The 144,179-nt window shown below is 44.2% G+C and overlaps 2 protein-coding genes across 10 annotated transcripts; one reads left to right on the forward strand and one right to left on the reverse strand.

Moving 5' to 3' along the window:
- The first annotated feature begins 3,274 nt into the window (after positions 1-3,274).
- Positions 3,275-79,676, forward strand: GPR137B (G protein-coupled receptor 137B). 5 transcript variants are annotated; one of them, XM_019418931.2, is made up of 8 exons: positions 3,279-3,857; positions 24,855-24,904; positions 31,049-31,271; positions 34,000-34,149; positions 37,019-37,147; positions 48,602-48,726; positions 65,938-66,056; positions 78,884-79,672. In XM_019418931.2, exons 1-8 carry the CDS (start codon positions 3,444-3,446, stop codon positions 78,991-78,993), a joined length of 1,320 nt encoding a protein of 439 aa, XP_019274476.1. In that variant the 5' UTR covers positions 3,279-3,443; the 3' UTR covers positions 78,994-79,672. The 5 variants fall into 5 exon arrangements, with proteins under 5 accessions (XP_019274478.1, XP_019274476.1, XP_019274480.1 ...); XM_019418933.2 differs by lacking the exon at positions 37,019-37,147 and having other exon boundaries at positions 3,275-3,857; positions 78,884-79,676; XM_019418934.2 differs by lacking the exons at positions 65,938-66,056; positions 78,884-79,672 and adding an exon at positions 49,330-50,212 and having other exon boundaries at positions 3,283-3,857.
- On the reverse strand, positions 57,390-119,435 carry ERO1B (endoplasmic reticulum oxidoreductase 1 beta). 5 transcript variants are annotated; one of them, XM_019418927.2, is made up of 17 exons: positions 119,105-119,434; positions 109,633-109,752; positions 103,626-103,709; positions 93,907-93,948; positions 91,591-91,673; positions 87,075-87,148; positions 82,078-82,198; positions 81,911-81,957; positions 78,307-78,318; positions 76,415-76,441; positions 72,509-72,601; positions 72,140-72,386; positions 71,290-71,359; positions 67,249-67,335; positions 66,188-66,321; positions 60,301-60,357; positions 57,390-57,718 (listed from the first exon to the last, which is right to left on the reverse strand). In XM_019418927.2, the coding sequence occupies exons 1-17, from the start codon at positions 119,204-119,206 to the stop codon at positions 57,547-57,549; spliced, it is 1,572 nt and encodes a 523-aa protein (XP_019274472.1). In that variant the 5' UTR covers positions 119,207-119,434; the 3' UTR covers positions 57,390-57,546. The 5 variants fall into 5 exon arrangements, with proteins under 5 accessions (XP_019274472.1, XP_019274475.1, XP_019274474.1 ...); XM_019418930.2 differs by lacking the exon at positions 103,626-103,709 and having other exon boundaries at positions 119,105-119,435; XM_019418929.2 differs by lacking the exon at positions 93,907-93,948 and having other exon boundaries at positions 119,105-119,435.
- Between the last annotated feature and the right edge of the window lie 24,744 nt (positions 119,436-144,179).

Genomic DNA, 144,179 nt, shown 5'->3' on the forward strand with positions numbered 1-144,179 from the left:
GACTTCTAGCTGTGCATGTTGCCATATGGAATAAAAACTACATTTCCCAATCTCTCTTGCAGTTGCCTCTTTAAGGTAACTAAGTTTTAACAATGAGGGGAAAGCGGATGCATTCTGTGGTATTTCTGGGAAGGCTCCATAAACAGGAAAGGACAAGGGCCTTCTAGTTCTCCCCTGTTCTTCCTAAGGCCAGCCTGGGAGGTGGATGCAATGGTTGGAGAGCTGGCAGCCATATTGGGTCCTAAGGTAGTCTTGTGAATAGAGGTCTCACATGGTGAAAGAGAAATATCAGAGCCTGGGCCTCTGATGACAAACTATATTCTTTCAGTATAATAAGGTAATAACAGATATTTTTTTAATCTCCAGGCAAACACAGGGAAGACATTGATAAACAAGGCATCATTTCTAGCTGAAGGAAACTTACAGACAACTGGGGTGACTGACAAATTGTGCAAGGTTGCTCTGTAATCACACAGGTGGTGCATTTAATCTAATCCTGAGTAGATGGTGGGTGGCATAGTCTGGGGAGACTTTCAGGAGGAAGTCACCTCCTTATACATGAATAGGATTTGGCTAGTTGTTGGAGGAAAGGGTGGAAAGAGTTTTCTAGGTGTAGGGGAGTTAAAAGTTGTTTAACACTCTGTAACACCTGTTAGAGAGACAAGTCAGGGAGGTACGCTTGGGTGGGGGTGTGGACTTTATCCTCAGATCGGTGAGGGACAAGTGAATATTATTAAGCCTGGGAGCAACATGGTCAGACTTACTCTTCAGAGAGCTCACTCCAGTTGCTCTGTGCAGAAGGGATTGAGGGGAACAAGATGACAGGTGGGGGATTATTTCCTCTCTACTTATTTTTTATTTTAGAGAGAGAGAGCATGAGCACGTGAGCAGGGGAGAGGGGCAGAGGGGAAGAGAGAGAGAGAGGGAGAATCTTAAGCAAATCCAACGCTCAGTTCAGAGCCTGAGGTGGGGCTTGATCCCACAACCCTGGGATCCTGAACTGAGCAGAAATCAAGAGTCTAGATGCTCGACCTACTGAGCCACCCAGGCACCGCGGTATTTCCTCTTCAAATGGCGATGAGAAGGGAAAGTTGGAGAAGCTGGAAGAGGAGCCTGACGCACCTGGAATATATCGGGAAAGTGTAAACACTAATTTGGAGGAAAAACAGGGCTGGATCCAGGCTCCGCGGGGCCAGTTTTAGAAAAACCCACAATTTCGCTTGAAGTTGACTCTACAGATGAGAAAAGGAGTCACAAGAAATTACTGGAGCCTTGGAGATTCGGGCCTCTTTCTTCTGTTTACCCGAACTGCTTGTCTGGAGTGCTTCCAGGGGTCAGCCTGGCCTCCCCTCTCTGTCCCCAGCACTCCACGACTGCCGGCATCCCGGGGTAACCTGGAAAGATGGCCTGGGGTGTAAACTAAGTCAAGTTTCCTGGGAGCATCGATCCTCTCTGGCGCCGCAAATGAGGGGTCTGGGGGTCTGGCGGACAGAACACCCCGCTGGCTGGACTGGGACGTGAGGCAGCACACCCAGGGCAGTCACGCTTCACTCCTGAGTCCTGTGGCCTCCGTGGCGCTGACCCAGCCTCCCCCCGCCCACGCTCCTCCTGTCCTAACTGCGCCCTTGGGAGGCGAGGGGCGCTGTGAGGGGCGCAGTGTATGCATCTCCGGGAGAAAAATGCCCCGGTTACCAAGTTACCACCGGGACCAGGCAGCAGCCACAGAACCATTCCCTTCCTCACTCGCGGTATACGTGACCTCAAAAACACAAACTTTATCTTGGGCATTTTCTGGATTTAGAAATAAATGTCACCCCAGCCTGAGATTTCCAAGGAAAAGCGCCACCACTTCATAGCCGGAGTCGTACAGTTATATATTTTAATTAAAAAAAAAGACTGAGTTTGTTGTTTTGAAATAAAAGAATTAACTTGTGCGAAACAATCATCAGCAGGTAGCGGGAGGCAGTGAGAAGCACCAACCGAGGGCAGGCGGTTGGTGGGGGAGCTTCGGGTGCTGGACGGAGCGGGGGAGGGGAGCGGGGTGGCGTGCCGTGCCGCAGGCAGAGCCTAGAGACCGCCTGGCGGCGGTGCGGAGTGGAGACCCAGTGGCAGAAGGCAGTGCGGTGCTGGGGCGCGCGGCGCGGTGTCTGGCGGTGCGGGACCAGGGGACGGGTGCGCTGCTGGGGCGCGCGGGCGCGGTGTCTGGCCGGGAGGGCTGTGCGGTGCTGGGGCGCGCGGAGCCCGGCGGGGCAGGGGGCGGTACGGTGGTGGGGCGCCCCACACAGTATCCTGCGGCTGGAGGTGCGGTGCTGGGGCGCGCGGCGCGGTGTCTGGGGGGGGCGGGGCAGGAGGCGGTGCGGTGCTGGGGCGCGCGGCGCCGACTCTGGCGGGGGCGAGACAAAGGGCGGTGCGGTGCTGGGGCGCGCGGCGCGGCGTCTGGCGGGGGCGGGCAGGGGGAGGTGCGGTGCTGGGGCGCGCGGCGCGTTATCTGGCGGGGGCGGGACAGGGGGCTGTGCGGTGCTGGGGCGCGCGGCGCGGTGTCTGGCGGGGGCGGGGCGCGCGCCGTCTGGCGGGGGCGGGCAGGGGGCGGTGCGGTGCTGGGGCGCGCGGCGCGGTGTCTGGCGGGGGCGGGGCGCGCGCCGTCTGGCGGGGGCGGGCAGGGGGCGGTGCGGTGCTGGGGCGCGCGGCGCGGTGTCTGGCGGGGGCGGGGCAGGAGGCGGTGCGGTGCTGGGGCGCGCGGCGCGGCGTCTGGCGGGGGCGGGGCAGGAGGCGGTGCGTGCTGGGGCGCGCGGCGCGTTATCTGGCGGGGGCGGGACAGGGGGCTGTGCGGTGCTGGGGCGCGCGGCGCGGTGTCTGGCGGGGGCGGGGCAGGAGGCGGTGCGGTGATGGGGCGCGCGCCGTCTGGCGGGGGCGGGCAGGGGGCGGTGCGGTGCTGGGGCGCGCGGCGCGGTGTCTGGCGGGGGCGGGGCAGGAGGCGGTGCGGTGCTGGGACGCGCGGCGCGGTGTCTGGCGGGGGCGGGACAGGGGGCGGTGCGGTGCTGGGGCGCGCGGCGCGGCGTCTGGCGGGGGCGGGACAGGGGGCGGTGCGGTGCCGGGGCGCGTCGCGCGGAGCCGGGGGGCGGGGCAGAGTAGTGGCGCGGTGTCTGGAGGGGGGCGGGGCGGCGCCGGGGACGCGCAGTGCGGGGGGCGGGGCGGGGCCACGCGGGGCGAGAGGGCGTGCGGCTCGGGGCCGCGGGGTGGGCGCCCGCGGGCGCGCGGGGCGGCGCAGGGGCGCGCGGGGGCGGCGGGCGCGGCGCTGCCAATCGCAGACAAAGGCCGCCCCAGTGAATCATGTGGTGCCGGGGGAGGAAGTGCGGCTTGTTTTCTTTCCTCCAGTCGCCGGGCTCCGGGCGGAGCGCGATGCTCGGAGACCCCCGCGGGGGCGGCGGCGGCGGCGAGCCCCGATGAGGCCCGAGCGCCCCCGGCCCCGCTGCAGCGCCCCCGGCCCGATGGAGGCTCCGCCGTGGGACCCTCTCCGCAACGACTCGCTGCCGCCCACGCTGACCCCGGCCGTGCCCCCCTACGTGAAGCTCGGCCTCACCATCGTCTACACCGTGTTCTACTCGCTGCTCTTCGTGTTCATCTACGTCCAGCTCTGGCTGGTGCTGCGCTACCGCCACAAGCGGCTTAGCTACCAGAGCGTCTTCCTCTTCCTCTGCCTCTTCTGGGCCTCCCTGCGGACGGTCCTCTTCTCCTTCTACTTCAAAGATTTCGTGGCGGCCAATGCGCTCAGCCCCTTCGTCTTCTGGCTGCTCTACTGCTTTCCCGTGTGCCTCCAGTTCTTCACCCTCACGCTGATGAACTTGTATTTCACGCAGGTGAGTCGCGGAACGCAGCGCCGCGAGCGGGAGGCACCTGGGCGGGCGCTCACCTGGCAGGTGGCTCCCCGCCCTGCTCGGCGCCAGATGCCGGGGCGACGGCTGCCAGGGGGCGGTCACGGAGCCCCAGGGCTGACAGTGTATGGGAAAAGGCACTGGGCTGGGGTCACCCGAGCCCTGTCCTACCTGCAGGCCATTCTCTCAGGTATCGCCCTCCTATTCCCAAAAAAAGGCGAAAGCGAAAGGAAGTCAGGGCCGGAGGCCACCACGTCTGTCTCTGCCCTTGGCTCAACATGGTCCAGTGGGTGTCGGGCCCTCACTGTCCGGACACAGCCGCATCTTCCCTCACACACACATCAGGGTCGGTACCGTGGGAAGCGTGTCCGCCAGGAAGACTTGAACTGTAGAATTTCTCCTCCATCCCGTCATCCCAGGGCACCTAACTCTGAGCCTGGAAAGGTCATCCGCATGTTGGCCTCCAGATTTGGGCCAGACGCCGATTTTTTTTCTCTTTTCTTTTCTTTTCTTTTTTTTTTTCTTTTGAGTGATGGCGGGGTGGGATTGTCCCGTTTCGGGTAAGATGTTTTTCATCTCCAGCTTAGGAGCCCTCTTGAATGAACTAGAGTTTACTAATTCATTTCACAGGGTTGCTAAACAGCAGTCTGGGGTTACACCCAGCTCCCCAGCTGCTGCGGCAGGAGGTCGGGCTTGCTGTCTGAGCCGGTCTGAGAGGCCCCCAAGAAAAAGCCATAAAGTTTACTGGGTTTCTTTTACGGGCACAGAGGAACCAGTTTATGAGGCATGTTGTTAATAAGCTAATGGGAGACCATGTGAATCGACTTGGCTGCTGTGACGGCTGCCTTGAGAAAAGGACAGCTATTGTAAAGTGCTGTGCAAATACCGTGTAAAGAATTGCATAAAGGTTTAATAGCACAATGCCATCACCATCATCTCTGATTCTCATTAGCTTTCCGAGCACTAAAGCATGCATTTTCACTAGGACTCTGCCCATGTCACCTGTTGATTTAAGAGCTCTCTCATGGGCAGAGGCTTTGTGCAAGCAGGCATTACATTCCTTTTCACAGCGTCCCTGTTTCTCTAAAGAAAATGCCATTGATTAAAAAAAAGAAAGGCCAGAAAAGGTAGAAGCAGCCCATGACTGGAAATCTGGTGGAAATACGTTCTGACTGCAAAATAGCACATGTACCATTTAGTAGCTGTTATAACCTTATAAAAATGGATCCACACTTGAAGTCTGCTGATATGTTCTATGTAGCACCCTGTTTTCCAGCCCACAAGTGGTGGGTTTTATCTCTCCAGCTACTACTTTTAAGCTCCCAAACTGGTTGAGGCAGTCGGCTACGTTGCAGACTACTCCAGCTTTTTAGTGGGATCAGAAAAAGATAGTTCCTGCAAGATACAAAAGTCAGATGGGTTGATGTTACTCTCAGCACTGTGACAGCGATCGTGTTTTGTACTGAGATCGTTTGTGCCCCTTTTTGAAGAAAAAAAAAGAAAAGGGAAACGTAGGGCAGTGCCACAGCTCTCTGCTAATCACATGCAAATCCTCCGCTCGGCTGGATTAGGGCCAGGGCCACAGTTTCTGCACCATCTGCTGGTTGGCAAGTAAATGCTGAGTGAGGGAAAGAGTGACCAGGCAGACAGAGCTGCTCAGGCCAAGAGGCCTCAAGCTCTGGCCTCTTTATATCTTCCCAGTCTCTTTTTCCCCTTTATATATCCAGGGTGGCTGGCGGAGGAAGGTGGTGCCTCCGTGCTGGCATCCGAGACCCTGCAGAGCCATCCCTTGGCTTCCTGACAAATGCTCTGATATTTCTGGGGAGTTCTAAAGGGAGTCACCCTTTGGGGCTCAGCTCGGCGCCCAGCTCTGACGTCACTCTCTTCCTCTTCCCTCCCATGTACCTTCTCTTATTTAAAAAAATTTTTTTTATGTTTATTTATTTTTGAGAGAGAGAGAGAGACAGAGAGAGACAGAGCATGAGCATGGGAGGGGCAGAGAGAGAGGGAGACACAGAATCCGAAGCAGGCTCCAGAGCTGTCAGCACAAAGCCCGACACCGGGCTCGAACCCATGAACTATGAGATCACGACCTGAGCTGATGTCTGACGCTTAACTGACTGAGCCCTGCAGGTGCCCCCCTCCTCCATGTGCCTTCTCTTAGACAAGGTTCTCAACCACTGGAATTGCCAGGAGAGAGAGCCTTAAGAATTCCTGCTGTCCGGTCCCATCTCAGAACAAGTACATCATATTTTGGGGGAGGGGTAGCAGGAAATAATTAAGAAGCGCCTACTGTGTGCTAGGCACAGTTCTGAGTGGTTTGCCTTATGCTTCACGGCAGTCCTCAGATAGTGTTCCCTTTTTGGGGAAGGTCAGAGAGGTTCAGTGACTCACTCAGGGTCACATGGTCAGTGCACGGAAGAGCCGGGAGACCCACCCACACTTCTGACATCTGAGTGTCAGGCCTGTCCCGTGTGGTACAGTATTTCTGGGAGAACATAGCCTATTGCGTACGTGACACCTGTTCTGCGAGGGCGAACACCTGGCTGGGGAGACACAAAATGTACTGTGTACCACACAGTTAAGCAATGACTTCAGGGATCTAGGGGAGCGTATGCTTAAGCTTCAGGAGGCTTGAGTGGGAGCCGAGTCCTCAGAGAAGAGGTGGGTTTGGGGCAGTTTGGGAGGCTGCTTGGGAAGGAGAGGGCAGTGGCAGGGGACCGGCGTGGCAGAAGCCTGGGGAGGAACTGGAAGGTGGTTCTGGAGCTGGAGGAAGTTTTTACTGTCGTTGTCATCTGTGTCTGGCCCTGCGCCTGGGGCTCAGTGACGTGTCTGTGGATCCTCCTTGATGACCCGTGAGAAGGATCTTCTTACTCTCTCCTCCGAGGGTCGGAGAGGTGAAGACTCAGCCTGTGCAGCACCCGGTGAGGTGCCCTGACCATCCGAGTGCCGCGGTCCGGTCCCTCAGGGGCTGCACTCTTAAGTCTCTCCCCTTCCGTCTTCGGAATCTGGCTCTTCTGGGACTGGCCCAAGGTGGGGGTGGGGGGGTGGGGCGTGGACAGGGTTGTCTCAAGTGACTCCCTGCCTGTTCACTTCCAGCTTGTTCACCTCTGGCTCTGTGGGTAACCCTGCCATGTGCCCATGTGGTCATGTCTACATCGTGGACTTGGTTTTGTCCTGGCCCCCTCTGCCCGCCCCCCTTCGTCCAATCCTGGCTTTGGGTGGGGCCACACAGGTCATGGGCTGGTGCCCACACGAGGTCTCCTCCCAGGCCCCCACCTGCCCCTTTCCTCTCTTTGCCCGCCTGGGGGCCCCGCCACCCACACAGGTCCCAGGTGGAGGCAGGTGCTGCTCCTGAGTCCCTGGTGTCCTCAGACCTCCATGGCACAGGCTGGCCTCTGGCAGGACTCTCTCCACAACCCGTTTTGTTCTCAGGTCTCCACCTCTTGGGACTGAGCGTTCCCAGCGCGGCTCCTGCCCGGGGAGCAGGGTGGCCAGGTCCCCTGCTTCCTGATCCCCCTGAGCAGTTCCCTTGGAGTTTTGTCTCCAGTGAGCTGAGGCGACAGTCACATCTTCCACCATGAATGCTGCCCTCCTGCCGGCAGGCTGATTGAGGACTCCTCGTCTCCACTCTCTGCCCTGTCATATGGCCTGGAAGGTGGGGAGTCGGCTAGTGGTAGTGATGGTTGTGCCCACTCTGAGCAGGCCCTGTGAAGGGTGTGAACGGCCGGCCCAGATGTCTGGGGCGCTCTTCGGAACACGGAGCACGGAGTACCTTTCGTTTCTGGCTCCGGGCCCCAGCAGCCGTGCCGGCCCCCACCAAGCTCCCCCTCGGCTCCTTGCTGGCTCAGAAGGGGTGGGGCCGAGGCGTGAACCGAGGCCTTTCCTCCAGAGCCTGCTCTCCTAGCACCATTTGCCCTTCCATTTGCCCTTCACATAGAGGTTTCCATCAGAGCAGGACCCTGACACCCGAGGCACGTGGGGCTGAGGTATCGCGGTGCCTCCCACCCCAGCTCCTGGGCCAGGGCAGCCCCTGGGCAGGGCGGGTCTGTCTGCAGACGTGGTGGTGTGGCCGTGGGCTCGGTGGTCCCCGGGCAGCTGTGTCTTCCAGCCATTCTCACTGGGAATTACGAGTCTGGACCCCAGACTCTTGGGGGTCCCTGAGTTCGGTTGGGTGGAGGGGGCTCAGCTTCTTGCTGCTACAGCTTTGTCTTGAGCCCGGTGACAGATTCCTGCCATCACAGTAGGGTGGTTTGAGGAAGGAAAAGGAGAGGTGCGCCCTCTCGGTGGGGGGAGATGTGGTGTGATTAATGGAGGCTGAGGCAGGAGCCAGGACCGTTGCGCGTCTTACGGGGCAGCTGGGAAGCTGCAAGGGGGGTTGGGGGGGCGGGGCGCTGAGACTCATGGGAGGTGTCGGAGTCACCGTGGGGACCGGGGCTCATCCTGGGGGTCTGGGGGCCGTGGTGGGTGTCGGAGCACATCATGGGGGCCTGGGGCTCGTGATGTGCCAGTAAAGGCCTATGAATCAGGAGGCATCACTGGGAATGGAAGGAGCAGGGACTCTGGGCAGAGCTGGGTTCGAATCCTGGCTTCACCCCGAGTGTGGCTCCCGTGGCCGGTTATTGACCTTCCTCCCTGGGGAAGCGGCCACCATGGTGCCCATCCCCCTGGTTGGAGGTCAAAGGAGATACTGTCTGTGCGGCATCTCTCTGCACCTCAGTTAAGGTCCTCTTTCTGCCTCTAGCGGCAGGGACCACACCCCAGTGCTGGCTCTCCTTTTATCACCCCATCGGGTCACCGAAATGATTTTGACCACCGCGTGGCGGCATTTGTGTTTGTAATACGGTCGTGGCGCATGGCCTGGCCTCAGGGAGAGTGTGGAAGAGCCAGGAGCCGGGGAGAGTGGGAGGCTCAGCCGCCCGGCCCTTCATTTTGCAGGTGAGCCGACCGAGGCCAGGAGAATTCTAATGACTTGTCCAGGGTCACCCAGCCTGGCGTGAAGAGCCGGGATGAGACCTAGGACCTGTGAGCCTGTGTTTGGTGCACGCACGACCCCCAACTCAAAATGCATCCCTGTCCTCAGCCCTGCTGACAGGAAGCCAGGAGGCAGCCAGAATCGAGTCCAGGGATCCTCTCTCCCCCCGCCTCCCCCACCAGGAAAAGGGAGGTGTTGATCTTAGGAAGAAACAAGTCTTATCACATTTAATCAAGAAATATTTACTAAATACCTGTTGTGTGCCAGGCCCTGATCCAGGAGTTGAGCGGGGGGACGCTTGTAGGCTTGTTGGTGATTATGAAGAAGTAAGAAGCTTAGGAACACACAAGGCAAGCCTTTCACAGCCCCCAGGTACCTTATTTCAAAGCTGGGACCCGTCACACCAAGGCAGGGCATACGCTCGGCCTCACCTCTGTGCACTGCACCCATGATCTCCTTGTCCTTGGCACAGGCTCCTTGTGGTCAGTCAGTGGACTAACAGCCTCCAGAGCTGTGTGTGTACCTGTGTGCATGCCTGTGTGTGTGTACATCTGTGTGCATGTCTTTCTGTGTGTACCTGTGTGTGCGTGCCCGTGTGCATGCCTCTGTGTGTGTATGTACCTGCATGTCTTCCTGTGTGTGTGTGTGTGTGTGTGTGTGTGTGTAAGCGTCTGTGTATATGTCTGTGTATGTGCCTCTACGAGGGCATGGACACACAGAGCCCAGGACAAGTTTCCTTATTTACCTTGTGTACCGCCCGGCACCAGCCTCTCCCAGGAAGTAGCTTCCCAGCTTTCTAAAAATTTCCCCCAGGAAGAAGGCTTCTAATTCCACAGCCTGGCTTCCAAGATCTCTCCTTGCAGCACAAGCTTTTAATTCTCCCTGCTCCCATTATTACTGCTTTGGTGCCGACCTAAGGTGAACCATATTTCATTAATGCCCTCGGCGCTCCTGGGAATGGTTAGACTCACACGGTATATGTGAAATCAAACCCCACTGACCACGAAGCCTTGATTTCCCAACAGCAGAGTCCGACCCAAGCGCTGCCGGCTTCATCCGTGTGCACCGAGCCCAGACCTGCGGCTCCTGTCCCCACCGGGAGCTTTGGTCTGGGTCCCACACACCCTGCTACCTACAGGGTTTTGTGGCATCTTTTTCCTCCCTGTCTTTCCCCAGGTCAGATGAGCAGGGCCTGTGGGGTTGGGGGTGGAGGCAGGGAGAGAGCACTGTCCCCAGGTGGGTATCATTCCCGGGGAGGGTGGCGGGTGCCCTCCCCAAGGACAGGGCTTTCATGTGTCCCCCATCTAAATGCCTGAGGCTTCCAGTGCCTGGGAGGGGCTCTTCCTGGAGGTGCTGGGCTGGGCAGTGAGGGCCGGGCTGTCTAGACGACAGACACTGACGGGCTCAAAGGCTGCTCACCCCCGTGACATCACCCTGAACTTCTTCGGTTTTCGAGAACAACACATCATGTGATCTGGAGCGCTGCTGTCGGCCGTCGGTTCCTGTTCTTGCAGCTCCAGTGAGAGAAGAGGCTCTTCCTGGTTTGTGGGCCTGTCTCAGCCCTGACGTTCCGGCAGGTCGGTTTTCCCGGGACAGAAATAGCCTCAGCAAACAATTTCAGACCATACCTGGCACGTTGGCATTCACGGAGGTTTGCAAAGGCTTGTAAATATTTTACCGTTTATTTATCCTGGGGCTGAAGTGTGGAGTCTGGTAACCAGTGGGGACAGATTGAGGCCGAGTGGTTTTTCTCTACAAGTGGGTTGATTTCCTCAAATTTGTGCGTGGAGGGCCCCGAGGAAGGAAGTGGTGCTGGGTGCGCACGTCAGTGTTGTAGGCCTTTTGAGCTGCATACGGTTTCTGCTGTGTATTCTTTTATTTATATATATGTATATATATATATACATATATGTGTGTGTGTGTGTGTGTGTGTGTATATATATGTATATATATATATATGTATCTTTTAAAAGGTAAAAGCTATTCTTAGCTCACAGGCCATACAAAAACAGACCGCGGGCTGCATTTGGTCCTTGGGACGAGGTTAGAACAAACCCAGCATTTACCACCAAGCTCCCGCCCCATCCTTATCTTGTTATTTTTGCTGGGACCCATCGGAAATGGACTCGGATTTTCATATGTCTCATGGTTAGAGAGCATCATTCGCTCTCCCCTCCCCTGCCAGGGGCTGGGGAGAGACAGATGAGGGGCCTCGACCGGCTCGATGTCTTGTGACATCATCGGCTCTCTACCCCTTTAATCGCAGACATACTTGCTAAACGTGATCCACGGAGTAAAATTGCACACATGCAATGGAATCGGCTCCCGGGCTGCACCTGCCTCAACGATGCTCTCCTGGGCTTGCTGTTGGGGGCTGTGTCGTCCATCAGGCATGGTGCACGAACGGTGGTCACAGGGAGAGAAGGGTGCAGAATGTGAACACCACCAGCTCCCCTCCACAACCCCTCCCCCCCACCATGGCTAGGTGGCTAGGCCCCCGTCAGGGCCGCACTCCTGTCGTGAGGGGACAGCACAAGCACAAAGCTGTGTCCACATACAGCTTTCACACACCCTTGCACCGGAACCCAGAGATTCACTTCATTCATTCAACAAGGTATGTTTTTAAAATTAAGGTGGGGAGCACCCAGGTGGCTCTGTCACTTCAGCGTCTGACTTCAGCTCAGGTCATGATCTCGCAGTTCGTGGGTTCGAGCCCCGCATCGAGCTCTGTGCTGACAGCTTGTAGCCTGGAGCCTGCTTCGGATTCTGTGTCTCCCTCTTTCTCTGCCCCTCCCCCACTCATGCCTCTGTCTCTCAAAAATAAACGTTAAAAAATAAAATTAAGGTGAACTGCACATAACATACAACTAATTTGTGTTGTGTACTGTTTAGTGGCATTTAGGCCATTCGTGCTATGCAGCTGTCATCTTTCTTTAATTCTAGAATGTTTCCATTACTCCAAACCCATCGGGTAGGAGCTCTCTGGGCAGCCACGGAGTGCCCTCTGTCTCTGCGAGTTGACCTGTTCTGGATATTTCTCATCAGAGGAATCACCCAGCAAGTGCCCTGGTGTGCCTGCTTCTCTCACCGAGCATAATGTTTTCGGGGTTCATCCACGTCATAGCTGGTATCATGACATCATTTCTTTCTTTTTCAAAGTTTTTAAATGTCTTTTTATTTTTGAGAGAGAGAGTGAGTGGGGGAGGGACAGAGAACGAGAGGAGGACGGAGGAAGTGAAGTGGGCTCAGCGCTGACAGCCGACAGCACGACCTGGGGCTCAAGCTCACGACTGCGAGGTCATGACCTGAGCCAAAGTCGGACGCTTAACCGTCGGAGCTATCCAGGTGCCCCACGACATCATTCCTTTTCAAGGCTGGATAATGCTCGGTTGTGGGCGTCTGCCACGGATGGTTACCCTTTCCTCCGTGGATGGACGTTGGGGTTGCCTGGTCTCGTGTTTCTGAGCACCTGTTACTCTCTAGATGCCGTGTAGACAAGATTAAGGTCGAACATGGCTCCTGCCTTGAAGGAACTTGGTGTTGAGGGGGAAGCAGACTACCTGACGAACATCTCTCGTGCCATTGGCCCACATTACTTGGTCACAGTCCTCACAGCGGTGACGCAAAGTGGGATGTCTCCAACAGAAGGTTGAACCAGTGGCTTTTGTTACCGTTGAAGTGTAGGGCAAATCTTGTTTGCTCCGGTTTGTTCATGGTGGCGGCTTCCTGGGGCCCAGAGCAGTATCGGGACAGAAGGGTGGTTCTTGGGGGGGATGGCTGGTTAGCTCCCATTTCTCCCCATGGGGTCATGCCGAACAGATAGAGTCCTTCCTCCCAGGACAGCCCTTCACAGATGTATCCTCCCGGGTCCTGTCCACTTGGGGTGGGACATTCTCAGTTCCTTTCATTGTTTCTGATGGGATGTGGGTTTGTCCCTCCCCATCCTGGTCCCTGTCGGCCCCGCCCCGTGTCCCACGGTGAGCGGTGAGCCCGGGTGGGGGGGGGCAGCTCCAGGAGCACGAGGCCGCCCTCCCCGTGAGCCGTTTCTCCCTGCCAGACGGCATTGCTTTCTTAGGACAGACGGATGGCGGCTGTCTCCGGGCAGGATGCAGGGAGCATCGTCTCTGCCGTCTTCGTGTGCTCAGGCTGCAGGAACAGAACCGCACCGACTCTGCAGCTTGACAGAAATTTGCTGCTCACGGTTCTGGAGCTGGGAGTCTGAGATCAGGGCGTCGCTGTGGCCGGGCTGTGGCGAGAGCCGCTTTCTGGTTGCAGATGGTGACTCCTCTGAGTCCCCACCTGGCGGAGAGCAGAGAGAGCTCTCTGGGGTCCGCTGAAGGAGGACCCTGCTGACACCATCACATTGAGGGGCAGGACTTCAGCACGTGAATTTGGGGGAACGCAAGTTGGCAGTCAGTAGCAGGTACCGCACTGCCCCCAGCAAGGGCCAGAGTTCCCAGGAAATGTCAGGATCCTCCTCATTTCTGAGGCAGAAGGTTGTTCTGTGGGGGGAACCCCCGAGGCATTTTCACCGCTAACCTATTCTGTAGCTCTGCCTACCTTCCTGCAAGGATCCGTGGCGTAGCGAGACGTGGTGCACTGGAGGGGCGCGGGGACCTGCCTTCTTGGAGCCTTTGGGCCCGGCCGGCCGGTAACCCCCGGCTGAGCTTCCCGTGCTGGACACAGTGGCCTCCGTGCTGCCGAGGTGTTACTTATTTCAGCACATCCGGAACAATTACAGGCAGGGCCTTGACTGGCAAATCGGGAATGGCCTCTGTTGCCAGGGGAGTGGTTCAGAAACCTAGTAACGATAATGGCGCCTTATGTGGCCAAGGTCATTCCTATACATGAGGCTGAAGAGAGAGAATCCTGCCAGGGAGGCCGATCCGCATTGTCAGTCCCCGCCTGTCCCACAGGGAGGGAGGCCGCCTCTCCCTGTGGCCTCTGCCCACCGGCCTTGGCAGGCCAGGGTGGGTCTCTGCTGCTGGGGGCTGTGGGACCCACCTCCTTCCTCCCCTGCAGGTGGGGCACATGTGCACCTGGACGCAAGGCCTCAGCAGTCACGGTGGGCTTCCCGGGGCGGAGGACGCAGGCTGCCCTCCAGAAAGGCACTTCATGTTCCAGAGTTTCTTTTCTTTCTTTCTTTCTTTTTTAACGTTTTACTTATTTTAGAGAGGACAGGGAGGGACGGAGAGGGAGGGAGACACAGAATCCAAAGCAGGCTGTAGGCCCTAAGCTGTCAGCAGAGAGCCCGACGTGGGGCTCGAACCCACGAACCGTGAGATCGTGACCTGAGCCAAAGTCAGTGGCTTAACTGACTGAGCCACCCAGGCGCCAAGTCCTAGAGTTTTAAAGGTAGAAGGCACCTTCGTGGATATTGGGACTTTGTCTCACTGATAGACGCGGAAGGTAAAGAGGGGTCCTCGGGGCTGAGCAAAGCAGGTTCACGGCCATCTGGCCAGCTGCGCCCCTGAATCCAGATACTCAGGTGACAGACGACAAGGAGAGGCGGTAAAACTGAGGGCCAGGGTTCGGTGCGTCGTCAGGGGAGGGCCTCCGGACAGAGGTGCACGCTCCCGGGCACCGCTGCCCCTCCTGGGCTGCCTGCCAGCCTGCCTTAATCAGTGTGGGGCCCGGAGCCTTCTGGAGCGGCCTGGCCGGTGTGGGCACTGTCAGGTGGAAGCGAGGTTGTGTTGACGAAGGACAGGGAGGGGTAGAGACGGAGCAGACTCGGCCTGACCAGTGGGAAGTGCAAACAGGAGAGGAAGGGAGGAGGCAGGTAGAGACGGTGAGGCCTTTCCCCGAGCCGTTCAGAGGAGGGCCGAGTGTCGGGGGCAGTTTAGGTGTGAGGCCCGGCTCCTGCCGCGCAGAGCTCCTAGTCGGGCTGCGGGGGTAACACAGACACGCACGTGCATGCACGCGCAGACGCCCGGAAAGGCATCTGTGGCTCTGGGTCCGCTGGACAGGACAGGACAGCACAGCAGACTCTCAGGGGACCGACCCACTGTCGGTACTTGCAGGGAGTTCTGGGCTTTACAGACGTGCAGACGGGGAGGCAGCATCACTGTCGGTCCTGAGATCACGTAGGAAAGAAGCTTGCCTGGTGCTGGGGGCTCCCGTGTTCCTCAGGTCAGCGTGAGGCTGAGCAGGACTCACTCCTGGGGCCGTGAGCTTGCCAAGTTCAAAAGCAGGCGTTGGGGAGGTGGAGACCTGACCCTGGCCCCCCGTCACCTCCCTGCGGGTCCCTCACAACCTGGCCAGCCCAGGACCCAGACGGAGCACACCTTGCCTCCAGGCTACCGCACCCCAGAATTACAAGGCACGAACAGCATACACCTTTTTCTTTCATGGGGTTCTGTGGCTTTAAAGACACAGACAGCGGGACGCCTGGGTGGCCCAGTCAGTTAAGCGTCCGACTTCGGCTCAGTTGTGATTTCGTGGTTCGTGAGTGCAAGCCCTGCATCGGGCTCTGCGCTGATAGCACAGAGCTTGGAACTCTTTTGGATTCTGTGTCTCCCTCTCTCTGCCCCTCCCCCGCTGGCACTGGGTCTCTCTCTCTCTGTCTCTCAAAAATAAACGTTAAAAAAATTAAAAATTAAAAAAAAAATAAAGACACGGACAGTCTCTGCAAAGACAGAGACACCGTGCTTGCCCTTGTTTTCATAGAGAGCAGACCTGAACAGCTGATCTCCCTAGAGCTGTCTTTTGCTCATCTCCAGGATTGCCACAGAAAGGGAGAAATCCCACATTTGGGTCTCAGGGACTTTGTCCTGTCACCCTGCTCTGGTGAATGAGGGTGCTCGGCATGGGGAAACACTGAGGCAGCTGACTAATGACTGTCACCTGGGGAGAACAGGCCCCCGGGTTTGCATAATTTCCCCAATATGTCAGGAAGTGGGCACCACAGAGGGACCTTAATAAGAGCAAAGAGCGAATGTGTCATGGTTCCTAATCTTTTCAAGTGTGAAAGTTCCTTTTATGGTCAAGAAAGCCTCCGTGGCCACAGTTTAGAAGTTGTGCATTTAGAATCGTGGCTTGAGAACATAACACAAGGACTAACAATAGTAACAGCAGCAGGGGGTAGCAAACACACAGTGTCTGCAGGGTGGCCACGGTTGTCTAAGTGCTGTATGTGTGTGTGTTAATCCACCTAACCGTCACAGAAACCTATGAGGTGGGCACTGTTATTAATTTCATTTTACAGATGCGGTACATGAGGCACAGAGAGGTTAGGTGACTTTTCCAAAGTCACCCAGCTGATAATTAGTGGAGCCATGATTCAAGTCCAGGGGAGCCAGCGCGAGTCCACACTCTTCACCAGCTTTACATGTCTCTGTGCCAGAGACAGACACACAGCTGTGGCCTGTGGACAGTGGGATACCCGGCCCTAGGGAGAATGCATGAAGCAGGGTGTGTGTTTCAGCCTTCGAATGTTGCAGACACGTCACAGCGGGTGAACAAAGAAGTTGCACAAAGGTAGGGAAGGTGGTAACGTGTTCAGATGAAGTGAAAAACCAGGCAAGAAGGTACTGTGTATTCGTTATATGTGATACGTGTTACTTTGTGGACACGTACGTATTTATTTATATGCGATGTGTTATTTGGGAATACCTACCTACATAGTAAAAGTATAACCTCTCCTGGGTATAGTAATGCTAGATTCAGAAAGCAATGATCTGTGCAGAGGAGGGAGGGGTCAGAGTGGGGGAGAGAGATGCTGGGAGCATCGTGTTTATCTTTTTGATTTATTAAAAATAAAACAGACCTGGAGCAAACCTTGCAGGTCATAACAGGTGGCCTGACCTGCGTGGTGGGTACATGAGTATTGGCTGTGTTACTTCTTTGGGTATACGTGACATATTCTGTAATGAAGCTTAAACAGCCGTAAGTTTGCGAAGTTTTCAAATGAACGTGCCTACATGCATTTAAAAGTAGTGCGTGTGTGAGCGAGAGAGACCTCCTGGTTTCTTCCGACCTCAGCCTGCGTGGTGCACACAGTGTCAGCCCCACTCCGTTCCTGCGAGACTCTCCCAGGCACTGAGGATCCGGGGTGCAGCTGGGGCGGTGGGGTCTGGAGGCTGTTATGGGTGGGAAAGTTGGGGGGTGTCCGCCCTGCGTGTTCATTTCCAAGCGGCAGAGCTTCCGGGGATATGGAGCCCCGGAGACACAGGTCGTGTTTGGTGGGAGTTCATCAGGCGGGATGTCTGCATGAGACTCTGAATCAAGTGCACGTTTGGAAGTTCAGTCGGTCGTCGCAGACGGTTCCTCTGGGGCCAGAGAGCTTTTGTTTAGTTTCGCTGAATGCACAAGGGAGACCGTCCTACACGCAAAGAGTAGCATGGGGAGTTTCTGCCAGAAGCAGCCAACGTGACATTAGGAAAAATGATTGTAAGGCAGCAAATGCCAACTTGAGTCAGTAGGAGGAAAAGTAGGCAGGAGTTCAAAAGGTCGAGCGGGGTGGGTGAGAGGGTCAGGGACTGTAATTTACCAGGGGAAGGAGGCAGAGGTCAGCAGCCGCTCTCGAGCCTTTCTGCTTCTGTCCAAGCAAGTACGTCATCTATAGCCCTCCTGCGTCATCTGAAAGGTGATGCAAAGGGCCTGGGGTTACCAAGGGGACCTCGGAGGGCCCATAGTGGATGGGGGGGTCACATTCTGCCCCAGCCACAGGGGCCAACTGGGGGACAACTTCCAGCTTCACCCCATGTCTACCTGGAACTGGGTCTTAAATCAGAATCTGAGGAGGCAGGTTTGCGCAGTGACGTCCGCAACCCCAGATGACCTCTTGGGAAAGTCCGCTAGCTTTCCTCCCGTGGGCACCCGTTCTGGGCAGGACTTTCTACAGTGGTGAGAATGATGCTGAGCCCGTGGGGCGTCTGCGATGGGAAACACTGTATTTCTGTGATGGAGCAGCCACCTTCCAGGGCAGCAGCTGTGTGCTCCTGCCCTACCCTGTCCTCCCAGCCCTCACCACCATGGGGCCCCCCTGAAAACCCTGGTGTTTTCACCGACTGTGTAGACACCAAAGGGATGTCGGGGAAAGGAGACCTGACCCCTTCGTTCACCCTTCTCATTCCCCAAGAGGCAGCTGGGGCTCTCCCTTCATCAGAGCTCTAGCCAGACCTCACAGTCCCCCGGGGCCACCACCCCCTGCTGTCCCTGTGACACCATGCGGCCCCTCCTTCCTGTCTCAGTTTCCCTGCCATGGGCCTCCCTCTGAGGGTGCCCTCCACCACCCCCCATCATCTAGCCTCTCTCTCACACCTCCTGTCTCCAGGCCCCTCTCCCTGGGGCCTGTCCCCTCCCCAGGCCCCTCTCCCGTGGCCTGTCCCCTCCCCAGGCCCCTGTCTTGGCCTGCTGCTTGCTTCCTTCCTGCTCCTGCACTTGGGTGGGGACACAACCCGCTCCACACGGCCACCGCCCTGTGAGATTTACAACACTGTTACCACTCCTAAGGAGACCCCTATAGCCTGAAGCTCCCTGTGTCTCCCCAGATGCCCAGACCTGGGTCACCAATTACCTGCCTTCTGCCTTGGATTTGCCTTCACTTTCACCTCCCCTCTCAAGCCCCCGGCGGGCCCTTTGCTTCTCGTCCCCCTGCTGCCCCCACCCCGATTCTCATCATCCCTGCTGCCCCCCCGCCCCCTGAAAGCACAGCTCCCATGTCCATTTCCCCCGGTGAACACCTTCTGTGATGTCCCACCCGGGGACACACGTGCCTTCCTGCCCACGGGCTGCTGCTTCCCAGCCCTGCCGCTGTGCCACTGCCGTCCCGGAGCTGTAAGGTGCCCCCCTCGGCCGTCCTCCTCTCCTCATGTCATCTCAGGTCTGCTCCTGCCTCCTCGTGCCACATCCTGCCTCCTCATAGCCACTTACACCCCCTCGTACCCCCTCGCACCCCCTCATACCTCCTTACACCCCTCATACCCCCTCACACCTCCCTATACTTCCCTACACCCGTTCACACCCCCTCAAATCACTCATGCCTCTCCACACCTCTGCCCTCCTCACATCACTGGCATGTCTGTGTCTGGTTGTGAGTTTCTGGAGGTCAGGGACCAACTTTTCTCCATCTTACAGTTCTTGAGTCCGGATTCCGTGCGCCATGTCAGGTGACCTGATGTGAACGCCATCAATCTGAAAGCGGGAATGACACGGATTTTTGTCTGGTCTCAGATTTTCCTTAGCTATTCACACAGTCCCTGACTTCCTCCTCTCTGATTTTATGGGTCTGGCTTTGTACTGAGCAGGCAGGGCCTCTGCCGTCAGGAGCACCATAAAATAGGCAAGGATAATTAATCTTTGTGTGCCTGCCCTTCAGGAGCTGTCTCCTCTCCCGACCGAGTTCCTGCCGAGGTCAGCGGGAGCTAGCAGTGGCCTGGAGGAGATGGGCAGCCTGATAAGGGATCCCTGGCGGGCCAGAGAGCAGGGATTACCCAGAATGCTTAGCTCCACTTCTGGGCACTAACCAACCTTTAATGACGTCTCTTGGAGCACAGATTAGATTAGGGGTGAGTGGAAGAGTTTGGATTTATTTTGCTGGAAATTTGGTCCGGACATTTATGCACTTTTCATTAATGGAGGCAGAAACTGTGCTGTAAAAGATGTACACGTACGTGTATTTATATACACACGTGTGTATGTGTGTGTACTTGTGTGGGGGATGGTATATAATAATGGAACGTATATATTGCGCTTTAAAATGGCAGGAATTTAAATACAGCTTTAAGGAACTTGACTTTTGGAGGATTAACTTGAAGGATAAAGGAAGATGTTCTCAGCATGGCTTGACTAGATTCAATTGCATTCGAGGCACACACTCATCACAAATTGTCAGCAGCGGGTTGAGTTTTTACAAATCATGGACAAGCCTTGTATTTTGATGTGGTTATCACCTTGGCTTTGAGTTTAGAGAGGATCAGATGATTTACGATCAGATTGTGCCTTTCCCTGGTGATGACCTTGTCCCTCCGGGCAAGGCGGGAGTTTGAGTTTTGTGGGGTTTCCCCCTCTTTTATTGCACAAGTCATTCTGTGGTCCCTCAGGGTGGAACCCCTCACCCACGGGTCCCCGTGCTCAGCGCACTCCTTGGCTGCTCTCTGTGTTTAAGGGGAAAAAGTCTGAGTATCATTTAAAAGTTATCCTTCCTTCTTGTTTGTTGTGACTATTATTATTGCCATCATTACTCTTACTAAGTCTGCAGTGAACAGTCCATGCTTAGTGCCGAACTCTTTTCCCGAACTCTTTTCCCTGGAACACTCATTCAGAAGACCTTACGTGGCCAAGTAAGTTTGGAAAACTGTTGCCTACCGTATGTTTTGCTCAAAGATTTACAGCAGATCGGAGTCTTTTCCAGACTCTGGGACGTTCCTGCAGGGAAAAACTGTTTAGCCTAGCAGTTCCTAAATGTGTTTGATCCCGTGACATTTATTTCCCTAACACTGATGAATTCTCAGTTCTGTGGGAACACCTTGGAAAGCTGTGCCTCCCAGGAAATTTCTTAGAAGCGGAACTGTTGGAGCAAAGCGTGTGACTGCTTATGAGGCTTGCATCCTGGACCGAGTTTTTGATGGTCGCGGCTGGGCACGCCGCCCTTCACCACGCTCCGAGAGGGGTGTTCTGGGGTCCAGGCTGGCCTCGGAGGCAGTCCCCCCCGCACCTGACTCTATGCAGTCTACGAACGTATGCAGGCGAGCTACAGAGGCAGGGGGCTGTGGGAAGTTGAGAAACGTCTGTTTGGTTTGTAAAGAAGGTGGGCAGGTGGGCAGGTGGGGACTCTTCCCGCGCATCCAGCCTGAAGACCCAGCACTGGCTGGTGGCGGGAGCAGCAGGGAGCCCTGTTCGCCTGAGTTGACCCTGATCCACCCAGACTCCCTCCTGTTGTCTCTGAGCCACCAGGAGCTGCAAGGACCAGAGGGGGCAGTACTCCGGGCGAGACAAGAGGAGGCCGAGGTGCCCACCGCTGGAGCCCATGGCTTGCATGTTGGCTCCCTGCGCTCAGACCCGCTGAGGCCAGAGCCTCTTTCTGGTCTGCGTCCCATCTTGTCTCCTCTGGGTGTCTCCCCTCCAGCTGTAGGCCTGTTGAAGGCACTTGGCACAGAGCGGAGTCCACAGGATGCGACCACCTAGTCGTGCCCCGTCCGGGGGACGCTATCCCATGGAGTGCCCTTGGGCCATGCCCGGGAGCACCGGGATAGGCCTGGTGTGTACGAGTAAACTGAGTCACTCAGGCCTAAGTTACCTGCCGCTGACCAAGCCCCACTAAGTGTGGCACAACGTTAAAAATATTTGCAATTGACTTGACAAGGTCAGGCACTTTTTCAAAATATTGTAGTTTCGGGACACCTGGGTGGCTCAGTTGGTTCAGGGTCCAAGTTTGTGAGTTTGAGCCTGGCATCAGCCTCTCCTCTGACAGTGGAGAGCCTGCTTGAGATTCTCTCTCTCCTCCTCTCTCTGCCTCTCCCCTACTCGTTCTCTCTCTCTCTCTCAAAATAAGTAAATAAACTTCATAAAAAAATACTGTGGTTTTTTCCACACTTTGATATCTATGAATTCTTAATTTTTATTATTATTATTATATTTTTAGATGTATGTTTATTTTTGAGAGAGAGACAGAGCACAAATGGGGGAGGGGCAGAGAGAGAGGGAGACAGAGAATCTGAAGCAGGCTCCAGGCTCTGAGCTGTCAGCACAGAGCCCGATGCGGGGCTCGAACTCACAAGCCATGAGATCATGGCCTGAGCCAAAGTCAGACACTTAACCGACTGAGCCACCTGAAAATGCGTTTTAAAAGGAGGGTTGGTAGTTCTGCTGATTGTAAAGCCTGTGGGAACAGGTGTGGTCCCTCCTCCCCCAGATACAGAGTCTGTGCCTGAGGGTCCCCGTTGGCAGCCTGTTATTGGAGACTTGAGGGAGGGCAGGAGTGTATATGTCTGGGGGGCTGTCCACGGGCCCTGAGCATCCCCTGATCTTTGTTCTTTGCATCATACCTCTCAGTGTCGTGTGATTCTCGTGGTGGCCTCTTCCAGTGTGTTTTATTTTTTTATTTTTTTTATTTTTTTTAAAAGTTATTCTTTTTTTGTTTGTTTTCTTTTTTAACGTTTATTTATTTTTGAGACAGAGAGAGACAGAGCATGAACCGGGGAGGGTCAGAGAGAGGGAGACACAGAATCCGAAACAGGTTCCAGGCTCTGAGCTGCCAGCACAGAGCCCGACGCGGGGCTCGAACTCACGGACCGTGAGATCATGACCTGAGCTGAAGTCGGCCGTTTTTAACCGACTGAGCCACCCAGGCGCCCTCTTCCAGTGTGTTTTAAATTAATGATTGCCGAGCTATTCAAGAGTAGCACTTTTTCTCAGGAGGTGGTCCTTGGACGAGCTGGATCAGAATCACCTGGGGTCGGGAATGTATTAAAATGCGGATTCCTGGGCCCCTCCCCAGACCCAGCAGGTTGGCACCTGTAAGGGTGGGGCTGTGGGATTTGCATCTTTAACAAGTTCCCTGGGTGATTTTTTTTTTTCTTGTAATTGAAATATAGTTGACACACAATGTTACGTTAGTTTTCCAGAGTACAACATAGTGATTCGACAAGTCTGTACACTACTCTGGGCTCCCCATGGCGAGCATAGTGACCGTCCCCATACCACGTTATTACCTCATTTACTGTCTTCCCTATGCTGTACTTTTCATCTCTGTAACTTACTAATTTTCTAACTGGGAGCTTATACTTCTGAATATCCCCTTCACCTATTTTGCCCATCCCCCCCTCCACCCCAAGTTCTCTGCATGTAAGAGTCTGCTTGTCTGTTGTTGTTTTGCTTTCTCAGATTCCACATCTGTATGAAATCACACGGTGTTGGTCTTTCTCTTTTCTCTGACCTATTTCACTTAGCATAATACCCTATAGGTCCGTCCATGTTGTCGCAAATGGCAAGATTTTATGCTTTTTTTATGGTCAAGAAATGTTCCATTGTGTATGCATACCACTTCTTTATCCGTTCATCTGTCAGTGGGCATTTAGGTTGCTTCTGTATCTTGGCTATTGGAAATAATCCTGCAGTAAGCATAGGGGTGCGTGTTATCTTTTCAGAGTAGTATTTTTGTTTTCTTTGGGTAAATACTCAGTAGTGGAATTAGTGGATTGTATGATACTTTTTTTAATGTTTTGGAGGATTTCTACACTGTTTTCCACAGTGGTGGAGAGAGGGCATTAACTACTGAAGGTCCTCAGAAGAAGGCCTTTTAGAAGGCTCCCAGAGGGAAATTGCATACGTGTTCTGGGAACTGGCCCTTAGAGCCATCACGGAGGCTCCGTTGTGACATCTGCATCCCCAGACTTGGCCAGGCACTTGGGATCCACCGAGGAATTTCCTGGGATTACTTTCAGATATCCCTCTTGCAAACGGATTTCTCACTGCGTCTTCCTCAGACCCGGGGGTTCGCGGGGGGGGGGGGGGGGGGGGGCAATATTTAACCTGTGTGACCTCTCAGATCCCAGAGCTGCCCCCGCACCCCCCCCCCCCAACTATGCCCACCCCGTTCTCCCTTTGCCCCTCCTTCACTCTTTCCAGCTCTGGCAACGTATCTGCCCCTTAGATATTTTCAGGAACTGAGCAAAATCCACGAGACGTCCCAAGTACAAAGAGAGCTGCGAAGCTGGAGAGCATGTTCGGGAGCTCGGTGCAGAGGGGTCGCTCGGTAGCGGGGAATGCGGGGCTTCCCATACTCCCCATCCACGGCAAGGTCATCCCTGGAAAAGGGTCCCCCCTTCTCTACTCTCCCATACCCTCCCTTCTCCCAGAGTCACCCCCGCCCTGCAAACACCAGGGGTCCAGGAGAGCCAGGGCATGAGCTCGTGTGCTGCAGTGTCCTAGCTCCGCGCGGTACCCGGCACCCGCCCGAGCTTGTCCCCGAAGCCCCTGCGCGCATGCGCACTATGTGTCGTGGCCGTGTCACGGCTGGGCTGAAGGGAGCTGCCGCCTGCTTTCTCTGCTCATCGCCTCTCAGAGTCTCTGCCAGGACGGCCGCTGCACCCTGCATGGACGCATTAGCAATTGTGCAGGACGCAAAAGTTGTGGTGAATTCCCAACACGTGACCTTTCTCCTATAGATAATGGTTGTTTGATGCTTCTAGAGACCAGGGACATTAACAAAGTGGGCTGCAAAGTGTGAGGCCTGGGTGCGTGGATGCTTATGTTCAGACAGCATGAATTTGGTGCCAGTGAAAATTCTAATAAAGGGTAAGGGTAGACTGTTTATCTCTGGCGGGAGTATGGGCTCAAATATGAGTCTTTATTAATTTTTTTTAATGTTTATTTTTTAGAGAGAGAGAATGCAAGTGGGTTGGGGCAGAGAGAGAGGGAGGCACAGAATCCGAAGCAGGCTCCAGGCACAGAGCTTGATGTGGGGCTCAAACTCACGAACTGTGAGATCATGACCTGAGCCGAAGTCGGCCGCTCAACCAACTGAGCCACCCAGGCGCCCTTCAAATATGAATCTTATCATAAGAGAAATACTTGGCACTGGTAGACCAGTAATACCTTTACATTTTCTCCCCTTTTTACCATTTTCATCATTAAAAAAATTTTTTTTTAAGTTTTATTTACTTTTGAGAGAGAGAGAGAGAGAGAGAACAAGGTTGGGGGCAGAGAGAGAACCCCCAGCAGGCTCCATACTGTCAGCATGGAGCCCGTTGCGGGGCTCGAACTCACCAACCATGAGATCATGACCTGCATCAAAACAAAAAGTCAGATGCTGAACTGACTGAGCCACCCAGGTGTCCCCCCACCCCCATTTTCACCATTTTTAAATACCTTTGTCTTGAAAATTGTATGGATGGCTTAAAAAATCTTTAGCTTAACAAACATTCTCACAAAGCAGATGTCTGCATTTCAGAAGCTGTGCCCCGGCACCTGGGTATAAAGGGAAAGGGGCGTTCAAGCGATGATGTTGGTTTGTTGGTGTCAATGTATCGCATCCCCCAACCCGCCATGTTGTTCTGTCATTGCAGGTGATTTTCAAAGCCAAGTCAAAATATTCTCCAGAATTACTCAAATACCGGTAAGTACCCCGGGGGAATTTCCATCCGCGTCCAGCAAATATGTTTTTGACTAGTTAGTACTCGGCGGGGCACCGTGAGGCAGAAATGTGGTCCTCGTCCTTGAGAACCAAACACTCTGTAAAGAGGTCCTTAAACAACACAAAAACTCACAGAATCAGGCAAAGCAGTGGTTGTTCAGGAGCAGGAGCAGTCTCTGCCTTGGGCTCTGTGCACTGTGAGAGTCATGGGAATTTTGTGGAAGAAGTCAGTCTGTGCTGAGCTGAGAGGAGAGGCTCATAATCTGGAAGGAAATGCCTTAAATCACATGCCACGTTTACGTGAAGAGGTCGATAGGCATGTTTTTCTGTGGAGAGGGCTCATGGGTTTCCCAAAATTTTCAGAGAGGTCTGTGACCCCAACACCCTCCACCCCAACAGCAAAGAACCAGTGGCTTCAAGAATGGGAGACTTGGTCAGGGGGAAAGGGAGACCAGGCATTCGGAAGGGGTGAGGCCAGCATACGGTGTTCTGATGTCCTTGCCCAGGAGGGCCCCACTGCCATGGGCGGACGTTTCTGAAAAGGCGACTTTGGCCAGTTACCTCCTTGAATCAAAATGAGAATGTATTTCCTTTGTTCCTTGAAAAGTGTGTAAAAATGTGTGCCTATTAGGTTTTACGTAAATATATAATTTTAAATGTATAAATGCTTTCTGTTTAAAATTCCAAAGATGTACTTTTATTCAGATGTAATTGACATACAATGTATTAGTTTCAGGTGTACCACAGAATGATTTGATATTGGTATATGTGTATTGCAAAATGATCGCCTCAGTAAGTCTAGTTAACCTGCGTTACCATCCATGGTTACAAAAATTGTTGTTTCTTGTGATGAGGACTTTTAAGGTCATGGAAGTGCGTATTTTGATCTCCCCTTTTATATCCAAGAAAACTGAAATCGAGGAAGTGATACGACAGTACTCAGATCAAGAGACAAGTCTTGGCCACGTTTCTTTTTTTTCAGCTCATCTTGATGTCTTTGTTCACTACTTTGTGCATGTTTCTACCAGACTACTCAACTGGGATTTTAGGGTCCACCATGAAATAATGTTATTATTATAATATAATAATAATAATAATAATAATAATAATAATAAATGTTTTATAATAGTAAATGTAATATGATATGATTGATATGATATAATATAACATAACCTAATATAATATAATATAATATAATATAATATAATATAATATAATATAATATAATTAATATAATATTATAATAAGGAGAACCATTTAAAGGAGCAGTTCCCAAGTTAACTTCTCCGGAAGCAAAGTACCTGGCCTTTCCTCCGCACCCATAATCTCTGCCTCCATCCTCTTGACTCTGGAAATGTAGATCGGCTTTGGGGACTGGGGAGCCAAGAATGGATGAAGATTGGGGTGGAGGAAGAATGTTCTGATTGGATCACGGAGCTGGTCTTGTCTTGGAAGCAGTTGGTTGAGCCTGGGGTAGTAAGGTGTCTTCTCGAAGTGAAATCCCAAAGCACTGGTCAGAAAATTTTCAGCCTGAGCACTTGGGGGATGGGATTCCTTTCGGTCAGAAGACGAGTGTGTGGGGACTGTACTTGATTCTGGAACCAAAGTGCAGACAGTAGGATAGGCTGTTTCCAGTGGGAGGGGATTTGCAGAAATGAAGGGAGGAGACCAGGAGAAACCCGGCTGGATGCGATGCTTGGGCTGGAGAAGGCATAAGAGTTTCTTGAAGCCGGGAAGGGTAAGGTTTCAGTGGGAGAAGCCTGTTAACTCTGGTCTAATAATAAATCCTCAGAGTTATTTGCGTTTATCTCTTCTGTCTCCTCTGCTTGATTCCCCATTTCCTTAAGCCAGATGCCCCTGCAGACATTTTAGGCCATGATTTATCCCTTGAGATGCTTTGATACATTGGCTTGTAAATAGACTGGCTTTTCTAATTGAATCATGACTCATTTGAAATGAAACAGGAGCCCTTAGTCTAGAACTAGTTGCAACTCCTCACCCCAAGCTACTCCCATAGCAGTTCGATGTTGTTGTTGTTGTTTTTTAAGTTTATTTATTTATTTTGAGAGAGAGGGAGGGAGCGAGGGGCAGAGAGAGGAAGAGAGGAAGAGAGAATCCCAAGCAAGCACTGTCAGTGCAGAGCCCGATGCAGGGCTTGAACCTACGGGGCTGGGTGCTCGAGAACGCTTTGACTTTAAGCCTTTTATTTATTTATTTTTTTTTAATTTTTTTTTTAACGTTTATTTATTTTTGAGACAGAGAGAGACACAGCATGAACGGGGGAGGGGCAGAGAGAGAGGGAGACACAGAATCGGAAGCAGGCTCCAGGCTCCGAACCATCAGCCCAGAGCCCGACGTGGGGCTCGAACTCGCGGACCGCGAGATCGTGACCTGAGCCGAAGTCGGACGCTTAACCGACTGAGCCACCCAGGCGCCCCGACTTTAAGCCTTTTAAACTGTTTTCCCTCCACCTTTGATTTTTTTTTTGTTGTTGGTAAGTAAAAATGTAATGAGCCAGGCTTTGCTTTTCCGGTTCTGTAAGGAATCTGAGATCTAAGAAGAGAAATGGAAACGACGCTCTCTAATCTGTTAGCGCCATCCCCTCCCCGAAGGAGGTAGCCAAGGTAGCAAAGTTCTGTCATGTTGCATTAGCTGGCACTTCTGTCCCCAGGCCCATGTGGGCAGGACTCTAGGAGCCACCTCAAAGGCTCACCGTCTCTGCGCTTGGGGACTAGCCAGAAGCTGATCCCTCTGGGTTCATGAGCAAAGTCGTCTTCCCAGATGCAGGGCCCCACTGATTTTCTTCTCCTTTGGCCTTTTTTCTCATCATAGGCTGTTTATCCTGACCCTATGGTTTGAATTGAAAGGCAGTAATTCTGGGGGAGAGTGTACAATGTTGTTGCCATGGAAACACACATTTGCCCTAGGATCTGTTCTGCACCCCTGCCCACCACCTAAATCTCTTTTCTGCAGAGCTGCAGACCCAGGAGGAAAAGTGAAGTTTTGTAAGCGTTCTTTTTTTTTTTTTTGTAAAAAATGATAAAATAGAAAAAGATTGAAAGTTTGGAATGTGGACCTGTGGAAAGAAAGAAACCAAATCTACTGAGCTCCCCCACTCTCCTCCCCACATAACCCCCCTCCAGCCCTGAGGAAACACAGTGATGTTTTCCATCATAGGTTTTCATATACATTTCCCAGGACGGAGTTGTTTTACCACATTGACGATTTAGCTGACTTTTACCTTAATGTTGGAGCAAAAGTACTTTTTCCATATTGTTTCACGTCTCACAACACAGCTCATTTAAGACAAAAACAGGCTTCGGTGCATCTGGGTGGCTCAGTCGGTTAAGCATCAGACTTCGGCCCAAGTCGTGATCTCACAGTTTGTGGGTTCGAGCCCTGCATGGGGCTCTGTTCTCTCAGCACAGAGCCTGCTTCATATGCTCGCTCTCTCTCTCTTTCTGCCTCTCCCCACCCCCCGTCTCAAAAATAAATAAACATTAAAAAGAGAAAAAAGACAATAACAGGTTTCTGTTTGGCAGGTGGTCTTAGAAGCACTCAGAGCAGGCCGGGATAGAAATTACGGGGCAGGAAGGTTTTAGGCAGAAAGATCAGCTTGGGTAAAGACAGGGGGAGATGGGGACATCTGTGGGCTTCACGACAACACACAGACTGGCTTAATTAGCATGTGGGGCACCCACCGATTGACCTGGCTCCGTAGACTGATTGGGAGTGTGGCGGAGTAGAGGGTTTAGGGTGGGGTTTAGGGTGAGGGTCAATCTGGACACCAGCTCGTTGGTTCTAGACAGAAGGCATGGGACCACGTGGTTGGTGAGGATGGGGAGGGGGGCACACCGGGGAGCAGGAATAAAGAATCTGTTGACTTTGACAGCTCAGTAAACCGGGGTTGTAATCAAGGAAGATCTTTATAGTTTAGGAGTCTGCAAAAAAAATGACGGTGCCTTTCATAGAAACAGGAAAAGAGAGACGTGCTGGAGGAGGACCGTCGGGAATTAGGCTTGGACACGGTCTGAGGTGACAGGGTGGCAGCTGTTTGGAATGTGGGTCTGGTCGTAGGATGGGGGCAGTGGCTCAAGACAAGATCTTTATGAACCTTGTCGTACAGAAGGTGTAAGAGTGAACGTATTTCCCAGGGAACGGGGAGTAGAGGAAAGAGCCAAGGATGTCATCACTTTGGGGGAGGAAGGGGAGGAAGAGGAACCAGGGGCTATCCAAGGGGCAGGCTCAGACGGGGGAACGTGAGGCAGGTGAGGGCTGTGGAGTGATGGACAAGGGAGCACCAGGAAGGTGGGGCAAGATGGCGGCCGAGAGTTGGCACCTTTGGGTTTGATGAGTGGGTCATGGGGGCCTGGGAGAACGTGGGGTCAGCAGGGGAGGACCTGCAGAGGAAGGAATGACAGGAAGAGGTGAAGACTCTGTGGACAATAGGAGAGGCTGGGGTGAGACCTTGAGGCTCCGTGGGGTGAGGACAGAGGAGAAACCAGAAGGGGCAGGACCCTTCTGCCGGATTCCCACGGCAGCTCTTTGAGGCAGAATAGGAATCCTCACCTCTGTTTCTCGGATAAGGACACGCAGCCCAGAGTGGCCCAGAGACTCGCCTGACGTCTCAGCTCCATGTGTCACCCACACCCTTCTTCTCTGGGTCACGCCAGGCAGGTGAGGGCAGGGCAGGGTGATGGAAAGGGGGGAGGGTGTGGCAGAGGCTTGGTTGCAAACCCAAGGTGGAAACGTGTGGCAGGGAGGCACCCCATACCAGCTGCCCTGGGTGCCACACGGTCAGTGTTGAGTTATGTCTGGCTTCCTCACCCTTTACTTACACTCTCTTTCTCCCTCTGCCCCTCCCTCCGTGGGTCCCGTCAGTGCCATGAGGTCCGGAGCTGGGACTACGGTCCGGGATTCTGGGTCCTGGTCTGTAACAGCTCTTGAAGACACCGGTGTCATTCTGTAGCTTCCAGACCACTTGGAGCCGACGGTTTCCATCTTTTGGATTTCCAAATGTAGTCCAGTTAGACCAGTCTGGTTTTGAGCCAAGCAGGTCCGTTCCTTGTTTGCATATCTGCCGAAGGAAGTGAAGGGTATGGACAGTCTTGAAGATAAGCGTGAGGCTGCTGATTTTGGTTCTAGTAAATCCGAGAAGTCTTTCTGTAGACCTTGCACCAGTCACCCAGGATGTGAGGAGATCTGGGAAGCTACAAGGTAAAACTGACAGCGACCTAGACATTTTGCATCCGTTCAGCCTCGGGCAAGATGCTTGGGCAGATTTGCATCGCCGCAGAATACTGCCTCAGTAGTGAGTGTTTCCGGGTCAATGTGAGCACCACCCAGACTCCCCCCTCCATCCATAACTTTTTTGGGGGGTACAGCCTTGTATACACACACACTTAGTCCTCAGCAACACCCTGCAAAGCAGGTGTTATTTAGTCTGCGTTCAGATGACGAGGCTAAGGCTCCCACGGGGTGGTTTTGCCCAGGGTCACCGAGCACAGCCTTGTTGGTGCCCCCCTGAGACCCTCCTCTGACCTGGAGCCCATGCGCTTCACTCTCAGCGTGTCCTCGTGAGGAGTGAGCGCTCCGCGGGGGCTTCAGTCCAGATGTGCGCTGTCCCACCCAGTCCGCATGGCCTCCCGGACGCAGGGAAGGGTGGCTCCGAGGGCACCTTCCTGAGGGTACAACTTGTAGTTTTATCTGTAATCTGTTATTTTTTTTTTATTTTTTTTTTAACCTTTATTTATTTTTGAGACAGAGAGAGACAGAGCATGAACGGGGGAGGGTCAGAGAGAGGGAGACACAGAATCTGAAACAGGCTCCAGGCTCTGAGAAGTCAGCACAGAGCCCGACGCGGGGCTCGAACTCACGGACCGCGAGATCGTGACCTGAGCCGAAGTCGGACGCTTAACCGACTGAGCCACCCAGGCACCCCTTTTATCTGTAATTTGAATCGTGGAACAGCCACCTCCGAAATCTGCCCTCGTAGGTGTTGGATAACTCTGGTACGTTCTGCTTCTGGCAGCCAACCAGAAAATACCGCGGTTTCCTTCTGGATGGATCCAGAACGTACAGCCAGCGTGCAGGCAGCGTCTGACATTTCTCACTGGTCCCTTCCAGGTTACCCCTCTACCTGGCCTCACTCTTCATCAGCCTCGTTTTCCTGTTGGTGAATTTAACCTGTGCGGTGTTGGTGAAGACGGGAAACTGGGAGAGGAAGGTCATTGTCTCCGTGCGTGTGGCCATTAATGACACTCTCTTTGTGCTGTGTGCCGTCTCGCTCTCCATCTGTCTCTACAAAATCTCGAAGATGTCCTTAGCCAACATTTACTTGGAGTCTAAGGTAGGTGGGATGACGGTCGAGATCCCCTCAGGAAACTTACTCTGAAAATAGTTTCCTGGTTGCAAACAGACAACTCAACAAATACCTTTCACACCTGCCCTAGAAATGATTAGCCGTGCCGTGGTTGCCAAAACACAGAGCTGTGTAGTTCGTGAACTTTGTATGCGAGGAGGGTTCCGTTCGAGCTGGCTCAACGGAACCAAGAGTGCAGAATTCCTGGCAGAGAGGTCATCTCTGGCTTATAGATACAGTGTTTAAAGGACTTGGCAGGATTGACTGCGCTGATAATATTCGTAGAAACACACACCCAGTGACCCCTGTGTTCCAGGCACTTTTATAGAAGATAAGCGTTCTACACGGGGAAGCTAATGTAATCCTCACAAATCCCTGGGGGGAGGTATTATCCCCACTTCATAGACCGGGGGACCAGGGCGCAGAGGTCAGGAGCTCGCCCCGGGTTGCACACTCAGTGGATGCTCAGCTCAACTTGGGACCCCGGCAGGCTGGCCCCGGGGTCTGTCAGGTACGATTCACGCTCCCCTCCGGACCGGCCTGCGTGTCAGGGGATGGTGGACATCCCAGTGTGGACAGCGCCCCCTGGGGTTCAGAACAACGTCTCTCTCCTGCTGACTGGTCAGGGATGGAGGCAGATGCTATGAGAGGGAGGCTCCTGGCCCCTTCCCTCGCTTTGCTGCTGTATGGCACACCCTCCAGTCTCTGTTTTCTCCTTCCTTTCCCTGGAGTTAGAAAGGACAGGGGCGCCTGGGGGGCTCAGACCGTTAAGCTCAGACCGTCTGACTTCAGCTCGGGTCATGATCTCGCGGTTCGTGAGTTCGAGCCCCACGTCGGGCTCTTTGCCGACGGCTCGGAGCCTGGAGCCTGCTTTGGTTCTGTGTCTCCCTCTATCTGCCCCTCCCCCATTCACGCTCTGTCTCTGTCTCTCAAAAATGAATATTAAAAAAAAAGGGGGGGTGTGGATATGCTCCTGGGGCTGTGGTGCCCAGGTGCCCCTGAGCGGCTTGATCCCAAGTTTCCCTTTGTCAAGAAGCTCAGTGAAGTGTGGAGGCTGGGGAGGGGCCCCAGCACACCAGTCACTTGACCTCTGTGGACCTTGGCTTTTCTCATTTGTAAAATGGTTGAGTGACTTCTCACCTTCCGCGACCGTGTCCTGCGGCAGACCCCCTTGGCTGCCTTCTGTGCCCCGAGGCCCAGCTGGCTGCGGTAAATGTTCGGTCTGCAGACCGTGAGGCAGCTCTGTCTCCACAGTGTCGTGTCCTCAGCAGTGGCCAATAGATTAAAATCTGTGCCTCTGACTTCAGAAATACAGAGCCGTGGGGCACCTGGGTGGCTCAGTCGGTTAAGCGTCCGACTTCGGCTCAGGTCATGATCTCACGGTCCGTGGGTTCGAGCCCCGCGTCGGGCTCTGTGCTGACAGCTCAGCCTGTTTCAGATTCTGTGTCTCCCTCTCTCTGACCCTCCCCTGTTCATGCTCTGTCTCTGTCTCAAAAATAAATAAACATTAAAAAAAAAAAAATACAGAGCCATCACCAGGCATCCTGTGAGTGGCTGACCTCTTGCAAAATCCCAAAAGACTTCGGTACAACCAGAGTAGTTCCCACTTACAAGTTCTCTCCCTCTATGCTTTACCTGTGCATTCTCTCTCTTTCTCTCTCTCTCTCTCTCAAAATAAGTAAACATTAAAAAAAATTTTTTTACAGAAAAAAACCCCACAAAAATCAGAATTGTGGTTTTTACAGGAAGGGTTAAATTTCAGACCGCCAAAAGACCATTTAGGTCACCCCTGTGGCAAACAAGCGAATAACCTACTACTGACAAAATAAAATACTATCTCGTTAACTAGTGACTTCCAGATGCAAATCTCAAACATCGATTTCAGTTTTTTGGTGATGTTTGTCAACTGTGTGTTTCTAGCTGGCACCCATTGACTGTAAATCGACAGCTTCCTAACTTGGGGCACAAATCACCAATTTCCATGTACTTCCGAGTCCAGAGTGACACTGCGACTCCAGAGCTTCCGGCTTAGAAGATTCTGGACTTTGAGGCAGCGCTCCCTGCCCAGAGCCACCATCAGCGAGATCGCACTCTCCCAGCTACCATCCTGCTGAGATGGGCTCTCCCTGGGCCACAGGCTGTGCACGGGGCTCATAAGTCAGGGGTCGTCTTGCACATTGAACAACATAAGCCACTTGACTTTGCATTAAGCAAATAGCCCATATTTAAGGCATCTCCAAATTGACTTCCAGATTTTGAAGCATCTATTTGAAGATAATCTGAAATTTGCAGAGGGGAGGGGCGCCTGGGTGGCTCAGTCGGGGAAGCGGCCGACTTCGGCTCAGGTCATGATCTTGCGTTTGTGGGTTCGGGCCTCTCATCCGGCTCTGTGCTGACAGCTCAGAGCGTGGAACCTGTTTCGGATTCTGTGTCTCCCTCTCTCCTGCCCCTCACCTGCTCATGCTCTGTCTCTCTCACTCTCTCTCAAAAATACATTAAAAAATATTTTTTTTAATTGAAAATTTTTAGGGGGGATGTGGGATGCAATGAAGCTTGGGCTTGGGTCTAATGTCTGAGGGTGGAGGCTTTGATGGGGCTCGTGGGCACCATAGCGCATGCCTCTGAGGCATTAGGCTGAACACAGGCCGGGTTCCGGGAGGAGGCCGGTGTCCCGGACCCGGATCGGGCGCAGCCCTCATGGCTCCCGCTCTTCCAGGGCTCCTCCGTGTGTCAAGTGACTGCCATCGGAGTGACCGTCATCCTCCTGTACGCCTCCCGGGCCTGCTACAACCTGTTCATCCTCTCGTTTTCTCAGAGCAAGAACGTCCATTCCTTTGATTACGACTGGTACAATGTATCAGACCAGGTCAGTGGGTGCCGGCGATCTGTCACCTGAACGGCGACTCTTTGCTTCGCAGCATCCCATGTGGCAGAGAGGTATAAGCTCCTTGCTTCTGCGGCTAAATAGCTGGGTGACCTTGCCGGTCGCTAACCTGTGTGGTATCTGCATCCTCATCTGTAAAATGGGATCGTAGCACCTGCCTTGTTCCAGCTCACATTTCTGAGAGAACTAGGGTATATATGTGCACACACACACAGAGACACGCACACACAGACATGCAGGCACACACATGCATACACTTCTCCTTTCTCCTTTCTCCTTTCTGGGGCTCTTGTCAAGCAGTACTTAAAAAAAAATTTAAGTGCTTCCATATAAATGTGAGATGGTTTCCTTAAAGGGTGAAATTTGCCAAGGGAAAACAGTGTATGCAGGTTTCAGAAAATACATAAAACCATGACTTAAAAAAAAAATGGAGCCTGTAAACAACAACATTTGAGGAACTCGAGACAAAAATGACTGGGGTATTAAGGTGTTAGTAAAAGCTCCTTTTAGCAGTTGTCTCCATCTGATATTCTTCTCATTTAATACATCCTAGAAGCTCATAAATTATAAAGCCACAAACAAAGGTAGCGACGTATCATTTGGGATTCTTGTCCAAATGAGAAAGACTGAACGTAAGTCATCCCCTCACTTGGGAAATAGCGACGCTTTGTCCAAATGAGAAAGACTGAACGTAAGTCATCCCCTCATTTGGGAACTAGCGACGCTTTGTCCTCAGCCGTGGACGGGGTGCTGGGGACACAAACGTTCACAGACTCCCTCCCTGCCTGGGGGAGCGACTTATGTCCACTGAGGAGAACACACACACAGGCCATTACAAGAGAGAAACAGAACTTCTGTTTTATGACAGGAGTCTACTGGATTGAATTGCAAAAGCCCTTAACTTTTCCTGGAAAAATACTGAATATTCAACCATATACAAACGCACTTCTAAAAATCCCAGCGGTGCTCAGAACCTGGGCCGGATTAAGACCCTGGAGGAAGGCACTAAATGACCACAATAAACACGTGAGGACAAAGGGAAATTCAGGACAGGCACATGGAAGGTGTCATAATTAGAAAAGATTAAAACAGCCACCACCACCCAAACCAATTCCACACGTGCAGGATGGTAGAAAGTTGAGCACTGCTGAAGGTGCTCCCTGTTTTGAGAAAATCAAACATAAAAATGTATTTTTCCTGTCGGTGAATTTAACCTGTGCAGTTAGCCAGTGTGTTAGCTAAGGGCAAAGTGGGTTTAGGATAAAATCTAGACAGAGAGGTGTGCCTGGGTGGCTCAGTTAGGTTAAGCGTCCAGCTCTTGGTTTCAGCTCAGGTCATGATCTCACGGTTTGTGGGTTTGAGCCCCACATCGGGCTCTGTGCTGACAGCGTGGGGCCTGCTTGGGGTTCTCTGTCTCCCTCTCTCTCTGTCCCACTCCTGCTCTCTCTCTCAAAATAATAAATATACTTCAAATACACACACACACACACACACACATACATATAAACTTTAAGCAATAATAAATTAGAGACTTATTCGTAAGACAAAGGCTCTCATGGAGTAAAATATACATAAAACTTATAATTGTAACCATTTTTAAGTGTACAGATCACTGGCATTAAGCACATTCCCATTGTTGGGCAACCATCACCACCTTCTGTCTCCAGAACTTGTTCATCTTCCCAAACTGAAACTTCATATCCATTAAACAACAGAGATTAGGTTTTAACAAAATAATTATTTCAATTTTTCTTTCAGTTAAGGGCTTCTGGTGATAACAAATTTAAAATACCACGACCTTGAAAGCTCTGTTGTTTTTTTTAGGGGGATGGTTGTTCATGAGTAGCTAGACCTGTGGGGTTGCAACTGAGAGAATCTAGGCGCAAATCTAACAGTTGGCCACAAGCTGCCTGCTATTCGTGTAGAATGAATAGAAGGACAGTGTGCTAACGAAGATGTAGCAGAGATGGGACTGGAGATGCAAAGCTCGAGAGGGATCCTTCTGAGAGTGGCATGGTTAGTGCTGGTTACTGTACTTCGAATCCCACGTAATGGAGAAGGCAGAAGGATCGAGTTGAGGTGATCAGCCAGCTGTGGCCCGATTTTGGCACACTGTCTAGGTTTGAGATGCTGGCCTCTCTGGTGGAGTTGCCCAGACGCGACCATGTGTGCTTCTCACAGGCCGTGTGCCCTGCAGGAAGGGAGGGACGACGCACCAGGCCCATTCAGCTGTCTCACTGGTCCGGACAAACATCCTGGACTCTGAACAGTTGTTTCCAGACAATCTAGCCTGCACAATTGATGGGTTGGGGCTCCTGGGTGGCTCAGTTGGTTGAGCATCCGACTCTTGATTTTGGCTTGGGTCACAGTCCTGGGGTTATGGAGCCCATAGGGGATTCTCCCTCTCTCTCTCTCTCTCTCTCTCTGCCCCTCTCCCCCGCTTAAAAAATTCACGTGTTTATCCTAGGGATGAGACAAAGGGTCACAGTTACATGCCGCTCTTAAAAATTGGGGAGGGGGTGACATAATGTCTCATTATTTGATTGCTGAAGGAAAGAAAATCACTTAAATTCAGGAGACTTAATTAGGATATGAGGAAGATTTTGGAGGCTGGAGTACTAAAACATCAGAGACGGGCAGTTTCTGTCCTTGATTCTCTTGAAGGTGATAACTGTCTCTCCTGTGTGGCTGAAATAAGCCCCCACCTGAGGTCTGGACCATTAGTTTTGCCTGATTTCAGCACGCACACCGTAGCATTAGAATTAGTCTCTGTTCACGTTAGGAAAGAATCAGATGAGACTTCTTTCCTCCTCCCTCAGTCTGGTGACTCCATTTCCTCTCTTTTCCACAGGCGGATCTGAAAAACCAGCTGGGGGATGCCGGATATGTGGTGTTTGGAGTGGTTCTTTTCGTGTGGGAGCTCTTACCCACCACCTTGGTCGTCTACTTCTTCCGAGTTAGAAACCCTACAAAGGACCTTGTGAGTAGACCATTTGATGTTTGCAGAAAAGATCTGCCTCTAGTCACAAAACACGCAATCAGATTTTCTTCTCAGATTTTCAGTAGCGTGCCTCTTCTGTCCTGTCGTGTTATAAAAATTTCCCATGTCTGTCTGTGACTGTCTTTTTGCGTAACTCTTTTCGAGGCAAATTCATTCTTCAGCTAATGCTTTTAGTTGTATCTCAGGCCTTGAGCTAGTGATCAGCTGTTTTTCCTAAAGCAACAACAGTGTCATTAGTATCTTAGCCTTGCCTTGGGGCGAACCCCATCTATAAGCTTTGATTTTAGCAAAAGGGAAATAGAAAATGGGGCTCCAGTTCCTCACCCCGTGTTATGCCGGAGGCGCGGTGATACGGAAACACCGTGAGGAGTGCTGACCCCACTGTCCCAGTTTGGTCCCATTTCTGCTCAGCCAGCTTCATATAAATGTCTTTATGAGGACGGGACAGAACGTGCACGACTTCCCAGAGTGAGGAAACTCCTGGGAGTGTCGGCTTCGTGAATTATTCCAGCCACACTAACCGGCGCTGGAATTTTGAGTCGCTGATCTATGAAACCCGTGGAAAAGTAGAGTAAGTGGGTCTTGGCCAATGTGAGCCAAGCGTGGGCGGTAAAGAAAGCAGCGATCCGATAACCAGCCCGCCTGAAGCACAGCCTGACCGAGGCCCCCGCAGACCAGGCAGGTGGGCAGTGTTTTTTAGACCTCGGGATCCGTTTCCTCCCCTTGCATGATTTTTTAGGAAGCCGCCCTGCACTTCCTCTGACCTTTACTTGATTTGGGAACAGCCAGAGGCGTCTGTACGGTCAGATCCTAAACACTTTGGGGTCACCGGCGAAGAGACAGGACCGGACGGGCAGGCAGCGGATTCTAGGCCGGGAGTCCAGCTGCATTGCTTTCTCTCCTTTCCTGAAGTTTTCTGGGCGCCTTGCTTGCCTGACTGAGGGACAGGGCGGGGTCTCTTAATCACACTCCCGTGCCCAGCGAGGCCTCACCCAGGCATCATGTGCCTTTTCGTCACTTCCCCGTGTTTCAGGGACTTCAGAACTGGGCTCCCTAAGCCCAAGGCAGCCCGAAGGAGAGAGTAGGTGTCCAAATTTAACGAGAGAAAGGCTAACGCGATAGTGTTCAAGGTACTATTTTCTTAAATGAATGCAGAATAATGTCTCAATTTGTACTCTCAGATCTCAGTGCCCAGGGAAATAGGTCACCCTTAACATACTCTGTGTAGCTGGGGTTACTTGGTTGTAGTGCCTTGAATAGCTCTGCTGTTGAGGGCATTTTCTAGAGCAGTGGTTCTTAAACTTTTCAGTCTCAGGATACTTTACACGGATTCTTTTTTTTTTTTTTTTTTTTTTTTACTGATCTGTAACTGACATATCAATATTTCAGGGGTACAGTGTAATGGTTTGATATCTGCATATATTGCAAAATGATCACTGTAAGTCCAGCTGACATCCATCACTGTGTAGTTACAGGGTTTTTTTTTTTTCTTGTGATGAGAACTTTCGAGGTCCATGCTCTGAACTACGTTCAAATACGCAGTCCACTATTAGTAACTCTGGACCCCGTGCTATGCGTGACATCCCCAGGACTTACTTCATCACTGGAAGTTTGTACCTCTTGGCCCCCTTCGCCCATTTTGCCCACCCCCTATCCTCCACCTCAGGCCAGCACCCGTCTGATCTTTACATCCATGTGGGTTTTCTTGGTTTACTTTTAGAGTCCACCTAGGTGAGATCTTATGGTATTTATCATTTTCTGTCTGACTTATTTCACTTAGCATAACGCCCTCAAGGTTTATCCACGTTGTTGCAAGTGGCAAGATTTTGTTCTTTTTCTTGGTTGAGTAATACTCCGGCACGAATAGCTTTTCCTTAGCTTTTCATCCATTGATGAACTTTTAGGTGGTTTCCATGTCCTGGCTATTGTTAATAATGCTACAGTGAACACAAGGGTGCATGTGTCTTTTCAAGTTAATGTTTTTTATTTTCTTCAGATAAACAGGTAGAAGTGGAATTGTGGGATTGTAGGGTAGTTCAATTTTAATTTTTTGAGGAACCTCCGTACTGTTTTCCACAGCTGCACCAGTTTGCATTCCCACCCTGAGTGTACAAGGATTTCCTTTTCTTCACATCCTAGCCGATACTTGTTACTTTTTGTCTTTTTCATTGTAGCCATTCTGACAGGTGTGAGGCGGTCGCGCACTGTGGTTTTGATTTGTTTTGATGACTAGTGAGGTTCACATCTTTTCACGTGCCTGTTGGCCATCTGTAGGTCTCTGGGAAAATGCTCAGGTCCTTTGCCTGTTTTTAATTGGGTTTTTGCTATTGAGTTGTAGGAGTTCATATATTTTGGAGATTGGATATATGATTGGATATATTGGATATTTTGGGTATTGGATATATGATTTGCAGAAATCTTCTCCTATTCAGTATGTTGTCTTTTCATTTTGTTTATGGTTTCCTTTGCTGTGTGGAAGGAAGCTTTTTAGTTGATGATGTCCCGCTTGTTCGGTTTTGCTTTTGTGTCATTTACTTTTGGTGCCAGATCATTGCCAGGACTGACATCAGGGAGATTACCACCTGTGTTTTCTTTTAGGAGGAGTTTTATGGTTTTGATTCTCACATTCAAGTAGTTAATCCATTTTGAGTTAATTTTTGTATTTAGTATAAGATAGTCGTCCAGTTCCATTCTTTTCCACGTGACTGTCCAGTTTTCCCAACACCATCTATTGAAAAGGCTGTTCTCTTTCCATTATGTATTCATGGTTGCTTTGTTACAAAGTGATTGACCATGTAAGCATGGGGTTCTTTCTGCGCCCTCAGTTCGGTTCCATTGATCTAGGTGTCTGGCTTTTTTTTTTTTTAATTTTTTTTTTTAACATTTATTTATTTTTGAGACAGAGAGAGACAGAGCATGAACGGGGGAGGGTCAGAGAGAGAGGGAGACACAGAATCCGAAACAGGTTCCAGGCTCTGAGTGGTCAGCACAGAGCCCGACGCGGGGCTCGAACCCACGGACAGTGAGATCGTGACCTGAGCCGAAGTCGGACGCTTAACCGACTGAGCCACCCAGGCGCCCCTCTAGGTGTCTGTTTTTATGGCAATACCATACTGTTTTGATTACCGTATCTTTGTAATATAGTTTGAAATCAGGGAGCGTGACACAGCTTTGTACTTCTTTTTCAAGATTGCTTTGGCTCTTAGGGGTTACACCGATAAATTATTGAGCACCCCAGAGGCTCTTGTTTGGAGGTGTGTGTGTGTGTGTGTGTGTGTGTGTGTGTAATTTAAAACCAGCGGAGCCTGGGTGGCTCAGCTGAGCATCCAACTTCAGCTTAGGTCATGATGTCATAGTTCATGAGTTCAAGCCCTGCATCGGGCTCGCTGCTCTCAGCACAGAGCCTGCTTCAGATCCTCTGTGCCCCCTCTCTCTGCCCCTCCCCCATCTATCCTCTCTCTCTCTCTCTCTATCTCTTTCTCGGTCTCCTCTTTCTCTCAAAAATGAATAAACATTAAAAAATGCACTAAAAATAATAAACATTACCCTAATTTTTTTTATGAGAAAGAACATTATCCAAACCAAAATAGAAGAGTAGCATTGTTTTAAACTTGGGGGGGGGGGGGCTTGACCTGCTTTTAATAGAAGACATCTGGATTCTGCTTCTGTTGTAATAGGTTGTTTTCGTTGAGTATATGAAGAAAATTCCCCTCACAGAAAGATGTGGTTGCAGTGAAGTGGAGTGTTCTAATAAGTTTGAACGTAATTGTGGATATTTTTCTTTGATACACATCAAAACTGACAAGTTGTGGTTTCTTTTTTTTTATTTTTTATTTAAAAAAAATTTTTTTTTTAACATTTATTTATTTTTGAGACAAAGAGAGACAGAGCATGAACGGGGGAGGGTCAGAGAGAGGGAGACACAGAATCTGAAACAGGCTCCAGGCTCTGAGCTGTCAGCACAGAGCCTGACGCGGGGCTCGAACTCACGGGCCGTGAGATCATGACCTGAGCCGAAGTCAGCCGCTTAACCGACTGAGCCACCCAGGCGCCCCCAAGTTGTGGTTTCTTAAAAGGTACCTGCAGTGTGGACTCTAGAACCATACCAGTGAACTTTCCGGATTGTTGTACACGGACATCCATCAGTTTGTCTTGTGCTTTCAGTGGATCTCTTACCCACGCATCGTTTGTAATATGCATCAGTCATCAGGAAAACACTGGCTTACTGAGTTATGCAGATCTTCTAAAATTCATTCACTGATCTTAAATATCACCACTGATCTCATCAGGAAACTCTTTAAGTATTGGGATGCCCTCTAGCTCATGGTGGGGAATACAGGTTTTCCAAAGCTTTAATTTGGGCTTAAAAGCTCAAATTTGATCAGTGACAACAAATGCCATCCACACATTCTCTTTCATTTACTTTCAAGCGTCCGTCACATACCCACGTCCAAAAAAGCATGGTCTGAGTTAAGCTGCACAGAAAGAGGTAGTTAAACTCACACTGCTGTGAGTCTATTCCCAAAAACAGCTCTCTCACAGCAGAAGTGCCGTGTGCATACGTCCCATTTTGTCACATCACATAGTAAAATGACAGGTCTGAGGGGCACCTGGGTGGCTCAGTCTTTAAGCACCTGACTTTGGCTCAGGTCATGACCTCATGCTTCATGAGTTCGAGCCCCACATTGGGGGAGCACGAGCCCTGCTTTGGGAAAAAAAAAAAAAAACACGATCCCTGCTTCAGGTCAGCCCCACTTCTCTCTCTCTTTCTCCCCGCCCCCAAAATAAAAAAGGCCCAAGGGTTAAGATTTAATACAACTAATAACTTCCTCTTTGTCAAAGGCAATCTTTTTTTTTTTGAGGGAGAGAAAGCGGGATGGGGGTCAGAGAGAGAGGGGGGACAGAGGATCTGAAGCTGGCTCTGAGCCGTCAGCCCAGAGCCCAGTGCGGGGCTCGAACTCATGAATTGTCAGATGCCCTGAGACAAAGTCGGCTGCTCAACCGCCTGAGCCACCCAGATGCCCCAAAGACCGTCTTCACTGGACCTGCTTTACCTGGCTGTGCAGTGTGGGGAAGGACGCGGTGATGGCCGGTGCAGTCGATGCCACAGCACTTTGATTCTCCATTAGTGCCAGTGTTGAGACCACGGAAAAGGCAGATTACATCTTAACACACGAGTTATGAAAACAGTCATGACCTTGCAGAAGAAGATCTCCGGGACTTCGAGTCCGTGCACCACACTCACGAGAAGCTCCCACCGACAGTAGCAGATTAGTGAGTTACAGCGACCCTTTATGCCCCCAAGGATATTTTCTCCTAATTTACCGCGAGGAAGTGACTTCAGTAGGAACGATGCATGATCCTGAATACAAAAACACCCTCCCTTTTCTACACACGGACTAACTCCAACGAGCAGGTGGCGCGAGTGTCAGATTGGGCTTGGCAAAGCACCAGCGTGCCTAAAACATCCTCAGGCAGAGGACTGCAGAGTTAATGCCATTATTGCGTGCAGAGTTTGCTGGAAGTAGCTAACGGCTGGACGGTGCAGTGCGTGTGCGTGCTGAGCCCGATTCTGATCGGTGCTTTAATCCTTTACCCTCTGTAAACCAACAGTTTACAGTATGGTAAACTGTTACCATACTTAGATGAGGACACTGAGGCTCAGGGTCCACACGGCCAGTCGGAGACAGAGCCGGGACCAAATGCAGTCTGGCTCCTGAGTCCATAATGCTCATTACTGTGGTGAGCGGTGGCTCTCCTTGGCATACGGTTTGGGGCAGCTACATTGCTAATATGCATGGCTCAGTAATAATCTGATTACTGTCTGTAATTCCTGTCGTTGCTTGGAGAAAAAACAGTCTAATGGTGCTTTGGGGCGGGGGGGGGGGGGGGGGGGGGGGATTTAAAATACAACTCGTGTTTCGTTGACTTTAAAAGCACACGCTGCAGGTGGAGGCGTTTCTTTAAAACGTTATCTACCGCTTGTACCCATCGTCCAGTCGGTATAAACAAGCCTCTGCACTTGGCATCACTCAAGCCAATGTGACCGTCCTCGCAGTGTGGCTCCCTCCCGTCCCCATGGAGTCCCAAGGGCGCTCAGTGTCAGCACTGACTCTTAGGCCACGTTCCAGACCCAGGTGAGGATCTCCCGGGTAGGTTCAGAGAATCCACGTTTTCAATAAAAAGCACCCCAGGTGATTTGGATGCACTGGGAAGTTTGAGAATCTCTGTATTTTTGTTGTTGCTTAAACAGCTTTAATGGGCTAGAATCCCCATACCGTGCAGTTTCCCCATTTCGTGTCTACAGTTCCGTGGTTTTCGGTGTATTCAGATACGTACGTCCGTCACCACTTTTGAGAACGTTTTTTATCACCTCAGAAAGAAACCTGTACCCATTAGCTGTCACTGCCCATCCCCTGCCCCCAGCCCCTGAGCAACTGTTAATCTGTGTCTATTCATCTCTCTCTCGTGGACTTTCACAGGAACGGGATCATATCGCGCGGTGTTCCGTGACTGGCTTCTTTCCCTCGGCATGATGTTTTCAGGGTTCATCCGTGTTGCAGTATGTGTTAGTACTTTGTTCCTTTTTAGGGCTGAATAACATTTCATCGTATGGATAGATCACATCTTGTTTATCCAGTTACCCATTGTTTCCATTTCTCAGCTTTATAAAAAATTTTTTTAATGTTTATTTTTGAGAGATCAAGCGAGAGAGCGTGCAAGCAGGGCAGGGGCAGAGACAGAGGGAGACACAGATTCCGAAGCAGGCTCCAGCTCCAAGCTGTGAGCACAGAGCCCGACGCGGGGTTTGAACTCACAAATTGCGAGATCACGACCTGAGCCCGAGTTGGTCGCCCAACCCACCTAGCCACCCGGACGCCCCTATAACTTCTTTATATAATTTAGATAGTAACCCTATCTGTTGGTTTTGTTGGTTGTTTCCTTTGCTGTGCAGAAGCGTTTTATTTTGATGTGGTCCCAATAGTTCGTTTTCGCTCTTGTTTCCCTTACCTCAGGAGGCATATCTAGAAAAATGATGCTGTGGGTGAGGTCAGAGAAATTACTACCTGTGTTCTAGGATTTTTATGGTTTCAGGTCTCACATTTAGGTCTTTACTCCATCTTGAGTTTACTTTGTGTATGGTGTAAAAATGTGGCCCCGTTTTCCTAATACTATTTGTTAAAGGGACTGTCTTTTTCCTATTGTGTATTCTTGCCTTCTTTGTTGAATTTTAATTGACCATATAATTGTGGATTTATTTCTGGGTTTTCTGTTCTGTTCCATTGGCCTGTGTGTCCGTTTTGTGCCAGCACCACGCTGTTTGGATGCCTACAGCTTTGTAATATAACTTGTCTGGAGTTGTGATCCCTCCAGCTTTGCTTTGCTTTTGCAAGATTGCATGGACTGTTTGGGGTCTTTGTGCTTCCATACAAATTTTAGGATTATTTGTTGAGTATTCTTGATGGCAGATTTTTTCCTTTGAATATATCATGCCATTCCCTTCTGGCCTGCAAAGTTTGTGTTGAAAAGGCAGCGGATGGCCTTATCCGGTTTCTCTGGCATGTAACAGTCCTTTCTTTTGCTGCTTTTAAAATCTTTTATCACTGTTTTGCCATTTTGATCACCATACGTCCTGGTGTGGACCTCCTTTGGTTGATTTTTTTGAGGGATCTGTACGCCTCCTGGATCTGGGTATCTGTTTCCTTCCTCACATTACAGAGGTTTCAGTTATTATTTCTTCAAATACATTTCCTGCTCCCTTTTCTCTTTCTTCTTTTTCTGGGATCCCTGTCATGCAACGTTATGATGCTTGATGGAGTCGCTGAGCTTCAAAGTCTGTTCTTATTTTGCACAGTTTTTTTCTTCTCACCTGCTCAGATTGGTTACTTTCCAACACTCTGCCCTCCGGTGACTAATGCGTTCCTCTGCTTCCTCTAGCCTTTTTTTTTTTTTTTTTTAATGTTGAGAGTATGAGTGGGGGAGGGGCAGAGAAAGACTCCCAAGCAGGCCCGGTGCTCAGAGCAGAGCCTGATGCAGGGCTCAGTCCCCCAACTGTGAGATCACGACCTGAGTTGAAATCAAGCATTGGATGCTCAACTGAGCCACCCAGGTGCCTCAGGCTGGCTACTTATTAAATCTAATGTATTTTTAGATTATCTTGTCTTATCTCTGATTGATTCTATTTTATCTCTGTGTTAAGGGTCTCACTGATGTTTCCCACTCTTTTCTCAAGTCCAGTGAGTAGCTTTAAGATCATTAAAGTGTCTATGAGGCATATGACTTATACTGGTTTCGCTTAGGTGTTTTGCTGAGGTTTTGTCCTGTTCTTTCATTTGGGACATGTTCCTATCTCCTCATTTTGTCTACTTCTGTTTTTTTTTTTTAGTTTTCATTTTTTTTATTATTTATTTTTGAGAGAGAGCGAGAGCATGAGCAGAGGGAGAGGGAGACAGAACCCGAAGTGGGCTCCAGGTTCCGAGCTGTCAGCACCGGACGAACTGTGAGATCATGACCTGAGCCAAAGTCGGGTGCTTAATTGACTGAGCCACCCAGGCACCCCTGATTCTGTTAGAAAAGTCAGTTACTTTTCCTGCCCTTGAAAGTAGTAGTGGGCTGTGTACTTTTAAGAAGGTGGAACTGGCCCTTTTACAGAGGGGATGTCCCTCCACCGCCAAGCCCTGCCAGCCTGGATTGCTCCGCAAAGCGCACAAGTTGAATGTGCGTTGCCCGTGCAGTTTCGCGTGTGGGTCCTCTTCCACAGGGGACACGCAGCCTTGCGGAGACAGGCTGGCCAGGGCCGCTCTGCAGTGTGTACAGAGGGCAGGGCGTGCAGCTTCCACGAGGTGCAAGCATGCCCCGTGGGGGGTGACCCACCACTGCTGCCAGGACCCAGGCCCTGCCAAAACACACAGTAGGGACACTCGGCTTTGGCAACGTTTGTGACTGTCTTCCGGAGGAGGGGACCCGCGGCACCAGGGCTGAGGCAGGCCGTGGGTGCTGGCTCCCCCAGGTGGCTGTTTACTGGTGGGGGTGGGGGTGGGATAGGGAGGCTGTGTCTGCAGCCCCTTTGCTCTTGGAGGCGTCTCCCAGTGAAATCTGGCCCTCAGGTACGGGCCCTGAGGTTAGTGACCAACTGTCGCTCCCGTGAGCCCCAGGCACCTCTCAAACCGCAGCTCCCGGCTGTTTGGTGTGCCGTCTCGCTAAGAGTGGGGCACGGTTTCCCTCTCTCCCTCCTGCCTCTTCCGGAACTGAGCCTGGTGAGTTACGAAGTTCCAGGCTTTCAGTGCAGCCGGTTGTAAGAACGCAGGAAATTCGGCCCTTCTGGCTTCCAGAGCCACATGTTACGGGGATTCACTTCCCCATGCAGGCTCCGGGGGTATGAGGAACCCTTTCTCTGCCCACAGGTCCTGGCCACCTGTAGATGGCATCGCCCGTTAGCTCCCGAGCAGGATTCTGCTCTCCCTACGGTCTTTGACGTGACTCCTTCTCAGCGTTTACTTGTGGAGTTTGCTGTGTCAGTGTTTGAACTGTTTTCTGGGTTATTTACACGGATGTGTCATCTGCTTGTATCTGTGGGGTGAGGTGAGCTCAGGCCCCTCCGACTCTGCCGTCGTCCTGGAAGTTGGTGCCGCACGTTTTCTAAAAGACCTGCCAGACTCTTTTCCGCAGTAGGTGCCCCATTTTACATTCACACCCGTCGCGTGTGAACCTTCTGGCTCCTCCACCTCTTCCCCAGCGCTTGTTATTTGATTTTTTGATTCTCGATACCCTGGCTGGCTAGTACCTCGCTGTGTCTTTTGATTTGCATTTCCCTGATCACTGACAATGTTCAGCATCTTTTCACATGCTCATTGGGCATTTGTACATCGTCCTTGGAGAAATGTCTATTCAAATCCTTTGCTTCCCTTGCTTTTATAAAATAAGGAATCTTTAATGTTTATTTTTGAGAGAGAGAGAGTGTGAGTGGGGGAGGGGCAGAGAGAGAGACAGAGACACAATCCGAAGCAGGCTCCAGGCTCTGAGCTGTCAGCACAGAGCCCGACACGGGGCTCAAACTCATGGACCGCGAGGTCATGACCTGAGCTGAAGTCGGACGCTTAACCGACAGCCACCCAGGTGCCCTGATCCTTTGCCCATTTTTAAATGGAGTTATTATTGAGTTGTAAGAGTTCTTTGTGTATTTTACATACAAGTCCCTTGTCATATAAGGGATTTTGCAAATATTTGCTCCCATTTTTGGGCTGTTTCTTCACTTTTTTGATGGTATCTTCTGAAGTTTTTAATTTTTTTTTTTCAACGTTTTTTATTTTTGGGACAGAGAGAGACAGAGCATGAACGGGGGAGGGGCAGAGAGAGAGGGCGACACAGAATCGGAAACAGGCTCCAGGCTCCGAGCCATCAGCCCAGAGCCCGACGCGGGGCTCGAACTCACGGACCGCAAGATCGTGACCTGGGTGAAGTCGGACGCCCAACCGACTGCGCCACCCAGGCGCCCCTGAAGTTTTTAATTTTAATCATGTTTTTTTCTTTTGTTGCTCATGCTTTTGGTACCATTTCTGAGAATCCTTTGCCAAATTTCCTGGGTCACAAAGATCCGTGCCTTTATTTTTCTTAACAATTTACAGGTTTTACTCTTACATTTAGGCCCTTGATCCGTTTTGAGTTGCTTTTTGTATCTGTGTGAGGTTAGGGATCCAAATTCATTCTTCTGCAAAGACATTCTTGAACTGCTACAAATTGATAAATTTTCAGGCATCCCTCCTTATGTAAGTTGTTTCCTGTATTTGCTAGATTAGTCTTAGAAAAGGAGGCATTTCCATATAGATACCATCATATAGCAATCTTGTTTCAGACTCTTGTTTAACTCTAAAACAGACCAGTAGTGATACGCACAAGGATGTCAAACAAATTCTGTATTTTATGCCAGCTTTGGTTTGCCATATGATGCAGTTCTGATCTTCTGCTTAATGAAACTAGTCATTTGAAATCTTTTGAAAGGTGAGCTCAGCATGGGGAAACAGGATGAAAGGATTATAGAAGCAGGATATGGAAACTGGATACAAAACCTTCTCAAAATTATTTCATCATTATCTTTTGGTAAATGCCCACATGTTTATAGAGGTTTGTAGCTAATTCGGGACTATGGAGTTTGGCTACTTTGGGCGGTGCCTGGTGTTTCAGTAAGGGATTGAAACAGTAATTCATTGTTGCAAGCAGAACTCTGAAAGAAGATTTTGTCCATACTGAGAAAAGAAAAAGTTAACACCTCTTAAATATAAAAGCAACTAAAATGAACACTGTAGTTGAACAGGTACATCCTCTACTCAGATGGGCACAGAATCTTCAATTTCCAACAAGAAAGAATCTTCCTCGTCTTTGTCTAGAGGAAGGCATAGTGTCTCAAAGTAACTGAACAATTAACTGTCTTTCTAGACGAACCCTGGGATGGTCCCCAGCCACGGATTCAGCCCCAGATCTTACTTCTTTGACAACCCTCGAAGATACGATAGTGATGATGACCTTGCCTGGAACATCGCCCCTCAGGGACTTCAGGGAAGGTGAGACCCCAGTTCAAGGTAGAGAGGCATGGTTAGTAGGCTGAGGACTGCACTGGTGAAATCGATTCAACCCAAGAGAAAACGCCCATGTAAAATAGCCCTGGAGCTGGAGGCTGTGCGGCAAAGAGGAAACGGAGGGAGGGGAAGCCCCTGACTAGCCGACTAAGTGCAGCCTGAGAGGCCCGCCCCCAGGATTATGCTTCCTTACTCTGCGGCAGACAGGAGGGGCGGGAGCTACTGGGAGCTACTGGGGTTCCCTTCCCCCTTTTCAGCCTGTGATGCTTAGCTACTCCCCAGGGCCCAGTGATCATCGTGTCCCCTCTTGCGGCCTGTGAACCTGGGACTTCAGGGCCAGCAGCAGGGAGAGAAGCAAAAAGGGCTGAGCTGGTGCTTACCGAGCGCCTCTCTGCTGGGGCTTGTGGTCCCAGGACCCCGTTCGCTTGCTGTGAAAGGGAGGCTTCAGGCCTCTTTTCTTGGAAGTGTGTTTCTTGGAAGTGAAAGCTTATTATTATTATTTTTTTTGCAATCCTTTGTACATTTAAAGGGTGATCATTAACATTTTAACATAAATTATCCGCCCCCCCCCGCCAACTCCACCCTCAGGATGGAATGATAGAAGATAAGCTAGCTTTTTTACTCCTTATTACGAACAATAAATGTCCTTGGAAAACGTGAGAGGCGCCCTTGTGTTAGGGACACAGAACTGAGGAAAAGCTTGGGGGACACATGGTTTGCTCACTAGATGAGGGAGCAGCGAACCAGACAGAATCCAAGATGGTGCTTGGGGAAAGCACAGCAATCCACAGACCACAGCAGCAGATGTGTAGAACACAGAAATCTGGAGGGGAGCCAATAACCAAGGACTTCCCGAGGTCAAAAGTTGTTCTCACCCTCCTCCCTAGAATGTTCTCTCATCCCTTTCCCCCACCACATTTCCCTCTCGCTGTGTGTGTCCCTCCCTGTCCTGCTGGAGCTGCCTTGGCCTCTCACCTGCCAAAGGCAGCCTAGAGCTGAGAGGGTCCTCACTCCCCTTGTGGAAGATGATCCCTTTTCTATTACATGGAAGGTGAGAAGAAGAATATAAAAAGTACACTGTTGAGGGCTTACTAGACGCTGAGATACTGTTCTAAGCACTTTACAGGTATTAACTCACAGAAGCCCAACAGGACAGTTATTGATTCTACGAGTGTTCGACACATGACAAAAATCAGTGCGAAGTTACCTGTCCAGAGCTGTCAGACACAATTTGCTGGTGGAATATTTTGTTATACATAGTGATTGGCTTACGGTTCTAATACGATGCTTCTGGGCTGCACAGCGTTCAGGTTTTTGCGGGTGAACTTCTGGCCACTGCACATGGACTTCAAGAAGCTACTTTAAAAAACTGGGCTTGTCTACACTTTATCCACAAAACCCCCAGTTCTGTCCATCTAAAATAGGTCATCAGGAGGAAGTACAGCGTTCCAAGTCACCAATATGTCTTTTTCTTTTTAAGTTTTGCTCCAGACTACTATGACTGGGGACAGCAAACAAACAGCTTCCTGGCACAGGTGGGAACTTTCCAACCAGACTCCATGTTGGATCCTGACAAGCCAAGCCAGGGGCAGCATCAGTAAAAAATTTTATGGAAGATTCCTCAAGTGAGAGGCTTCAGAGAGACTAACTTAATGACAGCTGAATTTTTAATAAGGCACTTTTCCTTAAGAAATAGGACTTGATTTTTATTTGTTACAGGTTTCTAATGGCTCCATAGGACTAAGCAATAATTTAGATTGATAAAAACCTTATTTTAGTACTAAAAAGTGAGCCTGGCCACCTATTTCAGTGGGTATAATTTAAACTTTAAAAAAATTCTGTACTTTTATAAAGATGTATTTTATATAACTTAATAATGCTAAAATATATACTAGGATTTTTTGAGAATGTTATTGCAATATACGTTTGTAGTTTGCACAGACTTTTATGCATAATTCACTTTAAAAGCATACAGTACATGGTCTGATGGTTGTTTAAGGCTTTTGGACTAAAGTGTTCTTTAGGTCCTCACCTCTTCGGGTCATGCAGATCCGAAGCTTCTGAATCAACTCGAAATACAGTTGACATCTCGGAAAGCCGGTTGCAACTCCAGTGTTAAAAGTTATGATGTAGGAGAATGTCCAGGACTTGTACCAGGTAATTGGCCCCTTCCTCTGAGTTCTTTAAGGTCCAGGCAGTTGTTCCCTCAACTAATCTCCTAAATTTTGCCAAAAAGGTGGTATCAACAGGGCACTAATGCATACGCTTCGGTGATGAGTCGGTGTGTTAAAAACCGAGTGGACTCACACTATTAAACGTGCTCTGCTCTATGTGGAAACTTTGCCTGGTTTTTCAGCCCGGTGAAATCTGATAAGCGGTACCTGAGGGCCTCTGCAGGACAGCGCCATTCCCAAAGCACCGATGGTTCCTTACCTTCAAGGAACAAAGGAGAGGTTCTCGCAAGGGGATGAGTCATAAATGCCCTTGATCCAGAAGACTCAACAGGTTTCCTGTAATTTCCCACCGTATCTCCGTATCTCGAGTAATGCCCTTTATTTTTAAATAGCGCTGCGAGCAGCCTATTAGAAACTGCAACTTTAAAAAGGGCAGTTTTCTGTAGCAGGATTCCTGCCTCTTAGCCACGCAAAAGGGTGTGTTCCAGACGATTGCTTAGAAGTCCTCTTCCGTTTAAATGAGACCCCTGTCCTCAAATACTGGTTCCCCAGCCACAGGTGCTACTCTGAAACCTCCAAGATCTTCTAGAAGTAAAACCGCCTCTAATGCAAAACCGTGGTGCATGGCTCTGTCAGTTGAATGCTCCGATCTTCTGTAAATCGGAGAGAAGGTACTAGAGGAAGTGCTGTTACCAGAAAGTATCTGCTCTGCCTACGAAATCTTACATCTCGGGACAGGAGGAGGAGATGAAGAGAAAGTTATATTAATAAGCTCTGCCTTCAGGATGAAACCCATTTCAAAATGTCTTTTTTTTGTGTGGTCTTCAGAAATAACTTATCTCTGGGCACTGATTTCATTCACAGAGATCAAGTCTACTTTCTCTTGATAGTATTTAAAATTGCCATCTCGAGTCATAAATGGTTTGTGATTGGGTTATGTCATTTGTACAGAACACGTTTATCCTGCAGAATCCCTCATAACAGCATTCTTGCCTTTTAGTATATGGAAGAATTGGGGTCACACATCATTGAAAATAGTTACTGTCAGGGAAAATTGTACACTGAAGCAAAATTTGCACTGATTACTTGGGTTGCCTATTATATTGTAAGTTGTCATTCTAAATAGCTTTAAGAACACCTGACTTGTCATACTGTCTTTGTTACTAATACTTAGGAAAATTTAAAGGCAGCCCCGGCATATGCTTAAAACTTTAGATCATGCTTTCAGAAAGTACTTAAGATCATTCAAGGGTAGGTATATTTTTTTAATATAATAATAAATCACTAAAATCATCCAATTATTCTACTCCTGCTGTATCAACACATTATTCTATCACTACTGGCAGGAAAATTAAATACCCAGCATTAACCGATAAAAGCCAAAATTCTATTTTTATGATAAAGCTATTTGAACTATTTTTTTTTACTGGAAAAGATAAAAATGTTCTAAGAGCCTATATTTCTCTTCCCCTTTCTAAAAAGTATTGCTAAAGCACAAGTATTGTAAACACATCTAGAATGTAAAAAATAGGATTGTATCAAACTCTCTCCTAGTAAATGACCACGTGTATCCTGTGAAATGTTACAGGTATGGTATGAAAAGGGAAATGAAACTTTCCTTTAGTTTCCTAAGTGTTGTGAAATAGGTACACTAACAAAGCTACTACTGCTTACGTGAAATATGAAAGGCTGGGGCGCCTGGGTGGCTCAGTCGGTTAAGTGGCCGGCTTCGGCTCAGGTCATGATCTCACGGTCCGTGAGTTCAAGCCCTGCGTCGGGCTCTGTGCTGACAGCTCAGAGCCTGGAGCCTGCTTCAGATTCTGTGTCTCCCTCTCTCTCTGACCCTCCCCTGTTCATGCTCTGTCTCTATCTCAACAATAAATATTTAAAAAATTTAAAAAAAAATATGAAAGGCTAAGAGAAGACAAGGAGTAGGGATTACTGGTTGTAAAATATCCACGTGTCCTCCTGTTTTAAGGCAACATGATGAAATTTAAACCCTGGTCGTTTAAAAGTTAAAAATGGGGAAGAGGCAGAGTCACTGAAAATTGTGGACTGAGTCTGATTCTGCGCTAAAAGGCTGAGTATTTCCGTGCACCTGCTGGAGATCTTGCAGAATGGGCGTGCACCCCTGCAGGTAACGGTCTACAGGTGCCAGCTGAGTCGTGTGGATACCTTTCATCGGCTCTTTTTTTCTTTCTACGATTAACCTGTTTAATTGAGCCAGTGATTGTGATACACGGAGCTGGGACTGTAAGAAGTTTTGACGGTTGCACTCTACACATCAATCATATTTAGTTATGCCAGTTCTCTCTTGAATGTATCAGGCACGTTGTTAAAACTGGGCTTGTTTAGCTGCGTAAATCAGGGACACCTGCAAGTGCGTCCCCAGATACCCTTTTACCAAAATCCAACAGAACTGCTCTTTGCTGGCCTTGAACACTTAATTCCTATTAAGAGGAAAGGAATAAGCATTAGTAAATCCTAGAGCACGAAAAGTGCTTGGAGGAAAAGGTTCTCATTTATATTTACTCATAGTAGATATTACTAGAATATTCCTTTTATTTTTTTAGAACATTGCTTTTATTTTTTCAATAAAGGTAAATTTACATTAGAATTAAATGGGTTTAAGTATTTGAACCTTTTTTGAAGGTTTCCAACTGAAGAAACTTTGTTTAAAAAATACCTTTTCACTTTAGAGGATGTATAATAAAACCTAGACAAGTGTCAGGTCCATCAAAGACCTAACTCCTAGGCCTTTCCATTTTTTGTCCCAGGTTAGTGAGAATTTCACTAATTAAAAAAGTTTCTAACTGTGCACAATGCTATTTTAAGGCTTCTCATGGTCCAGAGAGAGGAGCTGTTGGAAAGGATCAGGCTAAAATAATGGAATTCTCATCAGAAACCGTAAAGTGATTCAAGTGAGGAAACATTTAAGGAACGAAGGGAGTGGAACCCTGTCAGTGTCTATAGAGTGCTTATTATGTGCTGGACACTGGGATTATTGGGTGTTTGCCAGTCTGTGGGTCCAGGGTGTAAACTCAGCAGCACCCTTCCGTTAACTCTCCTCTCGGCCCTTAGCAGGAATATATGCAAAGGCCTTGTGCCAGTGGGTCAGAATACCTGGAAGCAGCTAAAGATGTCCCCGTACCCCCAACCTAGATATCACTGTGGATTCCCTGTGCCAGTCACACAGCTCCTCGGGGCCTGGGCCTTCACGGAGGGTCCCTCCGTGTGGACTTCTGAGGTGGACCGCCCTGATCATCAATTAGGGGATCCAAGTCCTCGGCTCCAAATCACCAGCTCCTGATGGAATCCACCTGGTTCCTCCAAAGCTGGATTTTCATCTTTTCTCTGACCTGTGGCTGAAACCTCTCCTCTCTCTGCCCAGAAACTGATGATACTTCATTCCAGCATAGCCTCCAAATCTGTCTTCCCTTTTGCAACGTTAAGGCTCAGAACATTAAGCCTCTTTATCTCCAGAACAGGTTTTCTGCCTCTGAACTTCAGCGTGGCCAAAACTGGAGATCAGATGCCTGCTTCCTCAAGCTAGATTTGTGACTTCCCTCTAAATCCCTTTCTCTGAACCTCAGTTTCCCGCGAATCTTGCTAACCGACAACAGCCCCTCCAGTCCCTTGGCGGTCCCCACATGGTGCTCCTTGAATTCGGGCATTAATTGAGATATAAAACGGTATGTTTAGGAAGAACAAATGTTTTGTCAGAGCCATTCAGTTTGTGTTACCGAGTACCCGTGGCCTGCTGTCCCCTTACTGAAGTTTGCAGACCCAACCCCTACGCAGTGGAGAACACTTTCCCATTCGGAGGCATATTCTGTGAAGGAAATCCGTATGGAAAAGTTAAATAATTTATCCGAGTGCTGCCTGAAGAATGTGGACTCTGCTGTGAGCGAGGGGTGTTACTGTGTGATTTTAATCCATCTGTGACAACTTGATGGCATCGTCAGAAAGACACGAAGATGTGTTCACACTGAGGGCATCTTCTCTGCGAGACAGGTTTCTATGTTAGCTATTCCTGGGTGTGTCCTCGCTAGAAGCTAGGGATAGCCTAGTTAGGTTATGTAATTCATAAACTACATGATGGCTGGGGTATTTGTCCCGACACCCACAACAGTGAATGAACAGTCCAATCCTGTTCTTGTGGTAGACGGTGTCTTTTTTAAGGGTAACTTCTTTGATTTGCACTTGTATCTGCTATGTATTGATTTGACAAGTATAATATTCCTATAACGGCCTATCCCTGTTTTCTTAGGAGTCTGACAGATATGTAGCTTTCAGGTAAAGAATTCATAATGGAATAAAAAAGGAAATAAGGATTTTACGTAAAGATAGCCTCTAGGAATCATTTGAGAACTCAAGGAATCATTTGAGAACTCCATCTTAAAACAGGAGCATGGAGATGAAAATAGGTCTACACAGGCACCGCCTGCCCAGTCGTGGCCCTCACCTGTCTGGACACTGGCAGGTGAAACACTGAAATAATGAACACAACAGGCAGTAAAAAGTAGATTCTTATCCGGTAAAGAATAAAAAGAGTAGGGACACATTAGGTGCTTAAAAGGGCAACTCTCCAGAGAAAACACCGAATAGGGCCAAGTTCTAGCATGGTCTGTATGTTCAAGAATGTTTTTAAAACTCATATGGAATAAAGCAAAGCTAAAGAAAACTTTTTTTTTTTTTTAAAGGGGAGGTTGGGGAGAAGAGGGGACCACCACACCAGATATTTAAACACAGACCCTGAGCAATTAAAATAACCGTGGTACTGGTACCTGAGTCAACAGGCCGATGCAGCAGAGAACCCAGATACAGACCTAAATGCATGTAGGGTGTTAGATACAATAAATGTAGCATCTCAGACTGGTGAGGACAAGATGAACTGTCCAGTAATGACACTGGAACAACTGAGTAATCAGGCAGGAAGAAATTGGGTCGAATCCATAACTTACACCCCATGCCAGGACATACTCCAAAGGAATCAAATTCCGATCTAAAAAAAGCCATGAAAGTTCTAAAAGAAAAGGTAGGTGAATCACTGCTCTGAAAGTAAGAAGGTATTCCTAACTCTGACTCAAAGTCCAGAAACCACTGAGAAACTGATAAATTAGACTGCATTAAAAAAAATTGCATGGCAAAGCTATCCTAAATAAGCCAAGTCACAAGAAAGACACCAGATAGAAAAAAAAAAAATACAAAGGATTAATATCTGTAACAAAGCACTCGCAGAAACAGAAGATCAACGGTGTAGTACAAAAATGGGTAAAAGATGAACACAGAAGGAAAGATGTACAAACAACATGGATTTTAAACATGTTAAAAGGAGTCAGTCTCGCTGGTAATAAGAAAAATCAAAACTAAAACACACTGATACACAATTTTGTATCAGAACAGCAAACATCAAACCCACATCCATGTAGGTAAGGTGGCGGGTAAGCAGGTAGATCCGTCAATTCGGTAAAATTGCCTCCGTGGAGGGAAACGGTCTATCTTTCAAAATTATAAATGTATATGGCCTGTGACCCAACAATTCCATTTTGCGGAATTTATTCTACAAGTACATATTTACATATGTGTGGAATGACACTTGCCCATTAGTAGGGCGTTGGTTCATTAAACGACTGTCCATTCACACTATGGAATATCGAGCAGTTAATAAAAAAAAAAAAGTTTATTTAATGAGTGAAGTAACTAGTGATATGGGAAGACTACCAAGAAAAATTAAGTGAATAAAAGCAGATGGTATGTACAGGATGCTACTCCTGGGTAAAAATGAGAGGCAAAATGAAGACTTTACATTTGTATTTGCTTGCGTAAAGCCTGAGTGTGGATGGAAACCTAAGAGACCAAGGGCAGAGGCTGTGGTGAGGGGTGAAGGGTGGCGGAGGTCCGCAGTATGGGAGGTTGGCCAAGGACAGAAAGAAGACATTCCCTGTATGGCCTTTCCTATTTTTTGGTTTTTCAACCATGCGAATGTATTACTTATCTGGAAAATTAAATAAAGAATATTTGAAAAGCCTTGTGACTCAAAACAAGTCCAAAAATACTCAAAGTCCCCAATTTTTAGTTGAGTATTATAAGCCAACTTCTGTGATAACACAGATACACTACATTCCGAGCAAGGGACATGGGAGTCAGACTTGCTGGTTTTAAGCTTTAGTCCCACAACCTACAATTTGTGACTACGGACAAGTTAGTCATCCACTCTTCTGCGTTCTCTCCTAAAACGGATTAGTAACCGGACCTACGTGCTGCTGCTGCCGCAGCGACCAGGAGCCCGAGGAAACCCTGCACGCTGGAGGCCGGTGGCTGCCATTCCGAGAAACCAGCTCTGACTGCTTCCGTCCTCTCTCAGTTCTCCACTAACTATAATCAAATCCTCAGCTCATCACAGGAAACATTTCAAAGGCGGGGCGGGGATGGAGGTGGGGGGGGGGGGGGAAGGGAACAAGAAAAGAAAGATCGCAGAAACATTTACTTTAATTCACATTTTCTACAGTCTGGTGGGTACCACAACACATTAGAACGGTGTTCAAAATCAAAGCTGCACCTGTTCAGATCTGAAGCTAGAACGCACACCCACCTGCGGGCATGTCTGTGTCTGTGACGTTTCACCAAATCATTTCCGCGATCCCACGGAAGCAGTCTGCGTGCTGTGGTGGACAGCCAGGGGTTCCGCGGGCACTTCAGGCTGCAAACTGCCGAGCGCCGGACTGTCGGCTGTCCCCCAACTTCCAGCTGAAGGTGATGCTGACGTAGATGGAAACAGCTGTCCTTTCTCACAGTGGCACCTAGGTCAAGTCCAAAAACATGGCAGTGTTTCGTATACACACAGAGCTGACAAGTATTGAGTAATTCACAACGTTATCGTGTCAGCACGTTTGACTTAAATTTCAAAGCTGAAAACTTAGTATTCTGTCTGATCCTCTTGATAATCTAAGAATCAACACAGGAGAAGCATTCAAATTTTATCAGTTTTAATATATAATATTTCTAACTTACATAGATGCCACTTAAGGGGGAAAAAAATAAACCCATGCTGTTGAAGGAAGGAATTATTTTCCTTTTCTTCATTTTCATTACTTCATCAGCCGGTACAATCATTTCTGTCAGTTATAGTATCAAGTGCTGGATTTTTAAATCAGGTGACGAGAGGAAGACAAAATGCGGGAGGAGATACCAGCCACGTGTTTTCACGACACACTCAGTGCTCTAGTGTCCCTGCACAAGGGGGTCTGTGACTTAGAAAAACACATTATATCACAAAGATCATACAGTATCACCGGGCGCACAAAACAGAGGTTCCTACACATACATTTAGGAGATACACACATACGTGAAAATGTAGGCTGCCCCCCCCCCCCATCCAATTTGCGGTAAAATAAAGTTACATAAATTTCAGCTTAAGAATACTTCACTTGTTTATTTTCTTGGTAGTGAAAACATCCATTAAAACCCTGAAAAGAACTGAATCCTAACCTTTTAATTTCCTAGAACTCACTCTAATATACAATTTTTCCTAAGCTTCAAGCAAATCACATAAAGAAAAAAAGCAATAAATGGAAATGACCAAGGATTTTCTCCAGTCAACAGAATTTAAATAACAGTTTTATCTTTAACGGAGGGAACAGTAAAGTAACACTACCAAACGATTTTTTAAACTTACAGTAATAGACAAAGTGCAAAACTTTCACATTTTCTTAAACTCTGAATGAACACTAAGAATAATTCTTACTAATTTACCAATAAGATTACTTACTCACTTTTTACCTTAAGGTCCCCCTCTCCCACTGCACAATACTTACATTCCTAAGAATGAAAAGAAAAAGTAGAGAAGGCTCTCCAGTCAAGCGGGTCTGTTTTATTCGACTTAACAAACAAACAAGTCACCACCATCAACAACAAAAAACCCCTGGGTCTATAAAGGTTAGAAATTGGGTAAGAAAATAATTAACTAGTGAGACCTTACTCCCCTTCAGCCATATCCCTCCAAGGGATGACCGAGTATTTTTCAAAGAGGGGTGAGCCAATGAAGCACAATTTAAAACACTCCACTAAATCATCAATGAACACATTTCAGACTCTGGCAGGTGAGATGTGGGTTTAAGAGCACTTCATAAAAGACTGAAGGAGAAATGTCCCCGCATTACTTCTACACAGATGCCTCCTTCCAAATTAATCTAACAGCTTTAAAAAGAGTATTTTAAATATTAAGGATATCTAAACTCCAGCTTGAGAAAATAAGCTGAGGACTTGAGAGTCACTTGTTGGTACAAGTCCCACAAGGTACCATTTATATACAAGGGACTGAAAGGAAAAGAGAGGCAGGGACGGGGAGCATCACGGAGGCTTGAACTCCTCTACCTGCTTGAATGACCTACCGAAGATATTCAGGTTGACAGGGGATTGCATAGATTGTATTCTAAAATAAAATAAAAATAAAATTCCTTTAAAAATGCTTAATTTAAAAGAGTAAATTTTGTGCATATAATGTTTGAAGGCGGCGTTACAGATCCATATAATCCCATTCACATTTTATCAAGGCAAAACTTAAATATTTACGCAATTTTTTTGTTTTCTCAAAGTGAACAAAAATTCTGTAATTCGAGTACGGACAGAGAAATACAGAGTCAAATGAAATGGGTATATAGGATAGGCTCTAGGTGAAGACCTGCCCACGGCACACTTGGGGGGTCCGGCCAGGCAGCCGGCACAGGGGATGGTGCTTTTTCACCTCTACTGAAGCAGGGCCTTTAGACCAAAACAGCCACAACAACAGCAACTAAAAATCTTACATAAACACCAGGGAAACTGAAGTTGAGGTCCTGGGGATGGGGATTCTTACACTGAAAGTACCATTCATCACACCGACACCTCCATGTTACAGAGGGTGACACCCGGAATGAGGCAAAGCTAATCCAAACACGTTTCAAAGATCACTGATAAATTTTTATCACGGATATCAGCTCTAAGCAACATTTGTTCTCTAGCTCTCTTCTTCCAGAACAGACTGCTAACAGTGTTATCAGGATGGTCATATAAGTTGGACAACTGGAAATCAAGGATAATAGAGTAAGAACAAAACCAGTTCTAAACAGAACAGCAGAATATTCAAGTGGAAACATGAAATTAAACACAGAATTAGTATAATTTACATGTTTTAAAAGCATATACTTCATTTATAAATATCTCTAATTGACAATCTATTAAGAATCATAAATATTCAAGTGAACATTTGAATTTTCTCTTTAAGAGTTCAGAATTCTTTCTTCAAGTCTTTGAAGATTAGTCTCCTTCTGCTGAATGTCCAAGACTAACAGGCTTCACACAGTCACATTATGTCTCTAATTAGACATATAAAAGCCTTTATTACCTACTGTGTTGTAATAAGACTTTAAAATTCTGTAACTCTCTTATACTTGTAGAAAGCCTAGAAAAGAAAAAAAAAACATATTAGGACAGTTAATATGTGCACATATTTCAAATTATTGATACTGTGATATGAGCTATAATTTGAAAGCAAAATCCAAAATAAAAGAAGGTAAGTAACACTGAACAATGGAAGTTCCATTTTTAAATGAGCACGCTGTAATTAACAATTAAAGACTGACAAAACAAACAGGTATGGTTCCTCAGTCTTGGCTTAGAAGGAGAAAAGGGAGCTATGTCACTTACTAACAACAGATTCTAGACTAATGATGGGAACCGTGATATGAATAACTTATTACAATAAAGAATCTCAAATCATTTACAGTTGGTCATATAAATTCATTGTGCACCTTCCTCTCCAAATATTCAGTCCTTCCCTGTCGCTCCCCAAACACACTATAGGTGACCCTTGAGCACAGGTTTGAACTGCAAGGGGCCACTTGCACAAAGATTTTTTTCAATAAATACAGTACTGTAAATGTATTTTCTCTTATGATTTGCTTAATAACCTTTCTTCTCTCCAGCTTACTTTATTCTAAGACTACAGTACATAATACATATAATGTATGAAATAGGTGTTATTAGACTGCTTATGCTATTTGTAAGGTTTTACTGATCAACAGTAGACTATTAATAGTTACAATTTGGGGGAATCCAAAGTTATACGTGGATTTTTTACCACATGGGGGGACTATTAGCCCCACGAGGTAAAGATGGTTTATTTATCTCATGGTGAATACCTGTGCCCTATGCCCATCAATATTGAAGGTGTTCAATAAGTAATTACTGAATCAGTTAATGAATGCATGCATGCTTCTGGGTCCAGGCCCAAAAATTCTGGAATGGGAATCACAAAAAATAATTCTATAAGCTCAGTTACCCTATGTACAATTTAGGGCTGACAGAATAAAGTCTAATGTTTTTCTTTCTAGAACATAAGATGATGTAGTATGCAGTATTAAATGTCTTTCTTTCCTCTAAGTACTTAATATGTTTTCTTATATCAAAAGCTTAGGATATGCCAGGCAATGTCCTGAGCACATCACACACATACTCTGAGTCATCAGGAAAAAATTCTACAAGGTAGATAAAATTAACCTTGATGTCCTATTTGAGGAAAACTGAGGCTCAAATAAATCAGTACTTTTTCAGGGTCACCCAACTAATAGATGGGTTCCAACCTGTCCATCATATCCCATGACCACACAGCCTCTCAAAAAGTCCATGCTCTCTAGAGTCTCAACCATGTTTTCTTTATACTCTTCTAAGATGCTTGCAAGATGTGGATTAATAGAAAATGAATTCTTACTCTAATCCTCAGAATATTAAAGGATTGAAACAGTTTTTGATTATCAGAAAAAAGCAGTATAATTATTAAACAAAATAAATGTGTAAAATCATGTGTGTTAAAGTACCTACTTCTAAAAAAAACCTGTCAAAATACATATGAAGGTACAGCAAAGAAACCAAGGCCCAAAACTAAAGAAAAGATTGCTGAGTAAATAGCAGGAGGGGTGTTCAGAATGAAAAAGCATGCTCGAAGTCTGATTTAGACACAGACGGCAGAGGATCAGAAAGCTCCAAGGTTACACACAAATTAACCACAGGGATTCCTTTCACCCAGAGACCACACACTGGCCAGCACTGCCAGGGGCCATCACAGCACAGTCTCTGTGGAGAGGAGTCCCAGACCTCACAACGTATTACCCAAGAGACGTGTGACACCTTTGTACACAGGAGGGCACGGGCGCACCTGTGTCTACCTGCTGCTTCTCTCTTTCAGAGGCGCGTTACAGGATATCGTAACACCCAACGGGTATATTAATGCCGTATGCAAACCATTTGATACAAATGTAGAAACTAGCAGAAAATGGCTGTTCGTGTAGGAAAGATACTTACAGAGTATTCAAGATACAGAAACCACATTTTCCCTGGAAAATGGCTGAAATGGCTTCAGTTCAGTGGCTAGAACTGAAGACAGTGCACATCGTATGTCCCTGCTCACCAGCATCACGTGACAGAGCAATGTGGTGCTGGGTGCCCTGAGCTAAAACTGTATTAAATAGGCTGTTGGGGGGCGCCTGGGTGGCGCAGTCGGTTAAGCGTCCGACTTCAGCCAGGTCACGATCTCGCGGTCCGTGAGTTTGAGCCCCGCGTCAGGCTCTGGGCTGATGGCTCGGAGCCTGGACCCTGTTTCCGATTCTGTGTCTCCCTCTCTCTCTGCCCCTCCCCCGTTCATGCTCTGTCTCTCTCTGTCCCAAAAATAAATAAAAAACGTTGAAAAAAAAATTTTTAAATAGGCTGTTGGACAGAGAAAACTATGAATTCACTTATGTAAAGCTAATGCACAACCTCCCCGAGGTATAACACAATAATTTGTATGTGTTAGTGTAGCCAGTCATTTACTATTTAAATGGACTGAGGGGCGCCTGGGTGGCTCAGTCGGTTAAGTGTCCAACTTCAGCTTAGGTCGTGATCCTACGGTTTGTGGGTTTGAGCCCCGCATTGGGCTCTGTGCTGCCAGTGTGGAGCCTGGAGCCTGCTTCGGATCCTCTGTCCTTCCCTCTCTTTGCCCCCACCCCCACTCTTGCATGCTCTCTCTCAAAAACAAGCAAGCAAACAAACAAACAAACACAAGAAACAAAAACACCCAAACATTTAAAAAACAAATGGACTGATAATCAGGTAAAAGATATAATGAACAAATCCAATAACAATTAGTAACAAAAACTGTTACATTCTTTAAGAAAAAAATAAATGTACAGGATTCATATGAATTAAAAAAATAAAGCTCAACTAAGATTAAGAGGAGAGTGGGGCTAAGTTAATTGCAGTGTGTCCTTATAACAGAATATTGGCACATATTTAAAAGAGAGAGACAAGCCAAGACACAGACTCTTAACTATAAGAGAACAAACTGATGGTCACTAGAGGGGAGGGGGATAGAGGGATGGGTTAAGCAGGGATGGGAATTAAGGAATGCACTTGTGATGAGCACGTGATGTGTGGAAGTGTGGAGTCACTATACTGTACAGCTGAAATTAATATAACACTGTATGTTAACTATACTGGAACTGAAAAACCTCATAAAAAATACAATAATGCTTATGTTTTTGGAAGTTGCTAAGAAAGTAAACTTTAAAGCTTGTCACAAGAACAACATTTCTGTAACTGTCGTGACGGATGTTAACTAGTCTTACTGTAGTAAAAATCCCACAATACATACAAACAGCAAATCATTATGTCGTGCACCTAAAACTAATATAATATTTTCTTCTCAAAAAGAAAAAGAATAATCCTTATTAAAAAATGTAATCGTATCAGGAAATGATTGTAATACAATGCCAAATAGAACAGGAAAATAAAAAGTATGCTTTCAGCACTATGAACAACAGCCAAGTTATAGAAAGAGCCCAAAATGTCCATCAACTGGCAAATGGATAAAGAAGATGTGGTTTATATACACAATGGAATACTACTCAGTGATGAAAAAGAATGAAATCTTCCCATCTGTAACTAAGTGGATGGCACTGGAGGGTATTATTGCTGAGTGAAATAAATCACTCAGAGAAAGACAAATAACACATGTTCTCACTCATATATGGGATTTGAGAAACTTAATAGGACCATGGGGAAAGGGAAGGAAAAAAAAGATAGTTACACACTGAGAGGGAGCCAAACCCTAAAAGACTCTTAAATACAGAGAACAAACTGAGGGTTGACGGGGGGCAGGGTAGAAGGGAAAATGGGTGATGGGCCTTGAGGAGGGCACTTGTTGGGATGAGCACTGGGGTGTTGTATGTAAGTGATGAATCATGGGAATCTACTCCCAAAGCCAAGAGCACACTGTATACTCTGTATGTTAGCTAACCTGACAATAATTTATATGTATAAACAAAAGTATGTTTTCAATTCTGTTAACACCTACACACATATATGCGTGCACACACAAATATTTTACTTAGAAGTAGGGGGAAAATACACATGAAAAATACAACAAATGTTGAAATAGTCCTGGGTAGTGGGAATATGAATGAGTTTTAAATTTATTTTTAAAATTATACTCTCATATGTTTTTCTAAAATTTTTTATAATGACCATGAATTACTTTTATAATTGGGAGTGGGGGGGGAAGAGGATTATTTTAAGAGCTTTAAAAAGCACATGAATAAACTAGTGTTTGTGTTTCCCTGGGGAAGAAAAAGGAGATTAAATTAGGCTGTATCCTTGTGTGACCATCCCAGCCTGAGTGTCACTGCCCTTAGCAGAAAAGTTTCCCCACATCTGGTAAGACACAAAGACAATTTTTTAAATACTCGAAAACAAGAGCACTGAACCTCCACTGGTTTGTAAATCCCCATCACCAGCACCCCTACCATGGAATTCAGGTAGCATCCTGTAGTTTTAGAAGCACGGTCATGTCTAATCTCAGGTCATCATCACGTTAGCTCTGGGAGACGACTTTCTATCATCCATCTGTCACAGAGAGGGGCACAAGCTGGAAGAGCGAAGTCATTTGCCTGAGCTCACACGACCAGTACACGGCAGGCCTGGGATTCTAGAACTCCAAACCGCGGACTCAGAGTCCGGTTGTCTTTAAAGAACAGTAAGAGAGAACACCAGGCTCTGCATACAGAACTAGAGCCAGAAGGGTTGCATTTATGAATATTCTCTAGGAGACTCAGAGAAATCTGAGGACGTGAACATCTGTTTTTTTCCTCAATTTGGATTTAAAATGCTTAAATTGTTTAAAATCTTTTTCATTTAAGGGGTGCCTGAGTGGCTCATTTGGTTAAGCGTCCGACTTTGGCTCAGGTCATGATCTCACAGTTTGTGGGTTTGAGCCCCGCGTCAGGCTTTATGCTGACAGCTCAGAGCCTGGAGCTCGCTTCAGATTCTGTGTCTCCCTCTCTCTCTGCCCCACCCCAGCTCATGCTCTGTCTCTCTCAAAAATAAATGTTAAAAAAAAAAATTCAAAAATCTTTTTCATTTAAATTTCATTTAAATACTTTAATTCAGTTTCTCCTGTTCCATCTTACTCATAGGCCTCATAAGTGAGTGAACTAAATTTTCCGTCAGGCACTAATCACTGATGTCTGATGTCCTATGTCCTCTGTCATATGCCTGAAATCCCAACCTACAGAGTCATCTTTAAATACACAGGAGCAACAGGTGATATCTAAGATGGGGAAGAGCCAATTTAATTTAATGGCCCCGTTTTAACTCAAAAATGCACGTTAAGAAAACCTAAGAAATTATTTCTGCATCATGTGGTTCCCTATTTTTGAAAACAATTCTTCCTTGACTTGACTTTGGGATTCTTTTCCTTCTGCTCTGTATTCTCAGTTCACTGATACTGCAGGCCTCTCTGGGGGAACACTCAAATTCTGTTTGAAACCATCTGTGTGCAAACCAGAAGCGAACTCTGTGTCTGTGCTGGGAGAATGGGGTAAGAATGAACGAAGGGAAAATGCCGCCTCGGCTTAGGAAAGAGAAAGCAGTGAGAAGGTGTCGTCTGTTTCTTTGATCACCATCTCAACCCAGCTTTCCTTTCCTTACTCGTGCTGCTGTGTGCCAACAGGCTACAGCCAGCTGAAGGGAGTATTATCAGGAGAGTTATCTGCCCCACGACACTGAGAAGGCGATCGGACTTTACTCATTTTTCCTGGGACCTGCGCAGACCCTGGACGGTGTGGACAGGTAGGACGCCATAGAATTCTTTCTCTTTGTCAACCAAACAAAGCAAATGACGTTAGCAGAGAAGATGATCTTTGTGGTCCTGCTGAAGCCGGCAAAACCCAAGAAGTCTTCACTGTGAAAACCGTTCTTACCTCCCGAAAGCATTTAAAAGAGCAACTATTTCCTGTCGGGTGAGTTGGAAGCCTTTAGATGGGCTGTTCTCTGGAAGCTTTTGGATTTCTTTTTCAGAGAATAGGATCTTCAGGGCAGTTCCTAAACCCTGAGTCTAAAGAAAATAGTGATACATGTTAACAATTAAATTCCTGTAGTAATAATTACTATAAAGGTTAAAAGGAATATGTAGTCACTGTGATGAGAGTCAAGAAATTCATATGAACTGAACTTTTCACCAAAATGTTAAACTGAAATTACAGTTTCTACTTTCTCACACATTATGTATATGATAAATGTATCTAAACTATTAAGGAACCTGAATAACTTAACACTTGTCGGACATAAATTACTAAAATGCTTTAACCTAGAAAATATCCCATTAGAATAACAGTGTTCACTATGTAACCCTGAAAGCAATCTTTATGGCCCCTAGCAATTCAAAACGTAGAAGCTATTAGTGAAAACCACACTTCAAAATTTATCAATTATTAGAACTAGAGAAAAAATTTTGTCTCTTGATCTTTCCAGGACTTCTTGTCATACTTGTAAAGAAATAAGATAAAGTATCAAACAATCCTTTTCACACTGAACAGACACAGAAATGGGCCTGCTTGGCAGAACTCCTCTTTTATGTGGGTTCAAGCCCCCCATCAGGCTCTGTGCTGACAGCTCAGAGCCTGGAGCCTGCTTCGGATTCCGTGTGTGTCTCTCCCTCTCTGCCCCAACCCCGCTCACACTCTGTCTCTCTCTCAAAAATAAACATTAAAAAAAAAAAAAGAAAAAGAAAAAATGAATCTGAGATTGTACCAATAGAAACAAATACAATAAAACCAAAATCATTAACACAGACAGGAGAGACATTCTTACACATATAACACAGATTTAATATATTCATCTTTTTCATCGAAGAAGCAGGAAATCCACACTTTCGATCCTCTATTTCAGTGAACAATGAGGGCACTGTACTAAAAACCTGCAACTTCCCGGGAGGAAAATTTAAGGTTAGTAATAGTTTTAAAACAGAAGACAAAATACAAACCTGCAATTTCCCCCATAATCTGCATTTGTCACATCCAACGCAGTCCATTATTCGGGAGATGTTCTTGAAGTGTAAGCGGAACTCCTCCTAACGTGCAGAACATATTTTTTATGCTCATTAGAGGTTTAAAATTAAACTGCATTGGTCTGAATTGTAAGAAATAAAAGTTCTGAAGCTTATTAATGAAGGAGTTTCTCAACAGCGAAGAAGAAAAATATTTGCATTTGTAGGACATAACATGGTACATAAAACGGACCACAGAAGTTTATACAAGTCATTCTATGTATTAACACAAATGTTTTATTGAGGTGCTACTCTCTACAAAGTAACACTATGGGAGAAAGGAACATCAATGATAGGTGGGTTTTACTCTGAAGGAACTTCACTGCTGCCTCCATTTGATATCTGCATAGAACAAGGGGTAAATACCTCTCTATTACGTTTGGCTTATTTTTCACATATTGCTTGTGTGAGGCCACAACGGAAAGCCGGCCTTAGACCAATGATCAATTTTCATCCTTCCCCTTAGAACCACACACTGTAACGGGTGCTCCATCAGCCCCGGTGATCACAGGGCTGTGCGATCCCCACATTTGCTAGGCAGCCTCTGCAGGGACGGCTGCCTACTGGACCTTGTATTGTGCTGTAACTCTTTCCTACACAGGAGAGACTCTAAATCATGGTTTCTAGGACTCTAAGACCAGTCTCCTCTGAGGCTAACACTAGTTAAGAGAGTTTCCTCATCTTTTGCATTTGGCAAACATAGAAAATCAATTTCATTTCATTGTACCGAGGTAAACACTTTATTGTATGAAGCTAGAGGAAGCGGCCTGAAAACTCTGGCCACCAGAAGCCCTGTCCGGCTGCGCAAAGGGTTCCCAAGAAGCAGTATCCCAGCCACAAGACAACAGAAAGAACACAAGTCCTCTGCTCTCCATTCTCATATAGTTTGTGTTCTTAGGAGCAGATGGAAAAGTGAACTGAAGTCCCCCTTTATACCCTTTGAAAAACAGCAAACACAATTTCCAGCAATTTCTAGTTGAAAGCTAGTTCCTTTGTCACTCCCACCTTCCTCCTCCACAGAAAGATCCAGTTATCCAAAAGTATAACATTTGTATAAATACTTAGAAAATAGGCAGCAATACAAAAACATATTAATGTTGTATTACATACCACAACAGCAACATGCCCCTCAAATAATCATCAAACAAAACAATCTTCCAAAACTAAAATAGAGTTGTATTTAGTATACAGGGGACTGTTACTTCACTTCAGAAGCCCCTAGAAACCCCTTCCAGAGTGAAGCATCACTCGGTGCTAATTTAGTAGTTCTTGTAGAATATCCACAACTAAGACGTCTCCGAGGCAAGTGTGTTTCAGAATTCAGAATTTTCCAAATTTCAGAAATACAGTACATACAGGATTTATTACGAAACATGCCACCGGAGTGTGTGGCAAAACCTAGTCATCAAATACATTAATGTTTCTGTTGCAAAATGTAAGAATATTCATACACAGCGGAATTTTTAAAAAACACTATGAATACTCGTGTATAAGTTCTGGTCAGGTTTTGCTAACAAATTAATTTGCACCAAACAGAAGAAAAACATTACCGTGTTGGAGCTTTCTGGATTTCAGAACTGCTTATAAAGGATTATGGAGCTGCACTAGAAGACTATTTGCCAGTCCATTTCCACTATTTTTATGAACATTTTAGGGGTAGAGTGTATTCCCTAACATACCGTAAGCAAATGAAAATAAAGAGCTGCCAACATGAAGTTTGATAAGGTTCCTTCAATATAGTCTCCTTCTGATATCCTAGGTTAGCAGGTAATTTTTTTGCCTTTTAGGTCAGTCCATAAAGACAAAGACATAATAGTTCCAGAAACTGGAACATTCCAGAAGATATCCCATTAAATAAACTTTAGAAAAAATACAGTATTTATTGCCTTCAAAATGGCTAACAGTTCACGATTTTAGAATCAAAACAGGACACACTGTGATTTTAAAGTAAGAAAACTTGCTCTCAAGATAAAGACCTTTAAAAAAGACATTTACACTGATACATGAATTCAGCAAAGTTGCAGGATACAAAATCAATGTACAGAAATCAGTTGCATTCTTATACACTACCAATGAAGCAACAGAAAGACAAAGAAACTGATCCCATTCACAACTGCACCAAGAAGCATAAAATACCTAGGAATAAATCTAACCAAAGATGGAAAAGATCTGTATGCTGAAAACTATAGAAAGCTTATGAAGGTAATTGAAGAAGATATAAAGAAAAGGAAAGACATTCCCTGCTCATGGATTGGAAGAATAAATATTGTCAAAATGTCAATACTACCCAAAGCTATCTACACATTCAATGCAATCCCAATCAAAATTGCACCAGCATTCTTCTCGAAAAAAGACAGTCTCTTTACCAAATGGTGCTGGGAGAACTGGACAGCAACATGCAGAAGGTTGAAACTAGACCACTTTCTCACACCATTCACAAAAATAAACTCAAAATGGATAAAGGACCTGAATGTGAGACAGGAAACCATCAAAACCCTAGAGAAGAAAGCAGGAAAAGACCTCTCTGACCTCAGCCGTAGCAATCTCTTACTCGACACATCCCCAAAGGCAAGGGAATTAAAAGCAAAAATGAATTACTGGGACCTTATGAAGATAAAAAGCTTCTGCACAGCAAAGGAAACAACCAACAAAACTAAAAGGCAACCAACGGAATGGGAAAAGATATTTGCAAATGACATATCGGACAAAGGGCTAGTATCCAAAATCTATAAAGAGCTCACCAAACTCCACACCCGAAAAACAAATAACCCAGTGAAGAAATGGGCAGAAAACATGAATAGACACTTCTCTAAAGAAGACATCCGGATGGCCAACAGGCACATGAAAAGATGTTCAACGTCGCTCCTCATCAGGGAAATACAAATCAAAACCACACTCAGATATCACCTCACGCCAGTCAGAGTGGCCAAAATGAAGAAATCAGGAGACTATAAGATGCTGGAGAGGATGTGGAGAAACGGGAACCCTCTTGCACTGTTGGTGGGAATGCAAATTGGTGCAGCCGCTCTGGAAAACAGTGTGGAGGTTCCTCAGAAAATTAAAAATAGACCTACCCTATGACCCAGCAATAGCACTGCTAGGAATTTACCCAAGGAACACAGGGGTACTGATGCATAGGGGCACTTGTACCCCAATGTTTATAGCAGCACTTTCAACAATAGCCAAATGATGGAAAGAGCCTAAATGTCCATCAACTGATGAATGGATAAAGAAATTGTGGTGTATATACACAACGGAGTACTACATGGCAATGAGAAAGAACGAAATATGGCCCTTTGTAGCAACGTGGATGGAACTGGAGAGTGTGATGCTAAGTGAAATAAGCCATACAGAGAAAGACAGATACCATATGGTTTCACTCTTATGTGGATCCTGAGAAACTTAACAGAAACCCATGGGGGAGGGGAAGGAAAAAAAAAAAAAAGAGGTTAGAGTGGGAGAGAGCCAAAGCATAAGAGACTCTTAAAAACTGAGAACAAACTGAGGGTTGATGGGGGGTGGGAGGGAGGGGGGGAGGGGAGGGGGGGTGATGGGTATTGAGGAGGGCACCTTTTGGGATCAGCCCTGGTGTTGTATGGAAACCAATTTGACAATAAATTTCATATATTGAAAAAAAAAAATAATATACCTTGGACTTCATGTAAAGGCTAATAAAAATAAGATCATAAATAAAAAAAAATAATAAAAAATAAATAAATAAAAAGACATTTACATTTACAAAGGTTCCATATTCATTGGTCAGAGTAACAAGTGAGGATTCACTGAGAGTTGGCCAGACCAGAAAGGAGAAAAGGGGAATTGAAAAGTACAGAGAAGAGGTTTTCTGTGTCATTTGTAGTAAAATCCAATCAGACCAACTGCAACAAGATAGAGAACTGGAAAGAGTTCAGATGGACAGGATTAAAACACAGCCAGTAAACTGCTCCCCACCCTAGCCCCCAAGCTCAAACTTTTTACCTTTAATGACTTGGCCCCCTTTTTGTCACCTGCAAACATGGACTTCTCATCAAAGTGCATGGGAAAGGACCTGATGAAATGACAAGACTGTAAGTTACAGACAAAAAATTCAAGTACTATGCCGTAGAGCTCTGGCAGAAATTTTCTGTCCCTTGAACAAATGCTTACACGTCATAATTTACACGTGTGTGAAGTTCAATAGCACAGGAAGGTGGCAAACAGCTCACATGTAAACTACTCAATAAAAGAGTAAAACAACATAAACATGGCTTTGTAATTTAGAAGACCAATGTTTTAAAGAAATTACGTAATAAAAAATAATTCAAAAAATGAGTTTAAAAGCAATTTATGTGGAAAATGTGCAACACTCTTAAAAAAAGGTTTTAAAATTTAATGCATAATTTAAACACATTAATCCAACTTTCCTTCATGCTCATTTTAACAACCAGTAAACTCAAATTTTACAAACTCAGCATTTTTAAAAGGGGTTGTATTCTAGAAGGTAAAGCTAACAACACTCCCTCAGATATCTACCTTCATGCTAACCCCCTTATAGCAGCATCTGAATTTGAACAGCGATGGGAAGAACACAAAACTGGCAGAATACATTAAAACAGCATTAAACTTTGACACCACATAAAATGTAAAGTTATGTTTGAAACTACAGGCTATTCGCAAGTGTGGACAGGCTGTTACACTTGCTCTGCTGTCCTTCTGAGCATTTTTCTTCTCACGTGTAACCCTCCCTCTTCCTAACTAGCTTTCAGGAATCAGTTTCTGTTGTATTTCAAGCAGTAGCTCATTCATATTCAGAGTGCAGAATTTCAGATCGCTGATAGTCAATTCTTACCTTGTATCTTGAAAGATATTCAGTAGAAGGGTTTTTGTGTCAGCATCTTCTTCTACGTTTCCAGTGTAAAGATCAACAATTGAGCGCTCAAAATACGGGGCGACCTTTGATAAAGCACGAAGCTCAATTAAGTATAAAAAGTACAGATTCTTAAGCCTTCTTGGACCTTCTCCCTTAGTTTCCACAGGGTCAAAGCGGCGTTTAAATTCTTTCATATTGGGTCCCCAGCTAGGTTTACCCCACGTTTCTACAAAGAGAAATACACAGCATACCTTTAATAAGTAGGTTTTTTTCCCTCTCTAGAGAATATATATCCACCCCCAACAATTTTTACATTAATAGAAGATTTCTACATAAAAATGGGATTACCTTCCAAAAGATAATTTGCACACAGATGTAAATTGATACTAGCATGAAGTCCCGATATAAGCTTATAGAAGACTCTCTTCTCCAGACACAAACCTATTCAGAAAAAAATTGAAAAAGAAATCACATCCATTTAGATAACAGAAATACTGAATCAAGAAGATTCAGTACACAGGCTTATTTTTAAAGTGAAGGTTCAAGGAAATTAAAAACAAGGAATAACAAAATGATTAGATCAAGATTCTCTTACTAGAAGATTCTGACTTCTGAATGGAGTTATGCACATGCTAACCTAATGCAGAGTAAGACAGAAAATGCTGGGCCCTGGAGGTCCAAGCAGTATGGACGTACTTGACAAGTTCCCACGTTACTCAGAAAGCAGTGGCACAGACTTTTCATGGGTTAGGGCTAAACTGTAAGCCAATATAATTAGAAAGCCACTGCTCTGGCTTAACAACAGCTGTTTTTCCCTTTCCCTTTCCTATGGCTGTCGATTCTCCGACCCTGCTTGATTGTGGAGGAAGACAGACCGCATTCCATGTCTCTTCTTCCTCCGGATTCTTTAGTGTGTCTTACTAATCCTCCACCCTACAATCCTCTAGTTCCACTGGACTATATGGTCCACTTGGTAAGGAGGCAAAACCTGGGAAACAGTAATCCAGGAATTTCAACCAAGGAAAAAAAGTAGGTTGACCTTTTCCTCTGAGTAGAATCAGATCAGACAGAGTACAGGAATATGATGGAAAATGATTTTATATAGCCTTAAGCCACACAGGCTTTTGCTCAAACAGAGATCAAGATAATTCCACTACCCTATCCTATCCCTACCTCCATTTTTACTCTTACTACAAAAGTAATATGCACTGTGGATGTACTTAATGCCACTAAACTAAACTTAAAATAATTAAGATGGCAAAGTTTATGTTACGCATATTTAAATGGTAAATTTTGTTATGTATATCTAACCACAAAAAAAGAAAAAAATTCTCAGAAAATATTCTTCATAGAAAATTTTTCGAATAGATAAAAATGCAAAAACCTAGATTTTAAGAATCCACTGAATGCAGAACATTTGGCTTTTTCCTTCTCTTACCATCCAACAGATTTTTTGTTTTTGTCATTTTTGCTTTTTGTTTTTTTTGTTTTTTGTAAACTGTCCCCGTGAAGGAAAAATGAACTTCAACAGTGGGAAGGAACTAAGAAAAAAACCGCACTTGTAAGCTGTGGGATTTTTTAAATGTAAGAGTACGTATGCGGCTGGCTTTGCATTTTCCCCAAGATGTTTTAGATCTTCAGTTTACCTGATGTTCTACCCTATATGGCTGTGAAGCAAGTAGCTTTTAACAGGAAAATATAATTCTTTTGAGATCTCATTCCCTAATTTAGAATTCTTGCTAGAATATTCCCATTGTCATGGATGGAGACCAAAAAGTAGAAATTAAGTTTTTTTTTGCAGCCTCTTCCTACAAGTATATGGCCCAGTTTGAATGCTCATGGTAGCAAGGGATATAAACATCATGAACAAGTTTAATGAACTAACTTTTCCTCTACTAAAACTTTTCATCAAATCTGTTACCAAGTAGCAAAATGATCAGATGTATAGTTCACTTTCTTTTCCTTCTAACGCACCTCTGTAAGCAGTGTTTACAGCCAGTAAAGTGTCTAAAGACCAGAGAAGGGAAAACAGGCAAAGCGCGGCTTGTGAAAATTCACATGCCTAAAAATAAGAACACAGACTGGGAGACAATTCTAATTTGCAAAGCCCTCAAAACGCTTTACTTGGAATGGGGACAGGTGAGGAGTGAGAAGGAGTAGAAATGTCTTCCCATAAACTGTGAAAATAAGGTAACTTTAAGCAAAATGGTTAATAACAGAAGATGTGCCAACTGAGTGTACCAATAAAACACACAGCACACCTTGTGGGAAATTGCTGGCCAGCTCTTCCCTGCCTGCAGTCTGCTGGCAGGCATGACGAAGCCATCACAGTCATGTTAAGTAACATCTACAGAAGCTGATTTACAAAGGCAAAATTTACCAATTTCTATCTCTAAAAATACAGAGCAAATTCAACTATCCAATTTAGACAATGGTTCTCTTTCTTTTGGATTTAATTTCACCCAGATTCATTTTCAACAAGTGAATTACAGGACACGGATATGTAATTTTTTCTCTCACAAAAGGGCTAGATTTACTGTAACAGTATTATTTGATATTTGCACGTTGTTTAGTGATTTTCAAAGGCATTTTTACAGGCATCATCTACACGTACAGTGTAGGTGAACTGGATGGCCATTGTTAATCTCATGTCCCAGATGAGGGAACTAGATCTCAGAAAAATTCAATCAGTTGCCTATATATAGGAGTGTTCTCTGAAACCACGTATCAGTATTCAGGGACTCCCATCATTAGGACACTAGAAAAGTGGTTAATAAAGAATACCCTAGGAAATTCAATACTGCCCGTAAATTTCATTCTCATCCTCCATTATCAATATTCAGGGTCCCTTACCACCTCTCTCAACCTAAATACTACTCTTCACAATATGTATCTTTAGAATACAGCTAATGAAATAAAATTAAGAATTTTCTTCCACATAGGCCATTTATCAATATAATTCCTAGTAGTACTGGCACATCAATAATGTTCACCTTAATAATGGCCAACAAAGGTACACACTACATTAAAAAAGAGAAATCAGGGGGCTCCTGAGTGGCTCAGCTGGTTGCATGTCTGACTTTGGCTCAAGTCATGATCTCGCGGTTTCTGAGTTCCAGCCCCACATCGGGCTGTCTGCTGCCAGCACAGAGCCTACTTCTGATCTTCTGTCTCCCTCTCTCTCTGCCCCTCCCCTGCTTGCACTCTCTATCAAAAAAAAATAAACATTTAAAAATAAATAAAAATAAAAAAGAGAAATCATGTTCACAAGGTAACATCACCAATTAGCAAACATAAAATAAAGTACTTAGTTTAACTCTGCAGAGTTCCTATACGGTTATGATTTCCTGTATCATTCAACTTGCTTATCTTTCACCGACACATTTTAACTTTGCTTTCATAAATTAATGACAATTTGGTAAATTTTTAAAAAGCATATACCCAGTTTTTTTTTTAATGTTTATTTATTTTTGAGACAGAGAGAGACAGAGCATAAACGGGGGAGGGTCAGAGAGAGAGGGAGACACAGAATCTGAAATAGGCTCCAGGCTCTGAGCTGTCACCACAGAGCCCAACGCAGGGCTCAAACTCACGAGCCCTGAGATCATGACCTGAGCCTAAGCCGGACGCTTAACCGACTGAGCCACCCAGGCGCCCCTCATATATCCAGTTTTTAACTGAAGTTGTTAAAATCCTAGAATGCTTCAGTTTTCCATTACTAGTATTTATATTTTCAACACCAAAAAATGTAAGAGTGCAAAGTATCTACTGGGAGCTATATTGCTTTATCCTTTAATTAAACAAGTTTAGACTATCTTAACATGTGTAAACATTGTTTAATCTTCTGAAATCAAATGTACCTTCCCTCATTTTCATATATATAACAAGTACTTCCTTCCAACAAGAAGGTCTCTACCTACAAAGCAAATTTGCAAAATGGTTACTAGGAAAGCAGTCTGGATGAGTGGTACAAACAGAATGAAAATAACACTGAAGAGTCAGTTATGAAAACCCGAGGACAGTATATGCCGTGTATATCTCCCTAATGCTGATTATTTTTGGCTGACCAATAACCTCAAATTTTTCAAATAATTATATCCTAAAATACAACAACCTACAATATGTTATTTTCTTTCAACACTGTAAAAATTAGTTGTCTAGGTAATGAATCCTGAACTTACAAAAATATATTCAATCAATCCATACATTTTTATAGGAGACTAATAAATTTAAAATGCAGATGTGTAAGTTTACCTTCTAGCCACGTGTAGAACGATTCTCCTTTAAAAAAAAAAAAAAGATACACACAGAATTGTGTTAAAATATTTTAAACAGTCATCTACAAATCAGAATAAATTAAGCACATAAAGTATTTCCTACGACAGATTAAGGAACACCTCTAGAAATGGCCACTGCTTCATGTGAAGTAGAAAAATAGGCATATGGTTCTAGAAAATAAAGCCCCAAAGTACTTTAAGTAACTTTGGGAAAACTTTCTTATAAATGATACTTGACTAAGCAAAATTTTTAAGAAATTTTTCAGTCAAAATATTATGTAATATTTTTCATTAGAAGGCTTAAACATCCCTAAGTATGGTGGTGAAAGAGTTTAACAATCTTAAATTTGCTTTTCATAACAGCCATATAATGCCTTAAAATTTCTAGAAAAAACCAGTGAATTATAATCCAAAAATCAAATTAGTAATTATTCCATTTTTTCCTGAGCAGTAAAGCTAGATACATTTCCTCAATTATCTAGAATTCCTAAATTGCAAGAGGTAATTTTAAAATCCCTTAATTTTTAAAAAATTTTTCAGAAACATCAATGCCTAAAGTATGGAAGGACCTGACTTACCTGTGTACTAATGCTAGAAGAGCTATTTCTAGACCAATGCTGTTCTGACTAGAAAAAAAAAAAATGGCAGCTAATAAACATCAATCTAGTTCATCAAAATAGACTTTGTGAGCTACCTATCTTTATTTTACCTGAGAAAAGCAAAGCAGAAGAAAAACTCAACACATAGATGAGCTGAGCAAGGAGTCTAGGGGATAAATTAGATAGTGGGGAATAACTGTCTCCTGAGAGTCTTCATACTTGGCGAAACTACACAAACATCTTCCCACAGGTGAACTTATTCCACATGCTCTGCCTAAGGACCATTCGTCATAATCTCACTTGTTTACTCAAGAAACCCCAAACGCTATTAGGAAAAGTTGAGCTCCCCAATCCTCAAGAATGTGGCCTCTGCTCCTCTCCCCCAACTTAAACTACCACTGTATGAAGCGTTCCCTACTGCTAACACGGTCTCCCCAAACACGCTTGATTCTTCTCTTCTGAACTCCTTGGTCCATGCTGTTTCCTCCTAATAGCACACAGGATCCAATTTCTATCAGCCTAAACCTGTCCCATTACTCAACACTCCTCTCAAATGCCACTTCCTCCACTAAGCCTCCAGAGCAGTGGGACAGGATCTGTCCCACCTCTAAAGAGCTAGCTCACTTACTGTTTTATTATGTATGTGCAGCACTTCTTTGCCATTATTTATGAGCAGTGCTGGTCATTCCTGCTACATACTGTCAGCATCTGTAGGGCAAGGCATCATCTTTTACACATCTTTCTATCTTGCACAATGCTCATCACTGCCTTGAGCACAGAGAAGTAAACATCCACTTGAAATAACTATTTTGATTGTTTGGGGGCAATTTATGACTGATATTCATTTGGTAACCTGGAGTAATCAATTGGTGGTAAATTACTATTCATCAGATTACTTATTACTGTAACAGAGGTTACAAATTACAAAGACAATAAGAAAATAAAGGCACAAGACAAACTATCTGGTAAAACTATCTCGTCTCCATTTCTACAGAACATATTCAAGCAGATTATAATAACCGGAAAGTGGGGAACTTGTAATGTAATCCTGGTTTCTACACTCAATATTTAAGATGGAATTTATACATCTTTCAAACATAGGGTAAATGTACATTATAAAACATTTATTTTTGTCACCATTCATTGGTGGCTATTTCTGGAAAAATAGGATAAACGTTTTCTTTTGAATAGAGGGAAAAATCAAATTTTGATCACTAAAAACATTTTCTCTACACTTGAGGCAAACCCAAATAGAACAGTTTTAACTCACCATCATCTTCTCCTAAAAGAGAAAATAATAAACAGGATTTTAGAAACTGTCTTCCATAGTTCAGATTTTAAACCTATTTAATTAACATCAGATTAAAACTTACTGTGTTAAATTATTAATTATACTATGAACCTTGGTCGGTGTATAGTGATCTTCCAAATGAGACTTCTTGGTAAGAATGGAGGCCAAAAAGTACAAGATTTTCACAGATGTTTTATACAATAAATATCAGAAAGCCTCTGGGGGTGCCTGGGTGGCTCAGTCAGTTAAGCATCCAACTTCAACTCAGGTCATGATCTCCCGGTTAGTGGGTTCAAGCCCCGCATCGGGCTCTGTGCTGACAGCTGAGCCTGGAGCCTGCTTTGATTTTGTGTCTCTCTCTCTCTCTCTGCCCCTCCCCCGCTCACACTCTGTCGCTCAAAAATAAATAAAAAAATGTTTTAAAAGCCTCTGAAAATACTCCTGAAGATCACTAGTTTCAATAATTAACAAAGAGACCCAGCTGCTTCCTTCATCCTATGTGCACAACCCGCTCTGAACATTGCTGTTTCCATGCCGGATACTTCTCTCTTTCCAGGTACTGCTCCTCAGCACGGACACACCTTAATAAAAGTACCGCCCAAACTGTCATCCGCAAAAGCCTCACTGCAGGTGCTGCAGAGCTCCCCAGACATGGAGAAGCACTAGAAGGTTGGGCTCTAGGGATCCACAGCAGCTCTGCCTTTGTCAGCTCTGTATGTGGCATTCCGATACAAGGTTTCATTTTCAGAAAGAAAGGTTCTGCTGTGGAAACTGTTGGAAAGCCAGTTGTACATGCCTAGCTGTCTGGCTGGGGAACCAGCAAGCAGCATGGTGGAGACGGTTGAGGAGGTTGAGGAGCTGTGAATCGACATCAGCAGTTTCAGCAGAGATGGTGTTCAAAGAGCATCAGCCAGAGCTACTGAATTACTGCATGGATCCCTCACCTGGTGGCTGGGACCCCCCCCCCCCCCGGTCCTTTGTCTCCCCTCTTTCTTGGCTGTTTTTCTCCCCCTTTCTCTGCCTCCCATCTTTTCCTACGTGGTGCTCTCCTTCCTCTCATCTTTCCAGTGGTCTCACGCCTCTAATTTATCATAATATGGACATGAAGTATTTCTTGGGATGTGATGGTTTTATTAAATTAACTATATTTTCTACTTTAAAAGCCAGTGATCGAGGGCGCCTGGGAGGCTCAGTCGGTTAAGCGTCCGACTCTTGACTTCGGCTCAGGTCATTATCTCCCGGTTTGTGAGATTGAGCCCCATGTCAGGCTCTGTGCTAAGCAGGGGAGCCTTCTTGGGATTCTCTCTCTTCCTCTCTGCCTCTCCCTCCCCCGCCCTCAAAATAAATAAATGTTAAAAAAAAAAAAAAAAAAGAAGTGATCCTATTACTCAGCCATAAAGGAAAGGAAACCCTGTCACTGGTGACAACATGGATGGACTCTAAGGATATTACTCTGAGTGAAAGAAAGAAGTCAGAGGACAGATAACGTATGATCTCTCTTAAATGTGGAGTCTCAAAACAAAACAGAACGAAACTCCCCAAGCTTACAGATCCAGAGAGCAGATGGGTGGCTGTCAGAGGTAGGGTGTAGGGAGTGGACAAAATGGGTGAAGGTGGTCAAAAGGTACCTACCTTCCAGGTATGAAATAAGTCCTGGAGATGTAATGAACAGCTTGTCAATTACAGTTAACAGCACTGTATTGCATATTTGAAAGTTGGTAAGGATGTAGATTTTAAAAGTTTTCATCACAAGAATAAAGATTCTGTAACTACATATGGTCACAGATATTAACTAGACTTACTATGGTGATCATTTTGCAATATATACAAACATGTAAACATTGTGTTCTACACCTTAAACTAATATAATGTTGTATGTCAATTATACCTCAATTTTTAATGTTTGAACTCCAATCCTAAAAAACAAACAAAAAACTAATCATAAAAAAGGTCTGAAGAATGCCTTTCAAGATCTGCACTATGGAACAGAGTGTGTGGACCAGGGTGGGTGTGGGGGGAGCCTTCTCTTTTTACTTTATATAACTTTTGCGTTTCCACTTTTATAATAATAAATTATAAGGTCAAAGTAGCAACACAGACAAAGGATGAGAAACCATGTACACCCTTGTCATGATTCAATTCCCTTCTCCCCTAAGCAAAGAACATTTGCTACATTGTAAAAGAGTAGCTAAAAGCGGTCCATTCAGTCAACCTTTAAAGATGCCTTAAAGATACAAATCTACACCGGGGAAATTCAAGTTCTTAAAATCAATCCTGCTGTGAAGAAAACATCAAAAGCGCAAGTCAATTACAGAGTTGCTAACAGAGTTTGGCTCCTTGTTGAGAGCGGAATGACGATGTGCCCAGGTAGTTTCACGTTGATTAACCTCCAACTGTCTACAACAATGCTGTCCCATAGAAATACAACACTAGCCACATGCGTAAAGTTTTCTCTAATAAAAATTTCTACTAAAGATTTTTCGAATACCCATGTTTTAAAAAGTAAAAACTATACATGCACTACAACTGTACATTGTGAGGCAAGAGTTAAAGCAGTCCTATCGAAAGAATAAAGTTGTTCCATGGTAGAAGTATTTTACACTGCTTCCATTTTAAAATTTAAACAAATTAAGTAAAATGTCAAACTTGGTTTTACACTAGCCATATTTCACGTCCTCGATACAGCCCAGTGTGTCAAGTGGTAAAGCCTGGACACAGCAGGTCTAGAGTAAAGCTGCAGGCAACCTAACTTTCTGACTCCTCTACATCCTTAGGACTCAAATGTGCTACATGATCAGCAAGAACCCTAGGCATCACCTGGGAGCTTGTTAGAATCTTGGGCCTTACCCAAGACCTACAGAATCAGAGCCTGTATTTCAACAAGGCCCTTAGGTACTTGGTAAGCACACCTGAAGTCTGAGAAGCACGTTATAAGCCACTGGTTCTCAAACTTGCCTGCATATTGGAATCACCTGGACAATTAAAACAAAACAATACCTGGGGCTAATCCCAAAGATTCTGACTTAAGTTGGTAGAGGATAGGGCCTGGAAATCCAGATTCTTAATAGTTCCCCAGGAAACCTCTGATATATAAGCATTACTCATATATTCTGATTTATTTCACCTAGAACTCCTACGTTAGGGAGTATCAGGCACTCACATATCAGGCAGTCAATAAATGTCAGTAATTAAATAAAACACATAGAAACCTTGAGACTCCATTATGAACTAATCTTATACTTTTTTCCAAATGTTTATTCATTTTGAGAGAGAGAGAGAGAAAGGGGCGGGGGAGGAGCAGAGACGGAGGGAGACAGGGGAACCAAGCAGGCTCCGCACTGTCAGTGAGGAGTCCGATGTGGGGCTCAATCCCACAAACTGTGAGATCATGACCTGAGCTGAGATCAAGAGCTGGATGCTTAGTCGACTGAGCCACCCAGGCACCCCACGAATTAATCTTATACTTCTGGTCATTCAAATTAAGAAAAACATAAAACAGTTGAAAATTTACTCAAAGTTTGTTTAGTTACAAAGACATTTTGTAAATAATCTCTGAAAGCATGAAAATGTATGAAACACCCACCTCGGCTAGGCGCCAGAGGATTTAAGGGACGATAAACAGATCGAGGCCTGAAAAAGCAAGTGTGAAACTCAGTCATAAAATGGCTTGATTTTTGCATGTAATGTTTTCCCTGCAGAACCATACCCCCCTTACTCCGTCCTCCCTTTAGCCCTTTTCCCTCCAGTTACTTGAAACAGTTTTCTTCGTAGATGCTGTTCCACACTCTCCATGCAGAGGACCCTTTGTAGCCAGTGTAACGCTCTGGGTTCAGCAACAGGTCGACATACTGAGCAGCCGGGGATCGCTCATCTGAACAAGAAACAAGTCATAAAAACCACCTCTATGTCACCAGTTATCTGAAATTTCACATTATAACACAAGCAGAACCACCCACAGGTTAGAGAAAGGCCAGCTTTTCAGGTAATCTCCAATGTAAATGGTAGAATGGTTAGCACACTTGTGACTGTACTTGACCCAGGGTAACTTACACTTGAGAGAGAGGAAAAAACAACTCCTCCCTTTCCTTCCGATACTCGATACTCTCTTCAGTAATGGAATGCACCTCCCCTTCTTAGAGGCATTTGTTATTCTTAAGTTTTAACCACCCAGGATCGAAATGACCAAACAGAATATAACTTGTTCTAGTATTTTATTTCTTCCCTATGCATACACCCACCTACACACATGCTTGCAACCATTTTTTTATTTTACTAAATATATATCGTACTAGAAATAGAAAAATTATACTGACCACGCTTCCCAAATGTATGATTCATAATGCATGTAAGCTGGAGCGCTATATATGTTGGCCCAGATGGATTCCTTTAGTTGTATGTTTCCTCCCTTTTGGTGTCATGAGATCAAATCAATGGTATACAGGCACTGACTTAAAACAGTGGCCAAACACAGTCATTAAAATACGGCCCCTCTTCTTTTCATTACCTAACAATATTCATTGACCACAGACAGAGATTACCCATAACCAGTAAGAGTAAAATGGAATCCTGATGTACACCTTCCAAGAACTACTTGGCTTTTGTAAGGAAGTAGGAAGAATACAAAGATAATTACAACTTGTCATTACTAAATGAGTTATCTCTAACTTACAGACAACAGAAACATGAAGAATACTGCCTCTATTTCTAGCCCTAACATTATAAAGACATTCCACTATACAAGCTAAGATACAGAAAATAGGTAATTTACAGATGAACAGAAACTGCCCATGGACATGGATTGATTCAAGATTTAAAAACAATAATTTAAAAAATCTTCATTACAAAAAGATTCAAATTATGAAGTGAATCAAAGTGTGACTTTTATAGGAAAGTTCAAAGAAAAGTTTTACAATTCACTAGCTTCTGTTACAGATTTTTAATTTCTTTGAGTTGTTCACAATTAAACTCATTTGCAAAATTGATTTTACATAAGCTTTACAATATTAAACATATCATAAACACCTATATGCATGGATATATACGTGTATACACATGTATAAAGAATGTGTGTGCATGTAAGCCTACACATTTGTAGGCTCACCTACAAATGCACACAATGGACTGCTATCAACCCCTTCACCCAACAAAAGCAACTAACCAACCAATAAGGAAAAACAAACAGATTCAGATATTGAAGTACAAGGATTTAAACTGTAATTCTGGGCGCCTGTGTGGCTCCGTCAGTTGAGTGTCTGGCTCTTGATTTTGGCTCAGGTCATGATCTCACGGTTTGGGAGATGGAGCTCTGTGTCGGGCTCTGGGCTGACAGTGCAGAACCTGCTTGGGATTCTCTCTCTCCCCTCTCTCTGGCCCTCCCCTGCTCATGCACCCTCTCTCTCTCTCTGAAAAATAAACTTAAAAAAAAATGTAAGCTAAGGCAGTGACAAATCACAAAAGTCAATTATATCAACGTTTAAAACTTGCACCTCAACGTTCTTAATGTATGTTCCCTTAAAGGTTTTAAAAATTGTATTACTTTTTCAAATGATGAAAAAGTGGGTCTTATTAACCTACAGAATGGGGTTGGCAAACTACAACCCAAAGGCCACATCTAGTCTAGTGTGTACTTTTTGTAAGGAAAGTTTTATGGGAACACAAGCCATATTCATTTGCTGTCTCACACTATTATGGCAGAGCTGAGTAGCTGTAATAGAAGCCGTATGGTCCATGAAGTCTAAAGTACTTACCATCTGTCCATTTACAGAAGAAAATGTTTGTCCACCCCTGACCCATACCGGCAAGAACTTTGTGACATCTAGATGGGTGGTGGGGGGCAGCATACATAGGTTGCATTCCCCCTACAAACACACCAGTGCTGGTACCCCAACTTAGTGCACAGGCTTTCTGCATATGGACACGGATAAAAAATCCTGTTGTATACTCAGGATTGAGCCTACAATCCTCCATCACCAGCTTGATCCCAGATTGCTAGTAATGCACCGTTAAAGTATACTCTGTTGAGGAGAACCTACGGTTCACAAAGTCCCCAAGTAATTTTGATACACAGCCAGATTCAGAAACTACTGTTTTAAACATTTTAAATTTACGTTATGTTTAAATTAATGTTATAATGGAGAAAATAAAAGTAAAAATCACACTATTTCAGTTATATCTGAACCAACAATGTCATGCAGCAAATGTATATTGAGCATATATCACGTCCAGGCACTGTTCTGGGCACGAGGGTGGCATATACCACATAAACAACTAGGGTGGCATGTATCACATCCAGGCACTGTTCTAGGCACTAGGGTGGCATATGCCACGTCCAGGCACGGTTCTGGGCACGAGCGTGGTAGTGGACCAGAGGAGCTCTCACTGTAGCTGGAGAAGACCGACAACAAGCAGATAACCTAAACAACCCACCACGCACGCTCAGGTAGTTCTCAGTGAACTGAGAGCAGGCAGCAGTACAGACAGAGAGGGGCAGTGGTTACCATTTCATACAGGGAGGTGACAGCAGGCTTCTCTGATGAGGTGACATGTGAGCAGAAACCTGAAGCAAAAGCAGCAGCCAGCCATGCATAAAGACAGCAATGACGACGACAAAATGAGCAGGGAAAGCAGCTTACCTTGACCTGCTAAATTATTTAAAAACCTACCGTTTGATCTATGAAGATCATCTTCCTTTCCAAACACAGAACAACAAAGCAGCCGAGCACACGGGCTTAGTATAAACACATTCCAGTAAATGGGGGTGACTATTCTTCAGATTTGTTGTTTTGATCCAGTGAGTTTAGATAACTGAAATTACTCAACAGTGACTCTAAAGCTACTCTGATGGGCTTTTAAAAATTGTACGTATAATACTCTGGTTTCTCTTCAGATCGTACAAATCTTTCACCTTTTACTAAAAATTGTACGTATAAATCACTGGGAGACACACGAACATTACTGCCCGGAAGAGCAGTGGTAATCCAACTAGCAGAACGGTTCATGTGTTTAAGGACTACACAAAATATAAACACCACTAATTATTTTAATTATACCGTCCTAAAAATCTTAAGGGATGATTCGATGTAAATTCTTTTAGGACACTTCTTCCATTTTTACAATATAAGAAGCTAATGTCAAAAAATTAGTTAATACCATTTATATTAATGAGGTAATTGAGTACATCAATTTAATCATATCAGGTGATCCCTGCCAATGAGTAGTATTGTTTATTAAATACCTATAAGAGAAATATATTGATATCATTTACTGAGAGAAATATTCACAGAAATGATTTTTAATGTAAAAAACCTGTCAACTAAGTACTACTGAAAATTCTTTATTTTAATAACGAACAGGTAAAATAAGTTGGCAGGAAGTGACCGTGAGTGTTGAACATTAAATGTAATTAGAATGATGACCCAAGAGCAAATGAAAGAGTAAGCAGTGATGTTAATTCTTAGCCTAGGTACAGCGTCTTGCTTCGACGAAACCTTTGGCGATTCTAAATATCGTAACAGGAGTTATGACACCCAAAGACACTTTTTTCAGATCTCTTAAAAATGTCCTTGCTGAAACCATATAAACCATGGTGAGAACGTTCCACCTCCTGGCTTTGTCTCAATTTCCTGTACTACTGGAGCAGCTCACTGTAACTTACTCCATTACAGACTGGATTCACAGCACAGTTCTACAGACGAATCTTCCAAAAACCTCTAGAAAGCAGTATGACCACTCTATATGCTTTAAGAATTCAGAGGAACTTCTGCTATCTCCAAATGGGCAGGCTTTATCCCAAATTCTTTTCCACTACCCACAATATAAAGGCAAAAAGTGAAGAGAGGCCAAATGAATGATTTAAGCCTACTCAGCACAAAACTCTTGGAAATATTCTCCTCAGAAAAAATTCTGAGTCACTCCAATTCCCTTCTGCCATAGGAGTCATGGTAGTTATTGGTAAATAGTGCCCTCTCTTCGTACCATTCTGCAGACTCTTGGCAAGAGGGCTATGGGGAAGTCAAATTAGAGTCCTCCCCAATACTGCAGGGCATCTTTATGTTAGTTTGTTGAGACCTCCAGAAAATTCCATTGTGAACATGTTTATATGTTCACAGACCTAAACTAAGTGGCTTGAAATAGAGGTCCACAGGAGATGGTATGTCATGATGAAGAAAATACGGGATTCAGATCTGGGATCGAATCCCATCTCAGCGTCTTGCTACTGTGTGATCCTGGCTAAGCCAGTCTTTTTGAGAGTCCATTTCCTTGGATATGAAATAACAGATACTTATTAAAGTAACTGCAAAGGGGCCCCTCGGTGGCTCAGTCGGATATGCATTGACTTTGGTTCAGGTCGTGATCTCACAGCTCATGACTTTGAGCCCCACATCAGGTTCTATGCTGACAACTCGGAGCCTGGAGCCTGCTTCGGATTCTGTGTCTCCCTCCCTCTCTGCCCCTCCCCCACTTGCACTGTCTCTCTCTCTCTCTCTCTCTCTCTCTCTCTCAAAAATAAACATGAAAAAAATTTAAAAATAAAGGAACTGCAAAGATGAGAAATAACGCACTTCAAGCACTTAGCACAGGGTCTGGAACATAAGCTCTCAATAAATGCCATTATGAACAATAGTAAGAGCCACACAGCAACATCCAGTGTGTTCAAGTTCTAATTCTGAGTATATTTTCACTGCCTTCAAGTTCTTATAAAAGGATTAGAGTGAACAGAATTTAATTACAATAGTTTATTTTATTACCATCAAGTTCACAAAAGTGATCCTGTGAATCATCATATCTTGCCCAGTCAATGAAGGCTTCTTTGCTTTGATTACTAGGGAAGGAGGGAATAAGAAAGAAAAAAAAATGATTAAATCTGGAGTTGAAAATGTTTACACTGCATCTTGTATAACTGAAAACAGATAACCCGAGGTCACGTCTTTAATTTAGATAGTGTCACAAATTCAGTTAGTGGTCACATGAAGGAATGATGGCAAGTTTTATGAAAAACACAGATATTAACTCTCCCGTGAAGGATTTCTATTCATACTAAAGCTATTATTAGCCCTACTGCGATAATTACTTTAACTAGAAAATTTACAAATATATATGAGATTTAGTTAAACACAAAATTTAAGCTAGCCTTTTCACCTAACTTAGAAACTGTGGTATTTTTTTCTAAAGCAGGAATTGAATTTACCTTCATAATTCTTTTAACTTGTTTCTGTTATTTATAGGACAAAAACACCAAAAGCTGCATTTCCAGGATGTCCCTTCCAATGTGATATTCACTGGTAACACCAATATCATTTTTAATCAGGACGTATCATTCATTTTACATACTACCTCACATTTAACAAAATCTATGATCAAGATCTCTACTTGGAGAACTGATAAAGGAACAACCACAGTCTCTCCAATAAACTTCGACCTACATTTACTTTAACCTATGTTCAGACCTTCTCTGTCTTAAACCCAGACTGGCAACATCTATACGAGAACTATTATTACTCTTCTTTATTCACTACACAATAGAGGGAAAAAAAGAAAAAATTATTTGTGTACTAAGTTTAAATCAGGTAGTTCCTAAATGTGTTACTTTTATAGCCAAGAATTTATTTTGTATTTGAAAAACTGCTACATTATATAACCACTACGAGAAGTATATAAGGCTGACTGACTGGACTACCCCAACTTTATCAATAAATGTTTTCAATTCACTGTGGGAATACCGAGTTAACTTAATAATAAAAGTTAATGGAAATACTCGTATCTTAGTTGACTCAGCTGAAACATATAATTCCATAAAATGAGAATGTCTAAGTTCCAGTTACAGCTAAAGTAACTATCGTTAGGTTTAATTAGATACATCCTCCATTGAAAATAGTCAAGAACAAGGCCACTGTGACATAAATTCCAATTTTCTTGTTAACAATGTGACTTAGAAAAACAAACTTTTTTCTTTGAGCATACTTATTTGATGACACTTTGTTGTTTCATCCTAAACCCTGCCTGAAAGCCACAGCAACAGAAAAGACAGGCAACACTAACCTAAAGCTAACAGAGCTGGCCCAGTTTGCTTTACAAATGAGTTAGAAGGAACCTCATCCAGGGGTACCTGGGTGGCTCAGTCGGTTAAGCATCCAACTTTGGCTCAGGTCATGATCTCATGGTTTGTGGGTTTGAGCCCTGCATCAGGCTCTGGGCTGACAGCCCAGAGTCTGGAGCCTACCTTAGATTCTGTGTCTTCCTCTCTCTCTGTCCCTGCCCCACTTGTGCTCACTCTCTCTCTCAAAAATAAATGAAATGTAAAAAAAAAAAACAAAAAAAAACAAAAAAAAACCTTGCCCAGCTTCTCTAAAAGTCAGTTTGAAGATGGATGCCAAGCTACTTCTATAAGAATTTCCTGGGCTTAAACCAGGGCTTCCTGTCAAGATGGTGCTGTGTGTTAAAGCAGGAGGCTTCAAAGTGGGAAACGCAGGGCAGGAAAGAATGGAATGAAGGCCTTTCCAAAGGCCATGAGAGAATTTTTCAGGGTGGTGGGTAGGACAACTACCTTGATAATGCGGATTTTCATGAGTGCACACTTGTCAAAACATCAAACAGTATATTTCAAGTAGGTGCAATACACTGCATGTCAATTAAACTTCAATAAAGCTGTTTAAAAAATTACAGACCAATTGTTGGAGACGTGGAATGAGGAAATCTCGTATACTACTGGTGGCAATGTATTTTAGTGGTCATTTTGGAAGGCCACGTGGCAGTATTACTTAATTCCACTTGTAGCTATGAACAGGGGCTTTACCTTAAAATCTTAGAATGACTTAAGGCCCAATCCCTTGATGACTTCTCTAGTTATATTCTCTCCTGGGTAATCTTATTCAGGTTTATAGTTTTTGAATAGCATATATTTACTGAATGACTCCCACATTTTCTCCTTCCCCCGAAACTGAGACTTGTATATCCAACTGCCTGCTTGACATCTCCAACTGGATGTCTTGTAGGCAGCTCAAACTTAACAGGTCCAAGGTTGAACTGTGATTTTCCACCAAACTTGTTCCTCCTGCAGGTATCCCAGTTCAGTAAACGGCAACTCCATTTTTCTAGTTCCAAATCTTGTAGTCATTCACAGTTCCTAGCTTTTTTCAAACCTTACATCAAATCCCACAGCAAACCCTGTCCGCTCCATCTTCAAAATCCATCCAGAATCTGATCACTTGTCATCATTTCCACTGCCACTGCCCTAGTCTAAGTGAAACCACCATCATATCTTAACTGAATCACTACAATAATCACATAACAAGGCTTCCACCGTGGAACACCTGCCTCCCTCAACACCTTCTCTCAAAATCCTCCAGTGACTTTTCATTCCACTTAGCCTCAAAGCAATATTCGTAATCGTCTTCAAGGCTCTACAAGATCTCCGCCCCACCCTACTCCTACGTCCACCCCTAGGATCTTGTGACTGCTGTATTCCAGCGACACTGGACTTTCTGTGGTTCCTCAAAATAATCTAGGCTTCTGCCACAGGTTCTTTTTACTAACAATTACACGTGCCTGGAACACTCATGCCCCAGGCAGCCATAACAGGACTTATGTCTTCGTGGGCATTTTGTTCAAATGTCCCATTATCACTGTGGCCTTCTCGCACCAACCCATTGGAAACAGTGCAACTCCCTCCCCTCCCTGCCCTGCCACTCTTAGCTCTCTATCATTCTTCTCAGTTTTCGTTTTCTCCCAAGCACTCATCATCATTTTACTTACGTCTGATACATTTTACTCAGTTACTGCATATCTCCAACTAGGATTAAGCTTCCTGAGAAAAAGAATTTGCCATGTACAGTGCTAAATGCCCAATATTCTAGAACACTGACTGGCATATTGCAGGCATTCATTTACTGAACGAATAAAAAACATAAATGTTCAATACACAGATCAAAAAAATGCTCAAACTCACTAGTAACAAAATATAAACAAAAATGAGGTACTACTTTACAGTCAAACATTATCCATTTTTGGCAAGGATGTGAAGAACAAAACAAGTTCTCAGTCCCGGAGGCAGTATGTAACCACACGAGTATTCTGGAAAGCCATCAGGCAGTAACACGAATAGGCGCACCTGGGCAACAGGAAGATCCAGCAGTTTTTCTAGCGTAGGACAAATTTCCCAGTGTACACCAAAAAAAATTTCTCAAGGATGCTCAAGGTGGCATAACTTATAGAAGTAAAAATTTGAACAATTCAAGTGTTTATCAATATGGGAACAGAGAAGTAAAATATGATATATTCATAAGGTAAAAACCACTCATCAGTTAAAAAGATGAGACAGATCTATCTAGAAAAGCAAAACGTAAGTATAAAAATAAAGTTGAAGTCTGCTAAGTACAGTATTATTTTATATAAGGGAAAAGTAAAATCATACACGAAATAAAGATGATATATATGATAAAAAGAAAAACATAGGTGGGTATACAGCAAATTCATGAGAGCAGCTCCTCCTAAGGAAAAAGGAAAGAAAACAGGATTGGGGCATAGGCCAGAAAGGATTTCAAATTTATCTTTGGTATTTCCCTTTTCTTAAAGACATGGTAGAAAAAGTTAACAACTATTCATCTGGAGTGAAGGACACGGGAGTATTATTATATTATCTTCTCTAGTTTTCTAGAGAATTGTTCTTCAATAGATAATAAAACTGGTAACTTTATTAAGTGTTTAACAGTTATAGTACATAGATGCCAACCTAAACAAAAAGGGAAATTCAAAAGAAGTTCAATGATACTCCATTCCCCAGATTCAACTATAGATACAATCATTTCGTAGTGCATAATCTGAGACCACTCAATTACACTGGCCTTCCCAAGCAGGTTTTTATTAGAATAAGGAAAAGTCAATAGGAAAAAGAATCTACGAAACTTAACAGTTATGGTAATAACTTTTCCCATTCAAAATGTAACCTACAGACTGAATTACTATTTATAAAAGACTTAGAGTTTCAAGTTCCTTTTCCTATAATAACCAGGAAAAATAGACTCATAAGCCCTGCTAGTTGAGCAATCTTCTAAACTTTTACTTTTTGATAAAGTCACTATTGATCATACATTCCAGCAATTTAAGAACAAATCAGCTCACAGGAGGAAGCAAAGCAATCATGGAATTTAAGATAAAAATAACTTCTTCCTTTTAAGAATTACTTGAAGCAAAATCACAAACAGAAGATTTCTGATATAAATATACTAAACAAGAGAATATTTTTTAACACTCCTAAAATAAACTTGCCTTAATGTGCTGTTAATTGCTCCCAGTTTATTAGCTTGTTCACAATCTTCTAATTCTTTGGTGCTGTTTGCCACTTTTGAGTACTGAAAGGAAGTTCATAGGAAGTTTAGTAATAATCTCAAGTACGACTGGCAATCTGACAGTGATGACATAGATACATCAAAATCTCTCACATATGTAAGAAATACAAATCAAAATGCATCACAAATTTCCACCAACTAAGCTAAGACATTAAAAACAATTAGTACTGGTATGTTGGTGATGACCTAAACTGAGAAAACCGTCTTGGGAAAGTAATTTGACAGTATTTAGCTGGAGCTGCAAAAATGCATAATATCCTTGAACCAGCAGTCTTAAAACTGAAACCATACACAGCAACATTTAAAAACAAAACTAAAAACAAGGTACAACCACTTTAGAAAGGTATCAGGTACTATCTCATGTTGGGACAGCATAACAGACGCCCCAGCAACCTTACTTCTAAATACAGACCTAGGAAAACTCTTACATATGTACAATGAGACAAAGGACAGAAATGCTAGTGCCTCACTGTATGTAACAGCAAAAGAGTCAACACAAGTGAAATGTCCATCAACCGAGGAGGAGCTAATCAATGACATAATCATACCATTGAATACTATGCAACTATTGGGGTGCATGGGTGGCTCAGTCGGTTGAGTGTCTGACTTGAGCTCAGGTCATATCTCACAGTCCGTGAGTTTGAGCCCCACGTCAGGCTCTGTGCTGACAGCTCAGAGCCTAGAGCCTGCTTCAGATTCTGTGTCTCCCTCTCTCTCTGCCCCTCCCCTGCTCATGCTCTGTCTCTCTCTGTCTCAAAAAAAAAAAAAAAAATTTAAAAAAACATTGAAAAAAAATAGAATACTACCTATTAAAATTAACAAAGCTACATCAGAGACAAAAGCATAATGTGGAGTAAAGGTAACTGAAAAAATGTTTTTAACCTGAAGAAATAAAAAAGCATAATCTTAATGTTTAAACTTCATATTAAAAGATCTACATGTTGGGCGACTGGGTGGCTCAGCTGGTTAAGTGTCCAACTTCGGCTCAGGTCATGATCTCGTGGTTTGTGAGTTTGAGTCCCGCGTCAGGCTCTGTGCTGACAGCTCAGAGCCTGGAGCCTGCTTTGGATTCTGTGTCTCCTCCTCTCTCTGCTCTTCCCATGCTCATACTCTGTCTCTCTCTCTCAGTAATAAATAAATGTTTAAGAAAATAATAAAAAATAAAAAGATCTATATGTCACTTGTGGCTACATGTGCATTAGAAGTAGAAAAGTTAAGTAACACACGTAAGTTTCAGAAAAGTGGCTATCTCTGGGGACGGAGGAAACAGAATGGGATTGGGAAGGAGTCCAGAAGAGATTTCAAATGTCTCTAACACTGTGTATTTAGTTCAGAGCTGAAACAAAAATAAATTAAAGAGAGTGAACACAAACAAAAGACCACACAGGAGAAAACTCAAAAAGAAAATGGGAAAGAGGGAACAGGGAGAGAGAGGGTATGATGATCTTTACTATGTACACATAATAGTGAAAAACTAGAAGTACACTGTTACATAAAAACATGCACGGCTAAGTAAATTACGGCATGCTTCTAAAAGGGCAAGGGTAAGGGCGCCTGGGGGCTCCATCAGTTAAGGGTCTGACTTCAGCTCAGGTCATGACCTCACAGTTTGGAGTTCGAGCCTTGCATCAGGCTCTGTGCTGACAGCTCAGAGCCTGGAGTCTGCTTCGGATTCTGTGTCTCCCTCTCTCTCTCTGACCCTCCCCTACTCACACTCTGTCTCTGTCTCTCTCTCGAGAATAAACAAACATTTAAAAAAATTTTTTTTAATTTAAAAGGGAAAGAGTAAAAAAAGGGGGGGAGTGTAACCTTTAATAAAGGAGTATTTTAATGCCGTTGAAAAGTACTATGCTCCTAATACCTTAATAGCCGTTTATACAATATAATCCTGAATATGACAGGTTGACTAGTTGAAACCGAAAACTAAAAATACATGCATGATAAAACACCTGTTGAGTAGGCCATCTGACACTGTAGTTACATTACACTACTGTAGTTCTTCTAGAGGTTCCAAAAACAGAATTGAAATATCTTAAAAAAAAAAAGTATATAATTTAACTGTAAAAAAAATACACAAGCTCTCTGTTGCTGAAAGAATTGGAAATATGAGATTCTGGGGCAAAATGTGCCCACTCCCAACTAACCACAGTACAGTTCTCCTTCCGTAACTACTGTCAAGCAGTAAATGGTAAATTTCATAACGTAAAGCAGAAATACTCAAGGAAAAGGGACTCACCTTATTAGAACTCCCGGCTTTAATTCCAACTGGAATTTTACTCTTAAAAGAACAACAACAGCAATTTAAAAAGTGACCATCGCTTTTTTTTTTTTTTTGAGATTTCTTCACAAATGATGACATTGTTCAAATAAAGGGTATTTTATTTTATTCCATGATGAGAAAATATACATTCATTCAAAATCTGTTTTCATATTACCTCTTTAAGATAAATCGTAAAGAGGTATACCAATTTACAAACTTGTAAATCATAGTATAGCAAACCAAATGACATATACAAAATAAGAGTGTCAAAATTAGCTATAATTGAAACTCTCAATGAAGTATCTAATAGTTTACATAATTTTTAGGTTAAAAAAACCTGACAAAAATCACTTTTCCATAAACTTTCTTACAACAGAAACAGAAGCTTTAAAAATTTTCAGTTATTTGAAATATCTTATGCTCAATCTTAAATTCTGCTCTAAATTGACATTTATAGTGAAGGCAGTTTGGGATTAACACTAAAAGAGTCAGTTCTTTGGTCCACAGGATTAACCTAGGGCTTATCAATCTAGGTAACCAGGGTTTACTAACAGAAGATCTGCATGTGGATCCAATTTGACTCACTTTCCTACAAAGCCAATAATTAGTTTTAGGCTTTAATAAATAAATCTAGGAATCATTACAGCTGGTTCATCAAACACAGTTTTAAAACAAAAACCATACTGAAACAGAAAATCACAGGTTGATAACTCTGATCAATTCAGGGGACTGATTTTCAACATCTGGATCTACGGTATAGAAAATTACCTCTTAAAATTTTTTTATGTATCATCATGATAAATTTTAACACAGGCGAACTTAACCAAATATTCAGAATAAATATCTTCCTGTCAGGTGGAAGAATGTATATAATAGTAATGATGATAAGAGATATTTCCCTCATCAATAAAAAGATTAATCAATTAAAATGTTACGTGCTGCCAGTATTTTATCATTTCAGTGCTTCCTAGGACATCTAACAGAAGGCAAAAGAGAGAAGACTATAAAACTCAAGTCAAACCTAACAGCCACAGACCCTGAATTTAAAATATGGAATAAATATTAACCAAAAGTGACTGCTGGCTACAGTGTGTCCTCTAACTAGTGTAGTATAACGTGCTAAAATCAAAATCTTCAGTAGCTTTTTTAAAGGTTTGATGCTAAATGCAGTAACTTGACTTAAGCAAATCTTAATAACAAGGCTTTTAGAAATATTGGGGTAGGCATCACAGATCACTGTCACGGATAATATGTAACAATCACAAAAGAGAATTATTAGAAGTAATGATAAATGTAAAACTAATGACTAGAATCAAGCATGAAATAAATCTGGCTGGGATTGAGGCTGGAAAGATGGTGGAGGAGGACGACGCTGGTCTCACCTCGTCCCATGGATACAACTAGGTAACACTCACCTCAGCACAAATAACCCAGAAAACAACCCAAAGACTGGCAGAACAAACTCCACAACCAAGGAAGAGAAGAGGGCGCATCTCACTCTTCTCTGAGCGGGGGGCACGGAGAGGGGGAGAAATAGATGATCACACCAGGGAGCCTGCACAGGGAAGACCAATCCCAGTTAACATTGGGCTCTGAAAGCCAGGGGGTCCAAATTACAAGAGTTCCTACAACCAGCAGGATTTGAAGCCTGGAATTTTAAGAATCAGCAGCTCTGGTGTGGGAGAGCCTGAAGGGCATTAGGAAGCAGAGTTCCTGCCCTTAAAATGATAGCATGACAAACGGCCCAGGTAGATACAGCCTAGAAGCAGCAGTTTGAAAAATGCCCACGGCACATGGGACTGAGATTTATTTACTAATCACAGAGCAAGTCCAGAGAGGCAGGGATCACTGGGAGACCCTTCCAGGTACAAAGGAAGAGGCAGGTGTTATTTCCCTCCTTCCCCCGCAACCCCCTCCCACAATCCCCACTCCCTGCCCCCAGCAGAAACACACAGGCACCGGCAGGAACCAGTGCTGCACAACACTCCCTACCTAAATTGCTCACAGCAAGCCCCACCCATCCACGCCTGGCCGATCTGCCCTTTTCAACAGATTTTCCTCAGTCCTGGCTGCGAATCACCTCCCCCGCAAGACCAATGTAAACATCACATCAGCAACACAGCTTCTCCTGACCCATGGGTTTTTGTAGGGCATAGGTCCCAGCAGCGTGGGCTCCGCAGAAGCTCATGGCAGATCCTGTTACAACTGGTGCCCCACCCACACACCCTCCATTCCCCCAGTGCAGGCAACAGGTTTCATCTCACAAACAGAGAAGCACACACCTTGTGAAAATGTGCGGCACAGGTCTGGGACCGAATACGGCCCACAATGGGCTAAGAGAGCCTCTGCAGACGACCGGACTAAAGGAAAAAAGTGGCCAAGGCACAAGAGCAGGGCATTTGCAACACACACAGGAGACATTCCCTGAAGTATAGGGTCGTGGAAAACAGGAGACATAGCACTGCAGGGCACTATAGGACCTCTTCCTCATAAAGCCATTACTGTCAAGAGGAGGAGATGTAGCAGACTTTCCCCAACAGACAGAAACAGATCCATAGAATTAGACAAAACGAGGAGACAAAGGAACATGTCCCAAATGAAAGAACAAGACAAAAGCACAGCAAGAGACCAAAGAGAAAAGGATAGAATATGACTGATAGAGAATTCAAAATAATGAGCATAAACATACTCACAGGACTTAAGAGCGGAAAACATCAGTGAGACCCTTAACATAGAGATAAAAAAGAATAAATCAGAGATGAATACAATAAGTGAAATTAAAAACACACTAAATGGAATAAATAGCAGGCTAGATGAAACAGATAAATGCATTAATGACCCAGAAGCCACAATTATGGAAAGTAATCAAGCTCAGTAGGTGTGAGAAAAAAATTACACAGAATGAGAACAGACTTAGGGAACTCAGGGACTCCATCAAGCATAATAACATTCGCATTACAGGGATCCCATAAGAAGTAGAAAAAGAGGGCAAAAATTTTATCTGAAGAAGTAACAGCTAAGAACTTCCTGAATGTGGGGAAGGAAACAGACATCAAGATCCAGGAGGCATATAGATCCCCCAACAAAATCAACCCAAGGATGTCCACACCGAGACACACAGTACCTAAAGTGACAAAAAGTAGTGATGAAGAAAAAAATTAAAAGCACCAAGAGAAAAGAAGACAAGTTACATACAAGGGGAAACCCTATAAAGATATCAGCTGATTTTTCAGCAGAAAATTTGCAGGCCAGAAGGGAATGGCATGATACATTCAAAGTGCTAAGAAGAAAAACTGTGCAGCCAAGAATACTCTATCCAGCAAGGCTCTCATTCAGTATACAAGGAAATACAAAGAGCTTCTCAAACAAAAACTAAAGGAGTTTATGACCACTCCACTAGCCATACAAGAAATGTTAAAGGGGACTCTTTGAGTGGCAAGGAAGACTATAAGACTTATTATAAAAAGTAGGAAACACAAAAGCAGTAAAAATAAATATATACGTAAATATCAGTCAAGAGATTCACAAAATAAAAATGACGCCACATACCTAAAATGTCAGGCAGAAAGGAAGAAAGAATAGGTTCAAACTTAGATGACCATCAACTTAATATAGACTGCTATGCAGAAGATGTTATGTACAAACCTAATGGTAACCACAAATCAAAAACCAGCAATAGATATGCAAAGAATAAAGACAAAGGAATCCAAGTATATCACTAAAGAAAGCCAAAACACTATGAAAGAGAGCAAGAGGAGTAGAGAAAAACTACAAAACAATCACAAAGCAAGTAACAACTTGGTAATAAATATATATCAATAACTACTTTGAAGGTAAATGGACTAGATGCTCTCATCCAAAGACATCGGATGACAGTGTGGGTAAAAAAAATAAGACTCATCTAATATGCTACCTACAAGAGACTCATTTCAGACCTAAAAGCACCTGCAGATTGAAAGTGAGGTGACGAAGAAACAGGCATCATGCAAATGGATGTCAAAGAAAGCCAAAGTAGCAATACTTATACTGGACAAAATAGATTTTAAAACAAGACTGTAACAAGGGACAAAGAAGAACACTATATAATAACGAAGGGGAGAATCCAACAAGAAGATACAAATATTTAGGCACCCAACTCGAGAGTGCCCAAATACACAAAACAGTTAATAACAAACATAAAAAACTGATCAATAGAAATACAATAATAGGGGACTATAACACCCCATTTACATCAATGGAAAGATCACCAAACCAGAAAATCAACAAGGGAAGAGTGTCTCTGAATGACACACCAGATCAGATAGATTTAACATATTTTCAGAACATTCCAACCTAAAACAGCAGATACATATTCTTTGCAAGTGCACACAGAACATTTTCCAGAATAGATCACTTATTAGGCCATAAAACAAGCCTCAACAAATTCAAGATCAAGTCATATCATGCATCTTTTCTGACCACAATGCTATGAAACTGGAAGTCAACCACAAACAAAAATCTGGAAAGAGCATCAATGCATGAAGATTAACTAACATGCTACTAAACAATGAATGGGTCAACTAAGAAATTGAAGAAGAAATCAAAAATTTCACGGGTACAAATAAAAAGGAAAATTTAACAGTCCAAAATCTTTGGGGTGCAGCAAAAGCAGTTCTAAGAGGGATGTTTAGGGCAATATAGGCCTACTCCAAGAAGCAAGAAAAATCTCCTTTCACATAAAGGAGCTACAAAAAGAATAACATAACTTAAAACCAGCAAAAGGAAGGAAATAATAAAGATTAGAGCACAAATGGTACAGAAAATTTAAAAAAATAGAACAGATCTATGAAACCAGTTCTTTGTAAAGATCAACAAAATTGATAATCCTCTAGCCAGACTCATAGAGAGAGGTGGGGAAGGGGGAGAGAGGATCCAAACAAAATCACAGATGAAAGAGAAATAACAACTGACACCACAGAAATACAAGCAATTGTAGGAGAATATTATGAAACAGTATATGCCCACAAATTGGACAACCTAGAAGAAATGGATAAATTCCTAGAAACATGTAGCATACCAAAACTGAAGCAGCAATAGAAAATTTGAACAGACTGATTACCGATAAGGAAATTCAGTGATCAAAAAACTCCCAACAAACAAAAATCCAGGACCAGACAGCTTCACAGGCAAATTCTACCAAACATTCCAAGAAGAGTTACTACCTATTCTTCTCAAACTACTCCAAAAAAATAGAAGAGGAAGGAACTTCCAAATTCATTCTATGAGGGCAGCATTACCTTGTACCAAAACCACATAAAGACACCACTAAAATAGACAACTACAGGCCAGTATCTCTGATGAACTTGGATGCAAAAATCCTCAACAAAATACTAGCAAACCAAATCCAACAACCGATTAAAAAAAATCATTCACCACAATCAAGTGGGATTTATTCCTGGGATGCAAGGGTGGCTCAATATTTGCAAATCAATCAGTGTGATACACCACATCAATGAGAGAAAGGACAAGAACCATACCATCATTTCAATAGATGCACAAAAAGCATTCAACAAAGTACAACATCCATCCGTGATCAATAACCCTCAACAAAGTAGGTTTAGAGGGAACATACCTCAACATAATACAGCCTTTATGTGGAAAACCCACGGCTAACATTATACTCAATAGGGAAAAATGGAGAGTTTTTTTCCCCCCAACGTCAGGAACAGGACCAAAATATCTATTCACACTATTTTTATTCAACATAGTAATGGAAGTCCTAGCCACAGTAACCAGACAACAAAAAGGAATAAAGGGTACTCAAGTTGGTAAGGAAGAAGTCAAACTTTCACTATCAGCAGATGACATGACACTATATACAGAAACTGTAAAGACTCCACCAAAAAACTACTAGACCTGAAAAATTAATTCAATAAAGTTTCAGAACATAAAGTCAACGTACAAAAATCTGTTGCATTTGTATACACTAATAAGGAAACAACAGAAAGAGAAACTGTGAAAACAATACCATTTACAACTGCACCAAAAATAATAGCTAGGAATAAACTTAAGCAAAGAGGTGAAGGACCCATATTCTGAAAACTATCAAACACTGATGAAAGAAACTGAAGATGACACAAAGAAGTGGAAAGACATTCTACGTTCATGGATTGGAAGAACAAATATTGTTAAAATGTTAAAAGCAACCTACATATTTAATGCAATTCCTATCAAAATACTAATAGCATTTTTCATAGAACTAGAAAAAATAATCCTAAGATTTGCATGGAACCACAAAAGCCCCAGAACAGCCAAGCGATCTTGAAAAAGAAAATCAAAACTGGAGCTACTCCAGATTTCAAGTCACATTACAAATCTATGGTAATCAAAACAATATGGTACTTATACAAAAATAGACACACAGATCAACAGAACAGAATAAAAAGCACAAAAATAAACCCACGATGTTATTGTCAATTAATCTTTGACAAAGGAGCCAAGAAGATGCAATGGGGAAGAGACAGTCTCTTCAACAATGGTATTGGAAAAACTGCACAGCTACATGCAAAAGAAGGAAACTGGGCCACTTAACACTGTGCACAAAAACTCAAAATGGATTAAGGACCTAAGTGTGAGACCTGAAACCATAAAAATCCTAGACGAGCACAGGTAGTACTTTTTCGACATTGGCCATAACAGTATCTTTCTAGACATGTCTCCTGAGGCAAGTGAAACAAAAGCAAAAATAAGCTATTAGGGGCTACATAAAAATAAAAACCTTCTGCACAGCAAAGGAAACAACCAACAAAACTAAAAGACAAACTACTGATTGGGAGAAGACATTTCCAAGTGACATATCTGATGAAAGGTTACCAAGTTATATAAAGAACTTATACAACCCAACACCAAAAAAAAACCCCAAATAATCCCAGACATTTCTCCAAAGAAGACATCCAGATGGCCAAAAAACACATGAAAAGATGTTCAGCATCACTCATTATCAGGGAAAGGCAAGTCAAAACCACAATGAGGTAGCACCTCACACCTTTTAGAATGGTTAAACTCAAAAACTCAAGTAACAGGTGTTGGCGAGGATGTGGAAAAAAAAGAACCCTTTGTGCACTATTGGTGGGAATGCAAACTGGTGCAGCCACTGTTGGGAGACAGCATGCAGGTTCCTTGAAAAATCAAAAATAGAACTACCCTACAATCCAGCAATTGCACCAGGAGGTATTTATGCAAAGACTATAAAAACACTAATTTGAAGGGATATATGCACCCCCAGGTTATTCCAGCATGATTTACAATAAACAAACTAAGGAAGCAGCCCAAGTGTCCATCGGTAGATGATTGGAAAAAGATGAAGCATATACATACGAAGGAATATTATTCAGCCATAAAAAAGAAAGAAATCTTGCCACTTGGCAACAACATGGATGGATCTGGAGAGTATAATGCTAAAGGAAATAAGCCAGTCAGAGAAAGACAATTACCATATGACTTCACTCATGTGTGGAATTTACGAAAGCAAAACAAAAACACAAAAAAACAAAAGAGAGAGACAAACCAAAAAACAAACAACTATAGAGAACAAACTGATGGTTACCGGAAGGGAGGTGGGGGGGAGGGGCTGAAATAGACAAAGCAGATTAAGAGTACACTATCTTGATGAGCACTAAGTAATGTATGGAACTATTGAATCACTATTTTGTATACCTGAAATGAACACAACACTATGTTTTCACACTTTGTTTTTTAGCTATATAGCACATTATTAAGTCAGCTGCAAGGTCTACAGATTAGACATCAGTATTATAATTAATGTTAATTTCCTGATTTTGTTAATTATGTTGTGGTTAGGTAAGAGAATAATCTTGTTTTTAAGGAAATACACACTCAAGTATTTAGAGGTAAAAGATCACCATGTTGGTAACTTAGACCCAAATGCTTCAGAAAATATTAACATATGTGTATAGAGAGAATAATGAAGCAAACATGATGAACATTTAGGGAATCTGAATAAAAAGTATATGAGGACTGCTATTATTATTCTTGCAATTTTTCTGTAGGTCTGAAATTATTTCAAACTAAAAAGTTAAAACATTTTATTCTTAAAGGAAAATTAGAATTTTTTAAAATTGTCCCTTTAGGAAGGACGTTGCTTCAGATAAGGCTCCCCCCCCCCCCCCATTTTTAAGGGTAACAAACTATAGACTGATTAGGTAAGAAAAGAAAAAAGTGAATGAAAATATAGCTCATAACTAATTACTGTTTAAGAATTAATTGTATCAACTGATGAATGGATAAAGAAATTGTGGTTTATATACACAATGGAGTACTATGTGGCAATGAGAAAGAATGAAATAATGGCCCTTTGTAGCACCTGGAAGGAACTGGAGAGTGTTATGCTAAGTAAAATAAGCCATACAGAGAAAGACAGATACCATATGTTTTCACTCTTATGTGGATCCTGAGAAACTTAACAGGAACCCATGGGGGGAGGGGAAGGAAAAAAAAAAGAGAGAGAGAGAGAGAGAGGTTAGAGTGGGGGAGAGAGCCAAAGCATAAGAGAGTCTTAAAAAATAAGAACAAACTGAGGGCTGATGGGGGGGTGGGGGGGGGGAGGGAAGGGTAGGTGATGGGCATTGAAGAGGGCATCTTTTGGGATGGGCACTGGGTGTTGTATAGAAACCAATTTGACAAGAAATTTCATACATTCAAAAAAAAAAAAAAGAATTAATTGTGCTAGATGCCAAAAAATGAAGTCTAAAATATAAGTATAGCTATTTTTTTTTTTTTTAATATAACAAGACCAAGTGCAAACCTGATACCAAGCCTGAGATTCTCCCACTTTACCCATGGTAATTCCACTCTAAATGTAAAATTGAAGGTCCAGTAGCATTACTTTTCTTTTTATTTGAGAGGGAGAGGGAGAAGGAGGGAGGGAGGGAGGGAGGGAGGGAGGGAGGGAGGGAGAGAGAGAGAGAAAGTACAAGACAAGGAGAGGGGCAGGGGGAGGAGAGAGATGGAGACAGAATCTTAAGCAGGCTCCACGCTCAGCACAGAGCCCAACACGTGGCTGGATCCCATGACCCTGGGATCATGACCTGAGCTGAAATCAAGAGTCAGACGCTCAGCCAACTGAGCCACCCAGGCGCCCCTGGTAGCATTACTTTTCTTATGATACAAGATGCACATCCAATAAAGCATGAAATAAGCGTCAGACATTGTAGATCCAATCCTAGAACAGGCCCCTGATTTTCCATCTGTTTTAGAATCATACTTTACTTCCATATCCAATCATCAATACCACTGGATACAAGCGTCTTCAAACCCATTTTGGTAATGAGTATAAAATCTTTAATAATCTCAGTAAAAAGGAGAGAGCTAGGGGCACCTGGGTGGCTCAATTAAGCATCCAACTCTTGATTTCAGCTCAGGTCATGATCCCAGGGTTGTGAGATTAAGCCCCACGATGGACTCGGTGCTGTGTGGAGCCTGCCCAGGATTCTCTCTCTCTCCCCCTCCCTGTCCCTCCCCTGCACGCTCTCTCAAAATAAATAAATAAAATAAAAATACTTAAAAAGGAGAGATCTAACAGTTTATGAATTTGATGACAGGTCTAAATCCATCAATAAAATATAAAGTTCATGTCTGTCTAAAAGCCCAAGAGGAAGCAATGTTTTCCTTATTCATATTTTTAAAATTTATTTTACCTCTGGACAGGGCTCCACATGGCAGTCTTTTATTGAACAATGGCCATCTTCTGCCCAGAAAGGACATGGTCGCTTCAGATTAACCTTGAGAGAGAGATTGGATTAACATTAGGATAGAAGTGTCACAGTCCGCATGCTAAGTGTCACTGTGTGGGCGCCAATGACATGCTGGTAAGAAGAAAAAGCTTCCTCTCCCGTGTCATCTATAGAGTTCAGAATCTTAAATGACTGCAGGTTTTCAGACACCCAGGTGTAATATTAATGTAAAAAAATAACTGTTATTAGTCCTCTGACACTTCCAGAAAGGAATAAAGTCCAAGCACACTGCTCATCTGCAGACCCTGGAAAGCATTTTCACAACTGTCGGCACCATGCCGTTACCTTACCCGTGAGGATTCGCTCATGCGCCCAGCCACCTAAACGTGCACCGAGCACCCACTATCTGCCTGGCACCATGGAGGTTCTGGGGCAAAAAGAGACACAAAAAGCACTTTCCCCCTGGAACTGATAATCTACTGGAGGGAATGAATGTTTAATTACAAACAAAAATCCAGAGTTTCACAATGGAAAATAATGGGGCTGGTGGATGGCAGCCTCTGAGGAGGTAATATCTCAGGATGGATCAAAGTTGGAGAAATTGTGCATTTGGATAAGGTGACAGAGCTTGAACAGTTGTGGGAACTGGAAAACAAAACAAAACAGTTTAACTAACTTTTAGTGGGAGAATGAGTGCAGACATAGGAAAGGGATGGACCATTTTATTTTTTTTAATTAAAAAAATTTTTTTTTTTTTATGTTTATTTATTTTTGAGACAGAGAGAGATAATGCATGGGCACGGGAGGGGTGGAGAAAGAGACAGAATCGGAAACAGGCTCCAGGCTCTGAGCTGTCAGCACAGAGCCCGATGTGGGGCTCGAACTCAATGGACTGCGAGATCATGACCTGAGCCGAAATCGGACGCCCAACCGACTGAGACACCCAGGCGCCCCAGGGATGGACCATTTTAACCATGTTGTTAAAAACTCTGGATTTTCTTATCTTGAACTTAACAGAAAGTGATTCAACAGGACTGCCAGATGGATTGCCTGAGCCAAAAATCAAAGTTTTATTCTTGTTTCTTCCCTCTGCTACCTCCATGCACAATTCATTATCCACTTCTTCCCACCACCTCCACTGCTTTTTTTTTTTTTTAATTTTATTTATTTTGAGAGAGAGAGGGAGGGAGGGAGGGAGGGGAATCCCAGGACTACCCCATGCTCCCTGCTTCTACTGTACAGCAGCCACAGCGATCCCTCTGAAACGTAATTCAGACGGTACCAATCCCTGCTCAACACCTTTCTGTGGCTTCCCGGCACCTTCAGAAGGAATCCCAGCTCTGTAGCAAGCGCCACTAGGCCCTCCCTCACCTGGTCTCCTGTGCACCTCCAGCCACGCTGGCCCTCCTGCCTGGAACATACCCCCTCCGGCCTGGAACATACCCAGCTCCTGGTCTCCAGGCCTCTACAGTGGCTCCTCTTTGCCTGGCCTGTTGCTCCTCCAGGTCTCACGGCCTGCTCCCCTCACCTCAGCCAGGGCTCTCTCAGATACCACCTCAGCAAAGAGTTTCCCTGACCAGACTCTCCAAAGCAGCACTCAGTAAGCACCCTACACCCTGTTTTTATTCTTTTCTAGCACTCACCACTACCTATTTCTGATTTACTTATTGCCTGCATCTCCCATTGTAAGGACTGAGATTTCGCCTTCTTCATTATTCTATCCCCAGTGCCTGGGATACTTAATAGACAGCTCAATCAATAGCCGTTAAATGAAGTGAATAACACCTACGACACAGAGGAAGAGGCAAAAACACGTGGAACTGGTGACACAAGGAGAGCGAGGTCAGCTCTGACCGTGGAGTTAATCAGGGGAGGCCTCCCTTCAGTTACATATAAAATGGGGAGGACTCGGATACAGGTTTCCTACAGAAAGAGATTTCCAGGCAGAGGGTTCGGGATGTCCGAAGACAACCTCTTTTGGGAACTGCAGGTTCCTTGAACTCCTGGCTTATGCGTCCAATGCCTCTTGGATCTGTCCACAGGTCATTCTTCTTGCCATCTCAGAAAACAGCAACCCCATTACTCTAGATTCTCGGGCCAAAATCCCAGCATCACTCTTGACTCCTTACTTTCTCACTCCACATCCAATACTTCTAAAAATTGGGTTAGTTCAAAACCCAAGTCCCTGTAACGGTCAGGAATGCCTTACGTGGCCTGTCCGTCTGCTCTCTGCCCCTTATTCACTGGCTCCCGGGCTGTTCCTCAAAACAGGAGGCACACTGTAGTGTCAGGGCCTTTGCTCCCACTGGTCCCTCTGCACGGGGTGTGCTCCCTCCAGATATCGACACGGCTTGCTCTCCTACTCTCTTTAGGTCTTCCCCAAATCCCACCTTCTCAGTTTGCTGCTTTATGTTGCTACATTTTAAACATTTAAAAAAATGTTTTTTTTAATGTTTATTTATTTTTGAGAGAGACAGAGCACAAGCAGGGGAGCAGCAGAGAGAGGGAGACACAGAATCTGAAACAGGCTCCAGGCTCTGAGCTGTCAGCACAGAACCCAATGTGGGGCTCGAACTCGGGAGCGGCGAGATCATGACCCGAGCTGAGGTCCAGTGCTTAACCAACTTAGCCACCCAGGCGCCCCTAAGTTGCTACATTGTAGACTAATCTGTCATGCAGCAACAGAAAACTAGTAACACAGAGCAAGGAGTGGACTGTGGTGGACACTGGAACATGCTGCTAACGTCATCCTTCAGGAAGGGCTTATTACCCCAGGCTTCCAAAAACATTGCAGGCAGCTGGCCTCAGCCGAAGACAGCCACTTAGCACAAGGTCACACCACTCCTTCCAACGGCGGCCTGCAAATGACTGATGGAGGGCTGCAGAGGCCTAGGTCTCTCTGGCAAGGGGGGAGAGTTCTGGAGGGCCATCCCGTCTCCAGGGCTCCCAGAGGGTCACCTGAGGTTTCCACAGAGGCAGACTCCCAGAGCTTCGCCTCCCTTCCGCCCGGTCCTTCCCTGAGCCGTCGCTTCCACGAGCAGTCCCTCAGTAACCTCTTGCACACCAACCACGGTCTCACCTGCTGCCCAGAGAACTGAGGCTGCAACGACTTGTCCAGCTCCAGGAAAAAAACATTGGTCCTTTTACTAGGATCACACTGAACGTATACGCCAACATGGAGAGAACCAACCTCTTGAGCTATAGACACACCTGTCCATTTCTTGAAGCCTACTTTTGGGTCTCCCAGTAGGGTTTTGAGGCTTCCTCCTCTAGGTCTTGCACATTTTTTGACTCACTCCTACATATTTCACCTTTTTTCACTGCTTATGTAAATGGGGATTTCTTTTCCATCATATCCTCTAACTTGTTGTTGTTTGTATTTATGAAGATATTGATTTTTGTACATTAACTTTATAGCCTGCGAGCTTAATGCATTTCTTATCACTTTTGTTCATTTTGTTACTTGAGTTTTCTAGTATACTTCTGTCATTTATAAAAGGAGACCGTTTTCCTTATTCTTTAAAAATGTTTATCCTCTAGCTGTTGTGATATACTAATCCCTCCAACAGTAAAGGAGATATGGGTGCCTCTGTCTTGGTCCCTCACCTAAGTGTGAACTCCTCTATTATTTCCCAGCTAGTAAGAGGTTGGCAATGCTCATGTTAGGATTAAAATGTTCATGTTTAGGAAGTATCCATCGTTCCTATTTTTAAAAAAATCAAGAATGTGTGTTTAATTGTGTTAAAGACCTAAAAGCCTTGTCCTTGCATTCTTAGAATAAGATGAACTTGGTCAGGACATACTTTTTTGTAGTATGCTCACAACTCAGCATTATCTTTGATTTCACCTCTACCTTCAGAGCTTACATTCACACCATCAGACAAGTTTTTGGTGTGACCTCTTAGATATAATGCTCATTTGCTCACTTTTCACCTCTTCCAAGGCTACTGCCCTATTCCAAACCCGTTACCTTCCATCTGCAGAAGCCTCCTACGTGGTTTTTCTCTATTTCCTGTCTCACACCCTTAGTCTATTTTGTACAAATCCCTCCACAAACTGATCACACCTACACTAAAATTCAACATCCTTATGTGGTGAATAGGGCCTTCTAATTTTTTTTTTAATCTGGCCCCTACCCACTTTTCCAACTCTCCATCTCACTCACTTTGCTCCAGCCTATCCCTGTCTTCTTATTCCTCAAACACTCTAGACCTTTACAAACCTGCAGTTCTTCTCCCCTTCCCTGGAATGTTCTTTCCCCATATCTCGTCATGGCTTTCACGTCACGTAGGTCTTCACTCAAATGGCACAGTAGGAATACCTTCCTTTCCTGGTCATCCTCGTCAAAGATAAAGCTACCTACCATCCCCACCCCATTAATTACTCTGTATCTCCTACTTTATTTTTCTCCATAGCACTTACCGTATAACCATATGAAATTATATTTCATTGTTGATTGTTTGCCTTCCTAATCAGAATAAAAGCTTCATGAAGTCAGAGTCTTTGTGTTATTCACTATTGTATCCACAGCACTTAGAATAGGGCCTCCCACAGAATAATCATTCAATAAATACTCCATGACTAAAGGAATGGAACGGATAGTACAAGAAATTGTAAACACCAACTACAACAGCCAGCTGACCAGTCGACAGGGGCAGACTGGTGCCTCAACCTGTACACCCTTGTGTGCTCAATCACCAGTAGGTATGTGCATGTTTACAATTCACCTCTTCTCTTAGCTTTCCTTTCTGCCACTGGTGAACGTACAGGATACTCTGGTGATTAAATGTCCCTTTAGTTTAATTCATAGGTTGACAGAACTAGAAAAGGAGTGGGTATCACTGCTATCCTTGCCATGGAGATAAATCCATTAACTAGATTAGTGCATGACCCTCCCTTGGGAGAACAGGAGTATGTTCCCATTACACATGGAGCAATTTTGTTAAATTGGGTAGAACGTTTTTTTAGAACATTGTTCTTTCTGCCTGTCCAACTTTCATTTTTCCTTCTTCTGTAACATCCTCTAATATTCCTTTAAGAAACAATCACTTCCCTTATATTTACGCAAATAGGATTGCTAACCAAAGTGTCTTTCCCTCTTTTGGTCAATTAGACACTTATAGAAGTGTTCTGCCAGAAATTTGACACCTGTACAAAGTGTTGCAAAAATATGGGAAATTGATTCAAGATTTTGGTGGTACCATAAAAAGAATGGCCATTAGTTCCTCCTCTAAATTTTTTTATCCTCAAAAATATTTAAAGACTAAGATAACCTATGTAGGATAAGGATTAAAAAAAAAGTGTAAAATCATGCTCAATTTTTAAAATAAACTAAAAATGAAAATCAGAGAACTTATGAGCACAAGAGCATAGGCTAAGCAGAACAGCAGCTTCTAAAATATCGTTCTTAAATTTAAAATACCGTTCTTTTGAATGTTGCCTCATTTCTCCTCCCTTTAAGTTGTTATGGTTATACTTGGAGACGACTATTAGGTTTAAGAACCGATTCTGCAGTTTTACTATGAATGGTGCTTGTACCCTCAGCCTGGGGGCCAGCCCTTCTGGTGAATGTCTGCCACAGGGGTACTTTGTACAGCTAACAATGCTAACACAGGCCACTGCCATCAGCACAGCAGAGAACCTGGGTCGGTGTCTAGATGGAGGAGGCAACGTCACAAGGAAGGCTGACCAAGGAAGTCTGGCATTTTGAGCTTCCGTGGAATGAGTCTCTGTCTCAAAAACAAAACTTGAAAGATGACGAATCCCCCAGGCACAGCAAGAGGGTTCAGATTCTTTGTGTTCAAAAAGACTATCAGGTTTCACCACAATACTTAATACATTCCAACGATAAAACACACAGAGGGTGCTGAGAAGAGTCAAAATGGGCTTTCAAAAGGGTCATAAAAGTCACATCTGTAGACGGCTGTATAAAAACCTTTGCTACGAATGGAATCAAAAATTGTAACTGTACCTTGTAATAACGGAAGTAGTCTCTCTCTTGCAATTTTTTTATTTTGGGGAAGATTTTGAAGGTGTTAAAGTTATCAATGCTATCAATATCACACAAGCAATCATCCAGGACTCCGGTGACCTGTGGGGTGGAAAATATATACACAAACATAAAACTTTAAATATGTGCATTACTGATATTCCAACCTTAATTTGTTAATTCAAGGTAACAAGTCTTCATTAACTGAGATATAAAACACTAAAGCAATCATTTACTTTTTACTATGGCCAATTAAGACACAATAGAAGGATCAGATACACCTATTCTGAAGAACTAAGCATTAATGTTTAATGCCTAAAGAGAAATATATGAAACATACAGAAATTCCAACAAGTATTTGGAATGCTAAAGCCATTTCTTCCAAGATTAACCTAGAAGTCACAGACTGTAAGAATATTGCTGTAGTAGCCTTATCTTTCTTTTCCACTGCCATTTATGGAACACTTATAGGATAGGCATGGTGATAAGAACATTACATGTTACCTCTTTTTTAAAAAAATATTCTATGAAATAGGTATTATCCTCATTTTACACCTAAGAAAATCAAGGCTGAGCACGGTTAAAATAATTTTTCCCAAGTAGCAATGAGACTTAGTCCTAAGTCAATCACACTTAAAAATACATGCTTTATCCACTACTCAAAGTATCCATTAATGCAACAGAAACTGATATTTACAAAGGGAGTTCAGAATCCAAAACTTCCATAAAACATTCTTCCGCTAAATTTTAAAATGGGACTCACTGACATCCATGTCTTGGATGAATCTTCAGGGAATCAGGCTGAGTGAAAAAAGCCAACCCCAAAAGGTTACATACTATGTGGTTTCATTTTTACATTTTGGAAATGGAGAACAGGTTATTGGTTGCCAGGTTAAAGACTGGAGGAGGGAAGGAGGTGGAGTGGGGGCGTATGTTGAAAAGGAGGTCAAGTGTGGTTATAAAAGGGCAAGAGGAAGGATCCCGTGGTGATCAAATTATTCAGTATCTTGACCATGGTGGTGGATACATAAACCTAAACATGATAAAAGTGAAAAGAATACATACACACACAAATGAGACAAGGGGGAATCTGAAGACCAGCAGACTGAATCAGTGCCAATGTCCTGGTGATAATACTGCACTGTACGTTTATAAAATGTTACCATTGGGGAAAACTAGATGAATTGTAGGTGGCATTTCTTTGTATTATTGCTTACAACTGCATGGAACCTACAATTATCTCAATTGAAATTAAAATTTAAAAACAAAAAGGGGACCCAGTCTTTTAAAGGTCATTCACATGATCCACTGGAGGAATCTATGCAAAGAAAGACCAGAACCTGGAAACCAGAACATCCCAGTTGTTTCTTTCTCAGGCTTTGCCCCTAGGGCTGTAAATAAGTCCCCAAACTCTCTACAACATAAAGAGAGGTACATTCTCTTTAAAGAACAAAGGATCATTAACAAGAATTTTAGCTCTAGAATTCCATATGCTTTACTATCCTAGTTACTAAGATCCTGTCACCAACTCTACTGAAATTCATTCCATTTCTCAAGCTTACTATTTATAAAACCTCAAATTCTAAGTAATAGGGATGGGGGGGTAGAAATAAGAACCAAAAGCTTTCTATGTTTTAAAAATATTTTCTCCAGATATTTCTCTTTCGTATAAATTTTTCTTAAATTGTTTATTTTTAGTTAGTAAACCACCACAGTTTATTTTTTAAAGATGTTTTAATTGTGGTAGGGGTTGGGGTAAGGTATACAAAATTGTCACGTACCTACTTCTAACTCTTAAAGACAACTACTAAGACAAAAACCTGTATATCACCAAAATTTTTTAAAAAATACAAATACAGCTATTTTTTTAAGTCCCTTTCTAACTACATTCATCTTCCTCCTCACGGAGGTAGAATATCTTGTTTTTGTTATTTTTCTTTGTAATTTCATCACATGTGATATATATCCTGAAGCAATATACTTAAGAGCTCATTTTTGAACTTTAATATTAATGGAATCTATTGTGGGAATTATGTTGTAATATACTTCTTTTGCTAACATTTTGACATCTACCCAAAATAATGAGTTTTCTAGTAGCTCATTCATTTTCCCTGCTGTAAATGTTACATTACATGAAAATATCATAATGTATTTGTTCTACTGTTGACCCATAAGGTAGGCAGAATGATGCCCCCCAAAGATATCCATACCCTAATTCCTAAAACCTGTAAATCTGTTATTGTATGCGGTGGAAGGGACTTTGCAGACATGATTAAGTTAAGGATCCTGAGATGGTAAGATTACACTGGATTATTTGGGTGGACTCAATACTAAGAACCTTGAAAGAGGAAGACAAGAGTGTGAGTCAGAGACACACTGGAAGATGTTACACTACTGGCTTCTAAGATAGAAGAGGCCACATGCCAGAAGCACCGCAGCCTCTAGAAGCTTGGAAAAGGCAAGGAATGATTCTCCCCTAGAGCCTCCAAAAAAAATAAATAAATAAAAAAGGCAGCCTTGATTTTATCCCTGTGAAACCCACGTTAAGCTACTAAGTTCGTGGTAATTCGTTAGAGCAGTAACAGGAAACTAATACAAAACATATGTAGGTTGTTTCCAGATTTAGCTAAATAATGCTACACAAAGGTTTGCCATGATCTCGTTACGTATATGTATGAGTTTCTCCAGCTTATATGCTTAAAGTGGAATTACTATAGCTTATTTTCAAAATAGGTTACCAATTTACAACCCTATCCAACAGCAGATGGAATTACTGCTGAATTATCTCCTTACCAATATTGGATATTGTTTTTATTTTTGCCAATCTAGTAAGAACGAAAGGGTATCTGATTTTTGTACTAATGAGGTATAATGTTTTATAAGACATTTGTAATTGCTCCTTGTGTGAAATACCTGTTTGTCCTTTCTCATTTTTCTTTTTTTAAAGATTTTTTAAAGTTCATTTATTTTGAGAGAGAGAGAGCGAGCTGGGGAAGGGCAGAAAGAGAAGGAGAGAGAGAGAGAGAGAGAGAGAGAGAGAGAGAGAGAGAGAGAGAATCCTAAGCAGGCTCCACACTGCCGGCACGAAGCTCAATGCAGGGCTTGAACCCACAAACCATGAGATCATGACCTGAGCCAAAACAGAGAGTCGGATGCTTAACCAACTGAGCCACCCGGATGCCCCTTTTTTTCATTTTTTTACTGGGTTGTCTTTTTCATACTGACCTGCAGGAATCAGTACCGCTTTCCCCACTCTATTACATTCTTCTGGAACTCCAATCACACAAATTAGACCGTGTCTCATAAGCTCTCTTTAAAATCTACTATCCCATTATTTTTCTGGGCTTCATTCTGAATTTGCATTTATTTTCCCTTCATTTATTCATTCATTCATTCATTCATTCATTCAACCTATTTGAGGACCTACCTAACATGAGCCTTGCACTGTTCTAAGTGCTGAGGATGCAGAAGTAGAAGGAAAAAAAAAAAAAGGCAAAAATCTCTGCCCTCCAGGGGCTTCCAGATGGTAATAAAGGGACAGGAAAACTAGGGAATGGAGACCATCAGTGCAGAACTGAGCTCCTACTATTTTAGAAAGTATAATTTAAAAAGGTCTCAGTGAAATTTTGGCAAATTTTGGTAATACTTCAAGGGGGAAAAGGAACAAGCCGCGCTATGTGGGGGGTGTGCTTTGTGGGAGCGTGGGGGCACGCATGCCAGGCACTGGGAATACAAAGCTCAAGGCCCTGAGGCAGTATGCTCACCTGAAGTTCCTGAGGAAATAGGACAAGGACTATGTCGTATGTAAAAAGGAGAAACAGGAGACCATTTTAAGACTCTGGCCTTTACTGGAACCTGGCGTTTTCTCACACCAACCAATTCTCCCACTCTCCAACGCGAACTGGGCGCCCAATTCAGTTCTGATGCTATCTGGAGTTAGAGCAGACCTCACAGATTAGGGGTTCAGTCACACACCACGATCCCCACTTTAGGTATCACCGCCAAGCTCCAGGCCACCTGTACGTCTGACTGACCGGCTATGAACTGGGGGTTCCAATGACTCTCAAGTTCAGTAATTTGCAATGGCATATAGAACCAGAGAAACACTTACCTTATATGTACTGGTTTATTGTTAAGATACAACTCAGGAAGCACCAAATGGAATAGGTGCAGAGGGAAAGCTACTGGGAGTGCAAGTTCAGGGCTTCCATGCCTCTGAGCCACCCTCCCAGAAAGTCTATGTTTCGCCCACCTGGAAGCTCATCCATCTTGTTTTAAGAGCTTTTATATTTTTCAAAATTTTTTTATGTTTATTTTTGAGAGAGTGCTAGCAGGAGAGGGGCAGAGAGAGAGGGAGGCAGATTCTGAAGCAGGCTCTAGGCTCTGAGCTGTCAGCACAGAGCCTGACTCAGGGCTCGAACTCAGGAACTGTGAGGTCATGACCTGAGTGGAGTCAGAGGCTCACCCAAATGAGCCACCCAGATGCCCCAAGAGCTTTTACGGAGCTCTGTCTCCAGCATCCCTCTCCCCGTCCCAGTGGTCATGGGTGGGGCTAAAATTCCAATGCTCTAATCACTTGGCGTGTCTGATGATCAGTACCACCCTGAGGTGATCTAGGGGTTCCCATTAGGATAAATAGGTGTGATTAAAAGGGGTTCATTATAAATAACAAAAGGCATTCCGACTATTCTGGAAATTCCAAGGTTTTTCTTTTTTTAGTATTTATTTTTGAGAGAGAAGAGAACAGAGCAGGGGAGGAACAGAGAGAGGCAGAGAGAGAATCCCAAGCAGGCTCCACACTGTCAGCACTGAGCCCAATGAGGGGCTCCATCCCACTAACCGTGAGATCATGACCTGAGCCAAGATCAAAAGTGGGACGCTCAACCAAATGAGCCACTCGGGTGCCCCGCCTATCCAGATCTAAAGATGAGAATCCTGTTCTGGAGATTTTGACAATCAGTTATATAGGTGGTATTTAAAGCTGAGAAACCAAATGAGAGAACCAAGATAGAGAAGGGAAAGAGTACACGACCTGAAACCTGAGGCTGAAATAACTAGCGGTCAGTAGTAGCAGAGGAGAAGTAAGCAAAGGACACTAGTACAGCCAGCCTAAAAGAAAGGAAGAAAATCAGAAAAGTACAGTATCCTGAAAGCCCAAAGAAATAAGGTATTTCAAGGAGAGTAAGCCATGAGCTGTGGGGAACAAAATGCTGTCTATAGGTAAAGCTAAGGTTTAAAAACTATTGGCTTTAGTGACAAGACAGACATTAATGACCTTGACAAGAACAGTTTCGGAGAGGTAGGGGCGAAAGTCTGACTGGAATAGGCTGGCGAGAGGACCAGAATAGGACGAATAAAGATAATTCCTTTGAGGAGTTTTTCCATAAGGGGAACAGAAAAAGGGAGCAGAGCCAGAAAAGATGGGTGGGTCAAGACAGAACTTTAAAATAGAATTAACAGTATGTTTTAGGATGACAGTAACAATCCATCAGACAAGGAAAAATTAATGATCCAGGAGAGAAAAAAGATTTGCTCAAAACATGATCTTGAAAGAAGGAACTGGGACCTAATATATGAGAGGGATTGGCTTTTGATAAGAGTTCACAGTTCATCTATGGCAATCCATTGGAAGGCAAAATGTCAGGGAACAGAGACAAATGGGTGCATAAATATGGATTACATTGTTAGTGTGAAGTATGAAACGAAGAAAAGGAAAAGTGGGGCACCTGGGTGGCTCAGTCGGTCAAGCACCCAACTTCGGCTCAGGTCATGATCTTGGGGTCTGTGAGTTCAAGGCCCTGCATCCGGCTCTGTGCCGACAGCTCAGAGCCTGCAGCCTGCTTCGGATTCTGTGTCTCCCTCTGTCTCTGTCTCTCAAAAATAAACAAACATTAAAAAAAAAAAAAAAAAAAAGGAAAAGTATCGGAGGATTAGAAAAAGACATAAAATGGTTGCCTGATTCAGGAATCATTTCTTCTGCTGGATATAATCAGCTATTTAATCCATCCATGGAGTTTTTAATTTCATCTCTAGAAATCCTATCACACTGTTTTAATCTTTTTGATCATTCTTTAAAATCTCTTGTTCCCTTTTCACAGTTTCAGGTCAGTGTCCCTATCTGTGACCCCCACCCCTTTGTATTTCAATTCACTATGTCTCCTGTGTTTAAATTATGTCTGATATTTTCAGAATCTAAGGTTATCACAGGTCTTTTTCTATAGGCTATATTTCCATTATCTCATTCACGGTGCCTTGTGTTTTGTGATTTTTGACTATTAGCTGCTTATTCTCCTTGGCACGGGCTCTTGAAGACTTCTTTAGGGTTTGGGTTGAAAATAAATTCCTCCAGAGGGGATGGACATTTGCTATTACCAGTAAGCTGGGGGCATACCAACCTGGGTCTGCTATAAATCAAATTTTCCACTTGAAGCTTTTCCCAGCATAGGTGGCATGAATTTGGCCTGCAAACCTTTATAGGAACAAGTTCATGGTTACAAATTCTCGAGGGAGTTTCCCCCCCACTCCCCTTCCCTGGCAAGCTTCTTACTCTCCCCTTATTCCTGGTAGGATTCATTTCTCATGTTGAGGCCGTAGCTCTTTGGAGTTCAAGCTTTATGATGGGGTCTTTTAGTTTCCTCTCTTTGGGCACACAACCCTTATTTCTTGTCCATTCCACACCAAGGAGCAATTAAAGCAGAAACCCAGGGTCTTCAGGGTTTGGGGGAAATCCTCAGGGTCATGGACTGGAGCAGCACTGTTTGAGTCTCAAGATCTGACTTTCCACTGGGGGCTGGGGAGCTCTATGTATTCTTTGATTTCATGCCACCTCAGAAATGCATTTAGAAAGATTTAAAAATACATCTGACTAAAATTACTTCTTTACAGGAAGATTAACTTGTCATATCATTTGTATGCACAAGGTCTTTAGTTTCTAGTGCTTTCCAGACTACAAAGCCCATTCGCATTTAATTTATAAGAAAACGGAGTATGAGATATACAAATGCCTATCATTTTAAGTGTTCAAAAATAACTTTATGCTTTCATTGCAAGGAGACGTAGTCGATATAGTCCTCTCCTTAAATGATTTCTTTTAAATGGAGGTGTTTTCTTTTTAAAAAAAAAAAAATTTTTTTTTTTAACGTTTTTATTTATTTTTGAAACAGAGAGAGATAGAGCATGAACGGGGGAGAGTCAGAGAGAGAGGGAGACACAGAATCTGAAACAGGCTCCAGGCTCTGAGCTGTCAGCACAGAGCCTGACGCGGGGCTGGAACCCACGAACTGCGAGACCGTGACCTGAGTTGAAGTCGGACGCTTAGCCGACTGAGCCACCCAGGCGCCCCAGGTGTTTTCTTTTTTAAATCGAATTCTTCCCTTTATGCTTTATTGGGCTTTCTCCCCCCCACCCCCCACCAAGAAAGAACTATCTTAGTTGCACTTTTTTTATTTTCCTGGGTCTCCCTCAGATTTCTATACCCCAAAGAAGCAGGCATACAGAGATGTACTGCACAGAAGAAAACGGGGCCTACGAGGGGCCCAGTTCAACCTTGTTCACTTAACAAGTGTGGTATTAGTCATGTAAGCTTTTTGAACTTCAGTTACCTCAATAGCCCCACTTCTGAGAAGTATCCAATAAAATGAGATAATGTATATTTAAACGTGTTAGAGATTAAAGTACTATCTAAAATGTGCTCCAACTTCTATATTAGAAAGTACCACTGGAAACAAAAACCAAACGTATCCACTTTGGAGGACTGTTTGGAACAATGCTACTTTGAATATGCACAAATCTTTAATTTTTAAACTACAGGTATTCATTTGGACATGATGAAATGACATATATTCATTTAAATACAATAAAATAAAAATTTTACCTTAATAAATTGCATGTGTAACGTGCAATTATAAAACATTAACACATGTAACTAGCAGATAAAGATGACTAAAATGAAGCTTCTAGATTGATGGCAACGTATACAATTAATATAAGGCATAAAAAGGAAAAATGACAAGAATCCCATTTTAGAAAAATATCTAAATGTACATGCCACTCAAAAACAATCACCCAACCAGTGATTAGAAAATAATTTTGCTAAAGGTAATTTGGGAAATTTACTTTTTATTAATATAGTAGATACTCCCACCCAGATTTCCGCTACTTCAGTGTTTTCTAGGTGGGGTTCAAAAGGTAGCTCACAGGATAATTGCATTACAGCTACTTACACGGCTCATTTAAAATTGCTGATCCCTGGGGCACATCCGGATCCACTAAATCAGAACATGTGGCGGCGGCAGGGCCAGAGAATCTGCATTCTAACACGCTCACCAATACCAAAACCAAGTCTGCCCCCTTTTATTTTTAGCACATCATTCATTTGAAAAAAATACCCAAACGCGAACAAAACAGGCTATTCGGGCATTCTGGGACTGAGTGCAGGACACCCTAACGCCCTGAAAACAGCGTGCGAACCGTCAGAAAAACATGTTTACACGGCTCCGCTCACAGCTTCGGTTTTTCTCAGCAGTGAGTATTAATTGCCTACAATGACATCTCCCCTCATTATCGAGCCACCTGAGACACGGTTCCTTCCTCTCTCTCTCTTAGCAGTTTTGCCACTTTGCAGCAGGTGCAGACGAGGCGCGGCTGCACCTGGCAGTCTATTCAGAACCTTCTGTAGAAAAGCAGTCAGCACCGCTCTCCAGGCACAAGGCTGTGTGGTCAGCTAACCTTCCCACGTCCGGCGTGTTGACAACACGTCTGTAGTAACACTGTTTCACAAAGGCAGCCCCTCAACTCTAGCCCACCCTCCTGCCATCACCTCGCTGCTCACAGACCTGCAAAGGCCAGCTCCCCCCCCCCCCCCCCCACGTCTCTTGCTTGGGCTCATCCGGAGATGCCACAAGTTGGGTGGAAATACAGCAGTGCCAAGGAAAGATGCCAGAGCGAGGGTAGCAGCCGAGGGGCTTAGAGAGCCCCAGAAGTTCAAGCAAGTTGGTGAGTCCCGTCCCCTCCCTATGCACCCCACTTCTGCGGGGCGCGGGGTCCACCTCCCCTCCCTCCTGGGAGGGACGGGAGGGCTTCACCGTTTCTACGCGTGTTGTCTCCCCCCCAAACCGCGGATGACGTTTTCATTCCCGTCTCCTCTCCCGCCACACTCCCAGCCGCTTAAAAAAAAATCAGAAAAGGAAAACGAAAACACCTCAGGGGACCGTCACCATCTTCCTCTTTTTGCTGCCATCACCCCGCGAGCGTCGCCATCCCCCGCACACGGCACGCGGCTCGCGGACGTTTCCTGGACGTGACGGTTCGGTTCCAGACCCCGGTCCCTTTCCGCTCGCCAGAAATCCCCCTCGGGGTCCGGCGCCGGCCCTCTCCCGGAGCCCCAGCCCCGGCCCGTTCGCCACCGCCGCGGGCGTTCGGCCGGCGTCCCCGCCCCGCCATCACTCGGGCTCACCTGGGCCTCGACGACGCTCGGGAGGAAGCTCAGGGTGACCAGCAGCTGCACTGCGGCCGCCGCCCCCTGCCCGGCGCCGGCCCGCCGGGGCCCCCGGCTCATGCTGACCTCTCCCCCCACCGCGGCCGGCCGGGCCCCTCGGGGCCGGGGAACGGCGGGCGGCCCGGGCGACGACCCAAGGGGACGGCTCCCGGCGGCTAAGAGGCTCCAGGGTCAGAGGTCTGAACGCCCGTCCCGAGGAGGGGGCCGCTCTCCCCAGCTCCCGGCAGCTGCGAGTGAGGCTGAAGAGCCGAGCGCCCCCACTTCATCCCCTAGGCGGCCCCGCCCCCGGCTTCCCCTTCGCCCCGGCCACGCCCCCCCCGAGCGCGGGGCCTTGTGGGAGTTGTGGTCTCGCGCGGCCGCGAGGGGGCCTCCTGCCGGAAGGCGGGGCAGGGGGCCGAGAGAACCCGGGAACTACAACTGCGGAGGCCGCTCCGCCTCCCCGGGGCCTTGGGCTCCACGGCGGCCAATGAGGCAGGACCACGAGGGCCTCCAAAACAAGAGGAGGTGGCGCGGGGAGCGCTCCTCCCGGCCGGCCGCCGTCTCCTCTCCCCCTCCCCGGGCGGTTGCTCCTGGAAACCGGGGGGAGGGGGGGCCGCCCCGCCCCGTACGTTGCTCCTTAACATCGCACAGCCGCCAGGCTTCGGGATCCGCCCGCTACCTAAGCAAATGAGGAACCAGTGGTGCAGGATCTTCGACTTTCGAGCCGAAGCGTTTTCTTGGTTCATTCAGTGTTCTGTGGCTTCACATCTACTGCAAGTGCATTATAAGAATCAGCCACCTCCACCTGCTACTTGGAGAGGTGACTTCGGCTCCTCTTTTATTTTATACGCCCCGGACGTGGATGTCCTCTCTTCCCCGGCCCACTCCCTCTCCTCTGATGAGAGAAACACAATGCACGTTGAAGAATGGGAACAAACCCAATCGTTTATAATGATGTATTGGAACGGGGCTATACGCATAGAAGAACTGGAAGTGATACAGAGCGGGTTCAATTCCCCGCTCTGAAACATCCTAGTTTGTTATGTGTCTTTAGACAAGTTACTTAACCTCTGTGAGCCTCAATTTGTTCATCTGTAAGTGAAGACAATAATACCCACCTCAGATATTCTAGGATTACGTAAGATTACATAGATTACATACATAAAGGGCTTTGTAGGGTGCCTAGCACAAAGAAGTGTTCAATAAATGATGGCTGCTACTCGTTTTATTAATAGCCTTGATTTCTAGAGAATTAGTAATGCAACACCATACATTTATGTAGTGTGTATTACTTTCCCACCGCTTCTATAACAAATTAGCATAAATTTAGTGACCTAAGCTTCCGAAGACCGGAACCCCAAATTATATCAGCCAGGCTGCATTTCTTCTAAAGGCTTTAGGGGGCAATATGTTTCCTTGCCCATTCCAGCCTCTAAAAGCCACCTGCATTCCTCAGGTCATGACTGTGCCCCCACATTATCACATTTCACTCCCTCCGCTTCCATTGTCACATGCCTTCTCTTGCTGACCCTAACTCTTCTGCCTCCCTCTGATAAAGACCCCTGTGATTACATGGGGCCCACCCAGATAATCCAGGGTAATCTCCCCATCTCAATTTTTTTTGAGAGCTTGTTTATTGGGCAGGTGGATGGGTGGGTGCCAGCCCTTAAAATTCTTAATCACTTCTTCAAAGTCCTTTTTGGCCTATAAGGTAATACACTCACAGCTTTGGGGATTAGGGTGTGCACACATCTTTGGGGACCTTAAGCAGTCAACACAGTGTGTTATACCTTTCTGAGCATTTTCATAATTTGTGGAGCCTAGTGCAAAACGAAAATGCAGGGTCCTGGTTCAAAACGTGGTAAGAATTTCAAGACAGTGATATTAGGTCATTAAACCAAGAGCAGGGTCCTTCTTTCAAAAACAAATATAATGTTTATTTTTGAGAGAGAGAGACAAAGCGCCAACGGGGAGGGGCAGAGAGGGAGATACAGAATCTGAAGCAATTATTATTAATTATATTGTGATAATAACAATAATTAATTATATTAATGTTGATGTTATTATTAATATTAATTATTGATATTATTATTAATATAATTAATAATAATTGTTCTGTGTGCTGCAGGTTTTCAATGAGTAGTGTCATAATGGGCTTAAGTCAAGATGAATGGTTCTTTTGGTTGTTGTTGTTTAAGTAGGCTCCATATCCTGCGTGGACCCCAAAGCCCCAATGTGGGGCTTGAACTCACGACCCTGATATCAAGACCTGAGCTGAGATCAAGAGTCGGACGCTTAACCGACTGAGTCACTTAGGCGCCCCAAGTCAAGATTAGTCTTATTCAGAATATTGGTACTTGAAATGTAGTCACATTGACAACATGCACAAAACCAAGTTTCTATTCATCGCAGATTTTTTCCATTTTGCTCTCAAATACAAATGATTCCCTGTCCCTCTTATCTCTTTGTTTTCTCTCCCCTCCTCTCCGCTCCATACCTCTCTCCTCTCTGAGAGGATGGCCTAATTATGTCATCCCAAAGTCTAGAGTGGGTCATCCAGATTCCTATTGCAGTTCCTACCCATGACATTCATTTAACTCTAACAGTCTGCCCGCTCTGTATTAGGGTTAGCTTTTCCAGTGTATATGCATATTATAGGTGTCTAGAGTGTAAAGTTTCAGAGGACTCTATCTTTTTATACTATATTCTCTTTAGGGGCTATGTCAGTTCGCATGAACAGTAATTGATACACATTTGTTATTTGGTTGATATTACTTACGATCTCAATTTACTTTAGAAGACATCTGTCTCAGAACCAATCCTGGATGGGTGCCCCTAAACGTTTCCTGTGGACAGCTGGGAAGTAGCTTCATTGGACAGGAATATTCCTGGAGAAGCCAGGAAGATGAAACGGGCAGCCTTTCATTAAGGCAAGGGATTACATGTGCTCAAACAGAGGTGTATTTGGGCATTACCGAAAAGACTGAGGAGAGTAATGGACTTGTCAGAGGATTGGTTGAGACCAATTACTGGAAATCTGTTACTTCAAGCATTTTGGTTTTTCCTCAAGCATTATTTGAAATGTCTTTACTCGTGGTGGTTGAAGCAATGGCTTGAGACTGGTCTTGAACAGATTACTGTAACACTTAAGAGACTTTGGGAGTTAGCAACACTGCACTGTCTTCGGGCTTCCAAGATACCATCAAATGTATTGTGTTTCTTTGATGATTTTTTGGCTGGGTTAACTTGTGACTTCTAATGAAGGAAATCGTTGATGAATGGTTCTAAATAAAAGCCAAGGTAATGGGGTGGAAATTTAATAACATCAATAATTTTCACTTCTGATGGCAAGCTGAATTGTGGTTAACAAACCTGCTGAGTAGTGGCAATCTGTTGTGTTTAAACAAGTGTATTTGTACTGGTGTATTAACAACCTGCCACGGCAATTTTGTTTTGAAAGTAGATTTCCACCTGCAACTTAGTTATAAAGGGAATTTTGGGGTGATGATAGGATTTCTCAATTTTACTGAGGGAATTTCTTCCCCTTTTCTTCTGACAAGTAATAGGGATTAAAAGTAATTAAAATGAAAGACCTTGGCCAGCCTGTGGCCTGTTATTAGTTACCTACCTAAAGCATTCACTGTTTTTCTTTAATATTTACTCAGCTGTGACACTCTCAAGCATTTTCACTTAACAGCATTAAAGCTGATAAACTGGAGTAAGTTGGAATTATTTCCACTTCTAAAGGAGTTTGCACGGAGATATATGCAGTTTGGATAAAACCTTCTTTTATGTAACAAACACATGGCGTTATGCTAAAAGTTAATATGTAATGCAATCAGAGGGAAAATCTCCTAAATGTAAATAATTGAGAAAACCAGAATCAGGATTCTGCCAATTTCATTCTCCCACCTAATTTCTATGATGCAAAAGACTGCACATAATCACAAAGTCCTATGTAACTGGCCTGCATATTGGGACTGTGTGACTTTTTTTTAAAAAATTTTTCAACGTTTTTTATTTATTTTTGGGACAGAGAGAGACAGAGCATGAACAGGGGAGGGTCAGAGAGAGAGGGAGACACAGAATCGGAAGCAGGCTCCAGGCTCTGAGCCATCAGCCCAGAGCCCGACGCGGGGCTCGAACTCACGGACCGCGAGATCGTGACCTGGCTGAAGTCGGACACTTAACCGACTGCGCCACCCAGGCGCCCCAAGGGACTGTGTGACTTTATTCCAGCTGCTACTCCAGTCCACTCCACATAGGGTCTAGGGCACGTCACAGAAGGGCTAACACTGAGCATGTTCTTATGATGTGAAAATGAACATTACAGGAAGTAGAGGGGGACAAAGTCATGGAAATGGTGATGGCAGGGAGGGAAAAGCAGAGAAGGTCATAGGTGGTCATAAGTGGCTGCTGGAAGTGTGTTTCTGCATTGGCACTGACTGAGCTCTTCCTTCCTGTCAGTCTGTTCCCCCCAGCCACTGGAACCTCAAGAAGTTTCGTTTTTCCAAATCCGGTTGCTTTTTCCTTAGTTCAATCAAGTAGGTATATCGAGTCCAGCCAGTTGCTTCATCCTGGCTTTGTGCTGCTGCTTCTTTTCCAAAGATCACATTCACACTTCCTCCCCCACCACTGCCCTGCCAGCCCCTCTTCTCCATCCCCGACCCCTAGCAGAATCTGGTTCTTATCGTGTAGGATCCTAACCTCCTGTGCATCATTCTCTCTCATTTGCCAACATCTTGATTCAGATTTGGATTCCATTTGGCCTTAACAGAATCACATACTTGCTGGTTTCCATTTTGTATTATTCCCCTTTGTTCCATCTAGGGGCTTTTGATCATCCCTCATAGATACACAGTCTCCAAGGATGATCTTCTACTTGAGCGGAATGGCCATCTTGCATTCACAATGTTACACATAAACTCTGTGCTCTTTTCTAAAACACAAAAAAAGAGGAGCATGGCATATACTATGCAAGGCACCATAAGTACCTCTTACCTGATACCTCTTAGGGTTGGAATCCCAGCGGGGTTCTCCTTGTTTGCAACTGTCCACAGTCACCCACAGAAACAGGTTGAGCCACCAACCTAAATTTCTTTCTTAGGATTCTCCTCGTCCCCCAAGAATGAAATGGGTCATTTATGCTTCTCCTTTCTTTCATGATCCCAGGGATTCACTCTCTATTCTGCTATCTAATAAAATCAACTACAATTTCCTACAAAATACTACCAATTTTTACCATGCTGCAATTGTCACTGGATTGTAAAACAATCAGAAAACCCAGAGAAAATGTTCAGTTATTTTAAAGATAACTTTGCAATTACTCGAGAGAATCTTTCCCCCAGTTTTCAGGTTCTTTTTTTAAAATGTCTTGAAATCTCACGCTCCTGGTCTGTGTTGCTTTTTTCAGACTTCCCTGAATTTATCATATGACTAAATTAGAGTGATTCTTCACTATACAAAATAATTTATCAAAGAAGTCCCCTTATCAAGTTGCCATGTATAAAAATTTACTAATTTATCAAGAACGGCTCTAAGGTGTTTTTTTTAATATTTATATGTATATATTTTTTGCATTTTTATTTTATTTTATTTTAATTTTTTAAAAATTTACATCCAAATTAGCATATAGTGCAACAATGATTTCAGGAGTAGATGCCTTAATGCCCCTTACCCATTTAGCCCATCCCCCCCCCCACAACCTCTCCACTAACCCTCAGTTTGTTCTCCATATTTATGAGTCTCCTCTGTTTTGTCCCCCTCCCTGTTTTTATATTATTTTTGCCTCCCTTCCCTTATGTTCATCTGTTTTGTCTCTTAAAGTCCTCATATGAGTGAAGTCATAGGATTTTTGTCTTTCTCTGACTAATTTCACTTAGCATAATACCCTCCAGTTCCATCCACATAGTTGCAAATGGCAAGATTTCATTCTTTTTGATTGCCGAGTAATATTCCATTGTGTATATATATATATATATATATATATCACATCTTCTTTTTTTTTTTTTTTTTTAACGTTTATTTATTTTTGAGACAGAGAGAGACAGAGCATGAACGGGAGAGGGGCAGAGAGAGAGGGAGACACAGAATCCGAAACAGGCTCCAGGCTCTGAGCTGTCAGCACAGAGCCCGACGCGGGGCCCGAACTCACAGACCGTGAGATCGTGACCTGAGCTGAAGTCGGACGCCCAACCGACTGAGCCACCCAGGCGCCCCTATCACATCTTCTTTATCCATTCATCCACCGATGGACATTTGAGCTCTTTCCATACTTTGGCTATTGTTGATAGCGCTGCTATAAACAAGGGGGTGCATGTGTCCCTTCTAAACAGCACACCTGTATCCCGTGGATAAATGCCTAGTAGTGCAATTGCTGGGTCATAGGGTAGTTCTATTTTTAGTTTTTTGAGGACCCTCCATACTGTTTTCCAGAGTGGCTGCACCAGCTTGCATTCCCAAGGTTTTGTGGGGTTTTTTTTATTATTAAGTATATATATTTGGTGGGGAGGGGTAGAGAGAAGGGGGAGAGAGAATCTCACACAGGCTCCGTGCTTAGCGTGGAGCCTGACGTGGGACTTGATCTCACCATTCAGAGATCATGACCTGAGCCAAAATCAAGAGTTGGATGCTTAACTGACTGAGCCACCTACATGCCCCCAAAATGGCTCTAAGATTTTTAATAACAAAAGAATACTTTGGAAATTAGAAGTCCTGCTTATTGAAAACCGTATGTTTGTATCTGAAAACTTTGTGAAATTACTTTTTAATAGAGCAGTTTTAGGTTCACAGCAAAACTGAGCTGAAAATACAGTTCCCATACACCCTTCCCACCAACCTGCACAGACTTCCCTACTATCAACATCCCCCGCCCCCCTCAGAATGGTACATTTGTTACAATCAATGAACCAATATTGACACATCATTATCACCCAAAGCCCATAGTTTATATTAGGGTTCATTTTTTTGTGTTAGTCATTCCATGAATTTTGACAAATGTGTAATGACATGTGTCCACCTTTGTGGTATCCCGTGGAATAGTTTCACTGCCTTAAAAAATCCCCTGTCCCACCTATTCATTCTCTCTCCCCAGTGAAATTATTTTTTAATAAGCCTTCCTGCCCTGAGGTTCATGTCACAAATGGCAAAGTCCGTATCAGTTGGAATTAATTCTAACGATGTAGAATAAAGCGAAACGAGCCCCAAATTCATTAACCCGAAATGGTGTCTCTTCACTCTGCATGATGTGATTTCAAGAGAAAAAAAAAAAAAAGATGCGTAGTGGTGTCCAGGTATCTTACAAAGCATTAATGATTATCATCTCAATCTCCTGACCAAAATTATGCATCGGGAGGGTGGGATTTTCAAGGTAGCAATACAGATTTCTTACGCTAAATCAGAGACAAGAGATGTGTCTGTGACACTGTCAAGGTTACAAAAGAAAATGAAGGTAGACATAAGACCTTCCTTGGTAGCTTTGGGATAGATAGCACCCTATAGCTCAGACTTCCCACCTATGAAGTGACTGGTGCTTCAGACCAGAATTAGCTGGGGTTCTCAGCATCTCAGCCCGCTGCACAAGGTATTTATACTATCTGTATGTCCCATTTTGTATCTATGTAAAAAGGTTTAATTCTGATTTATATATTTTTTTGCATAACAAATGGAAAATCTCTTGACTGTCCTGAAAAGTAATTTTAAATAAAAGCTACGAATGTGTTTTTTGTTTGCTAATTTCTATGATGTAGAGGAGTAAAGTAGTCACTTCCCTGGACACTGGACAACCTCTCAGCAGGGGTGTTGTAAGGGAATTTGAGCGTCAAATGAATTGAGCCAGAAAATTTTTGAGACTTTTTCAATCCTGACTTCCAGGGATTCTACCTAAAAAACAGAACTGTACCAAACCTTTTTTAAAAAACCAATGGACAAGCAAAAAGCCTTCTTCTAACATCTTTTAAATATTTTAGCATTCTCCCTTCCCATTTTCAGTATGAGCATCAGTATCAGCAATTCAGTAAATGGCCTATTATCCCATGTTCCCACATTTAATAGCTTGAACAAGAAAATAGCTATAAATTGCAAATTGAGTGAATGGAGCAATCAGCAGGCAGATATTACCAACTTTTGAAATAGACTAGACTACGTTTAATAATGCCCAGGAGGGGCGCCTGGGTGGCGCAGTCGGTTAAGCGTCCGACTTCAGCCAGGTCACGATCTCGCGGTCCGTGAGTTCGAGCCCCGCGTCAGGCTCTGTGCTGACGGCTCGGAGCCTGGAGCCTGTTTCCGATTCTGTGTCTCCCTCTCTCTCTGCCCCTCCCCCGTTCATGCTCTGTCTCTCTCTGTCCCAAAAATAAATAAAAAATAAATAAATAAAAAAAAAAAAACGTTGAAAATAATGCCCAGGAAACAAGAATGCAGCATACCGTGAGAAAAAAAAAATAGCAAGAAAAACTTTCGGACTCAAAGATCTAAACTAACACATAGCTGGTGTTTATCTAAGAACTAATCATTGTGGGCTTATTTTAATAGAGTTGATCGTTAAGGAAACACTTTAAAACATCCAGATAACTGTCAGAAAGAACTATTTGGGAGAAAATCCACCGTGCTATCTTGGAATATTAGTACACCATTTTTCTCATTGTTCACAGCAACCACATTAGCAACATTAGGACTTTTCAGATTATAAAGATAGCGTTTTCAGGGCACCTGGGTGGCTCAGTCGGTTGTGTCTGACTGCGGCTCAGGTCGTGATCTCACGGTTTGTGAGTTCAAGCCCTGCATCAGGCTCTCTGCTGTTAGCATAGAGCCTGCTTCAGAACCTCTGTCCCGCTCTCTTGCCCCTTCCCAACTCATGCTCTCTCTCTCAAAAATAAATAAGCATATACATAAGTAGATAGAGAGAGAGAGAGAGGGAGAGAGAGAGAGAGAGAGAGAGAGAGAGAGGGAGAGGGAGAGAGAGAGAGAGAGAGAGAGAGAGAGAGATTTTTTATCCCAAGGTGAGTACCTCAGCCATTGCTATCTTTGTATTTAAAGCAGGAGTATGTTAACCAGAAATTTTATTTCATTTGCAGAAAGCATACAGAAACCAAAGTATAGCCATGTTTCACACCCCCTCATCTATCACTGACCTGTGTCTGCCTTTCATCTTTTGCCCACCCCTCCCCTTACACCCTAGCTCTGTTCCCCTTACCAACTAAAGTGCATTGCTCTAACAATTCTCTCATGTTACTGCATGCTGACTTTCCCACTCTGCAGACGGATTCTAACAATATGTAACAACGTGTAAGTACTCCCATCTTTTTTTTAAAGTTTATTTATTTTGAGAGACAGTGTGTGAGCTCTGGGGAGGGGCAAAGAGAGAAGGAGAGAGATATCCTAAGCAGGCTCCACGCTGTCAGCACAGAGACTGACACGGGGCTCAGTCTCACAAACCATGAGACCATGACCCAAACCAAAATCAAGAGTTGGATACTTAACTGACTGAGTTACGCAGGCGTTCCTACTCCCATCTTTTATTTATTTATTTATTTTTATATGAAATTTATTGTCAAATTGGTTTCCATACAACACTCAGTGCTCATCCCAACAGATTCTCTCCTCAGTGCCCATCACCCCCTTTCCCCTCCCCCCACCCCCACATCAAAGTTTTTTTCTCAGTATTTAAGAGTCTCTTATGGTTTGCCTCCTTTGTCTTCTGTAACTTTTTTTCCCCCTTCCCCTTCCCCCTGGTCTTCTGCTGAGTTTCTCAGGATCCACATATGAGTGAAAACATATGGTATCTGTCTTTCTCTGCCTGACTCATCTCACTTAGCATAACACTCTCCAGTTCCATCCATGTTGCTACAAAAGGCCAGATTTCATTCTTTCTTATTGCCAAGTAGCATTCCATTGTATATATAAACCATATCTTCTTTATCCATTCGTCAGTTGATGGACATTTAGGCTCTTTCCATCATTTGGCTATTGTTGAGAGTGCTGCTATAAACATTGGGGTACAAATGCCCATATGCATCAGCACTCCTGTATCCCTTGGGTAAATTCCTAGCAGTGTTATTGCTGGGTCATAGGGTATATCTATATTTAATTTTTTGAGGAACCTCCACACTGTTTTCCAGAGTGTCTGCACCAGTTTGCATTCCCACCAACAGTATAAAAGGGTTCCTGTTTCTCCACATCCTCACCAGCACCTATAGTCTCCTGATTTGTTTATTTTAGCCACCCTGATGGGCGTGAGGTGGTATCTCAGTGTGGTTTTGATTTGTATTTCCCTGATGAGGCGTGACATTGAGCATCTTTTCATGTGCCTGTTGGCCATTTGGATGTCTTCTTTAGAGATGTGTCTATTCATGTCTTCTGCCCATTTCTTCACTGGATTATTTGTTTTTTGGGTGTGGAGTTTGGTGAATTCTTTATAGATTTTGGGTAGTAGCCCTTTATCCAACATGTCATTTGCAAATATCTTTTCCCATTCCGTCAGTTGCCTTTTAGTTTTGTTGATTGTTTCCTTTGCAGTGCGGAAGCTTTTTGTCTTCATGAGGTCCCAATAGTTCACTTTTGCTTTTAATTCCCTTGTCTTTGGAGATGTGTCCAGGAAGAAATTGCTGCGGCTGAGGTCAGAGAGGTCTTTTCCTGCTTTCTCCTCTAGGGTTTTGATGGTTTCCTGTCTCACATTCAGGTCCTTCATCCATTTTGAGTTTATCTTTGTGAATGGTATGAGAAAGTGGCCTAGTTTCATTCTTCTGCATGTTGCTTCTTGACCCTATATCTGACGTGACTTCCTTTTTACGGAACACTCCTTAACATAGTTATCTATGTTTGCTGTGTCCAATTCTGCTCATCCTGTTCTCTCATGAACCCACTTTAATTATTTGCCCCCACTGCCCCACCAACACTGCTCTTATGGAAGCTCCCCCACTGACTTCTGTATTGCTACATCCAAGGTCAGTTCTCAGTCCTCATTTACCTGACCTAAAGTAGCATTTGGCACCGCTGATCACCTTCTCCTTGGAACACTTTCTTCACTTGACTTCCCCTGGTTTTGCTTCTACCCCTCGGTTTCTTTCCTCTAAGTCTCCTTTGCGGGTTCATTATCATCTCCGTAAATATGGCCTCTCTTTCGTTATTTACTCTCACTTCCTTGTCGATTTCTTGCCGCCTCTTTAAATGCCGCCATTGGTTGATGGCTCCCAGATATTGATCTCTGGCCTAGACTCCCTCGCGTTCAACTGCAGGCGTCTAACGAGCATCCTGCTCCAGTGGGCTTCTCTGCCATCTTCCCCACGTCAGAAAATGACAACTCCCTACTTCTCGTGATTCAGCCCCAAATTCTCGACATTATGTTGTTGTCTTTTGTCTTTCTTCTTCTCTCACCCCACCCTGATCCAATAGCAACTCATGCTGCTGTTCGAAACGCATCCAGAATCTGGTCCCTTCTCACCACTTCTATCAGCACTGCCCTAGTTCAAGCCGCCATCGTTTCTCACATGGATTATTGCAAAAGCCTCCTAGCTGGTCCTCCTGCTTCTTTTCTCACCTGCCTTTAATTTTTTCTCAACAAAACAATCATGGTACTCTTGTCAAAATATACATCAGATCATGTCATTCCTCTGTTTAGAACCCTTCGATGGCTCTCTCCTCACTCATCACACGACCCCAAGTGTTTACAGTGACCTCACATGATCAGACGCTCATTATTCTCTAACCTCATCTCTGTTTACTTTCTCATTGGCTCGTTCATCATCAGCCGTGTTTGCCTTCTTACTCTTCTTCAGATATACTGAGCAAGCTTCCGCCGTCCTTTGCAGCTGAACCATCTGCCTGCCACACTCTCTTCCAAATACGAAACACCTACATGGCCTGCTGCTTCACCTTCTTCAGATACTCACCCAAAATCCAACTTCTCAGTGAGCCTTCCATGCCTAGAATTGTCATTCCCCTTGCCCTGATACTTCCTCTCTTTTCTCTGCTTTATTTTCTCCTTAGCACTATATGTAAATACGATCTGTTTATTTATCTTGCTCATTTCCTTCTTTAAAAAAAAGTTTATTTATTTATTTTGAGAGAGACAGAATCCCAAGCAGGCTTGTGCTATCAGTGCAGAGCCTGACACAGGGTTCGATCTCATGACCCGTGAGATCATTTCAAGAGCTGAAGTTAAGACTCAGACCTTAATTGACTGAGCCACTCAGGTGCCCCATATTTCCTTTCTTTTCAACTAAAAAAGTAAGATTTGGGGTGCCTGGGTGGCTCAGTCGGTTAAGCATCCGACTTCGGCTCAGGTCATGATTTCACGGTCCATGAGTTCGAGCCCCGCGTCGGGCTCTGTGCTGACAGCTCAGAGCCTGGAGCCTGCTTCAGATTGTGTCTCCTTCTCTCTGCCCCGCCCCCATGCATGCTCTGTCTCTGTCTCAAAAATAAATAAACATCAAAGAAAAAAATTTTTTTTAAATATTTTTTTTAAAAAAAGTAAGATTTGTCCTCTGCTGTGTCCTCAGCATACAGAATAGCACCTGACGCACAGGAATCACAATAAATATTTGTTGAACAGACGTGGTGTAGACTTTATGCCAAATACTTTCTAACCCATGATGCACAAATGTCCTACAATCCTCATTTACAAAAATAAGCTCATGAGCACTTAGGCTAATACAATTGCCCTGGCCAAGGATGGGAGTAGGGTTCCCGTTCAGAATAGCTAAAACAATGTACAGGAACAAATAGTGAAAGCAACCTGTGAGTGATTTTTTTCTGGTGCTCCAGGTCACGGGAGAGTACTGAGGGAAAGTACCATCCAAGATCTCTATACTGTTGCTGGTTCAGACTCGGGAGGTAAGATGTAGTGTCACAACATAAGTATAATTAACCCAATGTTGTATAATTTGTTATTTGATACACGACTAAGGATTCCCTACTGCATTTCTTCAAGTTCTCTCAGAATGGGGACTCATTTGGTGGGCCCACAAATGGAGTAAGGCAGAAAAGGAAGACTTACAAAAGTCAAATTGATCCCTGAAGCTTAGTGACTTTTGCCAAGATCGCGAGGCCTACTCATGGTTCTTAGATGGCGCAGAGCTGATCAAGACACAGACGTTTACAGTTCTAACTTTCCTTTTCAGCCTTTGGCAAACAGAAAAAACATTTCCTGCAGGCATAATTAGTGATTCCAATTTTATGTCAGTGCAAAATTAATAGAGAGCTACCTGAACAAGCTTAAGCAAGGAGGAATGTATTACAAGGACACGGGAGTGATTCATGGACCACAAGAGCAAAGAAGCTAGACTGCAGGACTAAACTGGAATTGGGACCCAAATTCCTCTGGAATCTCAGTGTTTCTCATCTCTGTGCCCTTTGCTGGCTATCAACTCTTCTCTTTCACCACCCGGCAGCTTTCTCTGCTTATCCTTCTATATACGCAAAACATAGCAGAAGCCCTACCTCTCTCTCGTTCCTTTCTAGAATGAGAATGTAATCGCCTAGTCCCAATTCCAAATTTTCAGAAACTGATGGAGCCAAGTAACCCCCTCTGATTCACCATATGTGTATCAACATGGATACTGTTATTTGAACGGGGTGGACGAAAGTGGACAGTTGCCAAATCACTCGGGAGTGGACTGGGGAGCAGATTGATCGAGGCAACCCAGCAGATAGCTACTATATTTGCGTTTCGTGGAAATTCATGATAAAAAATGTTTTATTTGTGGGACGCCTGGGTGGCTGAGTCAGTTAGGCGTCCGACTTTGGCTCAGGTCACGATTTCACAGTTCATAGGTTCGAGCCCCGTGTCAGGCTCTGGGCTGACAGCTCAGAGCCTGGAGCCTGCTTCAGATTCTCTGTCTTTCTCTCTCTCTGCCCCTCCCCCACTGGCACTCTGTCTTTCTCTCTCTCAAAAATAAATAAACATTTAAAAAAAAAAAAGAGTTACAAGAGAGAAGACAACACAGTGTCCTCAATAAAAAAGCCTTGATGGCACAGATATTTCTGTTTCTCTGACCTCATTATAGAACCAAAGCACGTTGTGATGGTAGCAACTGACAAGGGCCAGGAGGGTTTATCATTATGAGGGATCATTGCAATTGAACAAGAGAAATTCAAACAAACAAATAAACAGCGAGGTAAAGAGGATGCATTGACATGCTCATGGTGTATTTCAACAATCTGAAATAGACTTGGCCACCACCGGCCCCTCATATCTCTTCAATCAGTACATCCAGAGATGGCCACGGTGTCCATCTCTCTAATTCTTTTAACCTGTGTTTGTAGTCTGGGATAGGATTTTCCCTCGTGGCAATCTTCTGTGCATACTTATCACAATAAACAGACATCTGAAGGGAAGATCGGATATCACTCAGTGTTTACTCTTGGCTTCATTTCCCTCTCACATTTGATGCATTAACAGAAACAGTAACAAAAACAACACACCTTTGTTTTACCTGGTGGAGAACAGGAGCTCCGAGCAGGAATTCGCTCTCTACGTCTATCGCTGTTGCCTCACCGCGTCTCCTGTCTTTCCTCCAGGGACAAGGGAAAGGAGACTCTCTTAACCCCACGGATGGTGAACACTCACGTAATCAAAACGAGACAAAACAAAACAAGGTCTTACCCTGCCAGTAACAGGAAGTGGCCCTACTGTACTTCATATTGTGAGGAAGTTATTCCAAACAAAAGACTGAGAGCCAAAGGAAAGTAAAGCTATTAAAAGGCTTAGTGAGGTGAAAGTGAATTGAAAGTTGTCTTTTCCCTGGGGCAATTGTAGGTAACATTTCTATGATTAGTAGGCTAAGCCTGTGGCTCATTGCTTGACGAAATAGTCCAACCTGAGGCTGCCCATTTAAACCAAGATCCGCAAATGAAAGTCAAGTGATTCCATGTTGGTAGCTACTAACTCAAAAGCTCTCTTGATGGAAGATAACTCCGATTGAGGCATTCTGGATTCCCACCTGTTCACTCTAGTCATGGGTGAATCACAATTTCAAAAAATCACCAGACATACATGAATCATCTGCTATCAATAAAAGTCAACAGAAAAAAACAAATAACAGATTGATGCCTCAAGACTCCAAGGGTGGGAATTTTTACCAGATTCTGAATATGAAATAACTACATAAGACAGGGTTCAAGTATAATCAAATTAAGTGCAGACAAAATTCTAAAAATAAATGAACAGCAAGGGATGATTGAAATTGACATAAAAACAATAACCAAAAAAAAAACAACATTAAAAAATGAAAAATAAAAGCAGGGATATTTCAAATTCAAACTGGATTAAAAACTATACACAGGTGAGAGCATTAGTTAGCTGGAAGATAATTCTGAGAAAGTCCCCAGATTTCAGCACAGAAACTAGAAGATGGAGAATATGAGAAAGAGGTAAGAGACATAAAATCTACCATGAGGAGTTCCAACAAACATTGAATCAAAAATGTCAAGAGGAGAGAAAGAAGAAAATGAAAGGAAGGGAATATTCAAATAGATAGTGACCAAGAATTTTCTAGAAATGATAAAAATACACACACTCACAAATTTAATACTCCAGTGAATCTCAAGCAAGATGAATAAAAAGAAACCTACATGCAGGGGTGCGTGGGTGGCTCAGTTGGTTGGGTGTCCAACTCCAGCTCAGGTCATGATCTCACAGTTTGAGTCCCATGTCAGGCTCTGCGCTGACAGCTCAGAGCCTGGAGCCTGCTTCAGATTCTGTGTCTCCCTCTCTCTCTGCCCCTTCCCCGCTTGTGCTGTCTCCTCTCTCTCTCTCCCTCTGAGAAATAAATAAACACTAGAAAAATTAAAAAAAAAAAAAAGAACCCCATATGCAGATGCTTTGTAGTGAAATTGCAGAAATGAGAAAAAAATCTTAAAAGCAAACACAGAGACAAGGCAGATCACTTCCGAAGGAAAGACAGACAAATATGCTGCAGACTTCTCAAAGCAGCAGTGTAAGTGAGAACAGAGTGGAATAAACAACTTCAAAGTCTGAGAGAAAATAAGTGGCCACCTAGAATTATGTGCCATCAAATCTATCTTCCAAAACTGAGGGCAAAATAAAGACATTTTTATAGTAACTAAAACCAGAGAGATTATCTCTAACACATACTAAAACAAACCTCATAGACAAAGTTTCCTCCAAAGGAAAGTCTGAGCTACAAAAATGGGTAAGTAATTGGTAAATACAAATTAATATAAACACACACTATCTGTTGTTTTTTTTTTTTTTTTTTAAGTAGCATTAATGTCTGTCTCATGCGGAGTTTAAAAAGACATTAATAGCAAGTAAATTAGGAAGGAGTGATCGGATAATGTTCTGTTTCTTGATCAAGTGATTACATGAGTAAAGTTACTTTGTGAAAATAAAGGTATACATTTATGTCTTTTGCACGCTTTTGGATGTATGTTATACTTCTGTAAACATATACACACATATGCATGTGTATGTATACATACATGTCTATTTCCTTATTATGCTTTTTTTTTCCCCTGACAAAAGAAAAATGCCTGCCTCTGGCCAGTTTAAAAGTAAGTTTTACCAAAACTTGAAAGGAATACATCATTCCAATTTCTAAAACCTCCCAGGATGCCTGGGTGGCCCGGTTGATTGAGCATCTGAGTCTTGATTTCTGCTCAGGTCACAATTCCAAGGTTGTGGGATCGAGCCCCACATCAAGCTCTGCACTGAGCATGGAGCCTGCTTAAGGTTCTCTCTCTCTCTCTCTCTCTCTCTCTCTCTCTCCCTCCTTCTGCCCTTTCTCCCCCACTAGCATTCTCTCTCTCTCCCTAAAATAAAAAAAAAAATTAAATTAAAATTTAAAAAGTTGTAAAAGTTCTGGAAAATAAAGACAGGAAATCATCTCTAGTCTGTTCTGCTAGACTAGTATAACTTTAATAGTAAAGCCAGACAAGGACAATATGAGAAAGGAAAATGTATCCACCAGGACATAAAGGAGATTAGATAAAATTTAGTTTGTTCCTAGAATATAAGAGTGGAATAACATTAAGTAATCAATTAATACAGACTGGAGGAGAAAACCTATATAATCATCAATAGATATAGAAAAAAATAAAACTCAGCTATTAGTTTTAAGAGGGGAAAAAAACTCTTAGCAAATTAAGAATAGAAAACGTCTTTTATTCAATAAAGTTTCTATACCAAAACTACTGCAAAAATTATACTTAATGGAAAATCTTTAAGATACCTTTAAGATAGTAAGTGAGAGAAGTGATACCTGACATCATCGCTACCGTTTAACATAGTATTTTGAGGTCCTGACCAACACTATGTGGGAAGTAAGAGATAAGAGATGTATACTTGACTAGAAGATGGTCTGAAGGAAACAAAAAAGGAACGATATCCCATGATTTGGGAGGGAATACATCTATACTACAAAAATATCAATTCTCCCCAAGTTAATCTTTAAATCTAGTGCCATCCCAAACAAAAATCCAGTTGTAGTTTTCTTGAGAAACCAAATAAATTCATTCTAAACTTTATATACATAAACATCCATAAATAATTAAGTCAATCTTTAAAAAGAAGCAAAGAGAAAGAACTTGCTTTTCTAGGTATTATGACGTATTCCAAAGCCATTTAAATACATTTTCAAATGATGATATTAGCCCAAGAACAGAGAAATCACTCAACGGGACAGAAGAGAGAGCTTGGAGATGGAATGTATAAGTATGGAACCAAACATACCATAAACGTGGTACCATAAACCAATGGAGAAAAGACAGATCACATACTACCTGCTGTTGAGAAACCCAATTTATTATGGGGAAAAATTAAACTATTTCTACATAACACCATACAAAAGGGCTCTCAGTGGATAAAATATCTAATCTTGAAAGGCAAACCTATCAAGTTAATAGTAAATGATATAGGACAGCACCTTTGGAACTAAGAGGTGGCAAAGGAATCATTAAACAATTTCAAAACAACAAAGCAAATTGGTAAATTTTATCACAACAAAATTAAGGGTTTCCATTCAATGAAGGATGCTGTCCGCAAAGTTATGGTAGGTAACAGAACCGTCATAGCATCCTTAATGTCCCCATAGTGTGTGAAAAGTAAGCTCAGTCTGGCATGACTTATTACATGTAAATGTAAGCATTACAACTGTCGGATTGTGTATAGTTTTTGTGACCACTTGTACTAAGTGTGCAGCCATTCAATACCATGGTTAGATGGTTACGTGGCTAGGCCACTGTGGAGCGAGTTTATTATTAGCAGCACCCTGGGAGCACTGGGATCCTGTTCACTGGAAATTCTATAAAGACATTTCATAAAGCCAAGGAATAGCGCGTACTGCTCCAGGACAGCCACCCCGTGGAAGAAAGACCAAATACAAAACTGAACGCTTGGTCAAGGAATGACGCATATACTCACTTGTTTCCCTTGTTGGTGCCACCGTTAAGGCTCACAGCATACACTCAGGCAGTTATTAATGGCATTATCTTATCGACTAGAGAGTACCCCAAAAAGCTGTAGTTCTCGGCTCAGCATTCGCAGTATTACGAGGGGAAATGGGATTTAACTCAGTTTGTAAACCTTCTCCACTTAAGTTACCGTTCAATGAAATAGCTTTGTACAAAGTTAACATAAAATAGAGGAATACTAAAATAAAAACCATGCGGAAAGGAATTTTTTGTGTGCAGTTCTTCAACCCCCATGCGCTGCGTAAGGCTAGGCTTTGGGTCTGGAACATGTCTAACCAAGAGATAAAAAGTCACCAAATCCTGTGTTGAACTTGTTACCTGGTATGGGAATATTTCTCTCTGTTTTAAACTCAGTGTGTAATCCTTTATCCTGCTTAAGTGTGTGTATAATATGGCACCTGGCTGATCCTGCTGCTAGATCTGTCTCCTGTGGAGAGGGGACAGGGTCCTTCTGCTGTGGCTCAGAGGGGTGTCTGAGAGCCAGTTGTTTAGGGGGCAGGGTCTGCTGGCCATAGGAGACCAAAACCCACTACTGAAGATAATCTTACTTATCTCTTCCCCTTGTGAGCAAAGGGGTATTCCATCCCGTGCTAGACTGTACTGCGTTCTCCTTGGTGACTCCAACACCAAGATACAGTGGGCAGAAGTGTTCACTTTTACTCCTGATAATAAGCAACCAATGCTACTGGCTCGACAAAAGTGAAAGCAAACCATAAAGCAAATATATTATACAAAGCAGAGACAAATTTGGAACTGTGAATAGTGGTCCTCAGACTGTTGAACTAAAATATTGTTGCCTAGAAATTCCGAATTATTGTGATTGCTAGATTGGGAGTTATTATTTTGTTATTTGTTGTCATGTCAGATGAACATTAGTCCCCTATTTTTAATTTAGTATAAAGACAGAACACTCTAAGCGTATACCATGCCTCAAGAAATCCTTCACTCATTCGTCTCCATTCAATAGGAAAAATCGGAGAAGAATCCTTCCATGGAGCCCGGGAGCTACTTCCGCAAAGTTGCCAGGGAGCAGAAGCGGGCACCATATTGGTAAATCCTAAGACACTGGGATGTGTTTTGGTCTAGTGCTTCTCAAACTCTAATGAGCATTTTTGTCACTAGAGAATCTCATTACAGTGCGGATTCAGATTCAGGAGGTCTGCAGGGAGCCTAAGATTCTGCATTTCTAACAAGCTCCTAGGTGCGGTTGGTCCTGCCAGTCTACCCTGGCAATCTGAGTAGCAAGGTCCTAGTCTGTCTTACAGTTCTTGGTTTTACCAGTTGTGGTTTTGGGTGGTCTAAAGAGGTACAAAGAGCCTCAGCATACAACGTTCAGTCTTTCTGAGGAGCAAATCTAAAATCCACTGCACTTAAGGCTACAGGGAGGGAGGGACTTATATATAATGAGTGAGCATAGAATCTACATCCAACAGAGCCCCTTCCCCTTCTTCTGCTCACCATGCTGGACATTTTATGAGGAAGATTTTAGACTCTGAAGATTCAGGACACGTGCTTTGCCAGTTCCAAGCCAGCAGTATTCATTTCTTGCATTTATATCTTATCTAAGCTTCTTCAGGGAAAGAATGGCCAACTTAAAGGAGAGAGAAACTTCAGGAGAAGAATATAGATTGCGAAGCCATCATTAGCGCTCTGCGTTATGATATCTTCTCAGGTGAGATGTGACTTTTCCTGCTAAAGTGGCTATTCTCCATCATGGAGCTACACAGGTAATTCATTACAAGACAGTACGTCCTCAAAAAATTCTTCTTTAAGTTTATTTATTTATTTTGAGAGAGAGAGAAACAGAACACAAGCAGGGGAGGGGCAGAGAGAGAGAGAGAACCCCAAGCAGGCTCCAAGTTGTCGGTGCAGAGCTTGGCACAGGGCTCGAAGTCATGAACCTCCAGATCAAGACCTGAGCTGAAATCAAGAGTCAGATGCTCAACTGACTGAGCCACCCACCTGCCCCAAGACAACACATCTTCAAAAGTGCATGTTTTGATGTAAATAATATTATGCTCCCCTATATTTGCCATTTTAATAAAATTCTGACGTAAGAGAGCATTTAAATCAATATTTCCTCCTTTTTTTAAACTTTAGACTAATTTTTTTAATGTTTATTTATTTTTGAGAGACAGAGAGACAGAGCATGAGCAGGGGAGGGACAGAAAGAGAGGGAGACACAAAATCCGAAGCAGGCTCCAGGCTCTGAGCTGTCAGCACACAGCCGGATGCGGGGCTCGAACCCACAAATGGTGAGATCATGACCTGAGCCAAAGTTGGACACCCAACCGACTGAGCCACCCAAGTGCCCTTAGACTAATTTTTAATGGGTCATTTATTTCTTCTCTTTCCCAAAGGTTTTTATTTTTTGTTCTACTTGGACGTATAATCTCACTTCAAAGTACTTCCCGTGCCTAAATGCAAATCTGGTGCACACCTCCCTTCTCCTCCCTCTGACCCACAAAGGAAAGAATTTCTTACAAAGACTTCATTCTTCAGTTGAGGGTTCAAGTGTAGAGCAATGGTCTTTGATTTTTCCTTCATTTCTATCCGTACTAAGTCTTGTAAGTAAATACAATGAGTGTTTAAGTCAGCTAGGGTATTATTACTTACTAAATTTTTAAAAAATAAAATTCAGGGGTGCCTGGGTGCTGTCAGTTGAGTATCTGACTCTTGGTTTCGGCTCTGGTCATGATCCCAGGGTACAGGGATCCAGCCCTACGTTGGGCTCAGTGCTCAGTGTGGAGCCTGCTTAAAACTCTCTCTCTCTCTTCCTCTGAGCCCCCGCCCCCGCTCTTGCTCACTCCCTGTAAAATAAAAAAACAAAAAAACCAATAAATAATAAATTTGTAAAAATATTAAAGTTAGTGATGACACTAAAAATGTCATACTGGCTAGAGAAAAAGATAGGATCTTTTTCTGAAGATTGTGATCTTTTCTTTTTTTTTGAGAGAGAGAGAGAGAATGAGTAGGGGAGGAGCAGAGAGAGAGGGAGAGAGAGAATCCCAAGCAGGCTCTGCCTTCCAAGCTGAGCCCGATGCTGAGTCCGATCTCACAGACCACGAGATAATGAACTAAGCCAAAATCAGAGTTGGTGGCTTAATTGCCTGAGCCACCCACATGCCCCTGAAGGTTGTGATCTTTTAAACCGAGGGAAATGTTGAACTGTCTACATGCCCTTTCCAGCTCTTGAAGTTCCACTAGCAACTCTAGGAAACAGTCCTAAGTCCACACTTCCAGAACATGGGAAGTCTCTGGAAAAGATTTCTTGAAGGGGGAATTTGATAAGACAACTGCGTAAAGGGGCTGGAAGAGACGCCAATTCTGATAATGCTCAATGTCCACTGCAGGTGATGAACTAGAACTTTTCTTTTCAGGCAATGGTGAGCACTTTGGAGGGAAACAGAAAGTAGACTTTGAACAAAAAGAGCAAAAAACAACGATGTCACTCACTGTAACCTGCCTGGCACGAACCCAAAATTCTAGTGCTTTAGGGAGGGAGAGGGAGAGAGAGAATCCCAAACGGGCTCCGGCTGTCGGCACAGAGCCTGATCTCACAAAGTGTAAGATCACGACCCTAGCCGAAATCAAGAGTCAGACACTTAACCACTGAGCCACCCAGGTATTTCCTCAACCACCAGGTAGCTTTTAGTGACCTCTACCAAGTCATCTTACCTTTCTGTGCATCCTCATCTAGAAAGTGAGGGCAAATACAGCCGCCTTCCTCAAGCCTGATAAAGCCACTGCAAGAGTAAAATGAAGTAAGGTAGGATTTGTGTGTACAGCCTCTTTGCCATGTCTGCATACTTTTCCTTTCATTTCAAGAATTGTCCAAGCTTTGTCGGCAGATCCAGTTGCCTAATAAAGACAGGGGCTAAAACAGAACCATATTGTGGATTACAAGAATTCCAAAAGTAAGCTTCGTGACAAACTTTCCACCAAATGACACCAAGCTCTTAACCTCCGTGGAGGCAGGAGCAGGGTCTTTGCTGATTCCAACTGAATGCTCAGCCCCAAGACAAGAGGCTAATATAAAAGTGGTCATCAGACACTTGTCGAATGGACGTGGAGATTGGTCTTCACAGTTATCTCTATGGAGAAGCTGATGAGAAGATTGCCCATATTTGGGTCTGAATGCAGTGCTCGATGTTATACGGGAATATTCTACCAGGGAAGGTAGCCCAAACCGGGAGAAGTTTGGAAAGTATATACTAATGGCTGTTTGGTTAAGCAATATTTTATGTTTGACTTTGAACCCTACATACTGTGTAACTGTAGATATTAGCCACGTGGGCGGAGATTTCACGAAATAGCATATGTTGCTTGATGCATTATATAGCGTTAAGGAAATCATTGGCTCTTCAAACCTTGTAGGCAATTAGCAGACAGTAGTTTGGTGCAAATCAGAGTATTTGCTGGATGGATTGCTGTTCATGGTTCATTCAGTTCTGGTTACAGGGCCTAATAACTATTCTTTGTCTTTACCACCTTACATAGCTTTATAATAATGCATAAATAATATCCAGACAAACACACCTTGGATCTTTGGAGCAAACATTTCCTTCTCCCCAAAAACTAAAAGGGGAAATGACAAAGAGGAAAGAGAAAGCTCATATTTTACAATTCGAGCCAAATCTGATCCTCGCATTGGTGGTACTGAGCCGAGCCTGGCCAGAGACACCAGGAACTGAGGGCCCCACTGCTTTCCTGAGTGCAGGCTGGCAGGCAGAACTTCACGATGGTCTGTCACAATTTATTCAACCAAAACTAATTTAAAATAGGAATACAGTATTACAAAATATGTTAGTTCAAGGCTTCTGCTCTGTCATCACTTACTTGTATTTGTCATTAGCCCATATATGAGTTTTAGAAATTTCAGGGGGCGGGCGCCTGAGTGCCTCAGTCGGTTAAGTGTCCGACTTAGGCTCAGGATATGATCTCACAGTTCATGAGTTCAAGCCCCACGTCCGGCTCTGTGGTGACAGCTCGGAGACTGGAGCCTGCTTCGGATTCTGTGTCTCCCTCTCTGCCCCTCCCCAGCTCATCCTCTGTCTCTATAAAAAATAAAATAAACATTAAAAAATTCTTTTAGAGATTTCATGTTTGTCTTTTCTGCCTAACCAATACTTGCTGAGGAGTAAATCTTTATCCACAAAGAAGTTCTTTATGAAAGACACTGGTTCCATTTTTAAATTAAAATTGTTGTGCCGAATAAGAGCTATTGGTAATTAGATTGGACCAATGTTCTATATGTTTTTCAGTAGCTGGTGTTACTGGTGATGTTATCCACACAGGTTTAAGAGAATGATTTTTACTTAAGAAGAATGATGGATCATCATTTCATCATTAGTTTAAGTTACACTGTGAACCCACAGTTCCTGATACGATAGAGATTTTTTAATGCCTCGTTTTCCAAATATACATTTAAATAATGCCACATTTAAAATATAACATCAGGGGGGCCTGGCTGGCTCAGTCGGTTAAGTGTCAGACTCTTGATTTCGGCTCAGGTCATGATCTTGTGGTTCTCAAGACCTGAGCCCTAAGTCGGGCTGTGTGCTTAGCATGGAACCTGCTTGGGATTCTCTCCCTCTCTCTCTGCCTCTGTCCCGCTCACACTCTCTCTCTCAAAATAAATACAAATGAATTTTTTTAAACAAGAGGACATAATTTAAGAACTCCAGTCCTTTTTTATATGCTATTACTTATATACCCCATAGGTTAAAATACAGTCTCTTTAAAAGAATTATTCACCCTTGATATTGCCGTACAAGATGCTCTCTAATGGAAATACTGAGGGTAAACACTTAATCTATTAGAACCTTTCTTCCTATTTTCACACCCATTTTGCAGATGAGGAGATGGAGGTATGGGAAACCAGCCCAGGGGGAGGACCAGGAAAAACAGCCAAGCTGACTGGTTGGGAGGCGGGAACGAAGGTAGCTCAGCCAACTGGGTCCATCCCTGTCTTCTGGCTGGGAGCACTAGGAGGGGAGGGGAATCAGCCATCAGGCTGGAATTGTGGGGGTGGATAGCACACCCTGCCTGTCCCTCATTTGCACTGGAAATTGGCCTGCATCTGTCTGTGGTGCTCCCCTAGACCCTCACTCCCACTCTCTGAAGAGGAGGTACAAATAGAGGGAAGAGACGTTTTATAGAGTCTCACCTAGGAAGATAAGCCCATGATCTAAAATGACCAAATCCACGGGGCTAGCTGATGCTATGGAAGAGAGAAAATAAAGGGACTTACTTGGGAGAAAACAGAGGTAACAGAGCAAACAGGGCAGAACTCTGTATGTTTTAAAAGTGTAATTAGTCTTCAAACACTGAAGAGATCACATACACGAAAGGTTATTATACATTTCAAAATGTTTCGAGATCTCGGAAAGTAAATATCTAGTTGCTTACAAATCACATTGGGTCATCAACAGATGAATGGATAAACTAAATGTGATATATGCATACAATGGAATACTTTTCAGCCTTGATAAGGAACGGAATTCTTTTTTTTTTTTTTTTAAGTCTATTTATTTATTTTGAGAGAGACAACGCAAGCCGGGGAGAGACAGAGACAGAAGGAGAGAGAAAATCCCAAGCAGGCTCTGTCAGCTCAGAGCCCAGCTCG

The sequence above is a fragment of the Panthera pardus genome, unplaced genomic scaffold, assembly GCF_024362965.1.
Source record: "Panthera pardus isolate Hobbes unplaced genomic scaffold, ASM2436296v1 HiC_scaffold_22, whole genome shotgun sequence".
Classification (NCBI taxonomy): domain Eukaryota; kingdom Metazoa; phylum Chordata; class Mammalia; order Carnivora; family Felidae; genus Panthera; species Panthera pardus.

What these genes read in the sequence shown, in the direction of transcription:
- GPR137B (XM_019418931.2), top strand. Translation starts at nt 3,444, where the DNA reads ATGAGGCCCGAGCGCCCCCGGCCCCGCTGCAGCGCCCCCGGCCCGATG. An exon ending in GGTACAATGTATCAGACCAG is followed by an intron (nt 34,150 to 37,018) that starts GTCAGTGGGTGC and finishes TCTTTTCCACAG; the next exon opens with GCGGATCTGAAAAACCAGCT. An exon ending in ACCCTGGACGGTGTGGACAG is followed by an intron (nt 66,057 to 78,883) that starts GTAGGACGCCAT and finishes CTCTCTTTCCAG; the next exon opens with GTACTGCTCCTCAGCACGGA.
- ERO1B (XM_019418927.2), bottom strand. Translation starts at nt 119,206, where the DNA reads ATGAGCCGGGGGCCCCGGCGGGCCGGCGCCGGGCAGGGGGCGGCGGCC. An exon ending in TGCAAATTATCTTTTGGAAG is followed by an intron (nt 72,387 to 72,508) that starts GTAATCCCATTT and finishes TTCTCTTTGTAG; the next exon opens with AAACGTGGGGTAAACCTAGC. An exon ending in CTTTTAAATGCTTTCGGGAG is followed by an intron (nt 60,358 to 66,187) that starts GTAAGAACGGTT and finishes TTTCTTTTCTAG; the next exon opens with GCTTTCTACAAGTATAAGAG.